This window comes from Thamnophis elegans, chromosome 7 (assembly GCF_009769535.1).
Source record: "Thamnophis elegans isolate rThaEle1 chromosome 7, rThaEle1.pri, whole genome shotgun sequence".
NCBI classification, from domain to species: domain Eukaryota; kingdom Metazoa; phylum Chordata; class Lepidosauria; order Squamata; family Colubridae; genus Thamnophis; species Thamnophis elegans.
Window position 1 is genome coordinate 80,343,802 of NC_045547.1, and position 118,186 is coordinate 80,461,987.

At 44.5% G+C, this 118,186-nt stretch overlaps 2 protein-coding genes across 5 annotated transcripts; both read left to right on the forward strand.

Moving 5' to 3' along the window:
* Positions 1–1,162: 1,162 nt before the first annotated feature.
* Positions 1,163–35,723, forward strand: ABCD2 (ATP binding cassette subfamily D member 2). The gene is made up of 10 exons (XM_032220697.1): positions 1,163–2,514; positions 8,436–8,616; positions 10,021–10,142; positions 12,932–13,100; positions 18,631–18,725; positions 22,191–22,336; positions 28,740–28,885; positions 30,583–30,667; positions 33,237–33,362; positions 35,209–35,723. Exons 1-10 carry the CDS (start codon positions 1,189–1,191, stop codon positions 35,417–35,419), a joined length of 2,607 nt encoding a protein of 868 aa, XP_032076588.1. The 5' UTR covers positions 1,163–1,188; the 3' UTR covers positions 35,420–35,723.
* Positions 35,724–56,535: 20,812 nt separating this feature from the next.
* Positions 56,536–117,121, forward strand: PTPN12 (protein tyrosine phosphatase non-receptor type 12). Of its 4 annotated transcripts, XM_032222124.1 has the most exons (18): positions 56,536–56,736; positions 84,438–84,546; positions 86,236–86,312; positions 88,344–88,439; positions 88,920–88,958; positions 89,681–89,752; positions 90,393–90,452; positions 91,948–92,090; positions 97,038–97,104; positions 97,771–97,848; positions 97,958–98,056; positions 101,333–101,418; positions 103,958–104,940; positions 106,570–106,608; positions 107,766–107,857; positions 109,955–109,985; positions 110,391–110,507; positions 113,099–117,121. In XM_032222124.1, the coding sequence occupies exons 1-18, from the start codon at positions 56,638–56,640 to the stop codon at positions 113,158–113,160; spliced, it is 2,349 nt and encodes a 782-aa protein (XP_032078015.1). In that variant the 5' UTR covers positions 56,536–56,637; the 3' UTR covers positions 113,161–117,121. The 4 variants fall into 4 exon arrangements, with proteins under 4 accessions (XP_032078015.1, XP_032078016.1, XP_032078018.1 ...); XM_032222125.1 differs by lacking the exon at positions 106,570–106,608; XM_032222128.1 differs by lacking the exon at positions 86,236–86,312 and having other exon boundaries at positions 56,656–56,736; positions 84,440–84,546.
* Positions 117,122–118,186: the final 1,065 nt, after the last annotated feature.

A 118,186-nucleotide genomic window follows, 5' to 3' on the forward strand; every position in this document is an offset into this window, starting at 1 on the left:
CACCTGAGCCACCTAGGTGCAGGCTATGACTCGGGAGCCACCTGCAGTGGAGCATAGAGGTATTCCCTTGAGGGATCCTTGGTGCTCTCTGAGCTTGGTTGTTGTTTTTCACACAGACGTTTCATTACCCAGCTAGGTAACGTCATCAGGGGTTCCTCTGCCAACGTTCCCTGCAGCTGCTGCTGTTGTCACAGAGTTACTGTGCAACCAGGATGGATAGAAAGATCAGCACCTGAGCCCAGCTACATGGAGCACAATTAACCGAGGCCATCATCCAGGCTTTCTCAACCTTGATGATGAGTGGACTTCAACTCCCAGAATTCTCATCAGTGACCGCGTTGGCTGTGGAATTCTGGGCTTGGAAGTCCACCCATCTGGGAAAGGCCAAGTTAGGAAACAGCTCTTTAAGCCAGCATTTCTCAACCTGGCAACTTGAAGATGGGTGGCCTTCAACTCCCAGAATTCCCCAACAAGCACGATTTCAGATGGTAGGATTTCGACTCCCAGAATTCCTCACAAAGTGTAATTTAAGTTGTCTGGACTTCAATCCCCAGAATTCCACAGCCAGCATGCTTCCAGATGGATGGACTTCAATTCCCAGAATTCCTCAGCCAGCATATTTCCAGATTGGTGGACTTCAATTCCCAGAATTCCCCAGCCAGCATGCTTCCAGATGGATAGACTTCAATTCCCAGAATTCCCCAACAAGCACGCTTTCAGATGGTGGGATTTCAACTCCCAGAATTCCCCAACAAGCACGCTTTCAGATGGTGGGATTTCAACTCCCAGAATCCCTCAGCCAGTGTAATTTAAGTTGTCTGGACTCAACTCCCAGAATTCCTCAGCCAGCACACTTTCAAATGGATGGACTTCAATTCCCAGAATTCCCCAGCCAGCATACTTCCAGATGGATGGACTTCAATTCCCAGAATTCCCCAGCCAGCACACTTCCAAATGGATGGACTTCAATCCCCAGAATTCCCCAACAAGCACGCTTTCAGATGGTAGGATTTGAACTCCCAGAATTCCTCACCCAGTGTAATTTAAGTTGTCTGGACTCAACTCCCAGAATTCCTCAGCCGGCACACTTTCAAATGGATGGACTTCAATTCCCAGAATTCCCCAGCCAGCATGATTCCAGATGGACTTCAATTCCCAGAATTCCCCAGCCAGCACACTTCCAAATGGATGGACTCCAACTCCCAGAATCCCCACGCCCTGATCCCCCCCTTCCCTCTACACTGGCCAATCCCCCGGAGCGGAGGGGGCTTCCCAGGCAGGACCCCCAGCCTGGAAAGGACCCGGGGTGGTGGTGGTGAAGAAGAGGCATCCCACCGCACCGCACCTGCGCCCGGCATCCCCGGCTGGGCTCTCTCAGCGGCCAGGCCTGGTGGGGACTTGGCGTCCTTGCAGGCGCGGCCAATGAACGGCGGAGGTGGAGCTTGGCGGCGATCGCCCCGGAGCGGGGTCTTCTTGCAGCCGGGCCGGACGGCGGCGGCGGAGGAGGAGGAGATCCCGTTGCATCCCTGCCTCTCTGCGGGGTCTCCGGACGGGACGATGAGCCCGGCGTTGCAAAGCCTCCTCCCCGGGCGAGCCGGGCGCTGGAGCCGGACCAGCGCCGCCAAGAGAGCGGCCGCTTTGCTGGCTGCGGCTTACGGGCTGAAGATCCTCTGGCCGCTGCTTTGCAAGCGGCTGCGGCGGCAGCAGCGGAGCGGCCAAGATGCTGCCAAGCGAGAGAAGGAGGAGGAGGAGGAAGCAGCGACGGGGTCGTTGCACCGGCCCGAGCCGGCTGCCAGCAGAGCCTCTCCGGCCGCCAATGCGGAATTCCTCCGGCAACTCCTGGCGCTGCGCAAGATCTTCTTCCCGCGGCTGGTCAGCCCCGAGAGCGGCTGGCTTTGCCTGCACTCGGTGGCGTTGGTGTCGCGGACCTTCCTCTCCATCTACGTGGCCGGGCTGGACGGGCAGATCGTGAAGAGCATCGTGGAGAAGCGTCCGCGGAGCTTCGCCTGCAAGTTGCTCAAGTGGCTGCTGGTGGCCATCCCGGCTACCTTCGTCAACAGCGCCATCCGTTACCTGGAGTGCAAGCTGGCCCTGGCTTGCCGCACCCGCCTGGTGGATCACGCCTACCTGACCTACTTCGACCACCAGACCTACTACAAGGTGACCAACATGGACGGCAGGCTGGCCAACCCCGACCAGTCGCTGACCGAGGACATCATGATGTTCTCCCAGTCGGTGGCTCACCTTTACTCCAACCTGACCAAGCCCATTTTGGATGTGGGGCTCACGTCCTACACGCTCATCCGGACGGCCCAAGCCAGGGGGGCCAGCCCCGTGGGACCCACGCTGCTGGCCGGCCTGGTGGTCTACACCACGGCCAAAGTGCTGAGAGCCTGCTCCCCCAAGTTTGGCAAGCTGGTGGCCGAGGAGGCCCACCGGAAGGGTTACCTGCGCTACCTCCACTCGCGGATCATTGCCAACGGGGAAGAGATCGCCTTCTATAGAGGCCACAAGGTAAGAGGACCAGAGACGGGATGGACGACGGAGGGAAAGAGAGGGGCCTAAGGCGGCTTTGTTGTTGCTGTTGCTGTAGTTCTTGGTAGGTTTTTCTCCAAGAACATCTGGAGCATCTTCTGGAGTGGTGGGCACAATGAGATATATATCTGCCAAGCAAAACTCTACACCGGAGACAGGAAGGGCATCCGTCCAGTAAACACTCTGCTAGCTCCAGTTGCCCAGACACCACCCTGCAAGGGATTATGGGTTGTTAAACGAGGACATGATGATCTGGAACATCTGCTCAGGGCAAAAAAATAAATAAACCCCACTGAATTAATGGGGTATCCAAGATCTAAAGCAATGCTATCAAACTTGGCAAACTTTCAAGAGGTATGGCTATGGAGATTATCAGTCATCCAGGTCATGGTTGTTTCAAAGGTGCTTTTTTCAAGAGGCAACTGGACTTTCTGGTGAATTTCCAAAGAAAATTCTGTTTTCTTTCTTTGAAAATTCATCAGAAAGTCCAGTTGCCTCTTGAAAAAAAGCACTTTTGGGACTTTCAAGATGTCCGGACTTCAACTCCTAGAATTCCGCAGCCGGAGTGTTGAAGGCCACACAACTTCAAAGTTGCCAAGTTTTGAGAAACGCTGATCTAGAGGTTGCCAAATTGGCTCCTTTCTCTCTGCTTGGTTAGCAATATTGTGGTTAGCAGAATGGAAGCGGGCAAGAGAAGACAACCGTAGGTTAGAATTTGTTAGGTAACCTCCCTCCCAAAAATGCATTGTAGTGGGTTTTTTTTCCTTTGCATAAATTAAATTTACTCAACAGGATGGAATTCTGTTCTGCCAGCAGTTGTGGCTATAAAGCAGCTGTGTAGACTTTTAATCTATTATCTTCCTGATTATTCTTCCTCCACCCATCTCTGTGACTTTGCACATTAATCTTCTAATGTAGACATTTAGTTGATTACAGAGGCTATTTAAATACTCTTCCAGCCTATCAAGTCTGTGGAAATCCTGTATCTTTTCATTTCAGCATAAACGCTTTGCTGAGTGGATTGCAGTGAGAATTTTTTTAAAATGCAATATTTATATCATGTCATTTTAAACAGGGAGATTCTACTTTTTACTATGTTTAAATTATGGAAAATAAGAGGAAATCAGTAAAAAAAAAATCACTAATGCAAGCATAATATTATTTAACCTTATCCAATGATAAGGCACTGCATAGCAGAGATGGTATTCTGCCAGTTCGCCCCGGTTCATGAAAACCGGTAGCGGCAGCTGCAGGCTCCGCCCACCCGCTTAGATGTCATCACGGACGCTCTGCGCATGCGCAGAAGATTCTATGCACTCGCAGAAGCTCCCAGTTCCAAACCAGATAAGAGGAAACCATTACTGCTGCATAGCATATCAAAATAGTAGCTATGTGACAATAATTTCAGTCTGGAACTAAATACTTACTATTAAGATCTCCATTGTATTGTTAATGTAGCATATATATTTGTGTGTGTGTGTGTGTTTATATAATACGTTGATGAAATAAAAGGTAGACAAAGCAAATTTAACGAAAGTAGAATGCCTTATCTTACCTTTGAAATTATTCCTTCCAACCCCTAAAAATAATGACCTTATTTGCTATTGCTCTTATAAAATGTTCATTAAGACTAATGGATTTCAAGTCCCGTAGGATTGTATAATATGTATTGATACTTAGAATATGTGAAATGTCTGGATCAGATATCAAGTTGTCCCAAATGTGCTCCCCCCCCCCCCCCCAAGAAGCAACTGGACTTTCTGGTTTTTCTTTGAAGACTTTTTGCTGAGTTGTGGAATTCAATTTTTTTTACTACGGGTTCTGTGGGTGTGGCTTGGTAGGTGTGCCAGGGGAGGGATATTGCAAAATTTCTGTTTACTCCCCACTCCAGGGGAAGGATACTGCAAAATGCCCATTCCCTCCCCACTCCAGGGGAAGGATATTGTAAAATCTCCTTTCCCAGCACACTCCAGGGGAAGGATACTGCAAAATCTCCATTCCCTCCCCACTCCAGGGGAAGGATACTGCAAAATCTCTATTCCCATCCTTCCAGGGGAAGGATACTGCAAAATCTCTATTCCCACCCCACTCCAGGGGAAGGATACTGCAAAATCTCCTTTCCCAGCACACTCCAGGGGAAGGATATTGCAAAATCTCCATTCCTATCCCACTCCAGGGGAAGGATACTGCAAAATCTCCATTCCCACCCCACTCCAGGGGAAGGATATTGCAAAATCTCCATTCCCTCCTCACTCCAGGGGAAGGATACTGCAAAATCTCTATTCCCACCCCACTCCAGGGGAAGGATACTGCAAAATCTCCTTTCCCTCCCCACTCCAGGGGAAGGATACTGCAAAATCTCCATTCCCTCCCCACTCCAGGGGAAGGATACTGCAAAATCTCCATTCCTATCCCACTCCAGGGGAAGGATACTGCAAAATCTCCATTCCTTCCCCACTCCAGGGGAAGGATACTGCAAAATCTCCATTCCTTCCCCACTCCAGGGGAAGGATACTGCAAAATCTCCATTCCTATCCCACTCCAGGGGAAGGATACTGCAAAATCTCCATTCCCTCCCCACTCCAGGGGAAGGATACTGCAAAATCTCCATTCCTTCCCCACTCCAGGGGAAGGATACTGCAAAATCTCCTTTCCCAGCACACTCCAGGGGAAGGATATTGCAAAATCTCCATTCCTATCCCACTCCAGGGGAAGGATACTGCAAAATCTCCATTCCCACCCCACTCCAGGGGAAGGATACTGCAAAATCTCCATTCCTTCCCCACTCCAGGGGAAGGATACTGCAAAATCTCTATTCCCACCCCACTCCAGGGGAAGGATACTGCAAAATCTCCTTTCCCTCCCCACTCCAGGGGAAGGATACTGCAAAATCTCCATTCCCTCCCCACTCCAGGGGAAGGATACTGCAAAATCTCCATTCCTTCCCCACTCCAGGGGAAGGATACTGCAAAATCTCTATTCCCACCCCACTCCAGGGGAAGGATACTGCAAAATCTCCTTTCCCTCCCCACTCCAGGGGAAGGATACTGCAAAATCTCCTTTCCCTCCCCACTCCAGGGGAAGGATACTGCAAAATCTCCTTTCCCTCCCCACTCCAGGGGAAGGATACTGCAAATCTCCATTCCCTCCCCACTCCAGGGGAAGGATACTGCAAAATCTCCATTCCTTCCCCACTCCAGGGGAAGGATACTGCAAAATCTCTATTCCCACCCCACTCCAGGGGAAGGATACTGCAAAATCTCCTTTCCCTCCCCACTCCAGGGGAAGGATACTGCAAAATCTCCATTCCCTCCTCACTCCAAGGGAAAGATGCTGCAAAATCTCCATTCCCTCCTCACTTTGGGGCCAGCCAGAGGTGGCATTTGCCGGTTCTCTGAACTATTCAAAATTTCCACTACCGGTTCTGCAGAACCTGTCAGAACCTGCTGAATTTCACCCCTGGTTTCACTTCTCATCCAAGAAGCTTCTTCATCTCATAGAGCTGAAGAAGCATCTTCGATGAGAAGCGAAATGCCTTCAGATAAAAACCAGAAAGTCCAGTTGCCCCTTGGAAAAAAAACAACGCATCTTTGGCACAACCATGACCTGGATGGGTAAGAATCTCCATAGACCTCAGATATCAAGGTGTCTTGGATACAAATGGGAAAAAAATGTATTTGTGCATACAAATCGCAGTGCTGGATTTTATAGCTGGCTTTGTGAGTGATGTGCTTCTTGTATGAAGCCCCTTGCAAGTCTTTTAAGTTAAGATCCACGCTTTTTAGTTGATTCAGCTCTTCGGAAATGTCCCTGCCTTGCATTCTGAAAAGGAATAGTCACCGTTCCACACCAAAGGATGAAACATCATCACACAAATATAAACACATAAAAAACACACGTGCATGTGATTCTTGACTCACAACCACATTTGAGCCCAAAATCTCTGCTCCTAAGTGAGACGCTTGTTAAGTGATTCCCCCCCCCTCGGTTTTACGGCCTTTCTTGCCACGGTTGCTAAGTGAATCACTGCCGCTGTTAAATTAGTCACATGGGTTGTTAAGTGAATCTGGCTTCCTCATTGAGTTTGCTTGGGAGAAGGCCGCCAAAGGGGGAATCACGTGACCCCTGCAGCCGTCATAAATATGAATCTGTTGCCAAGTGTCTGATCACGTGACCACGGAGATGCGCAATGGTCGTAACTGTGAAAAACGGTGCTAAATCCCTTTTTTTGGTGCCATTGTAACTTTGAGCAGTCCCTAAATTAACTGTTTTAAGTGGAGGACTACCGGTAGGGGCGTGTCTGATCAATTTTTACGGGATGTCCTTATAGATCACATTCTTTTTTTGTTTGTTTTGTATTTATATGTTTTTCTTTCATATATATGTGTGTGTTTGTGTGTGTGTGTGTGCTTAATAAGCATTGTATTGTCTGAGTCAATGTACAAATATATGTTGTGGCCCACCAGTGGCCAGCGGAGTTGGCAGCAGACTCGGACAGTGAGGAGGTTGGGGAGGAACCTGGGCCAGTCCCGGAGTCTGGGGAAGGCTCTGAGGAGGGCTCTGGGTCGGAGGCAGAGAGGGGGCCAGGACCCATTTGACAGTTCTCAGCTGCCTTCAGAGTTAGACATCAGTGGGGCAGAAGAACAGCTGGAGCCTGTTCCCAGTGTGCGCATGTGCAGAGTTGCCAGATGAAGGGAACAGCTAAAAGAACAGGGGTCGACTTGGGAGTAAGGCCACAGGGGGACGATGAATGGCCCCTCCCAGAGGAAATAAAAGAGGAGCGAAAGGGGAGTGGAGTTTGCAGGAGGCAATTAGTTCCCTTAATTGATTTGTGACTCTCCAAGACTCCTGGCCAAGTTCTGCAGAGATCGGCCTGGCAGCTCTCCAAGCCAGATAAGGTCTGTGACCGTAAATCCTCTCTTGAGAGACTTTGCTGGATGTGAATGAGCAGAATTCAGTCAATCAATAAAGGGTTTTTTTGTCGGGACCAGGAGTTTGCTTCAGGCTCTTGGGAAGCCTCGGTCAGAACAATATATAATACCGTATATACTCGAGTATAGGCCGACCCGAATATAAGCCGAGGCACCTAATTTTACCACAAAAAAACTGGAAAAGTTATTGACTCGAGTATAAGCCTAGGGTGGGAAATGCAGCAGCTACCGGTAAATTTCAAAAATAAAAATAGATACCAATAATGTTTTTGAATATTTATTTCAAAGAAAAACAGTAAACTAGCGGTGTATTCAATGAAATACTTCACTCACCTCATGATGCTGATGTCCCGCTGTGATGATGATGTCCCGTGCAGCCGCGGGAGCGATGTCCCGCCTCCTATGACACACGGCACAGTGATTCCTATCATTGGATCACTGTACCAGAGGAGGTGGGACATCACTATGTGGCTGCTTGCCATAACAAGGAGGAGGTGGGACATCGTTGCAGAGCGGCAGGAGGGGGAGGAAGGGGAATCGTAAGACAGCCCTGCATTACATTAGAACGTGAGGAGGGGGGATGGTGCGGTGCGTGCTGCGCGGCAAACTGACACAGAGGGAGGGGAAACTCACAGGGGCACTGGGCCATTCACGAGTGTCACCCAGCGGCATGGCCCCGCCCCTTTTTCTCCTCCATTTCGGGCAAATTTTTCACTGACTCGAGTATAAGCCGAGGCGGCTTTTTTCAGCCCAAAAAGTGGGCTGAAAAACTAGGCTTATACTCGAGTATATACAGTAATAGCAATAATAACATTCCTCACTTATATATATAATGATATTCTTCCAATTTCTGATTTCTTCCTTATTTATCTAACCATTGGTAAAACAAATCTCGTTAAAAAGTATTCTTTATCTTGTTACACTTAAATTCAAGCATTTTCGCTTTGTTTTTTTTGTTTAAATTTACAGGTGGAAATGAACCAACTTCAGAAAAGTTACAAAGCTCTGGAGGAGCAGATGAATATCATTTTGTCCAAGCGCTTATGGTACATCATGCTTGAGCAGTTCCTGATGAAATACGTCTGGAGTAGCAGCGGGTTGATTATGGTGGCGGTGCCCATCATTACGGCAACAGCATTCGCGGATGGCGGTAAAAGCGCTTGAATTTGAATTTGGGTGAAACAGAAGCCTGGGAAGAAAAGGCATAGAAGAGACATATCTCTTCTATGCGAGATAACAGGTAGTCCTCGACTTACAACCACAATTGAGCCCAAAATGTCTGCTGTTTGGCGAGACGCATGTTAAGCGAGCTTCGCCCCATTTTACAAACTTCCTGACCTTGTTCTTAAGTGAATCGCTGAAGCTGCTAAGTTAGTAACCTGGTTGTTAAATGAATCGGGCTCCCCCATTGACTTTGCTTGCCCGAAGGTCGCAAAAGGGGATCACGTGATCATTGGGCACAGCAACGGTCATAAGGATGAAGCAGCTGCCGAGGGTCTGAATTTGAATGTGATCATGGGGATGTTGCAGAGTTTTCATAACTGCGAAAAATGGTGATAAGTCACATTTTTCAGTGCCTTTATAACTTTGACTGGCCACTAATGACCTGTTGTAAGTCAAGGATTACCTGTAGTTACTATGCCCATAAATTTTATACTATTACTGTGTAAATGAGTTGAGTTTTAAAACCAGTGATTATTACCTGATACCTCGGTAAGAGTGAAGGGTTTTTATTGTTTATTGTAATTCGTCAAATTAATTCATATCCCTCGCCTAACTTCCCTGTTGTATGTGAAGAAGACCGGGAAATTCAAAAAAGAAATCACTGGAATAAAAATATGGCAAATCACGCTGACCTTACAAGTGCCGTGCCATTTTAAATCTAATATTTTATTTTAAAATAATAATCCCCAAATTTGTTATTTTTTAAAAAAAATTAGGATGTTACGTATTGTCTGTCCCGTTCAATTGCATCTGATTGTGCATAGCTGCTTCTCACTAAACTGGACAGGTGGGAACATCCATTGGGACAATAAGAGACAGGAAATTCATTCAATTCATAGATAATAACCATAGATAATAACTCTTCCCACAGCCTGACATGGGAAGTGCGCCTTTGGCGTTGAGTCATGTCGGCCACATGACCACGGAGATGTCTTCGGACGGCGCTGGCTCTTTGGCTTTGAAACGGAGATGAGCACTGCCCCCTAGAGTCGGGAATGACTAGCACATATGTGCGAGGGGAACCGTAATGTTAAACTGTAGGTGTAGATCTCCACGTAAAATATAAGCTTAATTTGAGCCTTAATGCTAGGCTCAACTTCTTATTGATATCTATATTTTCCCTCCTCAAAATACTAGAAGTGTCTTGTAATGATGACAGAAATTCTGAAGAGCCAGAGTCTATTCCCAGCCATTGCTTTTTCTTCTGGTGTATTAGAATATTTTCAAGAAAATATTAAAAATATTGCTTCTGAATGAAGGCAAAAATATGTGACCCAGTATAATGTTGCAGGATCCAATTGGTTCCATTGACTTTTTCTCTCTTCGATAGATTTGGACAATGGCCAAAAACAAGCCATGGTTAGCGAACGAACGGAAACCTTCACTACCTCACGGAATTTATTAGTTTCTGGAGCAGATGCCATTGAACGGATTATGTCTTCCTACAAAGAGGTACTCCATTAACTTAGTCTTGGTTCAAGGAAAGGGAAATATATTGTAAACCTCATAAGGCACTCCTAAATATAAAGTTTGTGTTCTGACTCCCCCCCTCGGCCCACACCAAAGCACTCCGAGCCAAAGAAACGTTACGGAATTTATTCACAGACAGACAGGTCCTTGGCAGCAAACCAGCACAGATAAGCCTTGGCAGCAATCCAGCCTGCCAAACTAACATCACAGTTCTCCAACATTAGCTAATGCGTTGACTTCTGCAAAAGGGGCGTGTGCACAAGCATTCCTTTTATAGTCTGGAGAGGAGCCTAAGTACCACCATCTGAGTGCAATTACCTCCTGTAACTGCGTAATTGTTCTTTACGCCTATTAGCTCTCCGGTGCCGGGCATCTAGGAACAACTCCCTTGACTCCTCCCCACTGCTGACGTCCGGATCACACTCCTTTGTCTCCTCCCCACTGGTCCAAGGCTCAGGCACCTCCTGGTGGCCAACCAGCCTCTCTGCGCCCTGCTTGAAGTCGGAACCCTGTCCAGGGTCCTCCACATCCTCCAAAGCCGACTCATAGGGCCCCTCGCTGTTGGAGTCTGGTGGCAGCTCCAATGGCTCCTGCTGGGCCACAACAAGTTTGTATCCTGGGAAAGTGTTAAAAGTTTATGTGAAAATGAAAACTGGACAAAATTTAAATTATGCTGTCAATCTTCTTCTTTTAACAACCCCATAATCTCTTGAGGGGTGGAGTCTGGGGAACTGAATGGATCTGAGTGTTGATTAGCCAGATGCCCTTCCTGTCACCAGTGTGGAGTTTTGTCCACCAGATATATATCTCATTGTGCCCAGAGAGAGAAATATCTGCTTTTATGTAGGATCAATGGTGGGTTCTTACCAGTTTGGCCGAACTGGTAATGGTATGGTGGCGTGGGTCGTTGGAACCGGCAGTGACCCAGGCCTGCCACGCCCCCGAACCGGTTCCCCGGTTGCTGCCGTTGCTGCTGCCATCTTGTTTTCTAGTTTTGTGCAGGACAATTGTAATTTAACTGCAAGCGAACCAGCAGTAAAGCCAGGCAGATCATTGAAGCTACTGGTTCGCTCTCAGATCGTCGAAGCTACCGGTTCGCTCTCAGCTGATTGTCGGAGCGAACTGCTGATCATAGGAGCTACCGGTTCACTCTCATCTGATAGTCGGAGCTACCGGTTCGCTCTCACATCATCGGAGCTACCGGTTTGCTCTCAGCTGATTGTCAGAGAGAACTGCTGATCATAGGAGCTATCGGTTCGCTCTCATCTGATAGTCGGAGCTACCGGTTCGTTCTCACATCATCGGAGCTACCGGTTCGCTCTCAGCTGTTTGTCGGAGAGAACCGCTGATCATACGAGCTACCAGTTCACTCTCATCTGATCATCGGAGCTACCAGTTCGCTCTCAGATGATCGGAGCTACCGATTCGCTCTCAGCTGATTGTCGGAGAGAACCGCTGATCATAGGAGCTACCGGTTTGTTCTCAGCTGATTGTCGGAGCTACCAGTTCACCAGAACTGGTCCAAACCGGCTGAATCTCATCATTGACTGCCTGGATTTCAAAGGATTTGAAAGTCTGCAGAAAAAAGTTGTACATTTTAAGAAGAATTGAAAAAGATTATTATTATTTTTTTTTAAAAAGGCTCCTTAAACATTTTTAGGCTGATCACCAGATACTGGCTGACCTCGCTTCCTCTTTCTAAGGTCGGTTTGCCAAAATGAGAACCCTTTTCTTCATTTGAAGTGATCTATGAGTGCCTGATCCCTTCCTCGGAAATTGTGCTGTTTTCTGCAGAAGCCCCAGCCTGCGGCACTTAAGCTAGATAACAAGGTTCACTAATCACTTATGGTGCTCTTAATTCAATTGAAGCGGGGTGCCACGGAATCGGGATTAAGTGGAGGCAAGCCAGTCCAATTGTTCACATGGCAAATCTCTGCTATTTTCTGGGTGCATTTTGTGCAGTATTTGCAAAATAATAACAGGCACGGCAAAACTTTTTCAAACTTTTTAGATATCCCTCCCTCCCCCCCACTCTCACACACGAACATACACACACAGACGGTTGTTCTGGTGAGAGATGCATGCCACCTTGAGCTTCTGAACAATAGGCAGGACGGTGAAAGGATAGAGTAGAATAGAATAGAATAGAATAGAATAGAATGCAGAAAATAGAATAGAATGCAGAAAATAAAATAGAATAGAATAGCGCAAGAGTAGAGTAGAATAGAATAGAATGCAGAATAGAAGAATAGAGTAGAGTAGAATAGAATGCAGAATAGAGTAGACTAGAGTAGAATAGATTAGAAGAGAAGAGAACAAACTAGAATAGAATAAAATAGAATAGAATGCAGAATAGAATAAAATAGAATAGAATGCAGAATAGAATAGAATGCAGAATAGAATAGAATAGAATAGAATGCAGAAAATAGAATAGAATGCAGAAAATAGAATAGAATGCAGAAAATAGAATAGAATGCAGAATAGAATAAAATAGAATAGAATGCAGAAAATAGAATAAGAATAGAATAGAATTCAGGGGTGGAATTTGCTTACCTTCCCTGCTAGTTCACAAATGTGAGAGCGTGCCTCTGCACCTGCGCTCAGTCGTCCGCGCATGTGCTTTTCATGGAAAAAGGGCCAAAATGGGATGCCGTAGAGCCGGGGCAGGTGGGCGGGGCCACCTGCGATCTCCGCCACCAGTTCAGGCGAAGCGGTCAGAATTGGTAGAATACCACCTCTGTTTGAATTGTGATCGGTTGTTTGTTTTGCAGGTGGCAGAATTAGCCGGCTACACGGCCCGTGTTTACAACATGTTTTCAGTCTTCGATGAAGTAAAGAGAGGCATTTACAAAATGTCAGATCTTACTCCGGAACGGGAAAGCAGCAACAAGAAAAGGAGTAAAGCCAAACAATGCATTAATGGCCCCTTAGAAATAAAAGGTAATCAATACATTTGTTTCTTGATTTCTTTTTAATAGTTGACATCTGGGTACAATTTAACCCTAAAATGATGGGACAGCTTTATATCATCTCATCTTAAATGTGTACAGTATGTTTTTTTACTAGATTTGTCCTGCTTTTATAATTTACTAGCTGATAACTCAGCGTTGCCCAGGTATTAGTTTATAGCGGGAAAATGTCTGAACCAAACGTAATTTCTAATGTTGGATTTTCCCCCTTACCAGAGAGATCCCCCCCCTTGTGGAGTACTGTGAAACTGTTACCATGGCAACTCCACTGCGCTGTACAGTAGACGCCAATAAGGCAGTACAGTAGAAGCCATTTTAAGGCACAACAGGCTGTATCTTAACAGAATACACACTCTGAGGAGTTTTAGGGGTGTTTTAACCCCACGGTATTTGTATTCAGAGAATAAATCTGTGTACCAAGTTTGGTTGAAATTGCTCGAGGCGTTCCAGAGTTATGCTGGAACACACACACTAACAGGCATGTATGTATGTATGTATGTATGTATGTATGTATGTATGTATGTATAGATAGATAGATAGATAGATAGATAGATAGATAGATAATAGATAGATAGATAGATAGATAGATAGATAGATAGATAGATAGATAGATAGATACATACATACATACATACATACATACATACATACATACATACATAAAGGAATAATCTATAACTTTTCTATAAACTGGCAGTGGATACAACGGGAAAGGATTACTTAATTCCACCATTTCTAGCCAGTCAAATTGGCAAACTTAACAAGCAAAGTTCTTTAACCCTGTGTGCCTTTGCCCACAATCGGATCTGACCCAGAAAAGTAGATTAGTATTTCTTTACTTATGCATTAACAAGGAGAGGCCCTCACAAATACAGGTGAGGAGCCCTTAAAAAGGGTAAAGAATATACAATGATATACAGTTCAAACATACTGCATGCGTTGGAATGTGTTCTTTCATTGGTTAGCATTGTTTGACTCATTGCTGGTGGGTATTACATGAATATTCATGAATATTACATGAGTGGTGCGATGGCCTAGAGGTGGAGCTCTCGCCTCGCAATCAGGAGGCTGTGAGTTCGCCCCTAGGTAGAGGCAGATATTTCTCTCTCTGGGCACAATGAGTATATATATCTGCTGAATAAAACTCCGCATTGGCGACAGGGAAGGGCATCTGGTCAGTAAATATTCAGCTCCATTCAGTTGCCCATACTCCACCCCGCAAGGGATTATGGGGTAATTTAAAGAAGACGATGATGATTCATGAATATTACATGAAAGGTAATATTCTTAGCATGGTCTTGTTAATGCCTAATTGTATATTCAGTGGGCGTGGTTTTCACATTGTAATGAAGCATAATGAATAAATAACAGTTGAATGAGCTTTAATGCATGATTGAACACAGGGCTAATTTAGTATGTGAGAGAAAGCAGCTGCCAACACCATTAGAATAAATGAATGAATAAATGGAAGGATACTAAGGTGGGCTAAAAGACCTAATTATGGCTAACAGTTCTATATTCCATGTTTAATATCAAATACTCTGATCAAAGATGAGGTTTTGCACCATTAAGCAGAAAACAATTGCTGACAGTTGCTGAAGTGGCAGTAAATATTTTTACACATCTGGGAACCAGCAGACCCAGACGGGGAGTTTCCTGTTATCTTGCAAGATGTGTCCTGTTTTGTCACACATGATCTATAAGGTGCTGACCATGTATATTTTAGGAATAGTAACGGTTGGCCATCTGGCATAGACAGTTTTGGTTCCTCTCATTACCTTATACGCTTAGATACTGCCTCTACAGATGATGACGTAATTTGCACTATAAATGTATGGCTTTAAGAACCCTTCGGGGTTCAAACTTTTGATGCTTGTTTGGCATGTTTGAACCTGCGCATTCAATAAACTTTTCCTATGTTGCATCGCTTGGCTTCGTTGTTCTCCTCATTCTACAACATTTTCTGGCACCCCAGATGGGACTGATAAAGTTATATCCACCAGGGAATGAGGGTTGCAGGCTATGCCATTGTCGAGAACAATTGCAGGAATTTTGGTACGTCTAGTTTAATGAAAAGAAGGACGAGGGGTGACGTGATCGTAGTCTCCCAATATTTGAGGGGTTACCACAAAGAAGTGGAGGTCAACCTATTCTCTAAAGCACCTGAAGGCAGGACAAGAAGCCATGGATGGAAACTAATCAAGGAGAGAAGCCACCTAGAACTAAAGACAAATTTCCTGGCGGTGAGGACAATTAACCAGTGGAATGGCTTCCCTCCAGATACTGTGGGTGGTCCAACTTTTTAAGAAGAGATTGGACAGCCATTTGTCTGAAATTGTATAGTGTCCTGCTTGTGCAAGGGGTTGGACTAGAAGACCTCCAAGGTCCCTTCCATAACTCTGTTATTCTGTTAGTACTTAACAAAGCATACTACTCAATTGGTATAACGTTCTATTTCAGCTAAGGCCCCAGGTTACATCTGTCAACATTTTAAAAATAGCCCCGCTGTGCTTGAGTGCTAGCTACCTGCCTCGAATATCATCCCTGGGCTTTGAGGTTGTGCAGATGAAGTCAAGAAACTCTTTTAAAATGAAGAGTGAAAAGGAAGAGACAGTTTGGATGATTCAAATGAAGATCCATGCAGATTTTCCCTTACCTAGTGGATACGTTGAGCTGCAGCTACTATTGAATGCACGATGACCGCTTAAAAGCATAACGATCGATGTCAAATAGCAATTTGCAGTATCATCCATATGCTTCGTGCTGAGGTATTTTCAGGGCAGGAGGAGAGAAGAGGAGGAAGAATGAAATGACAATAATAATAATAATAATAATAATAATAATAATAATAATAATAATAATAATAATAAAAACCACTGTGCTGTTGTGATGCAAATTTAGCCCCCTTTTGTACATGCATTGTTGCATCATACGAACAACTCAACATTTCTATTCTTAAGCCAGGCTGTTGTTCAGTGTGCTATTCCCCATGTGTAGGGGTTGTGAGTTATGCATAGCTGTCTGGGGAATTCTGGGAGTTGAAGTCCAGAGGTCTTAAATTTGCCAAGATTGGAAACCCTGCCCTAGGGTAATATCAAGGGTGGAGTAGTTGAGCTTTGGAAATCATGCTGAATATAGGTAGGTAGGTAGGTAGGTAGGTAGGTAGGTAGGTAGGTAGGTAGGTAGGTAGATAGATAGATAGATAGATAGATAGATAGATAGATAGATAGATAGATAGATAGATAGATCTATCATCTATCATCTAATCTGTCTAATCTAGATAGATAGATAGATAGATAGATAGATAGATAGATAGATAGATAGATAGATAGATAGATAGATAGATATAGATGATAGATAGATAGATAGATAGATAGATAGATAGATAGATAGATAGATAGATAGATAGATGATTGATGGATAGATAGATAGATAGATAGATGATTGATGGATAGATAGATTGATAGATGATTGATGGATAGGTTGATAGATGATTGATGGATGGATAGATACATGGTTGATAGACAGACAGTCAAATAGACAGACATGGAAAGATACAGATATAGATTAAGGGACTAGGTGGCTCAGTGACTAAGACGCTGAGCTTGTCGATCAAAAAGATTGGCAGTTCGAATCCCTAGCGCCGTGCAACGGAGTGAGCTCCCGTTACTTGTCCCAGCTTCTGCCAACCTAGCAGTTCGAAAGCATGTAAAAAATGCAAGTAGAAAGATAGGAACCACCTTTGGTGGGCAGGTAACAGCGTTCCGTAGGCCTTCGGCGTTTAGTCATGCCGACCACATGACCACGGAGACGTCTTTGGACAGCGCTGGCTCTTTGGCTTTGAAACAGAGATGAACACCACCCCCTAGAGTCATGGATGACTAGAACATCTGCGCAAGGGGAACCTTTATCTTTATAGATATAGATTAGTATGTGGGAGCATGAACACAGCCTAGTCTCTGATCTTTTCAGGAAGCCGTGTCTTTTCCCAGGTTTATACCACTGGCTTTTGAAGTCCTACATGATGCTAGGAAAAGATTTGGTTGCTTGAAGAAGTTCTAGAAGGTGCTATGTTGGACTGGCTATCTATTGCTTCGGAATAAATTTGCTTATATTCTGAAGTAAATGCTTCAAATCAAATCGGGAGTATCGTGCCTTATCAAGAATATATTAGATGGATGGATAGATAGATAGATAGATAGATAGATAGATAGATAGATAGATGATAGATAGATAGATAGATAGATAGATAGAAAGATAGATTAGATAGATAGATGTAGATGATAGATAGATAGAAAGATAGATAGATAGATAAATAGATAGATAGATGTAGATGATTGATAGATAGATAGATGATAGATAGATAGATAGATAGATAGATAGATAGAAAAAAAAGATAGATAGATAGATAGAGAGAGAGAGAGAGAGAGATGATAGATAGATAGATAGATAGATAGATAGATAGATAGATAGATGATAGATAGATAGATAGATGCTTGGTCTATGGTTGAGTGAGATGATGGCCTAGAAGTGGTGCTCTCACCTCACAATCCAGAGGCTGTGAGTTCTATCCTAGGTAGCAGCAGATATTTCTCTCTCTGGGCTCAATGAGTTACCATATTTTTTGGAGTATAAGAAGCCTTTTTCTTCCCCTCAAAAAAAGTGGGTGAAAATCTGGGTGTGTCTTATACACTGAACACAGCATTTTTGGCCTCCCCAAACCCTACCTCCTTCACCAAAATGGCTGTGCATAGCCTTTAGGAGGCTTCCAGAGTGCTGGGGAGGGCAGAAATGAGCAAAAAATGGGCCGTTTTTTGCTCAATTTTGCCCCCCCCCCAGCCCCCAAGAACACTCTATAAGCCTAATGGCTATGCCCCCCTTTTTTTGTTTACAAAAAACGGGCCCGTTTTCATGAAAAACGGGCCATTTTTTGCTCATTTTTGCCCACCCCACCCCCGAGAAGCACCCTACAAGCCTCCTAAAGGTTATTCATGTCCCTTTTTTTGACAAAAAAACAGGCCCATTTTCACGAAAACGGGCCATTTATGGGAGGTCTGCAGAGTGCAAAAGCTTTTTTAATTTGCCTCTTCAAAATCTTGGTGCGTCTTATACTCCGTAAAATACGCTATATTCTCTGCTGTGAACTCGGCATAGGAGTCAAGAAGGGCATCCGGCCAGCAAACGCTCGGCTCCATGCAGTCACCCCGACTCCACCCCGATGCAAGGGATTTACAAGATCCTTAAAAGAAAATGAAAATGCTCGGTCTGTGATTGGTGCTGGTTCTTAACGTAACGGAAGACTAAAAAAACGAAGTCCAGGCTCTTCCCTAATCCCATCTAGAATTCAGGAAAACATTTTCCTGTGAAACTCACCCGGGAACGAAAGGCCGAACAGCCGTTCACAAACCAACAACTTTCTGTCTGTGCTTGTGTTGTCTGCTTGCTCTACTAACATTTTTGTCTTTCTTTCTCTTCTTCTTCTTCTTTTTTTTCACTTATAGGAAAAGTAATAGATATTGATCATGGGATTATCTGTGAAAATGTCCCTATAATTACCCCCAACGGAGATGTGGTGGTTTCCAAGCTAAACTTCAAAGTAAGATGCTATGCAGGAATCTTCCGATTGTTCTCATCACAGTTAGCACAAAGCGAGCGCAGAGTTCATGTCCCATATGTTAAAATACTTGGACAAGCATATGGAAAATGGGGAGCTCGAGCAAGGTAGGCATAGCAGCTGGACGGCAGAGGCAGAGGTGTGTACAGGTAGTCCTTGAGTTACGACCCCCCACCTCCCCTCAAAATTTAGGGGGCTAAATGAAACGTGAGAAGTGAGTTTTGCCCCATTTTTACGGCTTTCCTTGCCACGGTTTGTTCAGCGAATCGCTGCCTTTGTTAAATCAGTAACATGGTTGTTAAGCGAATCCGAGTTCCCCCTTGACTTTGCTTCTCAGAACGGCACAATAGGGGAACACGTTCGTTTAAAAAGATTTTATATAATCTAATCCCAGTAAGGGTATGGCTAGCTGATGAGAGCTAAATAGCTTGAAATAGATCTATACTAGTCTCCCTTTATTTATTTATCAGCACAAATACAACACAAATGTAACAAAGGCAACAGTAAAAATATTGGGTTTCTGTCTGGATGGTCTCTTGTGACGAGCCGATGGACAGAAAATGGAAGCAGTGGACCTCCTCCCATATTTGGGCATACCGGGGGTTGTGACTCTAAATACATATATGTATATGTATATGTATATATAAAAATAAGGGATCATGTGACCCCAGGACACTGCAACCGTCATAAATACCAGTCAGTTGCCAAGCCTCTGAATTTTGATCACGTGACCACGGGAATGCCTCAGTGGTTGTAAGTATGGAAAATGGTCATAAGTCACCTTTTCCAGTGCCGTTGCAAGTCCGAACGATCCCTAAATGAACTGTTTGTTCCCATTAGGGGTCATCCTCGACTTACGACTTCATCCGAGGGCAATGTTCCTGTCGCTAAACAAGGCAGTTGTTAAGTGAGCTTCATCTCAATTTCCGATCTTTTTGGGGGGGGCAGGAATCACTTTGGTTGTTAAGTGAATCATGGGGTTGTTGAGTGAATCTGGATTTTCACTGCAGGCTAACAGGTCCGTCCGTCCAGGAGAGGTATAGTTGTCTGCTACATCTATTCATCTCCACCCCCTGCCTTTGATCCCCAGAGCTAGGGAGGGGCTTCGCTAGCAGTGATGGCTGTTCCTTTCCAAGGACCGGCCCATAGATTTCCACTGCTCTCCTCTCCTCTGCCTTCTGCACATACGCGTGACAGGTACTAGACCCAGCTGTTCCTCATCAGCCACCTCCAGACCTGGGGGGGGGGTTGACTCTCCGTCTGAGGGCTGACGGATGGTCCAGTGTCCACACACCCCCTCCTTTGACAGCTCCATTCCCTCTTCTCCCTCGGAGCTCTCAGGTTGCCTTGATTCTGACCCTGACTCCCACGCCTCTTCTTCCTCCTCCTCCTCCTCCTCCTCCTCCTCCTCCTCCTCCTCCTCCTCCTCCTCCTCCTCCTCTGATTCGGCTGCTGGAGGGGCTGGCGGCTGACAGGCCACAACAGGTGGCCTGGCGCACACGCGCACCCAGCTCCACCCACACAAGAGAAAAGAGACACCTATACCAATACATAGATTTGATTAACAATAACTACATTTGCTCAGTTGTAAAATCGGGTCCGGTCGCAGGGTTAAAACCAATTTCTTTGTCTTTAAGTACAATGACAATATACTTACTTTTTTCCCCTTACGATGAAAATTCCGTGCCCCATTTTACAGTCGCAAATCAAGGACTACCTTACCTTGTGGAACATAACAATTCTGAATTCCCTTTTTTATCTGTGCCATTTCAGCCGGGAAGTGTAGCTTCTTTTAAAAATATCCGGAATTGAGAATTGTCACCAATTATAGCAATGTAATATTTCGGGATGCATTTTTCTCTGCCTTTACAAAGAGACGTACGCTCCTATTTTTTAAATAAATAAATGGATTTATTTGCAAATAAAACAGGAAGCAATTACAAGATGCCAAGAGTGCTGCATCTTGTTTCAAATGCATCTTGTGCTGCATTTATGTTTCAACCGGCAAGAATAGCTTGGAAGTCGATATTTATGTATAAGTTGATGTCCATAACTGATGTCCAAGTAGAATTGGGTAACGCTAGGGATGCAGACGATTAACTATGGATGTGTTTTGTGAAAGCTATGTTTGGAAATAATTCGTTGCTTCAGTTGTGCACTCCAGTTGTTCTTGAATGTCTTACACAAGATCCAGACTGGGAACAGGGACACAAAAGCGAATCTTAGGGTGAATCTTAGTCACTGAATCAGCAGGTTTGGGGTGTGGGGGAAACGTATGGATGGCGTCAACAATTATCGTGATAGAAAGGAGCCCAGGTGGCACAGTGGTTAGAATGCAGTATTGCAGGCTACTTCACTGCCCACAGCCCGAAGTTCGATCCAAACGGGCTTGAGGTTGACTCAGCCTTCCATCCTTCCCAGGTGGGTAAAATGAGGATCCAGACTGTTGGGGGCAATATGCTGACTCTGTAAATTGCTTAGAGAGGGCTGTAAAGCAATATAAAGTGGTATATAAGTCTTAAGTGCTATTGCTATTCCTTCCTTTTTCCTCCCTCCCTCCCTCCCTTCCTCCCTTATTCCCTTTCTCATTCTCCTTTCTGCTGGCACAGTGGTTAGAGTTTCTTCCTTCCTTCCTTCTCTCCTTCCCTCCTTCCCTCCCACTCTTCTTCCTTTCTCATTCTCCTTCCTGGTGGCACAGTGGTGAGAATGCAGTATTGCAGACTAACTCTGCCGTAGTCTGGAGTTTAATCTTGACCAGGTCAAGGTGACTCAGCCTTCCTTCCTTCCTCACTCCTTTCCCCCTCCCTCCTTTCCTTCCTTCCTTGCTCTTATTCCCTTTCCCATTCTCCTTGATGGTGACACAGTGGTTAGAATGCACTATTGCAGTCTAACTCTGCCCACAGCCAGGAGTTCGATCCTGACCAGTTCAAGGTTGACTCAGCCTTCCATCCTTCCAAGGTTGGTATGAGGACCCAGATTGTTGGGGGCAATAAGCTGACTCTGTAAATTGTTTAGAGAGGGCTGTAAAGCATTGAGAAGTGGCATATAAGTCTAAGTGGTATTGCTATTCATCCCTCCTTCCTTCCTAACCTACCTACCTACCTAGCTATCTTCCTTCCTTCCTTCTTTCCTTCTTTCTTCTTATTCCCTTTCTCAATTTCCTTGCTGGTGGCACAGTGGTTAGAATGCTGTATTGCAGGCTGACTCTGCTCACAACCAGGAGTTCGATCTTGACCAGCTCAAGGTTGACTCACCCTTCCATCCTTCCGAGGTGGGTAAAACGAGGACCCAGATTGTTGGGGGCAAGAAGCTGACTCTGTAAACCCCTTAGAGAGGGCTGTAAAGCGCTAGGAAGAAGTATATAAATGTTAGTTCTATTGCTGTCAAAAGCCAGGTGAAAATGTCTGCTCTCTCAAAAGTGATTGTGTCTCTCCCTCCACTTTGCAGGTTGAGGAAGGCATGCATCTCCTAATTGCTGGCCCCAATGGTTGTGGGAAGAGCTCCCTGTTCAGGATTTTGAGTGGTTTGTGGCCCGTCTATGAAGGGGTTCTCTACAAACCACCTCCCCAGCATATGTTCTACATTCCGCAAAGGTTTGGAATTTTTTGTTTCTTAAAAAAACTGGTTCATTATGAGGTGTCTATGGACTAAATGGGGATCCAGATTGTTGGGGAAAATAATCTGACTCTGTAAATTGCTTAGAGAGGACTGTAAAGCACCGAGAAGCGGTATATAAGATTAAGTGCTATTGCTATTCCTGGATGGATGGGTGGGTGGGTGGATGGATGGATGAATATTGGTGATACGCTCCCTGTGCCTTCAAATAACCTAACTATGAAACCTCTCCCTTTTGAACATTTAAAAGGTTTCACAGGTGAGGTTATTTGAAGGCACAGGGGGCAGGATCACCAATATTCATCCATCCATCTACCACCACCCACCATCCATCCATCTTTCTATCTAACCAACTATCTTTCTAACCATCTATCTTTCTAGCCATCCATCCATCCATCCATCCATCACCCACTCACCCATCCACCATCCATCCATCCATCCATCTTTCTATCCACCCATCTATCCATGCATCCACTCTCCCATTCACCACCCACCAACCATTGATCCATTCATCTTTCTATCCACCCATCCATCTTTCTATCTATCCATTCATCCATCCATCCACCCATCCACCACCCACTCTCCCGTCCACCATCCATCCACCCACCCATTCACCATCCATCCATCCATCCATCCATCCCTTTCTATCCATCCATCCACCACCCACCATCCAGCCATCTATCAATCCATCCATCTTTCTATCCATCCACAATCCATCACCCACCACCCACCCACCATCCATCCATCCATCCATCTTTCTATCCACCCATCCATCTCTTTCTATCCATCCATCCATTTTTCTATCCATCCATCCATTCATCTTTCCATCCATCCTTCTATCCATCCATCCATCCACCATCCATCTCTTTCTATCCATCCATCTTTCTATCCCTCTATCCATCCATCTTTCTATCCATTCATCCATCTTTCTATCCATCCTTCTATCCATCCACCATCCACCCACCCACCCACCATCCATCTCTTTCTATCCAGCCAGCCAGCCATCTTTCTATCTATCTATCCATCCAGCCATCTTTCTATCCAGCCATCCACCACCCACCATCCAAAGAACAGCAGAATAAGACTTGGAAGAGAACTTGGAGAGACTCCGTGGCCAGTTCCAGGTGATATTGGTGGGGTGGTGGAGATACCCTACACCCCAAGGCCTAGGCTAGACCTCTCTACCACCCCACCACCCCTACCACCTGGAACTTTCCAGAATGAATATTTCTGCACTTTTCTGCAGCCGAACAATTGTTGGTCATTTTTTTTCCTTCCCGTGTTTTTAATTCCCGTGTTAATTATAACCTCCTGCTTATGCAAAACAACAACAACAACAATAACAACCCACTAAGCTCTGCACTGAGTAAGCTTTGCTAATGGATATAAGCTAATTAAACTTAGTTGTAGTAATGGAACTCTTTGAAATATTTAAGAGACCCTGCTGGGTGCTGGACGAAGAGGCTCGCTGACAGTTATCTGAAGCCCATTTCAATTATTTATACCTTAAAAGAATTGTGGAAAAAATATAGCTTGGCCTGGAATACTCTTGAGCTGATTTCAGCGGGGAAAATAGCATCTCGGTTAAAAATAAAGAACCATTAGTAGTGGTTTTGTGTGTGTGTAATGTGATTTATGGGTTTGAGAATTTAAAAATAAATACGGACTAAGTGAGGGTTTGAAGGGATTTATATAAATCTAAGAGCGACAGAAAGATGCTGTGGCTAAGATGCTGAGCTTGTCAATCAGAAAGGTCTGGAGTTTGGCGCTTTGAATCCCTAGCGCCGCGTAATGGAGTGAGCTCCCGTTCCTTGTCTCAGCTTCCGCCAACCTAGCAGTTTGAAAGCGTGTAAAAAATGCAAGTAGAAAAATAGGAGCCACCTTTGGTGGGAAGGGAACAGCGTTCCGTGCGCCTCCGGCATTGAGTCATGCCGGCCACATGACTATGGAGATGTTTTTGGACAGCGCTGGCTCTTCGGCTTTGAAACGGAGGTGAGCATCGCCCCCTAGAGTTGGGAACAACTAGCACATATGTGCGAGGGGGAACCTTTACCTTAAGAGAGACGGAGGATATTGCAGCTATTGTAGAGAAAACAGGAAGACATATTTCATAACTTTGTTCCTTGCTTATTTTTCTTCTTTATTTCTATATTTTTCTTCAGATTTGACTCTCATTGCGTGTAAAATTCTAAATAAAAATAAATAATAATTAAAAATAAGAAGGTGGGGACTTAAATGAAACTTGGAGAGTAGATTGTACCAAAGACATATTCCACCTCTATGGGACACAGGGAGTCCTCGACTTGTGACCACAATTGATCCCAAAATTTATGCTGCCAAGCGAGACAGTGGTTAAGTGAATTTTGTCCCATTTTTGTGCCCTTTCTTGCCTCCGTTGTTAAGCGACTCACTGCAGTTGTTGAATGAGTAACCCGGTTGCTAAGTGAATCTGGCTTCCCCCATGGATGGTCACAAAAGAGAATCACATGACCCCAGGACGCTCTGACCGTCATAAATATGAGTCACTTGCCAAGCACCTGAATTTTGATCACATGACCCAGGGGAGGTTGCAACGGTTATAAGTGTGAAAAACAGCCACGAGTAACTTTGGACCAGTGGTGGGTTCCGGATTCCATTCCAATCGGTATGGTTGGAACGGGCCCGGCGGCATCCATATGGACGCAAGCAGCGCGCGTATGCATCTTAGCGCCTCTGGGAGTCTCTGCGACGCTCCTGCTGCTCAGACGAGTGTTGTGAAGGCGCTGTACGCGCCGTGCGCAGAAGCGCTGAAAGACCTGTAAGGAACTCAGGCAGGAGGGGTTCCACCACAAATGCGCGAACGACAAAAGCGTGCCTGACTAAACCGTGGTGACAAAACCGCGCCGACAAAACTGCGCCAACGAATGAGCGCTGAAGCGCGCCGACAACAGCGCGCCGACAGAAGCGCGCTGTAACCCTAACCCTAAACCAAACCCTAAACCTAACCCTAAACCTAACCCTAAATCTTACCTTAACTTAAATCGCGCTTCTGTCGGCGCGCTGTTGTCGGCGCGCTTTTGACATCGCGGTTTTAGCGCCGCCGTTTTGTCGGCGTGCTTTTGACGTTCGCGCATTTGTCGGGTCACGGGCAGGAGGATGGGTCCTCCAGAGTACCGGAACGGTATCCGATGCTCCGGGCAGGCTCCGGTACGCCTCTACCAGGGCGTACCTCCTGCAACCCACCACTGCTTTGGACGGTCACTAAACCAACTGCTGCAAGTCAAGAACTAACCTGTAATTCTCATGAATCCCTTTGATGCATATAAATTAGCAATTCCCGTTTTTCCAGCTACTCGTATATTTTTTTTGAATCAGAATCTAGGTCACGATTGAGGTTTTAATCCTCCTTGGAATAACTGTGAATTCCACTAATTTTAGGGTAGCCGGATTTCGCTATATATGTGACATGATTAGATCGCTAAGGAGATTTGCTATTTAATAATTCCAATTTTTCTTTTGAAGTGTCCCAGAGAAGTGAAGAGTTAGGCCAGAAGCCCCTTCTTCAAATTCTTCATCAAATTTGTGAAACAGAAGACGTAGATGAGAGGGACGTGGTGGCCCAGTGGCTAAGACGCTGAGCTTATCGATCAGAAAGGCCAGCAGTTGGGCGGTTCGAACCCCTAGCGCCGCGTAACGGAGTGAGCTCCTGTTCCTTGTCCCAGCTTCTGCCAACCTAGCAGTTCGAAAGCATGTAAAGTAGAAAAATAGGAACCACCTTTGGTGGGAAAATAACAGCCTTCTATGCACCTTCGGCGTTAAGTCCTTCCCACCACATGACCACGGAGACGTCTTCGGACGGTGCTGGCTCTTTGGATTTGAAACGGAGATGAGCACTGCCCCCTAGAGTCGGGAATGACTAGCATATATGTGCCAGGGGAACATTTACCTTTACCTTAGTGTTCTTTGAGCTTGTTTCCTTGCAGACATTTCATGGCCTAACTAGGTAACATCATCAGTGCTAGTAGGGAGTGAGGTTTGCCCTTGTTTTATATACAAATGCCTTTTTTTGGTCAATGTTGGTGGGAGCATTGTGGATGGTTCCTTGACTAAGCTGTTGTTTATTGCTAGCTTGTTTTAATTGGTAGTTCCGTGATTGGAGTATTGTTTGCTGTTGGATTGTGGGTCTAGTGTTAATCTTGGTGTTCAATAGCAATAACAATAGCAATAACAGTAGACTTATATACCGCTTCATAGGGCTTGCAGCCCTCTCTAAGCGGTTTACAGAGTCAGCATATTGCCCCCAACAACAATCCGGGTCCTCATTTTACCCACCTCGGAAGGATGGAAGGCTGAGTCAACCCTGAGCCGGTGAGATTTGAACCGCTGAACTGCTGATCTAGCAGTCAGCCTGCAGTGCTGCATTTAACCACTGCGCCACCTTGGTTGCTCGCCAGCAATCAACCTTGTTGATTGCTGGCGAGGAGAGATGGCTAGTCCTCGTCATACGACAGTTCATTTAATGACCATTCAAAGTTAAAACAGCCCTGAAAAAAGTGACTTATGACCCTTTTTCACACTTACAACCGTTACACAGCATCCCCAGGGTCATGTGATCAAAATTCGGACGCTTGGCAACTGACTCATACTTACGACGGTTGCAGTGTCCCTTGGTCACGCGATCCTCTTTTGCGACCAAGTTGACGAGGAAGCAAGATTCACCTCGCAAACGTGTTCCCGACTTAAGAACTTCAGTGATTCACTTAACAGCTGCGGCAAGAAAAGTTGTAAAACGGGAGAAAGTTCGCTTAGGAACGGTCTAGCTTAGCAAACAAAAATTGTGGGCTCCCTTGTGGTCATAGGTCGAGGACTACCTGCGTTCTCTTCCATAGGGGATAGTTTTTCTACATTTTTTCACGGACACTGTTCTCAAAGATTTAACAAAGAGAGTTACTACAAGTGTGCAATGGAAGTCCCGTCTTTTTTTTCATGCACTCAATTTAAAAAATGAGTGAAATTTAAATTGCGGCCTGAACATTTTTATTCCACGCCCCCTTTCTCTCCCACTCATATCCCCCTGATTGTCAGAATGGAATCAGGAATGTAAAATGTGTCAGGATTACGATAGATAGATAGATAGATAGATAGATAGATAGATAGATGGATGGATGGATGGATGGATGGATGGATGGATGGATGGATGGATGATAGATAGATAGATGAAAGATGAAAGATAAATAGATAGATAGATGTAGATAAATGTAGATAGATGATAGATAGATAGATAGATAGATAGATAGATAGATAGATAGATAGATAGATAGATAGATAGATAGATAGATGATACAAGAGAGAGAGGATGGAAAGAGGATGGATAGATGATAGATAGATAGATAGATAGATAGATAGATAGATAGAGAGATAGAGAGATAGAGAGATAGAGAGATAGATAGATGATAGATAGATGATAGATAGATAGATAGATAGATAGATAGATAGATAGATAGATGATAGATAGAAGAGAGGGAGGATGGATAGAGGATAGATACATAATAGATAGATAGATAGATAGATAGATAGATAGATAGATTATAGATAGATAGATAGATGATAGATAGATAGATAGATAGATAGATAAATAGATAGATAGATAGATAGATAGATAGAAAAGAGGGAGGATGGAAAGAGGATGGATAGATAGATAGATAGATAGATAGATAGATAGATAGATAGATAGATGATAGATAGAAGAGGGAGGATGGATAGAGGATAGATACATAATAGATAGATAGATAGATAGATAGATAGAGAGAGAGAGAGAGAGAGAGAGAGATAGATAGATAGATAAGAGGGATGGATGGATGGATGGATGGATGGATGGATGGATGGATAGATAGATAGATAGATAGATAGATAGATAGATAGATAGATAGATAGATAAGAGGCAGTATGAATTTGAAAAAAAGAACCACTTTCAAATATTCCATGAAAATTCTCCCATTTGTATAACCTTGGAATGGCAGACAAAATATATATTTATTTTTTAGACTTGTTTGTTGCCCATCTTGCATAGATATAGTTCCAACTCGATACGAGTTTCTGTTTTGGGTGAACTTTCATTCAAAGGCATGAGAGAAATTCCTCTTTATGGATGCATTATTCTTCAGCCAGCATTACGCCCGCTAATAAACTCTAATTATTTCTTCTGTAAACAATGCATTGTTTTTTTCCCCAGCACGTTTAGGAAACAACAGACCTCAAATAATTACAGCATTTAGAAACGTGGCATTTAAAGCATTATGTTCTGTTCAGAGAACAGCTGCCTGAAATCAGCAGGGTTGAGATGGGGCTTCACACAACGCAAGAGGGCAGATCCAATTATCTTTTTTTAAAAATTCTTTTCAGGCCTTACATGTCCCTGGGAACGCTACGGGACCAAGTCATCTATCCCGATTCAGTGGATGACATGCATGAAAAAGGATACCAGGATCAAGATCTGGAATTTATACTGCAGATAGTTCATCTGAATCATATTATTCAGAGAGAGGGAGGTATGCATTTTTTTTTCCCTGGAAAAATACGGCATTGCGTTAGGAAGTTGGAATTGCAAATGGCAACCAAGCCAGGAATGTGAGCTTACCTACCTTGTTCTTCTGGCTGTCAGGGTTCCGACGGATGCCCTAATTAAACCATGAGTCTCGAGCCAAGCTTCAAAAGAAATCCAGTTATTTATTAGGAACAACATGTCGGCAGTACCCAAGTGAAGCCAAATCTGACCCCACGTAATTTACGGCCCAATTATGACCCTGTTTCCCCCTCTTCCCTCAGGGTGTGTCATAAATCACATTCTCCAATGGAGCACTTTTTTGGGCTGTAGAGATCACGCCCCTCCGGCTGCTGCAGGTAACCTGGGAGACAGCCTTGAGAAAGATATGCCTGGAATGTGCTTCTGTTTGCGGCTGCTTCATCAATTTACCATCCCCCTTGCCTATGGCAGTTCGAGAGCAGGTCAAGGATGGTTTGCAAGTTGACATTGGCATTAGAAGGTCTATCACAGGGGTGTCAAACTCAAGACCCCAGGGTCTCAGCTGGCCCGTGGAGTGCTTAGATCATCTGGCCCACTTGGCTGCTCTGGAAACAGCGAAGGAGCAGCCCGCGGTGCCTCTGGCAGTGGAAACGGAGCTCGGGGGGATTGCGTGTGTCCCTCCCAAGCTCCGTTTTCACTGCCAGAGGATTACAGGAGGCTGTCGCAACCAAAGACAGAACTCGGGAGCCCGTTTTCCCTGGCAGAGCACACAGGCCACCACAGGTGCCCCTGATGAGTGATGTTGAGCTGGCCACACATACCCTGGCCACACCCATTCTGCCCCCCCCCCCCCGAGGTTAAACACAACCCTGATACGGCCCTCACTGACATCAAGTTTGACAGCACTGGTCTATCGGGTCAACTTTCCTCCTGATGATACTGCTGGCAGAAGTACCATATTTTTCGGATTATAAGACACACCATTTTTCCTGAAAACCTGGGTGCGTCTTATACACTGAATACAGCATTTTCTGCCTCCCGAAACCTCACCCTCTTCACAAAAATGGCCATGCATAGCTTTTAGGAGGCTTTCAGTGAAAAATGGGCTCTTTTTTGCTCAATTCTCCCCCCCCCCCCCCCAGCCCCCAGGAGCACTCTGTAAACCTCCTACAGGCTATACATGCCCTTCTTTTGACAAAAATGGGCCCATTTTCACGAAAAATGGGCCGTTTTTTGCTCGTTTTTGCCCCCACCAACCCTCCAGGAGCATTCTACAAGCCTCCTAAAGGCTATTCATGCCCTTTTTTGATTCCCTGAAAATAAGACAGGGAGCTATTTTCTTTTGACCCTAAAATAAGCACTTGGCCTTATTTTCAAGGAGGTCTTATTATTTTTGAGGTGCAGGAAGCAGCGATCATGGGCACCTCACGGCTGCTGCTGTGTTGCAATATTTTCGGGGAGGGCTTATTTTAGCGCATGTGCTCAAAAGCCCCGATTGGGCTTATTATCCGGGGAGGTCTTATTTTCAGGGAAATAGGACAGACAGACAGACACAATAATTAATGGTAGTTTGTTGTTGTAAGTCAATAAAGATTTCTTCGTAGCCTGAGCCTCTTTTATGGTTTTCATGGAAATCTTCCTTTGAGTTAACAAACATTTTCTTTGAAAAGCAGTTTCAAAATAAACTCCAAGGCCTTGTATCTTTTATGTGACTCCCTGAAGGGTGGAACGCTGTAATCGATTGGAAAGATGTCCTGTCTGGAGGAGAGAAGCAGAGAATGGGAATGGCTCGGATGTTTTATCATCGGTAAGTCTAATCCTTTGATTTAAGTGCAGATAGAATAGCCACGAGTTAGTTTAAGGCCACTGATTAGATTTACATGCTGCTTTAAAATGCTTTACAGCCCTCTCTAAGCGGTTTACAGAGTCAGCCTCTTTCCCCCAACAATCTGGGTCCTCATTTTACCCACCTCGGAAGGACGGAAGGCTGAGTCCACCTTGAGCCAGTGAGAATCGAACTGCTGGCAGTTGGCAGAGTTAGCCTGAAATACTGCATTCTTGCCACTGTGCCACCACAGTGGAGATACCAATAGCACCTAGACTTATAAACCACTTCACAGTGCTTTCCAGGCCTCTCTAAGCGGTTTACAGAGTCAGCCTCTTGCCCCCAACAACCTGGGTCCTCATTTTACCCACCTCAGATGGATGGAAGGCTGAGTCAACCTTGAGCCAATCAGGATCAAACTCCTGGCAGTGGGCAGAGACAGCCTGCAATATTGCATTCTCACCACTGTGCCACCAGGAAGGAGAATGAGAAAGGGAATCAGGGGGAAGGGAAGCGGAGGGAGAGAGGGAGGAAGGAAGGAAGGATGGAAAGCATTTAGACTTATATACTGTTTCACAGTGCTCTACAGCCCTCTCTTAGTAATTTACAGTCTATTGCCCCCAACGGTCTGGGTCTTCATTTTACCGACCTCAGAAGGAGGGAAGGCTGAGTCAACCTTGATCTGGTCAAGATCGAACTCCTGGCAGTGGGCAGAGTCCGCCTGCAGTACCGCCTTTTCACCACTGCGCCACCACGGTGCTAAAGCAGCATTTCCCCACCTTGGCAAATGAAAGATGGGTGGACTTCAACTCCCAGAAACCCCCGGTCAGCCTTGTTGGCTGGGGGAATTCTGGGAGCTGAAGTCCACCCGTCTTCAAAGTGCCAAGGTTTAAAGCCGCTGATCTAAGGGACTTGTTTCTATAGACCCAAGGTAAGCAAAGCATTCACAACCACAGGATCCAATGAAGCAAAACCAATGAGATCTTTTGAATCGCCGGTGTGGAATTTCATTCAGAAAGAGTCCGAGAAAGAAAGAAACGCAGGGATAGCAACTCGGTGACCTTTGGAAAGTTACACAATTGCAAGCGACAACTTTCCAAGGTGGCTTCGTTTACACAAGTGTGGCTCTTAGGTTCAGTGTCTAGTCACTCACACACTCACAGGCCTGGAAGATTCCCACCCTCCACCCCAAATCACCTGAACACAGAGTCACAGGCGGTTCTTTCAAACGCACAGAGACCCAGTGAATTTAAAACAACAGCAATCCTTTACTGATATTGATATATATATATATATATATATATATATATATATATATATATATATATATATATATATATATATATATATATATATATATATATATGGAGGCAGAGGTGGGGCTGAGGCCATATATATGGAGGCAGAGGTGGGGCTGAGGCCATCTGGCAGTTCCCAGCTGCCTTCGGAGTGAGACAGCAGTGACGCAGAGGAACAATTGGAGCCTGTTCCCAGTGTATACCTGCACAGCGCTGCCAGAAGACAAGAAGGACTAAGAAATCAGGGTCGACGTGGGCATAAAGCCACAGGTGGATGGTGAACGGCCCCTCCCGTAGGAAATAATAGAGGTGCAAAAAGGGGAGTGGGCTTTTGCTGGAAACAATTTGTTTGTCCTTTCGTTAGATTCATTTCAGGAGTGTGTAGATCTGTCCATGAATCTCGGAGACTCTGTGCCAAGACTTTCCTTGCACAGCTCCTCATTGGGAAAAAATTTCATGGCAACTTTCCAAACTAGATAAGGTCTGTGGTCGTAAATATTCCTTTGAAAGACTGTTTGCCAGGTCTTTGCTGAATGGGAATGAGAGGAATTCACATTCGTTTAATACAAAGGAGTTTGTTGGGACCAGGAAGCCGATTCATGCTTTTTTGGGGAATCCTAAAAGAACACTCTTGTCCTCTGGAGACCTGCCAGAAGGAAAAAGTAGGAGTTTTTAATGAGAAAAATGTGGGTTGGAAATTAGTGGTGCTGATGAACAGCGTATTTATACATTTAATGGCATTTCTTTGAAAGGACGTGAAACAGGACACCCCCTAGACGCTTACCCTGGCAATCCAGTTGCTGCCATCCTGGCGGTCAGGAGAAATGTGAGAAAAACACAAGTAGTCCTCGACTTACGACCACAATTGAGCCCAGAGTTTCTATTGTTACGGGAGAAGTTCATTCATTGAGATTTGACCCATTTTATGACTTCTCTCGTTGTGAAGTGAATCCCTTAAGTTGATTGACACATGGTTGTTAAGTGGATACGGCTTCCCCATTTACTTCACGAAAGGGGATCCCGTCACCTTGGGACACAGCCGTGGTCATAAGTGTGAGTCAGACGCCGAGCGTCTGAATTCTGATGGGGGTGCTTGCAAGAGTCAGAAGCGGAAAAAACAACCACAGGTCACTTCTTCCGTGGCCGTGGTAACTGGCCACGAAACGAATGATTGTACGTCAAGGACTTACCTGTACAGTATTCAGGGGAACAGCAAAAAAAAAAAGTATAATTGTGTTTCTCATCTTTGCAAGGCCGAAATACGCACTGTTGGACGAATGTACAAGTGCCGTCAGCATTGATGTGGAAGGAAAAATATTCCAGGCTGCTAAAAGTGCCGGCATTTCCCTGCTTTCCATAACTCACAGGCTATCCCTCTGGTGAGTCTCCCTTTAAAGGTGAAATACACCCTTTCCTCTTCCTCGTATTGTAGTGGGGCATTGAATAATGGGGTTAATTTAGCCTCTAAATATATGTGTGTGTGTGTGTGTATGTGTGTGTGTATTGTGTCAATGCCCAAATATGGGAGGGAGCATACTGCTTCCCTTTTCTGTCTATCGGCTCACTCTGGGAGCCATCCAGGCAGAAAGCCATTTTTTTTATGTTGCCTTGTTACAAATGCAACACACACACACACACACACACACACCAAATACCACTCACTCATCACGAAATCTCCAGAACTGTAAAGCCTACAACTTGACATTTGGTGCATATCTTCGTCTTGGCTTCTAGGTGCTCGCTAAAAAAGGATTTTTCAAAATGACCGTCAGATCATTAGTATTTGTTATACAGTAATTAACATACTCTGATGCTATGGAGTTCTACTCCCCCTCCCCACCTGAAAAGAACTCTGTTCCAACTGCCAGTTGCCTTATATTAACACGCTCTGATGCTAAGGAGTTAGACATTCTACTCCCCCCCCCACCTGAAAAGAACTCTGTTCCAACTGCCAGCTGCCTCACATTCCGTTACCTCAGTTCAAACTGGCAGACGTTCCACTCCTTCACTCAGGAGCGGTCTGGGGCTCCTTACAGTATTAAACGTCGGTACCTCACCAAAATGTCTATGCCTTCCACCTATGGAACCACTTCCGGACTCATAGGCGGTGGGAGAGATATTCCCTTATCTGTTTCAATCACCGCCCACCACTGAGCCAACGGATTGTGAACCAAATTTCTCCTGGATAGCTTGATCACATAGATTCGTCACGAAGCACAGGTAGCCAGCTAGTAAATAATAAATACAGAGTTTTTCACAGCTTGTAATTTGCAAGGTTCTCAAGAGATCCAGCTTTAACCAATGGAAGGACTTGCCTCAAGAAGTTGAAGGTGCTCCATCATCGGAGGTTTCCATGAAGGGATTGGACAGCCATTTGTCCAGAATGGTATAGGATCTCCTGCTTGAGCTGGGGGTAGGGGAGGGACTAGAAGACCTCCAATAGCTCTGCTATTCTGTTATTCTTCTGCCAAACCACCTGAAAACGGAACAAGAAGCAATGGGTGGAAACTACTCAAGGAAGAACCAACCTAGAACAAAGGAGAAATTTCCTGACAGTGAGAACAATTAACCAGTGGAACAACTTGCTTCCAGAAGTTGTGGAAGTTTTTAAGAAGAGATTGGATAGCTGTTTGTCTGAAAGGGTATAGGATTTGACCAGCAGACCCCCCCAAGTTACCGTCCAAAATACTCTATTATTTTGTTATCTGGTTCTGCATGTAAACATGAAGATTTTTCAGAACCTTGTTATAGAAGGGTCTCCTGTTCAAGCAACAGGTTGGACTAGAAGACCTCTAAGGTCCCTTCCAACTTTGTTATTCTGTCTCTCCCCCCCCCCCTCCCTCAGGACACTTGGAGAGAGTAGAAAACTGATTTTAAAGAATTGTATTCATCCTCAACCCCATAATCCTTTGCAGGATGGAGTCTGGGCAACTGAATGGAACTAGCAAAGTATTTAATGGCCGGATGCCCTCCCCTTTTGCCAGGGTGGAGTTTTGTTCGGCAGATGTATTCTCAGTGTGCCCAGAGAGAGAAATATCTGCCTACCTAGGATTGAACACAAAGCCTCCAGATTGTGAGGCGAGAGCTCCACCTCTAGGCCACCTCGCCAATCTGCAACTGTACAATTGCTGGGAATAAGTTAATGCACCTATTCCAGATCCCATTGTAGCGATTTTATAGCGAGGATTTCTCTCTCCCTCCCTCCCTCCCTCCCCTCCCTTGCAGGAAGTACCACACGCACTTGCTCCAGTTTGACGGGGAAGGAGGTTGGCTCTTCGAAGAACTGGACACCGCTATTCGCTTAACTCTGAGTGAGGAAAAGCAGAGACTGGAATCGCAGCTTGCGGGGATGCCAAAAATGCAGCAAAGACTAAATGAACTTTGCAAAACCCTAGGGGAAGATTCGGTGTTCAAAACCGTGGATAAAGAAGAATAAAACCCTTTAGGTTCCTCTCCCCTGCCCCACAATTTTTTTAAAAAGGAAATTCGTAGATTTTCACAGGTACAGGTATGCAGGTTTTGGTGTATTCGGGTCTTTTCCCGTGTAAGATTGGGAGTATCTTGCCGACGTTTCTATGAGGTCCCCACTCGTCATCCTCAGGCTGGTGTCTTCTGCTTCGTGCTTGTGAGCAAAGCGTGTTCGGAACTGCCATCCTGTATAAATACTGGTGTGGGTATGTGGAGTACTGGCTTTGTTGCTGTAAGCGGATTGGTTGGCTGTGTTGTTATCTTGAAGAAGAAAAGAAAAGAAGATAAAACTTCCTCCCTCTTCCAGCACCTTAAAGTACAGGACATGAAATTAATTTTGAAGGAACCAGGTTAATCTCCAAAACCAAACACTTCAACAAGAGAATAATTATGGAAGCCATCAAAATAGAGAAACACCCCCACAACATGAATAAACGTGACGATACCTCCCGCCTACCAGACATCTGGAAACCAGCCCTAGTCAACAAACGAGTCCCAGCCACGAAAACCGACACCGGACCCAGAACAACACAGGACGCGATCACCAATCACCCTCACCAGTCTCAAACCCAAACCCATCCCATAGACCAAATGTAACCACCATCCAGAAGCCAAACCATGGCGGCATCACCAACTGCTGCACCCCCCTCCGACCCCTACACAAAGCAAACTGACACACGCCATGGCCACACCGCAAACTCGGAGCCAAAGCAAAGCCCGGGATGTTATACCTCAGCCATCTGCTCAGGACATTACATCACAGAACTCAGGATGTTACAACGCAGCCAACTCCCCAGGAGGTTGCAGCACAGGGCTCAGGATATCACTACAATGCAGCTCAGGAGGTCATCACACAGCCCATTACCCAGGTTGTTACAACACAAAAGAACAATAGGCACACAGCCAGTACCTCAGCCACACAGGATGTTCCGAAACAGCTGACTAATCTGCAAACATCAACTCCATTAACTAATCAAGATGTTACAACACAGACACCAATCCGCTTACAGCAACAAAGCCTGCACTCCACACACCTCCACCAGGGACGGCAGCTCTGATCATGCTTTGCTCGCACAAGCACGAAGCCGAAGACACCAGCCTGAGGATGAGGAGTGGGACCTCGTCGAAACATTGCCAAGATACTCTCAATCTTACACGGGAGAAGACCTGAATACACCAAAACCTGCATATATATATATATGGTTCCTCTCCCATGCCCCACAATTTTTTTTAAAAAGGAAATATACACATGCACTTTGAATTCTAAGATGCTACGGTTTAGCCCTCTGTGGACAAGCCAGCCGTCGCCCCAGCCCAACCACTGCGCATGTGCGTGCCTCTCCCGCCAGCCAGCTGGTGTTTGAGTCTCTGCCGTGCATGTGCACATGTGGCAGGTGTGCACATTCATGCGCGTGGGGCGCACACATTGCATTTTGGGGCGTCGTGCAGCGCCCTCGTGCCCCATTTTGGCTTCCAGGTTGGTGCAGGAGGCCTCCCAGGCCCAAAATGGGGCACATGGGGAGGGAGGAATTGTCCGCGCATTGCATTATGGGTACCGGTATGCACGCTTTCGGGATGCGGCAACATAGAGTGACATAGAGGATTCATTTAGATTTGCAAGGTTGATTGCCCCAGTTTGAAGGGCCTTTGGATGGGTTGGGCTTCACCCCTCACAATCCGGTGCTATCGGGGAGGATTGTGGGAGTTGAAGTCCAACAGAATTGGCCAGGAATTGTGTGCTTCAAAAAATGTGTTGGGAAAGAAAAGGACTGTCATAATTAATCTTAGTGAGGTTTGTTTGTTCGGTGTGAAAACGGGGGTCTTGAAGGAGTGTGAAACGCCTCGAAGGCATTTCCCCCCCCCCTTCTTTTTATCAAAGGATAACTGGACTTCTTTTGTGTTTCCTTGAAGATGTCCCTTTGAACCTTTGAGGCAAAACATAAAAAACTTCAGTTGGTTTTTTGGGGGGGAAAATGCGCCTTTGAGACAACGATGGAACTGGATGACTGAGAATCTCCGTAGAGGGAAAAAGCTCAATGAAAAATCTTATGCACTACAGGCAGTTCTCAACTTACAACTGTTCCTTTAGTGACCGAAGTTACGACATCCCTGAAATATAATTTTTTAAAAAAAAATACGTAGAACACACTCACACACAAACCCACCCGCAGATTTCAAGGGCAATCTTTTTAAAGACCTTTTTAAAAAATAGAACAAGGGTCGTCAGCCTGCGGCTCTGGAGCCGCACATGGCTCTTTAATCCCTCTGCTGCGGCTCCCTGTCGCCGGTGGGCTCCAAAATTGATAGGGTTTTCGGTTAGGGCAGGTGGAGGAAAAAGGACGCTGCACTAGGAGGAGACTCTATGGTGGGGGAACCGGATTTCCGGTTGACCCCAGAATCGAAAGGGGGGCTTCCGGTTTGGACATTTGTGGCTCTTTCAGTGTTTAAGGTTGCCGACCCCTGAAATAGAAATATCCCTCAGTTTAGGCATTGATGCTAACGGCGGCCTAGAGAGTTTCCCCACTAGCAATTTTAGTATTTACTAAACACTAAATTCATTGTTCTCTGGTTTATAGTTTTTTCCCCCAAATATCGCTCAAAATCTGTGACTGTATGACCCTCTACCCATTTTCTCAGTCTGTCTAATTTAGAAAGATGTGCTGTGCCATTCTTATGCTGTCATGGTGTATTCAGGTAGTCCTTGACTTACAACAGTTCGTTGAGTGACTGTTTGAAGTTACGACAGCGTTGTAAAAGTGACAGGATCGTTTTTCACACTTATGACTGTTGCAGGGCCCCCTCCGGTCACATGATCAAAACTCAGGTGCCTGGCAATTGACTCATATTATGACGGTCATAGTGTCCCGGGGTGATCACTCCTTTTGCAACCTTCCGACAAGGAAAAATCCATAGGAAAACCAGATTCACTTAACAACCGTGTGACTGAATGCACAACCGCAGCGGTTCGCTTAACAACTGTGGCAAGAAAGGCCGTAAAAGGGGACAAGACTCACTGAACAACTGTCTCGCTCCGTAGCAGAAATCTTGGGCTCAATTGGAGTCGTAAGTTGAGGACTAACTGTACAGCTCCTTCTACGCCTGTTCGTGTCCGTTTCCTCTTCCTTTCGCTGCTGCTTTGATGCGGCAATTGTTTCGATGCTTTTCGGGGTCACATCATAAGCCTTGCAAAGTCAGGACCGTGTTATTCAATCACAATGTCGTAATTTATCAAGACATTATACCGTTTCCCTGAAAATAGGACCTAACAGGAAAATAAGGCCTAGCATGATTTTTCAGGATGCTTGTAATATAAGCCCTACCCCCAAAATAAGCCCCAGTTAAGATTGTCAGCCGGATGGATGCATTTAGTACTGTATTTTCCCAAAAATAAGACCTACCGTATTTTGGGGGGTATAAGACGCACCAAGGTTTTAAAGAGGCAAATTTTAAAAAAAAAGTTTTTGCCCTCTGCAGATCTCCCCAAAACGGCCTGTTTTTTAATCGAAAAAAGGGCATGAATAGCCTTTAGGAGGCTTGTAGAGTGCTCCGGGGGGGGGGGGGGGAGGAGCAAAAAATAGCCTGTTTTTTTGCAAAAATGGGCCCTATTTTGTCAAAAAAAGAGGGCATGGATAGCCTTTAGGAGGCTTATAGAGTGCTCCTGGGGGCTGGCCCCCCAAAATTGAGCAAAACAATGGTCCGGGAGGCAAAAAATGCTGTGTTCAGTGTATAAGATGCACCCAGATTTTCAGCCTCTTTTCTGAGGGAAAAAGGTGCGTCTTATACTCCGAAAAATACAATAACCTGAATATAAGCCCTAATGCATCTTTTGGAGCAAAAATTAATATAAGACCCAGTCTTACTTTCGGGGAAACGCGGTAATATAAAGTCACTTGGAATAATGTAACAGAAGGCAAAAGTCTCCACCTCCCTTTATATTTTCTAGTTTAATTGAAAATTGTGCAGGTGGTTCTCGACTTACGACCAGCAACAGAGTCCAAAATTTCTGTCACTAAATCAAGACTTTTGTTAAGTGAATTCTGTCCTGTTTTACCACCTTCCGTACCAAGGTTGTTAGATGGATCCCTGCAGTTGTTAAGTTAGTAACACGGTTGTTAAGTGGAAGCTGGCTCCCCCGTTGTCAGAAGGTCACAAAAGGAGATCACATCACACACAAATAGCAGTAGACTTATAGCAGTAGACTTATATACCGCTTCATAGGCCTTTCAGGCCTCTCTAAGCGGTTTACAGAGAGTCAGCATATTGCCCCCAACAATCTGGGTCCTCATTTTACCCACCTCGGAAGGATGGAAGGCTGAGTCAACCCTGAGCCGGTGAGATTTGAACCGCTGACCTGCTGATCTAGCAGTAGCCTGCAGTGCTGCATTTAACCACTGAGCCACACACACACACGGGGACACTGCAACTGTCGTAAGTTCATGCCAGTTGCCAAACCTCCGAATTTTGATCAGGTGCCATGGTCATAAGTATGAAAACCGGTCATGCCACTTTTTTCGGTGCCGTCGTAATTTTGAACAGTCACTCAATGAACGGTCGTAAATCGAGGACCATCTGGATTCCACAGATTCCCAATCCAAGGCTAACTGAGCAATGTCCTTACAGACATTTATGGCAGACGTACAGTAGGTTACCGTATGCATCAGGTGCAAAATGAAATTTGGTACCGTTTTCAATCCAGCATGTTAGCATCGACGCTAATTTGCAAAAAATAAAGCGGAGGAATAAATTACAAGTGGTCCTTGATTTCCAACAGTTCGTTTAGTGACCGTTTGACGTTACAACAGCACCAAAAAGAGGGAGGTATGATGTTTTTCAAACACCTGTTACAACCTCTCTACGGTCACATGATCAAAATTCAGAGGCTTGGCAACTGGCATGTACGCATGCCTGTTGCCTGTCCCCAGAGTCATTGTGACCATTTGACACAGTGGCGGGTTGCTCTTACCATTGCTACTGGTACGCTGCTCGTGGCCTGTTTGTGCATGCGCCGGGCGTGCGCTGCACGCCCATGCGCACTCCACCGCCCCCTGCGTCACCCAGCTCTCATCGGAGGCACAATTTACCCAGTTGCTTGAAAAACAGGTATGGAAGGCGGGCGGGTGGGCGGGGGTCAACCAAGCTACTGTACCAACTACTACCAGTATGGGCCGGAACCCACCACTGGTTTGACATGCATGTCAATGGGTAATGTCAGATTCACTTAACAGCCATGTTACTAACTTAACATCTGCAGTGATTCACTTAACAACAACGACAAGAAAGAATGGGGCAAAACTCACTTTGAAGAACTGTCTTGCTTAGTGTCGGAGATTTAGGACTTTTGACACTTTAAATTTGGGTGCCTGCACTGTATGATGGCATCTTGTTTTGTTCCATGTCTGTTCCTTGCATTCAAGCTTTGTGGCATCCCAACCGTGGTTAATTCAAACAAAAATCACGCTTTCCCAATCAAGCCAGGATTTAGAGAAAAAAATTAAGCCAGCTTACAAATGTCATCTAAATAATCATAGATCATATTGATTAAGGAGAGCAGAGTTCTGCCAAGCTGAAAGACAGAACATTTATTACTTATAAACTTATTTATTTTTAATTAAACATATTTTCCTCCTGATCATCTGATCTTATTAGGGTTATTAAACGTACAAGTTCTGAGGCTTTTGAACATTGTTTTCAAGTATTATTCTATGTTCCTATTTCACGTCCCCATTAAAATTAGTAAGAAATTATATCTCGTCCTAATCAAAGGATCAAACTGATTCCACAGGTTATTTCATCTCATCCCTAATTTGAGGAAATGTGTGGAAGAATTGGAGTGCACGTGTCAGTTAGCTTTATAAAATTAAAATGAACCAAGGTGACTTCACAATTAATAATTATATTTGTCTACAAAGGTTTAATTGCATCAACAAACTTGATTGAATATGCTCTTGACAAAGTGGCATGTTTGGAAGCAATAAATTTTGCATGCTTTATTAAGGTTATAATTCTGCATTAAATAAACGAAATTATTTTACTTTGCCAAAGTTTCTTACTTATTTGAAAAACACAAGATTAAAACATTCTGACGATGCTTTTGCTGGCGTGACAATTGAAAACTGTTGGCATATAACCCTGAAGAATGCTGGATGCTTTCCATCTTTGTTCAAAAGGAAGGTAAGTGTAGCAGTGATATTAAATTATGGTTGAATAATATTTAGTCAAAGAAAAAAGAATAGATTTTTCTGAACAGATTTTTTTTCCCCCCGTGGAAAAATCAGCAAGAAGTCAAAGAAAAATCAACAGGATATCAGGGATGGGTGACTCTGCTGATTTTATTTTAGCCACTGTTTAATCCCATTATAAATTGTATTTTCAATGTACGCTTGTTATCATGCAACGCATCTTGACACAGTTCGTAATATAAGCATTTTCCCAAGCACTTTTCCCATTCAAAATTTTTGTCCTTTTTTTTCTCCCTGGAGGTAAACTTTCCCTTTAATGCACAGACTTTTAAAAAATTGAGATTTACGTAGAAAATTTTTAAAAAGTGCAGATACCCCTACTGTTCTAAGTATAGAAAACATGAATTATTTAGCTAATCTTCTGATTGCATTGTCTCCCAAAACTTTACACATTTAAGTCACTGTGTTAATCTTGTAATCTTAGTTTCTTTTGTCTTTCTCTCTGTGTCTCTTTCTCTTTCCCTTTCTCTCTGTCTGTCTTTGTCTTTCTGTCTTTTTTTCTTTCTGTCTTTCTATCTCTTTCACTTTGCCTCTCTCCCTTTCTCTCTCTCCATCTCTGTCTTTTTCTCTTTCTGTCTTTCTCTGTTTCACTTTGCCTTTCTTTCTCCCTTTCTCTCTCTCCGTCTCTGTCTTTCTCTCTTTCTCTCTTTCTCTGTTTCACTTTGCCTTTCTTTCTCCCTTTCTCTCTCTCCGTCTCTGTCTTTCTTTCTGTCTTTCTCTGTTTCACTTTGCCTTTCTCTCTCCCCCTCCCTTTCTCTCTCTCCCTTTCTCTCCATCTCTGTCTTTTTCTCTGTCTTTCTGTCTGTCTTTCTCTTTCTGTCTTTCTCTGTTTCACTTTGCCTTTCTCTCTCTCCCTCCCTTTCTCTCTCTCTCTCTCTCTTTGCCTTTCTCTCTTGCTTTCTCTCTCTCTTTGCCCGCCCTCTCTCTGTCTTTCTCTCTTTCTCTGTCTCTATCTTTCTCTTTGTCTTTCTTTCTCACTTTGCCTTTCTCTCTCCCCCCCTCTCCCTCTCTTGTTCTCTCTCTCTCTCTTCTCCAACAGACAAAGGGAGTTGAGTCTTCAGAAGGATTGGGACCATGGCAAACATCTCAGAAGGGACCTTCCTGGTGTCTTGGACTGTAAAGGTGAGTGAGTAGAGAGAGAGATGAACTTTCAGACTTGTGAGATTCTCTTACTGTAACCTTATAAGAAAGTTAGAGCCTTGTCCTTCTGGGCAAGCTCCTGTGAGCTACCTCCCAAAGGTGACCCTAGCATGAAGGGTGTGATGGGATCAGCAGATCTTCCCTGACAGATGCCTGTGATTCTATTCTCTCCTGTGAATCTGTCCTGAAGAGGAACCAGAGACCATCTTGACAGAGTTGTTAGATCTCTCCTTATTAATAATGATTACTTTGTTTGAATCGGGACATGGATATCAGCTTCCATGGGGCTCCTCAGTGCTCTCTGAGCTTGGCGGTTTTCTTGCAGATGTTTCATTACCCAACTAAGCAACCTCATCAGTGCTAGGACGGAGTGGGGTTGTGGAGAGGAGGATAAGGATAAGGGGAGGAGGATGAATTTGGCTCCTTGGTGCTCTCTGAGCTTGGTTGTTTTCTTGCAGGAATTTCATTACCCAACTAGGTAACATAATCAGTGCTAGAAAGTAGTGGGATTTGTGGAGAGGTGGAGGAGGAGGAAGACTGGGGTCCTTTGTGCTCTATGAGCTTGGTGGTTTTCTTGCAGGAATTTCATTACCCAACTAGGCAACGTCATCAGTGCTAGGAGGGAGTGGGGTTTGTGGAAAGGAGGAGAGGAGGAGGAGGATTATGGGATTCTTTGTGGTCTCTGAGCTTGGCTGTTTTCTTGCAAACATTTCATTACCCAACTAGATAACTTCATCAGTGCTAGAAGCGAGCAGGGTTTGCAGGAAGGAGCAGAGGGAGAGGAGGAGGATTTTTTTGGTCCTTGGTGCTCTCTGGGTTTAGTGGTTTTCCTGCAGACACTTCATTACCCAACTAGGTAACATCATCAGTGCTAGGAGGGAGTGTGGTTTGTGGAGAGGAGGAGGATTGTGGGGTTCTTCGTGCTCTCTGAGCTTGGCTGTTTTCTCGCAGGCATTTCATTACCCAACCAGGTAACCTCATAACAATGTTGACTCTTCTGATTTTGGTGGACATCCCTTTGAACATTCATTGTGTCCAGAAAATAAAGGGTCAGATCCCTCGGAAGGGGCCTTCTCCTGCACAGTCCTCAAGACTGTGGATCAGGACCCTGGAGAGCGGCTCTCCTCCCACCCAAGGATTTAGGAGTAGGATAAAACAGACGTCTCTTCATCAAACCACTTTGAAATTGATTTCCCGCTCCTTCATTTTAACCGACTTCAATTTCATAATCTTGCTTTGATTTTTTTTTTTTTTAACTTGCCATCATTTTTACCAGCCTAAGCACCGTGATGATTTAACAAACCAGAGCATTGGCCTCACAAGCTACTCTTCAAGGAGGTTTAGGGTGAAATTTAGGGCAACATCTACCATTTCAGTGATTTCCAAAGTTTAGGATACAGGTGTGTTTATTAGTCATCTCTAGTTTTTGGTACATCGCTCCCACCAATGCTGTAATCTTTAAAAGAGAGGAGGCCCACAACTCCGGTTCCACCACAAAACCGCGTTCGACTAAAGCGCGCTCGACGAAACCGCGTACCTGACATCATCACAGCGCGACGAAAAAAGCACGCTGTGAGTGCTAAAGCTAAAACTAACCCCTAAACCTAACCCCCTGAAACCTAACCCTAAACCTAACCCTAAACCTAACCCTAAACCTAACCCTAACCCTTAACCTAACCCTAAACCTAACCCTTAACCTAACCCTAAACCTAACCCTTAACCTAACGCTAAACCTAACCCAAACCCTTAACCTAACCCTTAACCTAACCCTAACCCTTAACCTAACCCTAACCCTTAACCTAACCCTAACTCTAACCCTAAACCTAAACCTAACCCTTACCTTAACTTGAATCGGCTTGCTTTCAAAGCGCTTTTTAAAGCGCCCTTTTTTCTCCGCGGTCGCTGTTGTCGCGCTGCTGCTGATGTCAGCGACGCGCTTTAATCGGGCGCGCTTTAGTGGACCGCGGTTTTGTCGTGCCACGCACAACTCCACCTACCCAAACTCTTTCCCGCGTACTGGCAGAGCGGCAATCTTCCATTGTATCCCTCCCTCCCCACCATCCAGTCAGAGCTGAAGAACCTCCTTGGATGAGAAGCAAAATGTCTTCGAAGGAAAAAAAAAACAAGGAAGTCCAGTTGCCTCTTGAAAAAGCACCTTTTTCATGACCTCGAAGATGGAAACTTTTAGCGATGTGATTTGAGACAAACCTCCTTCAAATGGTGTGGGAATATGAATTGATTTCCAGAAAAAAAATTGCAGACTACAGGAATTTTTTGCCCTACTCGGGTGATCCTTGAGGATATAGACAAGCCTCCAAGTGGCCTCAACGACTCTCCAAAAGGATGCAAATGACCAGCTGTCTGCAAGGAGTATAAATCCTTCCCTTCCCCACCATCCAGTTAGAACCGAAGAAACTTCTTGGATGAGAAGCAAAACATCTTCAAAAGAAAAAAACAAGAAAGTCCACTTGCCTCCTGAAAAAACACCTGTGGGACAACTCCCGACCTGGATGACAGAGAATCTCCACAGACTTTTAGCTATGCAATTTGGGATGAAGACCCTTGGAAGGATGTGGGAGAAGGAATGGATTTCCAGAGGGGAAAAATTGCAGACTACAGGAACCATTTGCACCAGTCAGGTGACCCTGAGGACAGAGATAAACCTCCAAGTGGCTTCAAAGACCCTCTAAAAGGATGCAAATGACCAGCTGTCTGCAAGGAGTATAAATCCTTCCATTTCCCCACCATCCAGTCAGAGCTGAAGAAGCTTCTGGGATGTCTTCAAGGAAACATAAACCACGTCCAGTTGCCTTTTGAGAAAAGTACCTTTGGGAAACCAGGACCTGGATGACTGAGAATCTCCATAGACATTGAACAACCTGTTAGTGTAATTGGTGGGGAAACAAAACAGCCACTTTATAAATGCATGGCACAACATAGGAGCACAAACCCATCACGACTAGATTCAACTGTCCATCTGCACTTAAAAGACAAAGTCCATGCTTTTGAAGACAGCAAAGTCCACATTTTGGACAGAGGGGGCCGCTGATTCGAAAGAGAAGGTCAAAGAGGCCATCGATGCCAAAATTGAACAGCCCTCCCTCAACAGAGGGGGAGGGATACGACATCGTCTATCTCCAGTCTACAACAGAGTCCTTTCAGCAGCTCCAAGAAGGCTCCACACCCACAAAATTGCAGATTGCAGGAATTATTTGCACCAACTCAGGTGACCCTGAGGACACAGATAAAACCTCCAAGTGGCCTCAACAACCCTCTCAAAGGATGCAAATGACCAGCTGTCTGCAAGGAATATAAATCCTTCTGTTCCCCACCCATCCAGTCAGAACTGAAGAAGCTTCTCGGATGAGAAGTGAAGCGTCTTCAAAAGAAAAACTAGAAAGTCCAGTTGTCTCCTGAAAAAAACCACCTTTGGGTCTCCCAAATATCTCTCCAATTCTGCAAAAATGCACTTAACCAATGTCCCACTTTGTAACATAAATGCAGGGTTCCATTATGGTCATAAGTCAAAGACTACTTGCATATCTCCTACAAACACGCATCCTGCTCTGATCCAGAATCGTAAGGTGGATCTACAAAGGCAGAGGACACATTGGACTCAATTCTGGTCGTAAGTCCAGGACTACTTTTTATTCTCTCACGGTTTCCCAATTGCAATGCCAAACCGAGCCGCCAGAGGGCTCTCCAGGACTCGTAACAAGAACAGAATGCAATAGGGAGCAGTAGAGATTGCAGAGTGGGGAAAAAGCAGGCGGCCGTGAATAGGGCCTGGGAACAAATGAGCGGCACTGGTGGGCGAGGGGGAAAGGTGGGAAAGCGGGAGCTGTTAGGAGAAGAAAAGGGATACTTAAAAGAAACGGACAGGATGCGAGGCGGGGGTCGGGGGTCGGCCGTGCTAGGAATCTGCCATAGAGATAGGCTAGGAAGACCCTGGTAGCCATGTTAGGGGCTCTTGAGTGGAAACGAGGAGGCTCTTTCCTCGATCTCGGTTCTGTTTTGATGAGCCTTCGCCCCCCGCATCACGAGGGTGCAGCCATGCCGGGAGAGTAGTAGCACCAAGCCGAAGAGGCCTGCCATAGAGACAGGACAAGAAGAAGCAGATAGTCGCATTGGGGGGGGGGGGGGAGCCGAATGGGAACCGGAAGAGTACTGTCAGCAACCGTCCCACCATTCCCATATTGGCTCGATTGACGCGTAACAGCGCAGAGAGCGGGTGGCTTTTGCATCCACCCCGCACTTCGGGGATTATTTCTGGAGACTCAATTCGCATAAACTCCCGTGTTTCTCCTTTGCACGCACCGGTTCGTGGTTGTGAGATTTGTCCTCCTTGCAAGATCTCCGGGAACATGTCCCAGGATTTGGCCTTGAAATTATTTTAACCTCCCCGGCCGGCCCTGCACTGATACACAATTTGCACAATGACCACAATTTCTTGACTTCAGCAGCTGCAACGGGCTGGAGGAAATCCGTATCGTGGTTTAATGGGATGCTCTTAGCCTTGCCCAGTTCTCAAGCCTTAACCAGGTTCCTTTAATCGCCCGAAATGCCGTTTTATTTTTATTTTATTTATTTTTATTATTTCACTCTGCAGTGTGTACTCTGCAGGGAAGAATAGGCAGTCTCAACAGACTTAACATAGTTGGACGGGGCCTTGGAGGCCATCTAGTCCAGCCCCCTGCCCAAGCGGGAGATCCTATGCCAGGGATCGGCAATCTTAAAACATTCAAAAGAGTCATTTTGACCCGTTTCCCACAGAAAAGAAAACACCGGGAGCCATAAAACCCTTTTGACATTTAAATGGAAGATAACGTTGCATATATTGGTTTTTTTAAAAACTCTTTATGCTATGTATATATAAAAAAATCTATAGTCATAGTGTGTGGCGTTTATGAAATCAATGAACTGCTACAGAGAACACAATTTTTTATTTTTGCATGCAGCAAAAATATTTTGAACTCCAATTAAAAAAAAAAAAAAGATGGTTCAGAAAGCTTAATAAAGCTTGCATGCTGGTGGGTGTTACACATTGGCGGTTGTGACGCATATTTTGAGCGACAGGGAGCCACAGTAGAGGGATGAAAGAGCCACATGCGGCTCCAGATCCCTGCCCTATCCCAGAGGAGACAATAGCAGTAGACTTATATACCGCTTCATAGGGCTTTCAGCCCTCTCTAAGCGGTTTACAGAGAGTCAGCATATTGCCCCCAACAATCCGGGTCCTCATTTTACCCACCTCGGAAGGATGGAAGGCTGAGTCAACCCTGAGCCGGTGAGATTTGAACCGCTGAACTGCTGATCTAGCAGTAGCCTGCAGTGCTGCATTTAACCACTGCGCCACCTCGGCTCTTAGTTGCCCAGTCTCTTCTTAAAAATCTCTAGTGAAATCAATCAATCAATCAATCTGAATAGAGCTGGAAGGGACCTTGGAGGTCATCTAGTCCAACCCCCTGCCCTACACTGTTTCTGACAGATGGCAGTCCAGAGTCTCTTCTTGAAGGCTTCCAGTGATGACCGCTTCTGAAGGCCTCGATTTGTGACCGCAGTTCAACCCGAAATTTCCTTTTTGGTAAGCGAGAACTGTTGTTAAGTGAGTTTTCTCCCACTCTATGATCGTTCTTGCCACTGTTGTTAAGTGAATCGCTGCTAGCTTTTAAATTAGGAGAACGCAGTGGTTGAGTGGATCTGGCTTCTCCGTGAGCTTTGCTTGGCAAAAAGCGATCATGTGAATCTTTGCAACCGTCGTAAGTATGAGTCAGTTGCCAAGCATCTGAATTTTGATCACATAACCCTGGGGAATGCTGCAAAAGTGTGAAACAATGGTCATTAGGTGAGTTTTTTTTAGCACCGCTTTAATGCTAAGCAAATGATTGTAAATGGAGAACGATTTGTATTTTTGTGCGTGTTGCCTAAAAACAATTAGGGGAAATTGTCCAAAACAATGTATTTATCATTCATTTATAACCTGTTTATTTGTGTGTAAGTGAAAACAGTCGTAACGTGCAATAAGTTATTTTAATTTGGTTCTGAACCTCATACCAGCAACTCAAGCAACAAAGACTTGGTCAGTTTAATGCTTGTTTTAGATGTTTTATTTTTAACCAAAAGGTAGATTTTTATGTAGTCCATCTCTTGTACATAAAAATACTTATTTGAGTTCAGCGCAAATGTAATCTGAATTAGTCCTGATTCTGTGGCTCAGGAATTAAAGATCTCTGTTGAGAAAAATAATAATATATCCTTTGTTGATTTAAAAAAAAAAAACCAGATGCTATTGAAAATAGAGACTGCTTGCTTTGGCATCCAAAGACATCATGTGGTTTCTTCTAACGTTTTCTTCCTCGGCAGATTTTTTTTTTCCCCTGTGGAAAGAAAAATGATGGAAGAAATGAGAAAAACGGAGTGATTTCCATTATGAAGGATGTGACATAAAGCAATGAACATAACAGAATAAATCTAGATAGAAATGGCTGTGTGTATATATGTTCCAGCATAACTCTGGAATGCCTCGAGCAATTTCAACCAAACTTGGTACACAGATGACTTACTTTCTGGAGAAAAATACTGGGTGGTGGGGGTGGTGGTGGAAGACACCACTAACATCCCTTGGAATGGGGTGTCTCTGTATGTGTGTTCCAGGATAACTCTGGAACGCCTGGGCCGCTGAAATGAAAAGGAATGAATTATAATCTATAGTGTCAAATCACAGTGCTTTTGACCGTGATAGTGTGGATTTTAGATTCAAGTTCTGTTAAGATACATCCTGTTGTGCCTTAAAATGGCTTCTACTGTACCAATGGTGGGATTCAAATTTTTTTTGCTACTGGTTCTGTGGGCATGGCTTGGTGGGTGTGGTGTGGCTTGGTGGGCGTTGCTTCGATGCGCGCACTCTCGCTACCGAACCGGTAGTGAAGCTAATAGGATACCATTACTGGCTACGATATATATGTGTGTTTGTGTATGTGTGTAAGTATATGGTGCAGAGAGCACCAAGCACCTGTGTGTGTGTGTGTGTGTGTGTTTGTGTGTGTGTGAATACCTCTCTGTGTGTATATACCTGTGTGTGTGTGTACACCTCTGTGTGTGTGTGTATAATAAGGGATCCTTGATGCTCTCTGCACCATTCACACACACACACACACACACACACACACACAAAATTACGATGCACAAGTCCCTAGATGTTACCGCATGATGATGGCTCCTCTTTCTACATTTGTCTTGCGTGCAGTGATAACACTACCACAAAGACAAGGCTGTTAGCAATCTTGTTCGTTGTTGTTGTTTTTTTTACAGCGTTTAGAATTGCAGCAGATGCTAAAAGATATATATTTAAAACCCTGCCCTGGCATTTAGAAGACATGGTCGGAGCTGCTGGGAGGGCAGATTCGCTGGGGCTCATTTTGAACACTGTAATCAGCCCTTAAAGATAGCTGAATGCCTTCCATGCCCACACAAGTCAACCACAGTGGAAATAAAAGTTAAGAAAAAGGACACCGGGTCTCCGTTAGCAAGTGGGGAAGGCCGCAAACAAAGGCTGTGAAAAAGGAGGTTTCGAGGGACTTGAGATTAGACACGATTTCTGCGAACAAGAGGTATATTTGTAGCATAAATAGACTATATAAATAATCTGTTTAACCTACATTAATACTTATATCTTCTTCTTCTATCTACCTATATAAAAATGGCTGTGTGTGTGGTCCAGCATAACTCCTCGAGCAATTTCAACCAAACTTGGTACACAGATGACTTACTCTCTGGAGAAAAATACTGGGGGTGCGGAAGACCCTCCTAACATACCTTGGGATGGGGTGTCTCTGTATGTGTGTTCCAGGATAACTCTGGAACGCCTGGGCCGCTGAAATGAAAAGGAATGAATTATATCCACAGTGTCAAATCACAGTGCTCTTTACGGTGATAGTGTACATTTTGGATTCAGGTTCTGTTCAGATACAGCCTTTTGTGCCTTAAAATGGCTTCTACTGTACAGCACAGCGCAGTTGTCATGGTAACGGCTTCCCAGTACTCCACAAGGGGGCTCTCTCTGGTAAGGGGGATTGGTTCTTACAAAAAACAAGGGGGCTTCCTCTGGTAAAGGGGATTTTTTCCTGGCAACGCCGGGTGATCAGCGGGTAAATTGATACATTGAAATAATAGTTCGAGGAAATTCTACATGAAGGGTGCTAGAAGCAAATATCACTAAAAAAATGTTATTATTTTTTGGAATGAATGACATCTTTCCAGGACTGTCATAGATGCGCTAGTGTGTTAAACACACCCGTGAATAACATCAGGCTGACCGCAATTTTAGATTAAGAATGTCGTACATCATTTTCAGATCAGTTAAGTTAAGAGTGAAAATTCACGCGAGTCCTAGTTTTAGACGATGTGTTTCTGTTGTGGCCTGTCGGCCGCGGGCTCCTCCAGGAGCCGAATCGGAGAAGGAGGAGGCGTGGGAGTCAGGGTCAGCATCAGGACAACCTGAGAGCTCCGAGGGGGAAGAGGGAATGGAACTGTCAGAGAGAAAGACAGAGAGAAAGAGGAGAGAGAGAGAGAGAGAGAGAGACAGACAGAGAGAGAGAGGGGGGGGGAGGCTCAGCTGTCAGCCCTCGGATGGAGAGTCAACAGCCTCCAGGTCTGGAGGTGTCTGATGAGGAAGAGGAGGAACAGCTGAGTCCAGTGCCTGACGCACGGATGCACAGAGAGCAGAGGAGAGGAGAGCTGTAGAAATCTATGGGCCGGTCCTTGGGACGGAAGAGCCATCTCTGCTAGCGAAGCCCCAATTTAGCTCTGGGGATGTGCAGAAGGTAGAGGAGAGGAGAGCAGTGGAAATCTATGGGCTGGTCCTTGGGACGGAAGAGCCATCGCTGCTAGCGAAGCCCCAATTTAGCTCTGGGGATGTGCAGAAGGTAGAGGAGAGGAGAGCAGTGGAAATCTATGGGCTGGTCCTTGGGACGGAAGAGCCACCGCTGCTAACAAAGCCCCACCCTAGCTCTGAGGTTAAAAGGCAGGGGGCGGAGATGAATAGATGTGACAGACAGCTATTCATCTCCCTGCCAGGCGGACTTCTTAGCCTGCGGTGAGAGAGAAACTTTTTGCCGGAGCTGCCGGCGCTCGTAATAAAGGAATCTTTTGAGTTCACCTCCGAGGGTTTGTTTGGGGAGCTGGGTCAGAACCGTTTTGTACAATTCAATGTTATGGCGTGCTTGTATGCACACAACTGTTAATAAATCACAATTATTAATTTCACAGGACAAGTCCTCGACTTACAACCTTTCGCTTTGTGACCACTGGAAGTCACAACAGCACTGAAATACGTGACGTACAACTGTCATTCACATTTAGGAGCATTTCGGCATCCTCATGGTCGTGTTATCAGAATTCAGACACTTGGCAACTGGCAGGTACAGAATGATAATCCTCAACTTACAAAAGTTTGTTTAGTGGCCATTGGAAGTTACAACGGCACTGAAAAAAGTGATTTACGACCATTTTTCACACTTACGACCGCCGCAGTATCCCCGAGGCTTGATCACAATTCGGATGCTTGACAACTGCTTCATAACACATGCAATGATTCACTTAACAACTGTGACAAGAAAGGGTTGTAAAATCAGGCAAAACCACTTAACCGATGTCTCACTTAACAACATAAATTGTGGGCTCCATTGTGGCCGGAACACGAGGACTACCGGTATTTATGCCGGTTGCAGGGTCATAACTCTGGGGAAGCCAGATTCACTGAACAACCGTGCTGCAAACTTAACACACTGCGAGGATTCACTTAACAACGGTGGCAACAAACGGGGTGGAATACGTCACTTAACAACCGTCTTTGCTTAGCAACGGGCTGAATTGTGGCCGTAAGCCGAGGACTACCTGTAGCACAAGCACTTTCACCTTATACATCCAACACCCGGTTGATAAAGATCTTAAATGCCATTTTTATTCTTATTTTCTTATTCTTATTTTCCGGTGGAGCTTGAGAAATTGGGAGTAGGATGATTTTGGAGACAACAAATGAAATATACTTCGAACGGTTCTTTACAGAAGGAGTTCCAAGGTTTGAATTCGATAAAGGATTCTTTGTTTTTTTCCACTCCAATCCAGAAATTAGTCGCCTTGGACTGAAATATACATGAGACTATTAGTAACTAAGGGCGGGCTACATAATTTGCCATGATTAATGGTTTACATATGCTCAGGAGATACACAGGAAGGGAAAAATTAACACCAGGCAAATGCATTACATCCCAGCCTTCCAAAGATTAATAATCTTTAAAAACATGAACGGAGGCCGCAAATACTTCAGCATGTAGGATGAGTGAATATCGAACAATCTTTTATCAAAATATATTCATTTAAAAAAAAAAATCGTAATTCCCACTTAATTGATTGGGAATTGTGGAAATGAAAGGCATTGGAGAGGCACCATTTTTGGAGCTGTTATAATACAGTAAGACATGGAACAAATATCAACAACCTCAGATATGCAGATAGTGGCAGGAAGTGAAGAGGAACTAAAGAGCCTCCTGATGTGGGTGAAGGAGGAGAGTGCAAAAGTTGGCTGGAAACTCAACATTAAGAAAACTTAAGATCATGCCATCCGGCCCCCTCAATTCCTGGCAAATCGATGGGGGAAGAAATGGAGGTAGTGACAGATTTTACTTTCCTGGACTCTAAGATCACCGCAGATGGGGACTGCAGCCAAGAAATCAAAAGAGGCTTGCTCCTGGGGAGGAAATCGATGGCAAATCTAGTCAGCCGACTAAAAAGCAGAGACATCACCCTGCCAACAAAAGTGTGTCTAGTCAAGGTTATGGTTTCCCCAGTTGCAATGGATGGCTGTGAAGGTTGGACCATAAGGAAAGCTGAGCACCATATTCCTCATTTGTTGTTGTTAGTTGTGACGTTGTGTCCGATCCATCGTGAGCACATGGACAACGTTCCTCCAGGCCTTCCTGTCCTCCACCATCCTCTGGAGTCCATTGAAGCTCACGCCGACTGCTTTGGTGACTCCATCCAGCCACCTCCTTCTCTGCCGTCCCCTTCTTCTTCTTTTGCCCTCCATCGTTCCCAGCATGAGGCTCTTCTCCAGGGAGTCCTTCTTCCTTCTCATTAGGTGGCCAAAGGATTTGAGTTTCCTCTTCAGGATCTGGCCTTCTAAAGAGCAGTCAGGGTTGACCCTCCTCTAGGACTGACCGGTTGGATGGCCTTGCAGTCCAAGGGACTCAATGCAGGAGTCTTCTTCTCCAGCACCAGAGTTCAAAGGCCTCCATTCTTTGGCGCTCAGCCTTCCTTATGGTCCATCCTTCACAGCCATCCATTGCAACTGGGAAAACCACAGCCTTGACTAGACACACTTTTGTTGGCAGGGTGATGTCTCTGCTTTTTAGGATGCTGTCTAGATTTGCCATCGATTTCCTCCCCAGTAGCAAGCGGCTTTTGATTTCTTGGCTGCCGTCCCCATCTGCGGTGATTTTGGAGCCCAGGAAAATAAAATCTGTCATTACTTTCATTTCTTCCCCATCTATTTGCCAGGAATTGAGAGGGCCGGATGCCATGATCTTAGTTTTCTTAGTGTTGAGTTTCAAGCCAACTTTTGCACTCTCCTCCTTCACCAGCATCAAGAGGCTCTTTCACTGCATACGGCTCTCAAAAGGCCTCCATCGTTCCCAGCATGAGGCTCTTCTCCAGGGAGTCCTTCTTCCTTCTCATTCAGGTGGCCGAAAGTCTTTGAGTTTCCTCTTCAGGATCTGGCCTTCTAAAGACCAGCCATGGTTGATCTCCTCTAGGACTGACCGGTTGGATGGCCTTGCAGTCCAAGGGACTCGCCTATTCCCAGTATAGAGTAGCAAATTAAGGCCACCCAGACTTATTTTTAATTGTAATTTCTGGACAGCAAAGCTGTCCACCTTACATCCTGAATCCATTTCCTGTTTACTTTAAATCATTTCGCATCTGCATCATGAAAAAAAAAACCACGTCACCCGGCTTCATGGGAAGTCCGCCTATACTTCCTTCCGCGTCTCCAGCAAAAATTGTTAGCTGTTGCACTTTCAGGGGGGGGGAAAACACATCTGGATAACTGTCAGCTGGATTCATATTTTGGCCCTAAATAACGCTGAATTTGAAAATGGTTTAGTATCTTTTTTTTTTTAAAATACAATCCATCTTTCATTAAAGAGAGTGTCATCTGGGTACAAATGCTTAGCATATTTTATTGCCGTTGGACATGGTATGATGAAATTAAATGCCGCCTTCAATGTACATTATTAAGTATAAAAATAAAAACCACAGACACACATCCAATTACTTTCTATAACTGAAATTGAAAACCCGATATTGCCCTGTAATATTAATACTAATTAGTATTATTAATACTAATAATATTGCACAGTGATGGCAAACCTTTTTCACAGCGAGAGCCCAGACCGGAATTCACATGCATGCATGTGCATGTAGGCGCCAGAGCATGAAAATCCGAAGACCAGCTGGCTGGTGCACATATGCCTGTTTTGGGGGCATTTGGGGGACATTTTCAGGTCTTTTTTCAGGCTGTTTTTCTGATCAATTTTGGCTGGAAAAAGCCTGAAAATGGCACCAAAAACAGCCTGATCGTGCGACCATGGGAAGGGAGGTAAGTGTAAAAAAACCCAAAAACAACGGTCATAAGTTTCCTCTTTTCTATGCCGCGGTTAAGTTTGAAGGTCACTAAACGAACAGTCGTAAGTCGAGGACTGCCTGTATATATATATATATATATATATATATATATATATATATATATATATATATATATATATATATATATATATCCCACCTTTAGATCTGTGCAAAAGGTGGGATATGAACCCAGTATGTGCCTAAGAAAGAAACCAAGATCTCCTGTGTACATTGCGTCAAAGCCTATCCCGTCGACCTGCAAGGTTTACAGAGAAATGCATCGTTGGGAGCATTCACACAATACCCTTGACCCAGGTTGGCAGAGTATCTTCAGGACTGGGCTGCACACAAGAGGGCAAAATAGACCCTTGCAGGTGAGTTCAGCCCCGGTCAGAAACAGTGTAGGGTCTCCTGCTTGAGTGGGGTGGGTGGGTGGGTTGGACTAGATGACCTCCGAGGTCCCTTCCCACTCTTGTTAATTTGTATTGTTCTGTTCTAAGCACGAATGACAGCCACGCTCATCTGAAGCCCACACCAGCTTCCATGTATTTCCAGGGTTCTCTTCCCCCATCTATCCCCCCCCCCAATCTCAATGGTACATCCCAAAGCCCTGCATCCGAAACCGTAGGATGAGCCCATTCCCAGGGAATAATTTAGGGGTGGCCGGGGGGGGGAGAGGAAAGGAAGCTCTCCCGCGGTACGGAGGGAAGGCGGGACTAAGCGGGCGAGCCAATCCCAAAGGGGCTCGCGGCCGCCGCTCAGCCAACGGCGGGGCAGCCTGAGCTGACCGGGCCCTGCCGAGGGGCGGGGCCCGGGCGGCCGTGGGGCGGACTGCGCCTGCGCGCGGGCAAGGCAGTCCAGTGGGGGGAAAGGGAGGGAGGGAGGGAAGGAAAGGAGGGTCGCGCCGTTTTCTTCTGTCGGCGTTGGCGGAGAACGAGCGAGAGGGCGGGAGGGAGGGGCGGGCGGGCGGCGGGGAGGAAGTCGGGGGGCCCTCTGAGGGAGAGGGGGGGGGGCTGGTTGGCTGAGGAGGGGCCGGAAGTCGGGGCGGCGGGAGCGTCAGAGAAGCCGGGGCGGCGGGGCGGCTCCTCAGGCTGGGTCGTCGCCGGGTCGTCGTCGTCGGCGGAGGATGGAGCAGGAGGAGATCCTGAGGCGCTTCATCCAGCGCGTGAGGGCCATGAAGGACGCCGAGCGACACGGCGAGGACAACTTCGCCGCCGACTTCATGGTACGCCGGGCGCTCTGGGAGGTTGCGGGGGGGGGAGGAGGAGGAGGAGGGCGGGGCTCCCTCTCGGAGGGGGGGGAGGGAGGGGGAGGGAGGGGGGGCTCCTGCGCAGGGATGCTCCCAGGGAGGGGGGGGGGAAGCAGGGGGGGGGATGATGGAGCGGCGTCTGGCAGGAGGTGGGAAGCCGCCTTTTGTGTGGCCCCGCCTGGAAGAAGCCTCGGAGCTCCCCTTTTCCTTCCTTTTCTCTCCCCCCCCCTTCTCTTTCTTTCTTCCTCCCTCCTTTTATCCCTCCTTCCCCTCCTCTCCCGCTCCCTTCCTCCTCTTGCCTTTCCTTCCTTCCTTTAGTTCCCCCCTCCCTCCTTTTTCTTTTTTTATTCTTTTCCTTCCTTTCTCCCCACCGCATTTATCTCTTCTTTCCTCCTCCCTCCCTTTCCTTTAGTTCCTTCCTTCCTTCCCTCCCTCCTTTTTCTTTTTTATTCTTTTCCTTCCTTTCTTCCCCCTCCTCCTCCCTCCCTTTCCTTCTTTCCTTTAGTTCCTTCCTTCCCTCCCTCCTTCTTCTTTTTATTCTTTTCCTTCCTTTCTCCCCCTCCTCCCCCCTCCCTTTCCTTTCCTTTAGTTCCTTCCTTCCCTCCCTCCTTTTTCTTTTTTATTCTTTTCTCCCCCTCCTCCTCCTCCCTCCCTTTCCTTCTTTCCTTTAGTTCCTTCCTTCCTTCCCTCCTTTTTCTTTTTTATTCTTTTCCTTCCTTTCTCCCCCCCCCATTTATCCCTTCTTTCCTCCTCCCTCCCTTTCCTTCTTTCCTTTAGTTCCTTCCTTCCTTCCCTCCTTTTTCTTTTTTATTCTTTTCCTTCCTTTCTCCCCCCCCATTTATCCCTTCTTTCCTCCTCCCTCCCTTTCCTTCTTTCCTTTAGTTCCTTCCTTCCTCCTTCTTCTTTTTTATTCTTTTCCTTCCTTTCTCCCCCCCATTTATCCCTTCTTTCCTCCTCCCTCCCTTTCCTTCTTTCCTTTAGTTCCTTCCTTCCCTCCCTCCTTCTTCTTTTTTATTCTTTTCCTTCCTTTCTCCCCCTCCTCCCCCCTCCCTTTCCTTTCCTTTAGTTCCTTCCTTCCCTCCCTCCTTTTTCTTTTTAATTCTTTTCTCCCCCTCCTCCTCCTCCCTCCCTTTCCTTCTTTCCTTTAGTTCCTTCCTTCCTTCCCTCCTTTTTCTTTTTTATTCTTTTCCTTCCTTTCTTCCCCCTCCTCCTCCCTCCCTTTCCTTCTTTCCTTTAGTTCCTTCCTTCCCTCCCTCCTTCTTCTTTTTTATTCTTTTCCTTCCTTTCTCCCCCTCCTCCCCCCTCCCTTTCCTTTCCTTTAGTTCCTTCCTTCCCTCCCTCCTTTTTCTTTTTTATTCTTTTCTCCCCCTCCTCCTCCTCCCTCCCTTTCCTTCTTTCCTTTAGTTCCTTCCTTCCTTCCCTCCTTTTTCTTTTTTATTCTTTTCCTTCCTTTCTCCCCCCCCATTTATCCCTTCTTTCCTCCTCCCTCCCTTTCCTTCTTTCCTTTAGTTCCTTCCTTCCTTCCCTCCTTTTTCTTTTTTATTCTTTTCCTTCCTTTCTCCCCCCCCATTTATCCCTTCTTTCCTCCTCCCTCCCTTTCCTTCTTTCCTTTAGTTCCTTCCTTCCTCCTTCTTCTTTTTTATTCTTTTCCTTCCTTTCTCCCCCCCATTTATCCCTTCTTTCCTCCTCCCTCCCTTTCCTTCTTTCCTTTAGTTCCTTCCTTCCCTCCCTCCTTCTTCTTTTTTATTCTTTTCCTTCCTTTCTCCCCCTCCTCCCCCCTCCCTTTCCTTTCCTTTAGTTCCTTCCTTCCCTCCCTCCTTTTTCTTTTTAATTCTTTTCTCCCCCTCCTCCTCCTCCCTCCCTTTCCTTCTTTCCTTTAGTTCCTTCCTTCCTTCCCTCCTTTTTCTTTTTTATTCTTTTCCTTCCTTTCTTCCCCCTCCTCCTCCCTCCCTTTCCTTCTTTCCTTTAGTTCCTTCCTTCCCTCCCTCCTTCTTCTTTTTTATTCTTTTCCTTCCTTTCTCCCCCTCCTCCCCCCTCCCTTTCCTTTCCTTTAGTTCCTTCCTTCCCTCCCTCCTTTTTCTTTTTTATTCTTTTCTCCCCCTCCTCCTCCTCCCTCCCTTTCCTTCTTTCCTTTAGTTCCTTCCTTCCTTCCCTCCTTTTTCTTTTTTATTCTTTTCCTTCCTTTCTCCCCCCCCATTTATCCCTTCTTTCCTCCTCCCTCCCTTTCCTTCTTTCCTTTAGTTCCTTCCTTCCTCCTTCTTCTTTTTATTCTTTTCCTTCCTTTCTCCCCCCCATTTATCCCTTCTTTCCTCCTCCCTCCCTTTCCTTCTTTCCTTTAGTTCCTTCCTTCCCTCCCTCCTTCTTCTTTTTTATTCTTTTCCTTCCTTTCTCCCCCTCCTCCCCCCTCCCTTTCCTTTCCTTTAGTTCCTTCCTTCCCTCCCTCCTTTTTCTTTTTAATTCTTTTCTCCCCCTCCTCCTCCTCCCTCCCTTTCCTTCTTTCCTTTAGTTCCTTCCTTCCTTCCCTCCTTTTTCTTTTTTATTCTTTTCCTTCCTTTCTTCCCCCTCCTCCTCCCTCCCTTTCCTTCTTTCCTTTAGTTCCTTCCTTCCCTCCCTCCCTTTTCTTTTTTATTCTTTTCCTTCCTTTCTTCCCCCTCCTCCTCCCTCCCTTTCCTTCTTTCCTTTAGTTCCTTCCTTCCCTCCCTCCTTTTTCATTTTTATTCTTTTCCTTCTTTTCTCCTTTTCTTTTCTTCCTCCCTTCCTTTACTTCCTTCCCTCATTTCTCCCTCCCTCCCTTTTCTCTTCCCTTTTCTTTTTATTCCTTCCTTTCCCCCCTCTCCCTCCCCCTTCCTTTCCTTGTCTCTCCTTCCTTCTTTCCTTTAGTTCCCTCTCGCCCCTTTTTCTTTTTTAATCCCTTCCTCCCTCCCTCCCCTTTTCCTCCCTCCCTCCTCTCCCCCCTCCTTTCCTTGTTTTTTCTTCCTTCCTTTATTTCCCTCCCTTTTTCCTCCCTCCCTCCCTTCTCCTTTTTCTTTTTATCTCCCTCCCCTTTTCCTCCCTCCCTTGTCTTTTCTTCCTGTCTTTTCTTCCCAATCCTTCCTTTACTTCCCTCCCTCCTCCTTTTTCTTTTCCTCCCTCCTTCCTTCCCTCTCCCCCCCCCCCCCGCTTTCTTTTTCCTGCCTGCCTCCCTCCCTCATCAGTATCTCCTTTCTTTTCCTTCCCCCCCCCCCCCCCCCAAATTCTCTCTTCCTGGGCATTGCAGTCTTCATCAAGGTGGGCAGAGCCTTTTTTGGTGGTGGGGGGGTGTTGAATCTTCCTTCTGGACCAGTGATGTAATTCTTCCCTTTTCCTCTTTCTCCACACCCGGTCTCTGTTAGTGTGTGCATGTGTGAGTGAGTGTGCCCACCTCCTTCTCTCCCCTTGGCTTTAATGGGCCTCCCGGCCTCCCCCTTCTCTCTCCTTGCCCTCCCCGCCCATATTTTTCCTCATTTGATCTTCTTAGGAGAGTTGGCAGCCCTTTTGAGCTGGTTAGCCTTAAAACGCCCCCCGTGCTTCCCCCGTATTTAGCCAAACAACTGCTTCCAGCTCCTTCTTCTTCTTCTTCTTCGGATGTATATTTTTACATCATCCCCCCTCCCTCTGGCTATATGGATGGGGGGGGGACACATCCGTTTGGATCGCGGTGCAGTTCCTTTGTAAGGATCAGTCTCAGGGCATCCTATGGAAGAAGTCTGAGCAGAAAAGGACATGTGCAGAGAGAGCCAACGCTCAGTTTCCTTCCTGGGCGTTTTTTTCGGTTTGGGAAGGCAGAAATTTTCGAAGCAAATGTCAAAACTGATGTGGAAGTGGCTGCGGGTTGTGAAAGACCCCCCCAGGCACTGTCGTAAAGCTGGGTCAGGTTTTGAGGCATGGGAAGAGGAAGCGGATTTAGGAATTCGTTTCCTCCTCCTCCTCCTCCTCTTCCTGATTTAGGAAAAAGAAGAACCAACCTTTTGGCTGAAAAGATCCCATTGTTCCTCAGGGCAAATGTAAAACAAAAAAAAAACAGAGAGAGATCTAGAAAACTGATGCAAATCTAGTTTTTTCACATACTTTGAGGTCAACTGGCGGCGCATCCTTCATGCGGATGTCAGACTGTTTCATAAATTTGGAATATACGTTGCACGGAGGTTTAAGAATGTGATCGTTGGGTGTTTCGTCAGAGCTCTTGCCGCTTTGCATGTGGTGGTGAAACGAAAGTGCAAATCCTCGTGTTCCAACAGGAGAGAATATTTATAGCGATGACAGAAAGAATGAGAGCTGGAAGGGACCTTGGAGGTCTTCTAGTCCAGCCCCCTGCTCAAGCAGGAGAACCTATACCCAGGATGGCAAACCTATGGCACACGTACCCAATGTGGCATGCGCATTATGGCTTGGAAGTTTGCCTTTTCCAGAGCATGGCCCCAATGAGAGTGACTGGTGCTCTCTGAGCTTGGCGCTTCGTTCGCGGACATTTTATCACCCAAGTAGGTAACGTCATCGCTGCTAGTGGAAGTGTGGGTTTTGCTTCCTGAATACACTTAACGGGTAGTCCTCAACCCCCGGCCATCATTGAACCCTGTTTTTTGTTGCTAAGCGAGGCGTTTGTTAAGTGAGTTTTGCCCCCCATTTCACCACCTGTCTTGCCATGGTTGTTAAGTGAATCTGACTTCCCCATTAACCAATAAGGGGTGACCACATGAACCTCGGACTTAGCAACAGTCATAAATACGAGTCAGTTGTTAAGCATCTCAAGTTTGATCACGTGACCATGGGGATGCTTCAAAGTGTGAAAAAATGGTTTGAAGTCTCACTTTTCGGCGCCTTGTAACTTTGAACCGTCACTAAATGAGCTGTTTTAAGTTGGGGGCTACTTGTATACTGCTTACTGTCGAAAGCTAAGTAAATGATCGTTGAAACTGCAGCTAGTTTATAGAAATCGTAGCAAAATTCAATCCTAATTGTCCTTGAAATGCAGAGTATTGAGAGCATCTTACCTTGCCTGTTGCTGGAAAATAATTTTGATAGGAAGTTTGTTTTTATATATACATGAATTTATATTCTGAGGAGTGAAAATGTATTTTAAAGGGAATTTTGTGTAGATTCAGCACCTCAAATTTGCTTTCTTTTGTGAGTTACTGCAGTCCGGATGTATGCTTTTGAAATATGCAGCGAATGTTACATATTTTACTGTAATGAAAATTTTCTTTTAAGAGCCGTGCTACAAATAAAATGCCTTTATAATGCATCTTTTAATAAGCTAAAATGTCCTTTCCGTTTATATGTGAAGCGGGGGAAATGTTTATCTGTATTGACTACATTTCAATCAGTTGGTTTCCAGCTTCTGTTAAGCTTATGCAGCAAAATCTCAATTTAATGGACCTTTTTGGAGGGCTTGTCCATTAAACCCAAATTTATTTCTCTTAACATCAGTTTGCATCAATTACACAATTATGCAATTGACATTAATGGCACATTTGCAATAAACCCTCTTTTTAATGGACAGGTCTTTGATTTAATGACTATTCATCCATGAAATGCAGATGAAGTTTTGAATGAAAGATTTATCTGTTGTATCCTTTGCTGCAAAATTGAGGTCTGCTCTGCCTTCCTCCCCACAATCTGTGCCCTCATTTTACCAACCTCGGAAGGACGGAAGGCTGAGTCAACCTTGAGCCTGGTGAGAATCGAACTGCTGGGATCCAGCAGAAGTAGCCCGCAATATCACATTCTAACTGTGCCAACATGGCTTTAGTCATCAGGATATTGATGATTAAGAGTTATTATAAATTTACAGATTTACAGGAAACACAACAGTTCCTTTAGTGACTATTCAAAACTACCATGGCAGTGAAAAAAAGCGACTCCAACCATTTTGCACACTTAATGACCGATGCAGCATTCCCCATGGTTACATGATCAAAACTTTAAAGCGCTTGGCAACTGACTCACATTTATGACGGGTTCAATGTGTCCCGGGGGTCCCAAGCAGAGACAATGGGGAAAGCAGATTCATTGAACCACTGTGTTACTAACTCTGCAATTGCAGTGATTCACTTAACAAGTGTGGCAAAAAAAAAGTCATAAAAGGGGGCAAAACTCACTTAACGAATGTCTCGCTTAGCAACATAAATTTTGAGGTCCATTGTGGTCGTGAGCTGAGAACTTTCTGTATAAGATTTGAGGCAATCAGACTATATCAATCTCTCTCTATCTATCTATCTATCTATCTATCTATCTATCTATCTATCTATCTATCTATCTATCTATCTATCTATCTATCTATCTATCTATCTATCATCTATCTATCAAAGAGCCAAGGGTGCGCAGTGGTTCGGGTGCAGTACTGCAGGCCACTTTAGCTGACTGCTAGCTGCAGTTCGGCAGTTCAAATCTCACTGGCTCAAGGTTGACTCAGCCTTCCATCCTTCCAAGGTGGGTAAAATGAGGACCCAGATTGTTGGGGGCAAGAGGCCGACTCTGTAAACCGTTTAGAGAGGAGTGTAAAAGCGCTATGAAGCGTATATAAGTGCAAGTGCTCTATCTATCATCTATCCATCCATGTGTGTCTGTGTGTCTCTCTCTTTCTCTATTTTTATCTATCATCCATCCATCTGTCTGTCTGTCTAATCTGTCTCTCTCTTTTTCTTTCTATCTATCATCCATCCATGTGTGTCTGTCCATCCGTCTCTCTCTCTCTCTCTCTCTATTTTTATCTATCAATCAATCTATCATCCATCCATGTCTCTCTCTCTCTTTATTTTTATCTATCATCCGTCTGTCTGTCTAATCTGTCTCTCTCTTTTTCTTTCTATCTATCATCCATCCATGTGTGTCTGTCCATCCGTCTCTCTCTCTCTCTCTCTATTTTTATCTATCAATCAATCTATCATCCATCCATGTCTCTCTCTCTCTCTCTCTCTTTATTTTTATCTATCATCCGTCTGTCTGTCTAATCTGTCTCTCTCTTTCTTTCTATCTATCATCCATCCATGTGTGTCCGTCCATCTCTCTATTTTATCTATCTATCTATCTATCTATCTATCTATCTATCTATCTATCTATCATCTATCTATCTGTTTATCTGTTTATCTATCTATTTATCTATCCATCCATCCATTAATCCATGTCTGTCTGTCTAATCTATGTCTGTCTGTCTCTACCACCTATCCTCTCCCCCTCCCTTCTCTTCCCCGCCTCCCTCCCTATCAATCCATCTATCTGGCTTCCTGTAGTAGCTGAGACCCTGTTAGTCCAGGCTCCTGGGCAGGCGGCCTTCCCATAACAGCCTTGATTGATTGTTAAGATCGTCAGAGAGCCGCCGCTGCTCCCGTGTGCTCAGGCTGACATCTTGGGCTGGTTTTTCCCCCCCCCCTTTTCCTTTCTCTAGTAGCGGGTCTCTACGGACCGCAAATGCTTTGTGAGGTGCCCGTTGTTACTTCAGAGGTGTTCTGAAGGGCTCTCTAGGCCCCTCCTGCACGGAGGGCACTTACTCTGGCCTTTATCCTCTCCCATTCTCGGAGCGCAAACACATCCGTATTATTTTTATTAGCAGAAACGGATTCTAGCCCGTGCAAGCAGTCCTTGATTTGCAACCTTTCATTAAGTTAATTACGTTCGAGGTTAAAACGGCACTGAAAAAAGTGGCTTGCGGCCGTTTTTCACACTTACGACCATTGCAGTGTCCCTTGTCATCCCCTTTTGCGACCTTCCGACAAGCCAAGTTAATGGGGAAGCCAGATTCACTTAACAACTATGCTCCTAACCTCTCAGTCAACCTAAGCGATTCACTTAACAACTGTGGCAAGAAAGGTCGTAAAGTGGGACAAAACTAGCCTCGCTTGGCAACATAAATGCTGGGCTCGATGGCGGTTGTAAGCCGAGGACTACCCACACTGCCTGGTCTTATCTTTTGCCATGGGGCGGGCGGGGGGTATATCTCAGATCTGTAATCCAGTTTCAGGGCCTTTATCACATTTACATGAATACCAGCCTGCAGTATCAAAAACTTCAGCATCAGTGCTGGTTTTTTTTCAGCCGCTCTGGGAACCTTCTTCTCGCGCGGAAATTGGTCTGCTCTGGTTTTGTTCTTGTGAGAAGACTTTGAGACGATCTCAAAGCACGCCTGGTTTTTTTTTTTTTTTTTTTGTAAGACGGTTGTGCAAAAAAGGATATCGGTCATCCTCCCATTGTTCTCTTCCATTCTGACTTGCTGGAGTCCGGCGGATATCTCGAGAGCCTCGTCCAGTGAGAACATAACAGCGTGTTTGTTTTCGTTGGCGTTCGACAATCCTGTGGCCATTCAGCTGCTCTGGTACTCCATAATGGCTCACTTTTTCTCCTGCCCGCATAAAACCTCCTTAACGGTGAACGTGGATCTTCAGCGCTTGATTATAGAACAGGAGCGTCAAACTCTATTTCCGCGATGGCGAGCCTATGGCACGCCTGCCACAGTTGGCACACAGAACGCTCTGCGGGAACGCAAGCCATCGCCTCAGCTCAGCTCCACAGTGCATGAGCGCACAGCTCCTGCCAGCCAGCTGGTTTTGGGGTCTCCAACACGCATGAGTAGGGGGCGGGGCACATGTGGAAGATGCACACACATGCGCTGGGGGAGCGGGGCACAAGGGGGTGTCGCGTGTGCATGCACAGGGATCATGCATGCATGCACAGGGCAGTGCACATGGGGGGTCGCCTGTGCATACGCAGGGGGTGGGGCGCATTGCATTATGGGTGTGTGTGTGCATGCGTGCTCTTGGCACTCTGTGTTGAAAAGGTTAGCCATCAGTGCTCTATTTCATTGAGGGTCACATCAGGGTTGTTTTTGATCTCGGGGTGCGGAGGGGCGCGGCCAGCTTGACATCACTCGTGTCGGGGGCATTTGTGGTGGCCCGAGCGCTCTCCCAGTAAAAACGGGCTCCCGAGCTCCATTTTCGCTGGCAGAGGCACCATAGGCCAGTCCTTTGCTGTTTCCAGGGTGGCCCCGTGGGCCAGATCTAAGCATCCCGCGGGCCGGATCCGACCCCCGGGCCCTGAGTTTGATACCCCTGTTATAGACAATCAAGGTAAGAAGAACATGGTTACTGAATCTTCACTGCCTGGTTTATTTGTTTCTCAATTTTAATCTCTGTGTATTTAAAAACAGCTTAAAATCCGGGGTCCCTTGACTCGACACAGACAGTCCTCCACAGTTCATTTAATGACCATTTGAAGTTACAATGGCCCTGAAGAAAAGTGACTTACGTCCGTTTTTCATGCCAACGGCTGTTGCAGCATCCCCAAAGTCACGTGATCAAAATCCAGGTGCTTGGCCGCTGACTCCTAGTTATGACTGTTTCAGTGTCCCGGAGTCACATGATCCCCTCTTGCGACCTTCTGACAAGCAAAGTCATTTGAGGAAGCCAGATTCATTAAACAACCCCGTTGCTAACCTGATAAGTGCAGAGAATCACTTAATGACGGTGGCAAGAAAAGAAGAGTCGTAAAATGGGGCAAAACTCAACAACTATCTCGCTTGGCAATACAAATTTTGGACTGAATTATGGTTCTGCCTTGAAGACTATGTTTTAATTTTTCGAAATCTTTCAAGTTCCATATCTTGCTTTCGTATAAAGGATAATGGACAGGACCTGTAGCCATATCCGAGCAAAAGCGTGGAGAGAATTCTCACTGTCTTTTTTGCTTACGAAGCCTTAGCTACACCACTCACAAATCTGCAGAGCTACCGCCTTTTCCTAGATCAGGGGTCGGCCACCTCAAACACTCAAAAGAGCCACAAAGGCCCTAATCGGAAGCCCGCGGTTCAATTCTGGAGCTAATCAGAAGTCCAGTTCCCCCACCATAGAGTCTCCTCCTAGCGCAGCGTCCTTTTTCCTCTTCCTGTCCTAACCAAAAGCCCTATCAATTGTGGAGTTGACTCGCGACAGGGAGCCGCAGCAGAGGGATGAAAGAGCCACATGCGGCTCCAGAGCTGCGCATTGCCCACTCCTATCCTAGACCAATAAATAAAGTTATTTATTTAGACCAGATTGCTAGACGATTGTGGATTAGCGATCAAGAAAAACTTCAGACCTTGGTGATTGGTAATTTCTATCCTGCCGCTGTCTCTGTGGAAGAACCTGTGGCTCATCATGATAGAAAACAGTTTGTTCCGGGAAGGACGTGTGTATATTTATATGGTTGCGCAAAGCATCGGAACATAACATCTGAGCGTGGGGCAAAGCCTGCTAAGGGATTAAATGAAGCCCTAGTTGGAGGGGAAATGGGACCTTTGGGAAACAACGGGGACAGTTGCTTGGAGACTGTAGATCACATCTGTGGATAGACAACTCTGTGACTGTTGGAGAGGTTACCAGGGAAGGCTTTGGGGCAGGGGTGAAATGCTACCAGTTCGGGCTGGTTCGTCCGAACCTGTAATAAAAAATGCTACCAGTTCATCCGAACCGGTACCATGTTTCCCTGAAAATAAAACAGGGTCTTATTTTCTTTTGCCCCCCAAAATAAGCACTTGGCCTTATTTTCAGGGAGGTCTTATTATTTTTGAGGTGCAGGGGGCGGTGAGCGTGGTCACCTCATGGCTGCTGCCGTGTTGCAATATTTTCAGGCAGGGCTTATTTTCACGCATGCGCTCAAAAGCCCAATTGGGCTTATTATCTGGGGAAGTCTTATTTTCAGGGAAACAAACAGGGTAGTAAAAAAAATGCTACCGGTTCGGGCAAACCTGTAGTCAAACCTGTGTGAAATCAGCTGTGTTGTGCAATTTATATTCGCTAGAAATCCTGCGCCGCAGCTGATTGTTGCGCAGCTGACCGACGGAACTTTTTTAAAACTTTTTTTTTTTTAAAGTTTAAAAGTTCAGGCAAACCTGTAGTAAAAAAAAATGCTTTAAAAAAGTTTTTAAAAGTTCTGAGAATCAGCTGTGACTCACAATTTATATCCGCTTGGTTTGTAGTAAATCTAAATCAGGTGGCACAGTTCAACCCCTCCCCCTCCATTGTTGTTCTACTTACCTTTGCAGACTCAGAAAAGGCTTCTTTGCGCCTGCGGTGCGCCTGCGGTGCGCGAAGCAAACCGGTAGCAGATTTCAGAGCATTTCACCTCTGCTTTGGGGGGGTAACAGATTTGGGGGTTTTTTTTGGAGAAAGGACCTCGCTGGTGTTCGTTTACAAAATACTCTTTTTGACCACTTTGTGTGGACCTGATCCAGGTAGTCCTCGGCTTAGGACCACAACGGAGCCCGAAGTATCTGTTGCTAAGCGAGACAGTAAAGTGAGTTTGGCCCCATTTCACGATCTTTCTTGGTGCTGTCGTTCAGTGCACCACTGCAATTGCAATATGGTAGTTAGCAATATGGTCGTTAGGTGAATCTGACTTTCACTTTTGCTTGTCAGAGGATCACAAAAAGGGGATCGCGTGATCTCCACCTCAGGGCACTGCAACCATCATAAATGTGAGTCAGGTTGCCGAGCATCCGAATTTTGATCACGCGACCATAGGGAATGCTGCCATAGCTGTAAGTGTGCACAGCAGTCACAAGTCACTTTTTTTCAGTGCCGTCGTAACTTCGAATTGCCCCCTAAGTGAACTGTTGTAAGCCGAGGGCTACTTGTACGGGCTTATGTTTTTATTCTGAATTTACATAATTTACAAAAGGCAGGAGGGTACTATTGTGGCTGAGTTTAAAATTTCTGCAATTTTTGTCAAGTGTCTCGCCGTATAAACGAGAGAAGAAAACAAATTTTTGTTTTGTGGCGCTATTTCAGAATATATTCTCGGGTGCAAATCAAGGCATTGTTTTAGTCGTTTTGCTGAAGGTAGTTCAGTCATACTTTCCTATTGGCCTAGTAAAAAATAGATCCTCTCCTCTTGGAAGATTCCTCATCCCATGGCAACCAGATAAATGTACTTTTAGAAAATTTGAGGGGGGGGGGGAGAACCTAAGGCGCAAAACTTAATGCGGGCGAAGCAAGGATTATGGTAAAATACCAGTCAAAAAGGCCAGCTGTGAATTATTACTTCTGTTTGGGAAGTGTTCATTTACTGTTTTGCACACAAAAGTGCAAAAAGTGTAGAAATATGCCGTCTGCGAGAGTCATCAGGGAAAAACGATGTTCATAGTTGTCAGCGGTAAAAAAAATGGAAGATAAATTCTATTTTTGGCATTTTGTGGTGGCACTGATTGTACAGCTTTGTGAGTTGGAGTGACAACCTGAACTCACTTAATATAGCTATCCTCCGGAACTTAAAATATATTACCTATTTAGCTTTCGTTAGCCCCTGCTAACATCGTCAAGAGTGTAAAAACTACCATTGATGAGATGTCTGCCTTTATACATCATTAATCAATTTGTTTCTTCTTTTATAACTTCACCTGCCAATTACCTCCAATAGACTGATTAGATCCCACAGATTAGGCCTCCTCCAGATTCCATCTACTGGCCAATGCTGACTGGCGACCACCCGGAGGAGGGCCTTCTCTGTGGCTGCTCCGGCCCTTTGGAACGAGCTCCCCGTGGAGATTCGGACCCTCACCACCTTCCAGGCCTTCCGCAAAGCCCTTAAAACCTGGCTGTTCTGACAGGCCTGGGGCTAATGAGTTTTTTGTCCCCCCTCGAATGGTATGGTTGTTGAGTGTTTTAAATTGTGGTATTGTTTTGTTCGTGTTCTTTTTTTTCTTATTTGTACACCACCACCACCACCACCCCCCGACTTGGTTGTGAGCCGCCCTGAGTCCCCGCCGGGGAATAGGGCGGCATAGAAATATAATGAACTCAACTCAACTCAACCTAGAATTCATATTTTTAGGAATATATTCAATCAATCAATCAAACAAACAAACAAGAGTAATGTATGTATGTATATGTATATATATGTGTGTGTGTTATATTTTTACATTAGTGAAAATGGGTTCCTGTGTGATAATATGGAACTCTACAATGTAGCACAACAAATTTATCTCTCATTTGTCATTTTTTTCATAAGCAGTACTGTCTCGTAAGCCGTCCATAATCCCCAAATCTAATAGATACGTAGATAAATAAATAGCAATAATAGAGCTCCTACTCATGGAGGAAAAAATTGATGTTTTGAATTAAAATGTTTCTCTTCCCCTAGAACTATAGTCCTGGATACAGGTAAATCCTCAATTTATGACCACGACTGAGCCCAACATTTCCGTTGATAAGTGAGGCATTTGTTAAGGGAAATTTGCCTGATTTTACGACCCTTTCTTGCCACACTTGTTAAGTGAATCACTGCAGTTGTTACGTTAGTAACATGGTCATTATGTGAGTCTCATCAGGACTACCTCTACTATATTTGCCCTTACAATCGATGCTGTGATGCACTCAGCAGCACCTAATTCTGATAAAGTTAGGATAGACTTAGTTGTTCTGACCGAGGCTTCCCAAGAGCATGAGGCAAACTCCTTATCCACACAAAACCCCCTTTTATTCATTGACACTGAATTCTGCTCATTCCCATCCAGCAAAGTCTTTCAAGGGAGGATTTACAGTCACAGACCTTATCTGGCTTGGAGAGCTGCCAGGCTGAGATCTGCAAAACTTGGCAAGGAGCCTCAGAGAGTCACCAACCAATTAAGCAAACTACTGTATATACTCGAGTATAAGCCTAGTTTTTCAGCCCACTTTTTGGGCTGAAAAAAGCCGCCTCGGCTTATACTCGAGTCAGTGAAAAATTTGCCCGAAATGGAGGAGAAAAAGGGGCGGGGCCATGCCGCTGGGTGACACTCGTGAATGGCCCAGTGCCCCTGTGAGTTTCCCCTCCCTCTGTGTCAGTTTGCCGCGCAGTGCGCACCGCACCATCCCCCCTCCTCACGTTCTAATGTAATGCAGGGCTGTCTTACGATTCCCCTTCCTCCCCCTCCTGCCGCTCTGCAACGATGTCCCACCTCCTCCTTGTTATGGCAAGCAGCCACATAGCGATGTCCCACCTCCTCTGGTACAGTGATCCAATGATAGGAATCACTGTGCCGTGTGTCATAGGAGGCGGGACATCGCTCCCGCGGCTGCACGGGACATCATCATCACAGCGGGACATCAGCATCATGAGGTGAGTGAAGTATTTCATTGAATACACCGCTAGTTTACTGTTTTCTTTGAAATAAATATTCAAAAACATTATTGGTATCTATTTTTATTTTTGAAATTTACCGGTAGCTGCTGCATTTCCCACCCTAGGCTTATACTCGAGTCAATAACTTTTCCAGTTTTTTGTGGTAAAATTAGGTGCCTCGGCTTATATTCGGGTCGGCCTATACTCGAGTATATACGGTAATTGTCTCCTGCAAACTCCACTCCCCTGTCGCTCCTCTTTTATTTCTTCTGGGAGGGGCCATTCCTCCTCCACCTGTGGCCTTCCTCCCAAGTCGACTCCTGTTCTTCAGCTGTTCCCTTTGTCTGGCAACTCTGCGCATGCGCACACTGGGAAGAGGCTCCAGCTGTTCTTCTGCCTCATTGATGTCCGACTCCGAAGGCAGCTGATAACTGTCAGACGGCTCTGGCCCCCTCTCTGCCTCCTATACAGAGCCCTCGTCCGAGCCTCCCCCAGACTCCAGGACTGGCCCATGTTCCTTCCCAACCCTCCTCACTGTCTGAATCTGCTGCCAGCTCTGCTGGCGGGCCACAACATTAGCTCCATCAAAGCCTAAGGAAACCTTACCCATAACCAAGTTTGGAGACCCCGGGGTGTAGCCTAATAAATCCTCCTTTTTAATCTGAATTAATTCTAGGTGAAAAGAGATTTAGAAGAGGGCATTGCAGATTCTTCCCTCGTCAAGTCTTCGGGGGAATTTACAAAGACTGATACTTCAGTGGTTATTTCTGCCTTTCCATGCCCATTAGCTTCAAAATGACTCTGTGGATGCTTTTATCATAAATATTGATGAATACTCTGCACAGTTTCCATCCTTGCTGATTATCTAGTCTAGGGGGACATGATCTATGAACATGTCCTGTTGGGGGCTGCTAGATGGATGTGTTTGCAAGACTTCTGCCAATATATTCTTTTGATCTCTCCTGAATAAAACATTTTTCCCCCTTGCCTTGAACCTTAATGAAAAATTATACTACTTTGCACCAGTACTGAAAGTTTTGTGAGCCAGTGAGAAAACTTTTTATCATTTTATGCAGATTTAAAATAAGACAGACATTTTTTCTCCCCGAAGTGGTTTTAAACACAATCAGGGTGTTGAATTTTCAGTGAATTCACACCTGCAGCTTTACGATGGGTTGCAATTCTTACTAGCAATTCTATCCATTCTAGGATCCAATAACATTTCAAACAACAATTTATAGATAATACAACAGTAAGATGGCTTGCCCATAACGACAGCTCTATTATTAGTAATTTTGGTTGGCGATTTAATTGCTGATTTTTAAAATTGTTTGGGTTTTTTTTTTATGACTGTATGCCGTCCAGAGTCAAGATTTAACAGAATTAGAAGGGACCTTGGAGGTCTTCTAGTCTGACCCCCTGCTCAAGCAGGAAACGCCGTACCATTCCAGACAAATGGCTGTCCAATCTTTTCTTTAAAACCTCCAGTGTTGGAGCATCCCACAACTTCTGGAAGCAAGCCATTCCAGCCGATTAATTATTGTTAATTGTCAGGAAATTTCTCCTTATTCCACATTGCCTCTCTGTCTTTTTATGGTTGTCCTATCTCTTCTTAAAAAGCTCTGGTGAATGGCGCACCCACAACTTCTGGAGGCAAGTCGCCCCACAGTTTATTTGTTCTCACTGTTAGGAAACCTATATTTGTGACACAGGTCGCTGTATAAATATGATAAATTTAAAAACTGCCATTAACAGTCAGGAAATAAATAAATAAATAAATAAATAAATAAATAAATAAATAAATAAATAAATAAATAAATAATTTCAGTAAGTCAGCATTTTAGTTTTAAATATCTGATAGGGGAAGGTCGGAAGAACATTAGAAGAGAGAATACTGTTGGCCAGGGTATCCATCCATCCTTCCTTCCTTCCTTCCTTCCATCCATGCATCCATCCATCCATCCTTCCTTCCTTCCATCCATGCATCCATCCTTCCTTCCATCCATCCATCCTTTCATCCATGCATACATCCATCAATCCATTCATCCTTCCTTCCTTCCTTCCTTCCTTCCTTCCTTCCTTCCTTCCTTCCTTCCATGCATCCTTCCTTTCATCCATGCATAAAATCCTTTCATCCATGCATACATCCATCAGTCCTTCCTTCCATCCATCCATCCATCCATCCATCCATCCATCCATCCATCCATCCATTTGTGATGTTATCTGGCAGGTTTTGCAATATTCCTGTAACTCAGTGTGTGCAGCCCTTGTGGCTGTGGGAGAAATTGAGAGAATTCACCCTGTCCTTTATTTTTGTGGGTTTTTTTTTAAACTGTAATTTGTGGAAGGCTCTTGAAAGGACATCATTCCCCCCCCTTTTTTTTTGTAAACTAAGTGCACCCGGTAGCATGGACGATTTTTATGCCCACTTTATTCTCTGAGATGCAAACCGCATAACCGCCTACACAATAGCCAAGCTTCTTATCGCAGCAGTTAAAACAAGGCAGCAACGAACATCAAATACGCACAGTCCTCCTTTCGCTTTCCTTGTCTTTAAACTCTCTTTTGTTTTATCGCTTGCCGATGTCGGGCTGCAAATAGATAATTTGAATCTGAGTACCTTAGTCGGTGCCTGCTGCGAGTGTGTGAAGAGATGTCACCTGTAATTTATAGCTGTCTGCGGGGGATTCCAGAATTAAAATCTTTTAGGAATAAAGAGCAAAACAGATTCTTAAAATGTGAAGCCGCCGTATTCCCCCCCCCCCCCGTAATTATTATTTTGTCTAACGAGGCAAACCAAAGTTTCTAGAACCAAATAAGGGAGGATGAAAAGGACATTCTTAATGGCTCTGTGATAATGTCTTGATGGAGATATAGAGGTCGTCCTCTTCTTACAACCACAATTGAGCCCAAAATTTCTGTTGCTAACTGAGTCATTTGTTAAGTGAATTTTGTGCCTGTATTGAGGACTAACTAGTTTCGCGACGAAATGATGTGATCGGGCAGTGCAGGAGAAATCCGGTTCAATCCGTTGGCTCAGTGGTGGTGATTGAAACACATAAGGGAATATCGCTCCTGCTGCCTTGACTCCGGAAGCAGTTCCAAAGGTGGATGGCGTAGACATTTTGGTGGTGTATCAACATTTAATACTGTAAGGAGCCCCGACCGCTCCTGAGTGAAGGAGTGGAACATCTACCAGTTTGAACTGAGGTAATGGAATGTGAGGAAACTGGCAGTTGGAACAGAGTTCTTCTCAGGTGGGGAGAGGGAGAAGAATGTCTAACTCCTTAGCATCAAAGCATGTTAATATAAGGCAACTGGCAGTTGGAACAGAGTTCTTTTCAGGTGGGGAGGGGGAGTAGAACTCCTTAGCATCAGGGCGTGTTAATTACTGTATAAGAAATACAAATGATCTGATGGTCATGTCGAAAAATCCTTTCTTAGCAAACACTTAGAAGGCAAGAGGACCATAGCTGCCGAATGTCACATTTGTAGGCTTTTTTGTTCTGGAGGTTTTGTGATGATGTGCGAGTGGTATTTCGCATTATATCTATCTATCTATCTATCTATCTATCTATCTATCTATCTATCTATCTATCTATCTATCATCTATCTTATCAATAGATAGATATAGATATAGATTAAGGATCCTTTTCTGGTTGTCTTGTCAAAAAATATAATTCTGTATATTAAAGAATCATAAATGTTCTCCTGCTTGAACAGAAGAGCAACTTGGAAAATATTACGTTTATTTTTGGAGTAGCCTGTTTGCAACCTTGTAGTGCAATCTTAACAGAAGCTAGTCTTAACCCATCAACATTGCAAATGCAGAGCAAATTAAAAAAAAATTTCTTTAGAGATAATAAATCCCTCGCTTTCTATCCTGTCCTCCCAAACGCTTCCTCTACAAGTGCACTTAATTGGTTTAGGCAAAGAAATTCTTTCACTTGGAGGAGGAGAAGAAAGGTACCAGGAAAAAAAGAAAAAGGAAATAAAATGACGAATAACCAAAGCTCCTTAAAGAACGGCTTAGCCATGGTTTGATGAGCAGGAAGTTCCATTTTTAAAAATCTGCTTTGGTGGCATAATCCCACCGAGTCCCGATGGGGATTGGAAATCTAGGTTAGGTTCAAACATGCCTACTGCAGATTGTCCCTTCAAATTGCTCAGCTTCCTTTTTTAATAAGGTAAAATTAAAGATTCCTCTCGCACATATGTGCTAGTCGTTCCCGATTCTAGGGGGCGGTGCTCATCTCCGTTTCAAAGCCGAAGACCCAGCGTTGTCCGAAGACGTCTCCATGGTCATGTGGCCGGCAGGACTCAACGCCGAAGGCGCACGGAACGCTGTTCCCTTCCCACCAAAGATGGTCCCTGTTTTTCTACTTGCATTTTTTACCTGCTTCCGAACTTCTAGGTTGGCAGAAGCTGGGACAAGGAACGGGAGCTCACCCCCTTACGCGCTGCTAGGGATTCGAACAGCCCAACCGCTGATCTTTCTGATCGACAAGCTCAGTGTCTTAGCCACTGAGCCGTTGTGCCCCTAGTATTATTATACCAACCAGGAATTACACTTTTGCATGAATAACTGTCTTAAGTTGTAAAACAAATTAAACTTTAACCACGTCCCCCTTTTTAAAAAAAATTAGGAATGATCAAAAGGAATGTTCCCCAATTAATCTGGGAGGAAGTTTCTTCCCAAAATTTGACTTTTTAATTCTGTCCCCAGCAGTAGTTGTGACAAGGGCCCATTTTTCAGAAGCCGTTCTGTTTAACTGCTGATTACTAAGCGGGCCTGTGTTGTTTTGAACACGTAATTGAGCTCCGGTCCTAAATATGAGCCATTGCAACATTACATTCCTTTTTTTAAGAAAAAAAGAAAAAGAAATCAACTCACAGTATTCAACCAGTGGTGGGGTTATTGAAGTTGAAGGCCCAAGTACAAGGGGTTTTCTAGGCTGTTTCTTTAATCTCTGCTGAGCTCGGTCACAAAAGGGGCTTTTGTAGAAAAAGTGTGTGTGCCTCGGTGCTTAGCGGTAGGCAAATTGGAAGGGGGCACATTTGACATGTTTTGCCCGTTAAGGGAGCTGAGTTTTTAAAAGGGTTTTTATTTTTATTCTTCATGAGTTGAGATTGTGACTTTTAATAGTCTCGTGCATTAAGCTTGTATTTCACCTTCAGTTTTTCCTTTCCCTTCCTTTCTCCTTCCTCTCCTCTCCATCAATTTCCTTTCTTTTCCTCCTTTCCTTTTCCTTCCTCTCCTTTCTTCCCCATCAATTTCCTCTTTTCCTCCTTTCCCCATCGCTTTCCTTTCCTTTCCTTTCCCATCCTCTCCTTCCTTCCCCCCCATCAATTTCCTTTCCTTTCTCTCCCTTTCTTTCCTTTCCCCCTCTTCCCTCTTTTCCTTTCCTCCCTTCCCCATAAATTTCTTCTTTACCTCCTTTCCTTTTCCTTCCTTCCTTCCCCATCGCTTTCCTTTCCTTTTCCATCCTCTCCTTCCTTCCCCATTCCTTTCCCTTCCTCTCCTCCCTTCCCCATCAATTTCCTCTTTTCCTCCTTTCCTTTCCCTTCCTTCCTTCCCCATTCCTTTCCTTTCCCATCCTCTCCTTCCTTCCCCATTCCTTTCCTTTCCCTTCCTCTCCTTCCTTTCCCATCAATTTCCTTTCTCTCCCTTTCTTTCCTTTCCCCCTTCCCTCTTTTTCTTTCCTTTCCTCCCTTCCCCATCAATTTCCTCTTTTCCTCCTCTCCTTTCCCTTCCTTCCTTCCCCATCGCTTTCCTTTCCTTTCCCATCCTCTCCTTCCCCATTCCTTTCCTTTCCCTTCCTCTCCTTCCTTCCCCATCAATTTCCTTTCCTTTCTCTCCCTTTCTTTCCTTTCCCCCTTCCCTCTTTTTCTTTCCTTTCCTCCCTTCCCCATCAATTTCCTCTTTTCCTCCTTTCCTTTCCCTTCCTTCCTTCCCCATCGCTTTCCTTTCCTTTCTCTCCCTTTCTTTCCTTTCCCTCTTCCCTCTTTTTTTCCCTTTCCTCCCTTCCCTCGCTCCCCCCCCCCTCTTCTGTAGGGATTCTCAGTCATCCAGGTCGTGGTTATCCCAAAGGTGCTTTTATAAGAGGCAACTGGACTTTTTCGCTTTTTTGTTGTCTTTGGAAACTTTTCACTTCTCATTCCAGAACCTTCTTCAGCTCTGATAGGATAGTAGGAACCCCTCCCCTCCCTACTTCTTTCCTCTCCTCCATCCATACCATATTCTATCTTTACATGGAGATGCCAGGGTCATACAACTACTCTACTCAGCTGAACCTTTAGATAAGGGGTGTCTAACGGCATCACATGACATATCGTGACTCCCCCCCTTTTGCTAAACTGGGCGTGGCCAGCGAGTGATGCATCTGGTTCGCGGGCTGCGAGACACCCCTGCTTTAGATCAAGGCCCTAGCCTTCATCATAATGGGAGCCTCCGGGACCTACTCTCATCTGGGAAAGACTTTTTCTTAAAAGCATGAAATAAAAGGCAAACTTAAGAAAGATCAGGCTTTAAATGCTGAGCTGGCTGGACTTTTGCCAGTTCTGTTTGTAAACTCCCCCACTACTACTGCTTAACTCACACCTCGCTCTGCGGTGAGTCAGGAGTAAAACCAACCGACAACAGCTTAAGTATTTTATTGGTCTCCAGGAATTGCTAACAAAGATTTTTTTTGTTGACGAAAAGCAAGTATAATAAAAGTTCTACTGACACAGTCGTGGCGAATTACTTTCATAATTTAAGAAATTCCTTTTCTGGCACCCTTCCAGATATCTATTGTAGAATACAATACAATAGCAGAGTTGGAAGGGGCCTTGGAGGTCTTCTAGTCCAACCCCCTGCCTAGGCAGGAAACCTTATACTGTTTCAGACAAATGGCTATCCAACATATTGCTAATGGGCTGTCCATATTTATGACCGTCGGTAGTTCTTGGCAAGTATAAAAGGTATCGCCTGATGCGGGTTACAAATTATTATTGTAACACTAGGTTGTTAACGTTTCATTTGTTTTACAACTTAAGACAGTTCATGCAAAAGTGTAATTCCTGGTTGGTATAATAATACTAGGGACGCGGTGGCTCAGTGGCTAAGTCACTGAGCTTGTCGATCAGAAAGGTTGCAGTTCGGCTGTTCAAATCCCTAGCGCCGGGTAACGGAGTGAGCTCCCGCTACTTTTCCCAGCTTCCGCCAACCTAGCAGTTCGAAAGCACGTTAAAAAATGCAAGTAGAAAAATAGGAACCACCTTTGGTGGGAAGGTAACAGCGTTCCATGCGCCTTCGGCCACATGACCATGGAGACGTCTTCGGACAGCGCTGGCTCTCCGGCTTTGAAACGGAGATGAGCACCGCCCCCTAGAGTCAGGAACAACTAGCAAATATGTGCAAGGGGAACTTTTACCTTCATCTTCTAATAATACTATTTCTACTACAGGTAGTCCACGACTTACAAACATCCATTTAATGACCATTCAAAGTTACAAACTGTAAGAAGAGTTGTAAGAAGTACTTATGACCGTTGCAGCTTCCCCATGGTCACATGATCAAAATTGGGACGCTTGGCAACTGTCTCGTATTTATGACGGTTGCAGTATTCCGGGGGGGGGGGTGTCATGAGATCCTCTTTTGCACCCTTCTGATAAGCAAAGTTAAAATTGGGAGGGGGGGAGGAAACCAGAACTGCACGATTCACTTAAGAGCTTCTGTGAAATGGTCGTAAAAAGGGACACAGCTCACTTCACAACTGTCCGGCTTAGCAATGGAACTTTAGGGGGTCAATTGCGGTCGTAACTTGAGGTCAGCCTGTAACAATAAATTATAAATAAGAAAAGTCTGGTTTATCCTTTTTAGTCATATTGAATCAGGGAGAATATGTGATGATGATGATGATGATGATGATGATGTCTGATCCTTTGCCAGGGGTTATTTGTGCTGCTTTGCTTAAGATCTGATGCAGCAAAAGGTGGGAGATTTTACTTGAAATCATCTTGAAAATGATAAGACCCTCTAGGATAGTGGTGGCAAAACTTTTTGGTACCAAATGTACCTGTGCGCCGGAGCCAGGGGTGGGCTTCAAAATTTTTAGCAAGGGGGGTTCTTTGCCCAGTTGCTGGGTGGGCGTGGCCATGGTGGGTGTGGCCTAGTCGGCCGCCTGCACCATGACAGGGGGGGGTGTTTTTGCCCTCCCCGGGCTCCAAAGGCTTTCTTTGAGCCTCCGGGAGAGTGAAAACGGCCTCCCCAGACTCTGGACGCTGGAAACCTTTTTCCCCGAACTTCCTTCCGGTAGGCCCATTTTTTGCCCTCCCGGAGCCTCCGTGCGCGCCCTGCACTTACCTGCATCCAAAACGGGTCGTGTGGGGACTCCTGAGAGGAGTGGGGCGGGGTGACGCTTGAAGACTGGCTGGCTCGCACGAACGCGTGCGCTGGGAACCAGAAGAGCAGCTGGCGACGACGGTGCATGTGCCCACAGGGAGGGCTCTGCGTGCCACCTCTGGCAGGTGTGCCACAGGTTGGCCGTCATGACTCTAGGAGAAGGTTAAGAATTGTGGCTCCGCTGTCCGAGTTTCCCACATCGTCTTGTCCAAGAAATGAGCGTTTAAAAGAAAAGAAGAAGCCACCACAGCAAGGAGGCTTCCTGTACATTTCGGTAGTGTGGATTTTGCTCTTCAAGTGCATGTCTGTTTTGTGGGGGGGGGGTTGTTTTGTTTCTGTTTTCACCGAGGGAGAGTCAGGAAGAAGACTAAACAATGGCAAACGGGGAAAAAAAGGCTTATTCTGAAGAGAAACTCCTGGATTTCAATGTACAAGGATATTTTTAAAGCTAGAAATTGATAACATCAGTAGAGTCTGACTAGAAAAAAGTAGACGTGCCATTCAAGTTGATTGAAGACAGAATACAGAGTAAGAGAGTTGGAAGGGACCTTGGAGGTCTTCTAGTCCAGCCCCCTCAAGCAAGAGACCCTTTATCATTCTGGTCTCCTCCTCCTCCTCCTCCTCTTCTTCTTCTTCTCCACTTTCTTCTTTTCTTCCTCCTCCCTCCTCACCTCCTTCTCTTTCTCCTCCTCTTTCTCCTCCTCTTCATCTTTCTTCTCTTCCTCCTCCTCCCTCCCTCCTTCTCTTTCTTCTTCACTTTCTTCTCCTCTTTCTCCTCCTCTTCATCTTTCTTCTCCTCCTCCTCTACCACCTCTTTCTCCTCCTCCTCCTCCCTCTTCTCCTTCTCTTTCTTCTTCTCCACTTTCTCCTCCTCCTCCTCCTCCTTCTCCTCCTCCTCATCTTTCTTCTCTTCCTCCTCCTCCTCCCCCCTCCTCCTTCTCTTTCTTCTTCACTTTCTTCTCCTCTTTCTCCTCCTCTTCATCTTTCTTCTCCTCCTCCTCTACCACCTCTTTCTCCTCCTCCTCCCTCTTCTCCTTCTCTTTCTTCTTCTCCACTTTCTCCTCTTCCTCCTCCTCCTTCTCCTCCTCCTCATCTTTCTTCTCTTCCTCCTCCTCCTCCCCCCTCCTCCTTCTCTTCTTCTCTTTCTCCTCTTCTTTCTCTTCCTCTTCATCTTTCTTCTCCTCCTCCTCTACCACCTCTTTCTCCTCCTCCCTCTTCTCCTTCTCTTTCTTCTCCACTTTCTCCTCCTCCCTCTTCTTCTTCTCTTTCTTCTTCTCCACTTTCTCCTCCTCCTCTTCCTCCTCCTCCTCCTTATCTTTCTTCTCTTCCTCCTCCTCCCCCCTCCTCCTTCTCTTTCTTCTTCTCTTTCTCCTCCTCTTTCTCCTCCTCTACCACCTCCTCCTCCCTCCCTCCTTCTCTTTCTTCTTCACTTTCTTCTCCTCTTTCTCCTCCTCTTCATCTTTCTTCTCCTCCTCCTCTACCACCTCTTTCTCCTCCTCCTCCCTCTTCTCCTTCTCTTTCTTCTTCTCCACTTTCTCCTCCTCTTCCTCCTCCTTCTCCTCCTCATCTTTCTTCTCTTCCTCCTCCTCCTCCCTCGCCTCCTTCTCTTTCTTCTTCTCTTTCTCCTCCTCCTCCTCCTCCTCCTCCTCCCCTAATATCAGTCAATCTATTCTACACATTATTTTTTCAACCATATTTCCTATTTCCATTGAAAAATTAAGCCGAAGAACAAGATGTAATAACAGCTGAAAATCAATGACATTTGACAGGTTAAAACAACGGCAAAAACGAATAATCCCGCTTCCTTCCAGTAACGAATTATTTTTCAAAAAGAAAAATAATAAAAGGCAGGATGAAAATAAACAAGCTCGGGAACAATAAGATTATCCATTGCTGAAATGATTGAATTCATATTATGTTTCCAAAGGTTCCGGCTTCCATTGAGTATAAACTTTCTAGGGAAAAGAAAAACCCCAGTGGTGCTTTTTAGATTAATATTGTTTTATTCCCAGTGTACCAGGAAAGAGCCTGTCAGTACATAAATAAAATCTCTTTAATACATGTAGGTACAGATGGGAACGATGTTATGTGGGAAGGAGATTTCTGCATAGAAATAATAATGCCTGTTGGAGCATTTTTCAGTAGGAATTGTATCATGTGCTGATTTGGCCGTTGATTCAGTGGAAAAATAAAATATACACACATGGAAAAACTGTGCATTTGTGGACAAATATTAACCTAACGCACAATGTATTTTTGTTCCTCATTATTCCCAAACATAAGACCTCTCTAGATAATAAGCCAAATCGGGCTTTTGAGCACACGCGCTAAAATAAGCCCTCCCCGAAAATATTTAAACCCATGTGCAGCCGGTCCCCGCTGTTTCCTCCCGTTGATTGCTACGCAAACAACATGAGGTGAGGAGGCAAGGCCAGAGGGAAGTGGGGGAAAGGAAGTGGCAACATGCCCCATGCACCCCACATACCCTTACCTAACGGCCTCTCCTGCAACCCTAGCCACCATGCCCCTTCTCTCACGCTAATGTCCCCCACAAAAAGAGTGGCAGGCCCAGCGACGCACCTGCTGCCCCACCCCTTCTCTACCGCCGTTTATTCCTGCAGCTCAGCGGTGCTTTGAAAAACATCCAGCTGATGAGTGGCTGTATTGCGCTGCCAAATTGAGCTACTTTTGATCGCATCTACCCTGTTTCCCCAAAAATAAGACCTCCCCGGATAATAAGCCCAATCGGACTTTTGAGCGCTTGCACTAAAATAAACCCTCCCCGAAAATATTGCAACACAGCAGCAGCCATGAGGTGACTATGCTCTCCACCTCCTGCACCACAAAAATAATAAGGCCAAGGGGAGGGGGGGGGGCAAAAGAAAATAATAAGGGGGGGGGCAAAAGAAAATAATGGGGGGGGGGGGGCAAAAGAAAATAAGACCCTGTCTTTATTTTCAGGAAACACGGTATGGTGCTAAAAAGAGGATTTATTTTCACTATTGGAACGACTGGTCCCATTTAAAAGTATTCTAATACAGTTGCAATTAACTGATAACATAGGCTAATTAATCTGAATTTTGTAAAGACAGTTCTTTGTGGGTCATGAGTACAATGGGGGTATGTGACACATTTTATGAAGCCGGTCGTTGGAGCATTTCCTGTTGTGGCACTCAGAACCACTTTGAAAAACTGGCTATAGGAGTCATTCTAAAAGTGCCTAAAAGCCACTTGTGGTGTGGATTTTGATCAGCACTACCCAAAATTACACAAACTGGATTAAGATTTCTCTTGACGTGCTTTAATAATTTGCCTCAGGAAGCCGCTAGAAATGTTTGATATATGTGTGTGTGTGTGTGTGTGTGTGTTTATATATATATATATTTACTATATCTTTATCAGTTATATATATATAACTGATAAAGATATAGTAAATAAATTCCACGGTGCGGTGCTGAACTTAATCTCAAAGAACACAAAGAGATAACGTTGCTCTCGTGCTAGTTTTGAATGGGGAATTGTATTCTTGCGGTTAAAAATAATCCTGCCTCTGTTCATGTGTGTGTCATTTCCCCACGCCCCTCACGTATCATGTGCTTCACAAGTAGAACTCGGTGGGTTTTTAAATGAATTTAACATGGGAGAAAGTTATGCTAGAGCAAGGGCAGATGTCCAGGAAATCTGTAATCCATGTGACGGGATGTTGTCTCGATTCCCAGGAGGGAAGGAAGAAGAACATTCTAGAGCGGGAAGAGACAATGCAGTTTAGATCATTTGTGTGAGTGAAAGAGGGCGAAGACAACTCCTCCCCAATAGTTCCCAGACTACAGGTAGTTCTTGACTTACAACCAGGGGTGGTTTTCACTTACCTTCCCCTTCCAGTCTGCAAATTTGTGGCCCTCTGCGCATGCGCCCAGCCACAAAAATGCCCCTAAATAGGACGGCATAGAGCCGGGACGTGTGGGCAGGCCCACCCGCTATTTCCACTACCAGTTCGTGTGAACTGGTCCGAACCGGCTTAATACCACCTCTGCTTACGACCCCATTTGAACCCCAACATTTCTGTTGTTAAGTGAGACATTTGTTAAGGTGAGTTTTGCCTCATTTTATGTCCTTGCTACAGTTGTTAAGTGAATCGCTGCAGTTGATCAGCCAGCAACCTAGTTGTTAAGGGGATCACATGACCTGCGGAAACCGCAACGGTCATAAATATGGACCAGTTGCCAAGCGTCTGAATTTTGATCACGTGATGATGAAGATGCTGCAAAGGTTGTAACTCTGAAGAAATGGTCATAAGTCACTTTTCTCAGTGCTGTTGTAACTTTGAACAGTCACAGATTTCCTGTATGGGCTTATGGAGCTGATAACCTGCTTTAGGTTGGCAAGATTCTGTCTACAAGTGAGGAACAATAAAAGAGCTTTGTCTTTCTTGGTTTTTGAAGCTTGGCCTACATGATAATGTATAAAACTCTTTAGGGTCCTGGCAGAAGTTATTTTTGAAGGAGATTTAAATTAAGTTTCTCCGTGCTTAACCTGAAAATGAAATTATCACTTTGACCAAAATGCATGTTGCCTGTTCACCAGCAATTTACTAGTCTCGTTCTTGGAGTGCTTGGTTGAACTTCTGTTGCACAAAATACGTTATTGTTTTCTTTTCTTTATATGGTTCCCCTTAGCAAACGATGTTGCGCGTGTTTTTGTGGCTTAGAATCCACGCAAACAGTTAAAGCTGATAAAAGGAGAGCTAACAAGCCCATAAAAATTCTTCTCTATTATTAGTCTTTACTGTATTACAGGACTGCATTCCTCTTTGAAGCTCAGCAGACGGGGGGAAAAAAACAAAACAAATGTCAGAAAATTGTGTACGTTCCTGTATCTTAAATCTTACTCTTATTTGGCTCATTTACACGGTCAATTTTTAATCACCAGTAGCTCCAGTATTTTTTTTCTGAACAGTTGGGTAGCTAATTCTAGAGTCCTTTTTTTTTCTCTCTCCCCTCTATTAGCTTGTCCCTAATTTTGGAAATAAGTGGTTCGCGGTGTAAATGTGAGGAAGCCTTTATAGTTTATGTAAATATAGAAGTTCATGGGGAAAAAAGTTGTAGAAGAAAATAGAGGAAAATATTCCTTTGAAGTAGAGGCAACGTGGAAAAAAAGGATTTGGAGCCGTTAAATAAGTAACAATTTAGAACATTTTTAATTATAGAGACTGAGGAGGTTGTCAACAAAATATAGAACAGAAAAGATCTACCCGACCATCACTGGGGAAAAAGAAGAAAATGTGAAAAAGAACAGATATAAGGATATACTGCCATGTAAGTCTGAATCTCTTCTCTTTAATAACGTTGCAATCTTTCTGTTAACATTAACAGCGTTGTATGTGGGTGAATTAGAGGGTAATTATTTATAGAAAGGAATATTTTTTTTCCAAAGATGTTTCATCTGGCTAAATTAATCCTCCTTTTTATGTTTGCCACCCTTGCGTCTTCTATTTAGAAATTCTCTCCAATTTTTGTGGCCAAACTAATGTAGCAAAAGTGTTTTTTTTTTAATCATCAAATATGCTATATATTAATAAATATGCCCATCTACTTTAAAAAAAAGTCCTATTACAACTTGAGGGGAAAAGAGAGAAAAGCTGGAATGAATATTCACTGTGCACAGCATGTAGTTTCTGATCGTTTATTTGAACGTACATGATATTTAAGTGACAGCTTTAAATAAAACAAAAACCACTTTTGTGAATGTTTAACTAGACTTGAAGTGAAAGTTTAAATATGTAAACATTTCTCTTCTGTAGTGTTGGCGTTTTAAATAATGACAATTGCTTTGATTTGTTTTCTTTGGCTGCTTTTTAACTTATTATCAGTAATTAAATTATCTCTTTTCACTTCCTGTTGTGTGATTAGATTAGTGGGATGCTAAGACCACATATAGTCCTCCACTTACAACCAGCCTTTTAATGACTGTCCTTGAAAAGATGGCTTTACAGCTTATAAAGCGCTTATAGCCATCATAAAATGGCACATCTTTACAATATTATGATTTGCATCTTGGTTGCCAAGAAGGTTTGCAATCTTCTTTAGTGGTTTCCTTGGAAGTCAGCTGGGATGCCAGCACAGGGGAGGGAGGGAGGGGAGCTGAAATTTCCCACAGGCTGCAGGAATGGAGCTGAAATTTTCAGCTGCTGTCCCATAAAGGATTTCCCCTCATGCACAAAGAAGAGGAGGGACACTCATGGTGGGGCTGCAGGAACAGAGCTGAATTCCTAAAGATTTTAGCTCTGTTCCTGCGGTCCTCCCCTCCCACCCACCCCACCCCCCAAAAAAATCCCCTCTGTGCATGGAAGATATGAAATGAGGCTGCAGCAACATTTGAGATCAAAAGGGCTGCCTACTGGAAGGATTTCAGCTCCACGTAGAGTTGGGATCCTTTGGAAGCATCTCTTTTACTCTTATCTGATTGGCGACCTAGGAGACAGCTTAACGACTGCAACTAGAAAGGCCCTGGGGTTGTGGTTGTTGAGCGAAGGAGTCACATAAGCCATTTCCGAGAGCCAAGGTGGCGCAGTGGTTAGACTGCAGTACTGCAGGCCACTTCAGCTGACTGTTAGCTGCAGTTCGGCGGTTCAAATCTCACCGGCTCAGGGTTGACTCAGCCTTCCATCATTCCGAGGTGAGTAAAATGAGGACCCGGATTGTTCTTGGGGGCAATATGCTGACTCTGTAAACCGCTTAGAGAGGGCTGAAAGCCCTATGAAGCGGTGTATAAGTCTAACTGCTATTGCTATTGCTATTTCGCCTAACAGTTTCTTTGCTCAACGACCCAAGATTCTGGCCTCAATTATATTCATTTTTACGGACTATTTGCTCATACACCTAGGGTTAGCTAAAGGAATTGAGTTTTTATTTAAGAGGACTTCCTACAATTGGTATTTTTGTGCTAGGCAGCACCCCTCCTTAACTCGCGAAGTAATTTTTTCCCCAAAACCATCTGTATTTCAGTTGATCACAGTAGAGTTAAACTGACGTTAAAAACTCCCACCCAAGATTCTGACTACATCAATGCAAATTTCATTAAGGTACGTATTATTAACATATACGTGTGAATACCTCAAAAGACTTGACTTAAATTTCTCCCTGGAGATCCACTTCGGTATGGAAATATTGTGTGTGGTTGAGCTTGAATGCAAAGAATTTTTTTTTAAAAAAAATAACCAAAACAAGCAAAGAAAAGATGTAAACCCATTGGTGAAGGAAACAATAATTGCCAAACTAAGACAGCAAAATTAGTCACAAAACCAAAGGAAATAAAATCTCTAATTTTAGCAATAGGCAAATAACCTGTTTGACTGACCGTGGTAATTTGGACGGGGAGTAAGACGCCTTAATTAAAAGATTTGAATAAAATATATTAGTAAATGAATTACTTTTAATTCATCGGCTGTTAGCATGTGATACATATATTGCAAAGTACAAGCAAATGTTGAAACCTTTTTTTTTATTTCTGCCTTTGGAAATATAAACACGTTAATCATGAATTAGCATGTAATCCTTCCAGAAGGCAGAAGTAACTTACCATCATTTGTTCTGTTTATTTATATCACAGAAGCGATTCCTGCAATGGAATGGGATTCCCAAAGCAATTTATTATTATTATTATTCTCTAACAATTTTCTTAAGAATTATGAATGAAAAGAATCAAAGCAAATACTAATTACTACAAAAATGCAAAGAGTAAAATACTAAAAAAAAAAGGGAGGGAAGGAAAAAAGGAAGTGTAATTTTCCCCTTTACCCCAGTAAGTAAAAACCGTTTTAATAGCACATCACCATCTCTAAATACAGTACAAGCTCAATAAATACATAAATAAATGCATGAATAAATACATAAATAAATACAATACAATCTCTCTTTTAAGACACCTTTTAAGTTAAAAAGAAAATCTAAACATTTTGTCAATTGTTCATTGTCAGTAAAAGTTCACTAAGGGCAACCATACATAATTTTTCTTTCCTTTTAGCCCCTTTAAGCCAGAAATATTTCAGAATGTTAACATTCCGTGTATCCAGTATGTAAAATTTTGTCATTTTGTTTGTTATTTCTCATAAAATCCTTCAAGATCTTAACGGAACTCTCTTTGTGTATCCGGTAAAGAAAACTTTATCCAAGTCAGTTTCCTGGTTCGCTAGCAATACAGCCCCTTTAGGGAATACTCTACGTCATCCATCAGCTCCCTTTGTGTATCCATGAGCAGCTTACATAATGGAAAAGAATTATTATGGGTTAGATTTTAGGGCTCTGGATCCTCGCATCTGCAGTGCCTTCTCCTCAAAACCAGATCAGGCAATTCTTAATAGCGTCCTGAGTCCTTTAAATGAAAACTTCAAAATTGGGTGTTGGGTTTTGTTGACTTTTTTAAAAAAATAAACAAACTGTTTCAACTTTGGGAAAACGAGGCCAATAGGAAGAGCGATCAGTTAAAGAAAACAATTCCTACATTTTGCAATCTGTAGCTGGGGAGGGCGGGGGGGGAGCCCCCCATAACAACGCTCCCTGAACTTTTGGGCTGTTAAAATGCTGAATTTTTAGGTGAGGGTTTGTTGTGAACTTGTATTTCATTCATAAAAAATGGCACTTGTCTAGGATCTCTTTAAATGTGCCTTTCGGTTTGAAAGGAGGAGGAGAGCTTGTTGACATTCAGCATCCGTTTTTAAAATAGAGCTACTTTCGAATCGCATCTACCCTGTTTTCCCAAAAAGAAGACCTCCCAATAAGCCCAATCGGGCTTTTGAGCGCATGCGCTAAAATAAACCCCTGAAAATAAGCCCTCCCTGAAAATATTGCAATACAGCAGCAGCCATGAGGTGACCACGCTCGCCGCCTCCTGCAGCTCAAAAATAATAGGACCTCCCCGAAAATAAGGCCAAGCGCTTATTTCGGGGAGCGGGAGGGGTCAAAAGAAAATAAGACCCTGTCTTATTTTCAGGGAAACACGGTAACTTTGGAACAATCTTGGTTGGATTTTTTTTTAATGCATGAGAGCAGTTCTTAAAATGCATCTGGTTCTGTAAATAATATTCATCGTATTCATTTGCATGTTGCAATTTCAGGGAGTATATGGACCAAAAGCGTATGTGGCTACCCAGGGACCCCTTGCAAATACAGTAATTGATTTCTGGAGGATGATATGGGAGTACAATGTGGCGGTAAGTGTCTTAAATACGGGTAGCTCTTAACTCACAACAGCTCCTGTAAGAGGTCAAAGTTTACAGCGGCGTTGAAAGAAGTGACTCACGGCCGTTTTTCGCTGTTACGACCGTTGCAGCTTGTGTCCCTTTTTTCCAACCTTCCGGCAAGCAAAGTCAGCGGGGGAAGCCAGATTTCAATTGTGCAGCCGTGTCCCTAGCTTAACTGCAGCGATTCGCTTAACAACGGCGGCAAGAAAGGTCGTAAAACGAGACAAAACATTCACCGAATTGCCTTACAAAAATTTAATTGCTTAGCACAGGAAGTTTGGGGCTTCATCGTGGTCAGAAGTCGAGGACTTCTTGTGCCTTTTGAGTCCGTAGGGCTGACGAGGATATGGAAGCTTCGGTTGATAACAAAATGCAAACTCGCCCCTCGGCAGACAATTTTGGCAATGTTTTGTAGAAACATTTGGTTGTATTTTCTTCTTCCCTCCCCAGATTATCGTAATGGCCTGTCGGGAATTTGAAATGGGAAGGGTATGTATGAATCACACATTCATTTCCTTGCCAAATTTGCTATGGATGAGAATGGAATTAAAACTTGATTAAACGGTTTTAGATTTACTTAGCGTCAAAAAAAAATTCTCTAGAGAAGACCACAACTAGTTTATTCATTTCATTTTACTGACGTCTCAAGAGTCAGTTTTCAATCAAAACAGCATCATTTTATTGCGCCATGTAAATCAACCAGTTTATAATAATTCGCACACTGCTGAATTTTCAGACACCAAAGCAGATCCTAACATTGCTAGGAAAGTTCAAGTTCCAAAAACATTTAAATATGAAAAACCAGCCAAGTAAAAGGAGGCTTTGGGGCTAAGATCCTGAGCTTGTCAATCAGAAAGGGCGGCAGTTCAGCAGTTCGAATCCCTAGGGAGGGAGTGAGCTCCTGTTACTTGTCCCAGCTTCTGCCAACCTAGCAGTTTGAAAGCATCTAAAAATGCAGGTAGAAAAATAGGAACCACTTTTGGTGGGAAGGTAACAACGTTCCGTGCGCCTTCAGCGTTTAGTCATGCCGGCCACATGACCACGGAGACGTCTTCGGACAGCGCTGGCTCTTGGGCTTTAAAACGGAGATGAGCACCGCCCCCTAGAAACAACTGGCACATATGTGCGAGGGGAACCTTTACCTTTATCCAGGTAAAGTCTAAAATGTATGCTTTTCAAAGTGTTTTTAAAACTTTCATTCTGCTTCACAGAAAAAATGCGAACGCTACTGGCCACTGTACGGAGAAGAAAGCATCTCATTTGGACCATTCCACATTTCTTGCGTAAGTGTCTTTATTTCTTTATTTATCGGTAGCCTTTTAACGAAGTTGTAATTTGTGCCTAGTTGGGCGAATATGGAACACATAAATTTGCTTTGCGTTCTTCTGCAGTTACCCAAATTAGTCACTCGTGGCTCTGAAGTGCTTTTACTTTGAATAGATTAATAATTGTATGAGAAGCAAAAGCAGATATTTAAAGTCTTGGCGATGCTACAACTTGTTCAGACAATAGATTAAAATAAAAAAAAAGTGTGCATTAATAATGGAGGATTTCCCCTCGAAATAATACTTCATAAATGAGGAATTGGACGTTAGCCTTATTAAGATGATAAGTTTAACAAGAAACCATGCTATGGGTATGCCCTCGACATTTCCCCTCTTATCAATTCTGATGCAATTAAAAGATTGGCAGATTTTATTTCCACTCTTAAACTGCCACAGTTTGATGTTTTGCACAAACCTGGATAGATTGGTCAATTGGAGCAAAATTTACCGTTGCTTCCATCAAGCTTTATAAATCATGGTTTGAAGTTGGCTTGGTTTGGTGAGCGTATGTAAGGCTAAGTTAAATTGGGCGAAATTTTAATCTCTCCCTCTCTCTCTCTGTCTCTCTCTGTCTCTCTCTGTCTCTCTGTCTGTCTAGGAAGCTGAACAGGTCAGGACTGATTACTACATTAGAACCCTGCTGATCGAATATCAGAATGTAAGTAGATAAAATATCTCTTTGCCCCCATCAAGCTAAATGTGATAGGATGCTTATTTTGGCTGCCCCAAAAAGTGTGAAATTGTTTTGTTTGTGACAACGTGTTAATAGAATAAAGGAATGGCTCTCAGTTTGTGAGAGTCAGCAGGTAAATTCTGTTTAGCTTAGATCAGTGTCGGCGAACCTTTTTGGCACTGAGCCGAAACAGGAGCGTTCATGTGCCGGAAACCGGATGAGCGCCGGAAAGCCCACCAGCCCTCTGAAAACACCTTGGAACCTGGACTGAGCTGACTGTAGGTTTGCAAATAGGATTTAGATCGGGAGTGTCCAAACTTGGGTCACTTTTAAGACCTGTGGTACTTCAACTCCCAGAATTCCTCAGCCAGCATGAATTCTGGGAATTGAAGTCCCCACAGGTCTTAAAGTGGCCCCTAATTTTAGATGCTTGGATCTTGCAATTTTTACAGGCAGGTTTCCAATGCACTAAAAGTATACAGAAGTTGAATATTACATCTTGTTCTTTTACCAAACCCAAGACACCACCCTGCCCCAAGTGCAGTTCTTTGATTTATTTTGATAAGACTATTGCATAGTACCCCAAATAAATAAAGATACATAAGTTGGAAATTTGGATTGCTTTAGGTTCTGTCTTTCTCCCATTATTGTGAAACTCAAGAGAAACGCCAGCTGGTTGTTCTGAACCTAGGCTTCCTGATAAAGCATAAATCACACGCTTAGTCCCAAAACCCCTCTTTTATTTAAACGGCTGTGAATGATGGTCATTCACAGCCTGCAATGATTCACAAACAGTCTGCGAAGAGTCCGGCAGAAGTCTGCCACAGTCTTTCAGGGTAAGACTGATAAGTACCCACCTTTATCTCCCTTGAAAGCCTGCCAGAGACCTAATTGCCAATTAGTTTTGCAAGGCCAAATGGAGCACAGAGTCAAATGGAGCTTCAGAGTTTGAACCGAACAAATTGCTTCCTGCAAAGGCTGACTTCCGTTTGCTCCTCTTTTATGTCTTATGGGAGGGGCCAATCATCTCCAAGCCTTACTCTCGAGTCACCCTTTTTCCTTTAACTGTTCTTGTCTTCTGGCAACTCTGTGCATGCACGCACTGGGAACAGGCTCCCCCTGTTCCTCTGCCTCGTTGATGTCAGACCCCGGAGGCTCCAGAGGCAGCACATCACTACCAGATGGCCCTGGCCCCCTCTCTGCCTCCGACGCAGAGCCCTTGTCCGAGTCTTCCCCAGACTGGCCCATGTTCCTCCCCAACCTCCTCACTGTCCGAATCAGCTGCCAGCTCCACAGGCCGCCGGCAGACCCCAACACTGGTGTTCCAAATAGATCAGTCTTAGCAATTCGTGCAAAGCTATTGATGCGAGTTCCTTTAGTGCGGTACAATTACCCGTCCCTAATGAGAAATTTAAGAAAAAGCACCCCGCTCAAAAGGGACGGTTTTATAAATAATGCAGCATCTTTTTTATCCTCCTAGGAATCGCGTAGAATCTATCAGTTTCATTATGTAAATTGGCCTGACCACGATGTCCCTTCATCCTTCGATTCTATTCTGGACATGATCAGTTTAATGAGAGAATATCAGGAGCACGAAGACGTTCCTATTTGCATACACTGCAGGTATGTTTGTTCGTTTTTTGATCGGGATTATTTCAGGAATTCAGTGAGTCACGATAGGAAAAAAAAATTGAGTCGTTTTTCTTTTTCTGAACAATGTGGGAAGAGCATTTTCTGCCCCTTTTAATATTTTTAAAGTGTGTATAATATCAGAAAAAAATGAGTATAATCAGAAAAAAAAATGATAAGAAAAGTATGTACTTAATGTTACATACCTTAACAGCAGCGAAGATTATATTCACACAATACTGGAAAAATGAAGATGTACCGCAAGATGAAGAAATAATCAGGAAGATACTAAATTGTGCGGAAATTTTTAAATTGACATTGCAAATTAAACACAAGATGTAGAATATTAAAAGGTGTGGAGACTCTAGAAAGAATCCAGAAGTTGTGAATGCTCCAATACTGGAGGTTTTTAAGAAGAGATTGGACAACCAGTTGTCTAAAGTGGTGTAGGGTTTCCTGCCTAGGCAGTGGGTTGGACTAGAAGACCTCCAAGGTTCCTTCCAACTTTGTTATTCTATATTTTATATTATCAAACACGGAATATATTTTACCAAGGGTTGGGAAAAAGGGGTGGAGATTAGGAATGCAAATTTGTATTGTTAAGCAAAATTAAAAACCCGGAAAACACAATGTTTATTAAGCACTAAGAAATGTATTTAATAGAATATTAATAAAAATGAATACCGTATTTTTTGGAGTATAAGACGCACCTTTTTGTCTCCAAAAAGAGGCTGAGAATCTGGGTGCGTCTTATACTCTGAATGTGGCAAGAGCCATACCTGATGGGAGGGGGCAGTGAGAGGTATGGTGGCGGCAATCAATGGCAAAAGTAGGTAAGATGACCTACCACCCGAGCTCCCCCCCCCCCCCCCCGCTCCTGGGCAAAATTAAAGCCACCATTGCCGCCGACACTGCCTCGCTACTGCCCGAGGAGCCTGACCTGCTCCTGGGCAAAATTTAAAGTTACAGCCGCCGCCGTCGCCTCGCTACTGCCTGAGGAGCCTGACCTGCTCCCGGGCAAAATGAAAGCGCCTGCCTGGATAAGCCACCTGCCTCACCTGCTTCCCACCCCAGACAACGCTGCCTGGAGAAACCTGCCACCTGCTCCTGAGACACCACACAGGTAAGCCCTGGTTAGGGGTGGCGAGGGTCTTCAAACGTGGTGGACTTTACGTTACAGCAATCCGGAGGTAACATGACTGGAGGAGGAATTCTGGGAGTTGAAGTCCACAGGTCTTAAAGCTGTCAGCACTTTTTGCAATGGGTTTGGCTTATGGTTTTAAGGTTTAAAGCTTATTGCCTGTTTGCAGGTTGGGGTTAGGGTTAAGGATAATTGTATTTAGGGGGAGGGTTTAATGATCTAATGTTTGTGTTTATGAATGTGGTTTTAGCTACAGTGCACTGTATCGTTATAAATGACACGTTATTGTTCTTTCTTGCAGAAAAATGTCAAAGCCAAAAAGGCAGGCATCTACAATCTCTTTCAAGCTGGAAGTCTTGAAACATGCCGAGGAGCATGGAAACAGAGCGGCAGAGAAACATTTTGGACCACCTCCAACTGAAAAGACGATAAGAGAGTGGAAGGAACAGGTGGATAAGCTGCAAAAGGTAAAAGATAAAAAGCGAGCACAACTTTCGTGGGCTTTCCTGCAAAGTGGCCACAGTTAGAGGAGGAAATGAGAAAACTGGATCCCAGGTCACCGGATCAGTGGCTTCGCAGTCGCCGCAAAAATGGTGATGTGTGAAGCCCAAATGCATTGCTACACGGAAAGGCATTTCAGGATTTTAGCAGAACAACCATCGTGGTGCTTCAGATTTATGAGGCGACGTGGCCTTGCTATGCGCACCAAAACTAGGATTGCGCAAAGAACGCCAAAAAGAGGATGAGGCTTAAGATTCTGTCTTTTCATGCTCTTGTGATGGATTCCAGGAGGAGAAACGATTTTGACATTGGCCGGATTGGGAATACGGATGAAACCCCGCTAACTTTTGATGTGCCCTCAAACAGGAGTGTTGATGTCAAAGGTGCCCAAAGCATAACTGTAGAAACCACAGGACACAAGAAGGCACATTACACAGTTGTGTTGCCCTGCTGTGCAGATGGCACCAATGTTAATATTTAAAAGGAAAACCTTCCCAAAAGAAGTGGTTGTTGTGCATGTCCATGAAAAAAGGATGGATGGCATGAAAGTATGGATTGAAACGTCCTGAAGGGCTTCTGAAAAATAACAGCTTTATTAGTGCTTGACCAGTTTAGAGCACATATTACTGACAACACTAAGAAAAGATTCAAAGAAGTGAAGGCCCCCATCTAGCTGTAATTCCTGGGGGTCTTCCCAATTGCAACCTCTTGATGTTTCCATCAACAAGCCATTCGAAGTTTACATGCAAGAAGAGTGGAACAACTGAATGGCTGCTGGAAAATCATGCTCTGAATTGATGAGGCCCACTATCACTCAAGTTTGTGAATGGGTGAAAAACCTCATGGAACTCAGTAAAGGATGAAACTGTTACACAATCCTTCAAAAAATGTGGCATTAGCAATGCCTTTGATGGGACTGAAGATGACATCGTTTATGAAGGTAGCGAAGAAGAAAGTGATTGTGAGCAACTGAGATTCCTAAATTCTGACCCCAGCGAGGATGAAGAGTTCTCCGGGTTTCCAGAAAATTAAAAGGAGTGCTTGAACCTTCAAGTCTCTCTTCTTTTGTTAATGACAGTGATGATGGTTCTTAATACTGCTGTTGACTTTACAGAATTGTAAAAAGTATACCTTGTTGTAAAAAGTATACATGGTTGTAAAAATTCTGCTATACTGGCATTTTAATAAATAATATATTACTACACTATTTGGTTCAGAATACTTTTTTCCTTGTTTTCCTCCTCTAAAATCTAGGTGTGTCTTATACTCTGGTGCGTCTTATACTCCGAAAAATATGGTATTTAAAAAATATTAAATATTTTAAAAATGTGATATACTGAAAGATTTAAGTGCTACATATAAATGACAGGAATAGAAATAAAGGTTTATTAGTTTGTGGAATGCCACAAGATTAGAAATATTTTCGGTAATAGATTTGTTGAACATTTAGGATGTGTTTCCTCCCCCTATTTCCTCTTGTATCCTTTGATAGTAATTACTTTACAAGAGTCTCTTGATTGCTTAAATAAGGCGAGACGGGTGGCTAGAGGAGAAAGGGTGCCTTTATATAATTTTTTTTTTTAGTGCCCGATGAATAGTTCTTTTATACATTTCCAGTTACTTTAAAAGCCATTTTTTATGCGTGTTTGTTTATTCGTCTGGCTTGCAGCCTATTTCGATTGTGAATGGCTTAAGTGGCCACCTTCCCAACTGTATTAAAAAAAAATTTGAGCTAAAAACAATACAGTATACATTAAGACGGGACTTGGTGGCTCAGTGGCTAAGACGCTGAGCTTGTCGATCAGAAAGGTCGTCAGCTTGGCGGTTCGAATCCCTAGCGCCGTGTAACGGAGTGAGTTCCCGTTACTTGTCCCAGCTTCTGCCAACCTAGCAGTTCGAAAGCACATTAAAAAATGCCAGTAGAAAAATAGGGACAAATTTGTTGGGAAGGTAACAGCGTTCCATGCGCCTTCGGCATTTAGTCATGCCGGTCACATGACTACAGAGACGTCTTCGGACAGCGCTGGCTCTTCAGCTTTGAAACGGAGATGAGCACCACCCCCTAGAGTCAGGAACGACTAGCACATATGTGCAAGGGGAACATTTACCTTTATACATTAAGAAATAGTAACATAATGCAGGGTACATATAGACTTAGAATAATCATCAAACCTCAGTGCAAGGCAGTTTGGTCTGGTTTTTAAGACACCAGGCTAGAAACCAAGGAACTGTGAGTTCTAATCCTGCCTTAGGCATGACAATGGCTGGGTGACTGACATACAAATAAATAAAATAAATAAAATGTTTTAAAAAACCCAGAGGTTACAAGTTCATAGCATTTCAACCCCTGAAGACTTGGTTGATTTAGTGATTGTTCCAAGTTAAAACAGCATTAAAAAGTGACACATGATTGTTTTTTTTAACTCTCAAGACAGTTAACGATGATTTACATTCGGGTGCTTGACAACTGTCTCACTTTTATGACGGTTGCAGTGTCCTGTCAAAGTTAGCGAGGGAGCCAGTTTCCCCTAACAACCATGTTACTAACTTAACAAGTGCAGCGATGCACTTAACAACCGTGGCAAGAAAAGTCGTAAAATGGGGGCAAGATTCACCGAACAGATTTCTCACTTAGCGACAGAAATTTGGGGCTCAACTGCAGCCATAAGTTGAGGACTACTCTTCTGTGGGTGGGAAAAATATATTTATACAAATAACTCTCAACTTTTGCAGTTTGTTTAATGACCATTCAAAGTTGCAACAGCACTGAAAAAAGTGACGCGTGTCACACTTAACCGTTGCAGCATCCCCATGGTCATGCGATCAACATTCAGATGCTTGGCAACTGACTCGTAGTTATGACGTCCGCATGCCCCAAAGTCCTGTGATCCCCTTTTGCGACCTTCTGACAAGCAAAGTCAATGGGGAAGCCAGATTCACTTAACAACCGGGTGGCTGACTTAACCCCCGCCACGATTCACTTACCGAAAGTGGCAGGGAAGGTCGTAACGTGTGGGGCAAAACTCATTTCACAAACGTCTCGCTTAGCAACACAAATTTGGAGCTCCGATGTGGCTCGTAAGTCGAGGACCACCTGTATATACACACTCACGTTTGAATGCACACCAATGTTTGTATGTCTTACGGTTTATTTTAATGTGTTGGATGCCACCCATAAAACAGGAATTCTTGGAGAGAGAGAAAAAATATGCTTGCAAAATGAACATGCAGAGTTTTATTCAAATCTCCTTTCAACAAACTGTCTCCTTTTTGTTTATTTGTTTGTTTGTTTGTTACAGTGCAGGGTGCGGGAGGACCGGGGCCATCTGTGCGATAGATTACACATGGAATTTGTTGAAAGCCGAGGTAAGGAGGATTTAGAGCAGTCAGCATGCTGGGAAAACTAGGCCATCTTATGCAAGTGATTAGAGCTTTATGGAAGAATAATCAAGTTTTGTACGGCAAAACTTCGGAAATGATTTGCAGAAAAAGGCAGAACGGCTTAACTGCTGTCAGGGAAAAAGGAAAGGCCATTTAAATTGTTCGAAGCATGCATCGTTGCAGCCGAGAGAGAAAAAAATAAACTAAGCCATTTGTAAACGATAGGGGATGTGGTGGCTCAATGACTAAGACACTGAGCTTGTCGATCAGAAAGGTTGGCAGTTCGGCTGTTTGAATCCCTAGCGCCGGGTAACGGAGTGAGCTCCCGTGACTTGTCCCAGCTTCTGCCAACGTAGCATTTCGAAAGCACGTAAAAAAATGCAAGTAGCAAAATAGGAACCATCTTTGGTGGGAAGGGAACAGCGTTCCGTGCGCCTTCGGCGTTGAGTCATGCCGACCACATGAGAACAACTTCGGACAGCATTGGCTCTTCGGCTTTGAAACGGAGATGAGCACCGCCCCCTAGATTCAGGAACGAATAGCACAAATGTGCGAGGGGAACCTTTACCTTAAATGCCCAATAGAACATTTGACATGTGAGTTTCTTCCGTGCGAAAACAAACAAACGTCATTGCTCGTGTTCTGTTGCAGAAAATTCCAGAGGAATTCAACGTGTTTAATTTAATACAAGAAATGAGGACCCAGAGGCATTCTGCAGTACAGACTAAGGTAATCTTGTCTTCGGGAACCTAAATGTGACATGATGGTTCTTGGGGGAACAGCCTCTTTTTCGAACGATCTAAGCTCACCCTTGTCTTTTTATCACTCGCGCGCACAGGAGCAGTACGAGCTTGTTCACCGGGCCATCGCGCAGTTATTCGAGAAACAGTTGCAAAAATACGAGAGCTCTGCAGCGTGGAAAATTGCAGATGGATTGGTAACGTGGCTTGACTCACAGTTTTTTTATTTTATTTTAAATGCTTTGAAACCCGTGACCCGTCAAAACCGCGGTCCACTAAAGCGCGCCCGATTAAAGCGCGTACCTGACGTCATCAGCAGCGCGACGAAAAAAATTAAAAATAAATTAAAATTAAAATAAAATTAAAGCAAGCCGATTCACATAAAGGTAAGGGTTAGGATTAGGGTTAGGGTTAGGTTAAGGGTTAGGGTTAGGTTTAGGGTTACGTTAAGCGTTAGGGTTAGGTTAAGGGTTAGCGTTAGGTTTAGCGTTAGGTTAAGGGTTAGGTTTAGGGTTAGGTTTAGGGTTAGGTTTAGGGTTAGGTTTGGGAGGGTTAGGGTAAGGTTTTCGCTTTAATTTTAAATTTACCGCTCACAGCGCGATGTTTTTGTCGCGCTGTGATGACGTCACGTATGCGCTTTCGTCGAGCGCGCTTTAGTCTACCGCGGTTTTGTGGTGGAACCTTTGAAACCGTGTCATTTCCATGAGTTGAGTTACCTTTGCTTTATTTAGCCTTGTTTGCCTTTCCTGGTGAGTGCTTCAATAAACTCCCAACTGCATTGGACCTAGTTAAACCACAATTTTGAGTCCTGCATAACGTTCCATTCATTTCTCTTTTATTTTTATTTTTTTGACATTTCTTATTAAAATTCTCCGCGTGGCTCTTTTGAAGTCAGCCGTCACTTCTGAGGCACCAAAGTTTTGTTACTGACAAAGCCAAACAGAGGTGGTATTCAGCCGGTTCAGGCAAACTGGTAGTGGCCGATTTAATCATGTTTTTTAAGACGCGCACCTGTGTGCAAGGAGAGTGCGTGCGTGGAAGGCCACGCACACGTGCGGAAGGTGCGCTCACTCGCGAAGCAAGCGTGCGCGCGTGGGGCGAACCGGTGGTAAACTTATGTGAAACCCACCTTTGGAGCCCATGCTAAATTATACCCAGTCATTTAGATCAGGGGAAACTTTTAAGACTTGTGGACTTCAACTCCCAGAATTCCCCAGCCTGGAATTCTGGGAGTTGAAGTCCACAAGTCTTAAAGTGACCATGTTTGGAGAGGTTTGATTTAGATCACCCAACAACCTACTTAATTTACCATATTTTTCGGAGTATAAGACGCACCTTTTTCCCTCAAAAAAGAGGCTGAAAATCTGGGTGCGTCTTATACACTGAATACAGCATTTTTTTGCCTCCTGAAACCCCGCCCCCTTCACCAAAATGGCCGTGCAGAGCCTCTAGGAAGCTTATAGAGTGCTCATGGGGGCTGGGGAGGGCAGAAATTAGCAAAAAACAGCTTGTGTTTTGCTCAATTTTAGCCCCCCCCCCCGAGCCCCCAGGAGCACTCTAAGCTTTCTAAAGGCTATCCATGCCCTTTTTAAAACAAAAAACGGGCCAGTTTTCACAAAAAATGGGCCATTTTTTGCTCTCCCCCCCCTGACCCCCAGGAGCACTCTGCAAGCCCCCTAAAGGCTATTCATGGCTTTTTTTTTGAAAAACAACAACAACACAGGGCCGTTTTTGTGAAAAACGGGCCGTTTTTGGGAGGTTTGCAGAGTGCAAAAACTTTTTTTTTTTAAAAAAAATTGTCTCTTCAAAACCTTGGTGCGTCTTGAAAAATACGGTACTTATTTTTTCCCCGAAGGGGTGTTTACGTGATGTACTCATAGAAATTGGCCTGGATACTAAACACAGTCTTTTAATTTGTACTTTGTGTTGATTAGGTCAAAATGAAACCGGGTATAATTCTGCCATTGTTGCCTGGGTGCCAGTTTTCAATTTTTTTTTTTTTTTGACAAATTGCAAATCTTTTCCCATCCAGAGCAAAGTTCAAAACACACATATCGGGTATGCTGTAATTGTAGGGTATGTTCCTGTCTGTCTCGTTTTACCTGTCTTTGCTCAAATTTCTTGAAACGCATTTTATTTCCAGACGTCAAAGGACATTTTCAAAGGCAGTTGTGCCATATCCAGTTTCAGTGAGTAATTCGAGCAAGGCAACCACAGGCAGACAAAGCGTTCGTCTCTGCATTGACACAGTTTGACTCAGAGCGACCACATAAATGAGTTTTTGAAAAGCTCCTGAATTTCTCTAGTCTGAGACATCGACAGTGGAATTCCGAGGAAGGGCTCTTAGTCACAAGAGAAATATGTGGATGCCATGCTGAGCCTTTGCACGGCGTTCTTTAATCTTAGGAAGTGTTTCCCCACCAAGTTCTTTTTAATATATATTATTTATGCATAGCAGTGTGTGAATAATGTGATACCTGGGTATCCTACATTTGAATGCAAATAGACATGGTATTATTACTCATAGTTACAGTGGGGCAAAGAAGTATTTAGTCAGCCACCAATTGTGCAAGTTCTCCCACTTAAAAAGATGAGAGAGGCCTGTAATTGACATCATAGGTAAACCTCCAGCTATGAGAGACAAAATGAGAAAACAAATCCAGACAATCCCATTGTCTGGATTTGGAAAGAGTTTTTTTTGCAAATATATTCTTTCAATCTTAGGAGTTTTAAAAACCCGGAGCAATTTTCACATGGCTGATATTTTTTCCCCGTAAAAATTTCTCTGTCTCGTCACGCTGCTCCTGCATCGTTAACTCATTTCTCTTCTGGGCAGCAAAATAACATATAACGTACATACAGGTGGTCCTTGGGTTACGACCTCGATGGAGCCCAACAAACAAGATGGTTGTTAAGTGAATCCTGCCCCCTATTTTACGACTTTTCCTGCCACGGCCGTTAAGCAAATCGCTGCAGTTATTAACTTAGCAAGATGGTTGTTAAGCAAATTTGACTTCACCGCAGACTTTTGATGATCGGCAGTTCGCCAAAGGGGGGGGGATCACGTTACACCCCCCCAAATGCTACAAACCATCATAAATATGAAGCACTTGCTAAGGGTCTGACTTTTGATCACACGACCACGGGGATAATGCAGTGGTCATAAGTGTGAAAAACACTGCTGTTGTAACTTGAAACGGTCACTAAACAAACAGTTGTAAGTCAAGGAGTAATTATACTCAGATTTTATTTTTAAGCAGCACAGTTGAGATGGGCAGCATAAAAAAATGAATGAATGAATGAGAGAAAGAATGAAGGAAGGAAAGGAAGGAAGGAAGGAAGAAAGATTAAATTTCCATAACATTTTGCATTCTCATTTTGCTTCTAGAACGTTAATTTAATTTCTGTTTGTGAGGGAGGCAGTTTAAAAGTTTGAATAAATAAATCCTTCCGGCTCTTTATTCCTTCGACAGAACGAAGTGAACACCGAGAACGCTGTCAGTTCTGGAGAGCTGGAGAAACAAGATTCCCCTCCCCCGAAGCCACCGCGGACTCGCAGGTACCCTTTTCAATCAACTCTTGGTAGATCGCTAGGGATCCGTTTGTGACGTGGCTACATTTCCGTTTGGGTCGCTGCATAAACGGAATTCAGCCGTCTTTCGCGCGATGAAAAGGAAGGAATTCTCCAGCAATTGTGTTGGGAAACTCCCAGGCACTTGGAGGACTCCAACAGAGGATTAAACTACCGTATTTTTTTGAGTATAAGATGCTTTGAAGTATAAGATGCTTTTGGAGAGGAAAACAAGGGGAGAAAATATGATTCTGCCTCCCAGCAATTTGCCTCCTTGCACCAAACAGCAAACAGTACACATGATATACACTGTTTGTGGTGTTAGATTTCAGACTATGCTTATAAAGATGCTGTTAAAATTGATGTGGCTTTTTGGAAGTTACATTATTCTCTGCTATTTGAAAAAAAAATACAATAGCACTGGGCCTCTTCAGATTAAGCAATTATTTTCAAAAGCTTCTTCATTTTGCTAAGCTGTTTGGAACAATAATAAAGCAGTCTAAAAATAAGACTATTAATCTGAACATTCTACAGCCATTTATAGTTATTGACTTAACATACTTGCAGCAAACAGCCTGATTAGCACAAGGAAAAAAAGTCTGCCTCTGCCTCCCAGCAACCTACCTCTGTGCAGCAAACAGCAAGTTTCACTTTCAATTTCAGCATGATCATCAGCTGTTTCAGGCTGCAGGGATTGCTGTAGCCCAGTGATGGCGAACCTATGGCACACTTGCCACAGGTGGCACGCGGAGCCATTTGTCAGGGCACAAGAGACGCTGCCCTGTTAGCTGGCTTTATAGGAGCCTGGGGAGCCTGGGGAGGGCAAAAAGAGTCCCCCCTTCCCCCCCACCCCCGGAGGCCCTCCGGAGGCTTCATGAGCTTCCCTGAAGCCTCTGGAGTGCAGAAAACCGGCCCTATGGGCAAACCGGAAGTTCGGGAACGGACTTCCGGTTTGCTCAGAGTGTCATTTTGACTGTTCCGAAGGCTTCAGGGAAGCCTCCTGGAGGTCCCTGAAGCCTTCAGTGAGCTCAAAACAACCCTCCAAGCAAACCGGAAGTCACTTCTGGTTTGCTCGGAGGGTCATTTTAACTGTTCTGGAAGCTTCACAGAAGCCTCCTGAAGGTCCCTGAAGCCCATTTTCCCTGTTTACTGCAAGGAGGTAAATTGCTGGGAGGCAGAGGCCAAAGAGTGGGGGGCGGTGAGTGGGTGGGGCTACATTTAATGTATAAGACGCACCCAAATTTTCACCCTCTTTTAGTCGGGGGGAAGGTATGTCTTATACTCCAAAAAATACGGCAGATTCCTCGTGCAGCCACAAATGATTTCGGATTGATCCATTCCTCCCCACCCATCCACCCAAGCTCCATAGCGCCTTACCGATCTGTTCCCAAGAGATGCCAAACAGTGCGAGGAGATTCCTGTACAGGTAAATCCTCGTCTTACGACCACAACGGAGCCCCACATTTCCTTGGCTAAATGAAGCGGTCGTTTAGTGAATGTTTTGCTCCATTCTACGACCTCTTTATAGCAGAGGCCATCCAGACTGGAAATGTGGCCTGGGAGGGCCGCACCCAGCTCTTCCAAGCTCCATTTTCGCTAGCAGAGGCACGGCGGGCTGGTCCTTCGCGGTTTCCACAGCTGCCCCGTGAGCCAGAATTAAGCATCCGCCCCCTCGGGCCTTGGGTTTGACACCCCTGTTCTAACTTAACCACTGCGGCGACTCGCTTTACAACTGTGGCAAGCAGAGTCGTAGAATTGGGCAACATTCCACTTTAACCAATGTTTCACGGTGCAACAGAAATGTTGGGCTTGGTTTTGGCCGTAAGGCAAGGACGACCTGCCTTAAATGATGACGATGACAATTTGCCTTGGGGTTGCTTCCAGTGCAGTCACCACAGTGTTCGGGGACGGCCCCTGCTGAGTACAGGGATGGCATGCTATTGCCACCACCTGGCACGGTATTTTCAACTTCTTAAGATGGCCACAAGACAGTGTTGCTTTCCTGCTGATCGTAAAACTAAAACTATCCGGAGGAAGTAAACGGATCGGTAATTCCCAGAGATAACATGATCCATCCTCCCCCCCCCCCCCACAGCATATTAAATATTGTCTTGGTCTTAATTCGGATTGAGCTTTGATTCAAATATTGAACATATGGATTCAGAATGGTGGACCAAATTCTCACCACTGCGCTGCCAGGAAGAAGGAGGAGAAAGGGAAGAAGAGGGAGGGGGGAAGAGCAATAGCACTTATATACCACTTTACAGTGCTTTCCAGCCCTCTCTAAGTTGTTTATAGAGCCATCCTCTTGCCCCCAACAATCTAGGTCCTCATTTTACCCACCTCGGAAGGACGAGTCAACCTTAAACCGTTCAGAATCAAACTGATGGCAGTCGGCAGAGTCAGCCTGCTATGCTTCGATCTAACCGCTGAGCCACCAAGGCTCTAATCTCTTATATCTCGTGTGTGTGTGTGCGTGTGTGTGTATCACAAATACTCACAACAGTCTTCTCACAATTGTCCCTAGCTGCCTTGTGGAGGGAGATGTGAAAGAGGAAATTTTGCAGGCCCCAGAGCCCCATCCGGTGCCCCCCATTCTAACCCCATCGCCTCCTTCGGCCTACCCGACCGTGACGACGGTGTGGCAAGACAGCGACCGATACCACCCCAAGCCTGTTTTGCACATGGTGTCTTCAGAGCACCCCACAGACCTCAACGAAAACTACGGTAAATCCAGGGAATATTCAGGGAAGCACGAATCCTCGGACCCCGCCGATAAAAAGCTGGAGCACAACTTGAGCTTCGAAATTAAGAAAGTGCCCCTGCAGGAAGGACCGCGCAGCTTCGACGGGAACCCTCTCCTGAGTCGGGGAAACGCACTTAAAATTAAAACGGGCCCGCCGGGTGCAGCGGAGATGGCCTCAAAACCGCAGGAGCGCGGCTCCGGAGATGCGCCGATGGAGACCGCCCAGAACTCTTGCAGCGAATGCAATCTGCAGCCGGTCACTCCAGTGGCAATATCCTCTCGGGAAGGACATCGGGGTCTTACTACAGATGCCCGGGAAAGGCCAGACTGCTTGCCCCTTAATAAAGAGAAGGGACACGCCATGTGGTCCTTAGAAGAGACTAAAAACGAGCATCCCTTCTCCGAGGAGGAGGAAGCGCCTTTACCCATTTTATGTCACGAAGTTAAAAATCTGTCCGTGGACTCGGATGCGCCAGGTCAAATGGACACCCCTCCCAGGGAGCTGGCAGGCCACTGCCACAGTGACACGCTGCCGGTTAGAGCGCCTCTGTGTTTCACCAACCCCCTGCACTCGGACGACTCTGACACGGAGGAAAGAAACTCTGAGGGGGACGTGGCACGTAGCACGTTGAATAGCGTCTCCGTGGCAAGCGCCACGGTTTCCGCAGCGACTAACACAGAAAACATTTCCACTAGAAAAGTGTTGCCGATGTCCATCGCGAGGCAGGATAATCCAGCCCTAATGCATTCCGAATCTGATAAAGGTAAGTTGTGCTAAATTGTATTCAAGTGAATTAAGAGGGGTGGGGGTCCTTGATGGTCTCTGATCTTGGGTGTTTTCCTGCAGATGTTTCATTACCCAACTAGGTAACATCCTCAGTGGTAGAAGAGAGGGAGATTTGCAGAGAGGAGGAGAAGAGGAGGAGGATTGTGGGGTCCTTGGTGCTCTCTGAGCTTGGTGGTTTTCTTGCAGACGTTTCATTACCCAACTAGGTAGCAATATCAGTGCTAGAAGGGAGTGGAGTTTTCTTTCTTTTTATACTACTGGCTTGCTCTTTCTGTGTCGCTGGAAGTATTCTTGGTGGTTCCTTGATTAGGCTGTTTACTCTTCGTTTGAATTGGTAGTTCCTTGATTGGGCTATTGTTTACTTCTTGATTATTGCCGTAGTGTTAATTTTGGTGTTAATCTCTGCTCATCTGGGTGCTGATTGCTGGCGAGGAGGTGTTTTGCTCTGTTTTATTTCCTTTTTGGCTTTTTGAGACAAATCAGCCATCAAAGCAAAACAACAAAATTAAATGCCATCTTCAGTGTACGTTATAACTATAAAAATAACACAACAAACACACATCCTTCACATTCTATACAATTGAATTGAAAACCCCTGATACTGCTGCACCATAGAGAGTATTTTAACTTACTGCATCTGTGTCTGGTTTGCCAACTGCACAGTGGTGGTTAGGACAGCGCTCCAGAGGGTTAACGTCATTGCCCGGAGGGTCATGGGTTGCCCTCTCCCCTCTTTGGAAGATCTTTAGAGCTCCCACTGTCTTAAGAAAGTTCAAAACATCCTTAAAGATCCATCTCATCCTGGGCACCTCTTTATTTTTTTGAACTATTACCATCTGGCAGACGGTACAGGACAATGAAAACAAGACTAATCCAGGTATCAACAATTTTAAACACTCAAAGAGCCACAAAGGTCCTAACTGGAAGCCCCGCATTCAATTCTGGAGCCAACCGGAAGTCTGGTTTCCCCCCCTAGAGTCTCCTCCTAGCGTGGCGTCCTTTTTCCTCTACCAGTCCTAACCAAAAGCCCTATCAATTGTGGGGTCAACCGGCCACCGGGAGCTGCAGCAGAGGGATGAAAGAGCCACACTCCAGAGCCGCAGGTTGCCGACCCCCAGTATAACCTCTGCTGGGCCCTTTTGACCAGTGCTGCAATGTGAGCGCCCCAGGTCAGCTCCTCTTTTAGGATAACACCCAGAAACATAATTTTTTTTAAAAAAAGCAGCTATTATAGGAGGCATCACACTAAAGTAAGAGCCGAGGTGGCGCAGTGGTTAAATGCAGCACTGCAGGCTACTTCAGCTGACTGCAGTTCTGCAGTTCGGCTGTTCAAATCTCACCGGCTCAGGGTTGACTCAGCCTTCCATCCTTCCGAGGTGGGTAAAATGAGGACCCGGATTGTTGTTGGGGGCAATATGCTGACTCTGTAAACCGCTTAGAGAGGGCTGAAAGCCCTATGAAGCGGTATATAAGTCTTAACTGCTATAAAGCATGGGTCCCCGCTACTGAGCTGTGGCCCCTTTGAAACCCAGAGCTTCCTGACGTTTTTTACTCAACTCAAAACTCCAGGTACAAATGATGATTTTTCTCTCCTCTTTCTTGCCAGAAAGAATGATGGAATTGCTTGTGCTTGCAAGTCCACAGGGTAAGCCCCCATCCCCTGCACTGGGAGCACCTGATTGGGGGGGTCAAATAGCAACCTGTTGTTGGGGAGGGGGAGACAACCAGGGATGGGCTTTAAAAATTTCAGCAATGGGTTCTCTGCCCAGTTGCTGGGTGGGCGTGGCCTAGTCAACCTCCTGCACCATGAAGGGGGGGGGGCATTTTTACCTTCCCCAGGCTCTGGAGGCTTTCATCGAACCTCTGAGAGGGCGAAAAGCTGCCTCTCCCATACTCGGGAAGCCTGTTTCTCTGCCCCCCCTCCTCGAGCCTCCGCACGGGCCCTACACTGACCTCACATCCAAAACGGGCTGCGTGGAGACTCCTGGGATGGAAGGGGTGGTGTGGGCAGGGCCAGCCAGGGGTTGGAGTTGGAGGTTCTCGGAACCGGCCATAACATTAGCTATGGATTCTTCCAAACCCAGGTGAACCTGTAGCAGCCCCCCCCCCTTCCCGGAACAACCCTTGTATATTCATTTGCAGGCAGTCCTCAACTTGTGGCCACAGTTGAGGCCCACATTGATGTTGTCAAGTGAGTTGGCTTTACATGAGTTTTCTCACCACATTCTGTTAAGGGGAATCCCCGCAGTTCTTCAATTAGTAACCCATTGCTTAAGCGAATCTGGTTTCCCTGTTGATTTTTCCTCATCAGAAGGTCGCAAAAGGGGATCGCCTGACATCCCCCCCCTCCCCGGGACACTGCTACCGTCATAAATGTGAGTCAGTGGTTCAAGCATCCGAACGTAAATCGGGTGACGCTGGGGATGCTGCTATTGTCGTAAAAGTGTTGAGAAAATGGTCATGAGTCTCTTTTTCCCCCCAGTAACCTTGTGACTTTGAACGGTCACTAAATGAACTGTCGTAAGTCGAGGACTGCCTGTGTTTAGGTTGCTGGACGGTTGCTTCTGTTCCGCAGATTCCCTGTGGAATCTCTGGAGGCTCCCTCCTGATCACCTGATGGAGCCTTTCCTTCCGCTACCGAGCTGGGAAAGTCGAATTAGAAATCGGAGCTCCGTGTCTGGTCTCCGCGGCTTCGTTCTGTTCTAAAATGCAAATTGTCGATATCTTATTGAGGTTCTTTTTTTAAATCAAGGTGTACTTTTGTTTTTACAAATAGATTTTTTTTTTTGAATTGTGTTTTAGTCACAGCTTTGCCAAAAAGCCCTGCTCTTCAACAGTCGGCCGAATGGAATTTGTTACAAGAACAGAATACTTCCGAACAACCAAAATGTACAGTAAGTACGGTAACACAGAGAAAGAATATGAATGAGATGCTTATAACGACCACTGGGAATATGCTGGTCTGTGTTTGTGTGTGTGTGTGTATAAATCATTGTTATTTGGCAGCTTCCTAAGGAGTCCCTTGATTTATGAATTCAGATCCAAGCTGTAGAACCGTAAGCGATGGAGTATTTTTTGTGGGTAATTACAGACAGCGGAGACCGTGCTTGGAGATGTCTTCTGTGGAATAATAAATAATTCCCCACTTGGTTCTTGCTTTGGAATCTCATGAATGGAATGGGGAGAATAGTCTGTCCTTCCTTGGTTGTGGAAACCTGTTGAAGAAGCCCCCTTAACTCTTTGAAGCACCCTTTAAAGCAGCGGTCACCAGCTGGTGGTCCGCGAGAAAGTTTTGGCGGTCCGCAGAAAAAATACTGGCATTTTTAAATATTGCACCAAATCAGGAGTCCTCAAACTATGCTCCATTGGGCTGGATACATACAATGAACATTTGTGTTGCTGCAGAGAGTCTCCCCCTTCGGGGTCTTTTTGTGTGGGTCGAGGTGGGCAGAAAGTCTGACTTGGGGTCTGCTTCAGCCTCCTGGTGAGGGTCTTTGGGCGAAGGCTGGAGGGAAGTGCCGCTGGTGGCGAAGAGCCGTAGGGCCTCGTTCCAGTGGGACTGGAACTGGCTGACCATCTCAGCCTGCTGAGCCTCCAGGGGCTGGTCCTTGGCCTTGCACTCCCGCAGGCCTTCCCTCTGCTTGGAAATCCTATGCTCGTAGTCCTCAGTGAGGTGCTTCTGCCGAGCCTCCTTCTCGGTCAGATCCAATTTGAACTGAGCTGTTTTGCCAACTCTTTCTCATGGTGGCTGCTTAGCTCCAACAACTGCTTCCTCTTGGGGCCCTAAGGAGCCCGGGCGGGCAGGCGAGGAGTGGCTGGGAGGGGAGGGGCAAGTAGAGGCCGGCCAGGCGCCTCTTGACGTGAGTGACATAAAGTTGGCCATGCCCACCCAGTCACATGACCACCTAGCCACACCCACCCAGCCAGTCATTAAGCAGATCATATTAGTGGTCTGCAGGATTTAAAATTCTGAATTTATTGGTCCCTGAGGCCCGAAAAGTTGGTGTCCCCTGCTTTAAAGTGTTTAAGGGTGAAAGGACAGGAGGACAGAGTTGAGTTAGCATCTTTAATTTAATTAATACTCTGGTTTCTCTTCAGATCGTATAAATCTTTTGCCTTTAAGCACCTTTAATTGAGTGATGACAGGATCAAATGTAGCTTTCATGTGGAGTTGTGTTGGGCTTCAATGTTGAATTAAGGTTGAGGAAGCAGCTTTCCAGATTTTTTGCCAATAACTGTGTCTGCACATCTCGGAGGAAACTGAGCAGGGATTGATGAGGTTACTGTCTTTAGAGCTGGTTCTCTTGAAATCTCTCTTCCAAATCAGAGTCATTAAGCCCAGCACATTCTGGCCATTAAAGCCCTTTGTTGCAGCCCTTTAATCTTAGACATTCGCCCTTCAGTTAACTCAACAAGGAGGGCAAGAATTTGTAATGGGTGCTTTATTTTATTCTAGCTTGTTTGCAGGTACTCTTTTAACTTGGGTTTGGTTCTTTTTGCAGATGTTTCATTATCCAACTAGGTAATATCAGCATGAGTGTGGGGTTTGCTCCCTGTTTAATGAATAGTAGGCAGGAGAAGCTAGAGAAACAGAGAGCAAATCCCACACTTATTTGCACAATAAGACTTATATAGTGCTTCACAGGCCTCTCTAAGCAGTTTACAGAGTCAGCCCATTGCCCCCAACAACCTGGGTCCTCATTTTACCCACCTCGGAAGGATGGAAGGCTGAGTCAACCTTGAGCCAGCCAGAAACAAGCTGCTGGCAGTTGGCAGAATTGCAACACTGCACCCTCAGGACTCTGTTACCTAGTTAGATAAGCAAACATCTGCAGATAACCCAGGTCAGAGAGCACTAGGAACTCTGTAGTTCAATGCCGAGGTGCAGAGATTCCGTTATTTTGGACCATATAATGCTTGTCATTCCGATTTGTGCCTTTAGCTCTCCCTTACGAAACCACAATTCTTATATGATTTTTTTATGTTAACAGGGAATGAAAATCACGGAGTCTTCACAGCCTGGTAAGCAACCTAAGAACTTACAGAACACTGTCGCTAATCAAGTTCAATTCAGACTGTTGTGGGTTGAGAATTGTGTAATTACCGAACTATATGAAGTCTCCCAGGCTCGGATTAACGGCTTTCACTCAGATTCCTTACTTCAGTGTTTCTCGACCTTGGCAACTTGAAGATGTCTGGACTTCAATTCCCAGAATTCCCCAGCCAGCGAATGCTGGCTGGGGAATTCTGGGAGTTGAAGTCCAGACATCTTCAAGTGACCAAGGTTGAGAAACACTGCTCTAGATACCTAGATATTAAATTCTAGAACATTCCAGCTATATCTGGAATGTTAGAGATCTACGAATCTAGATATTAAAATTCAGCTTTGAAAACTGCCCTTTCTTAATGCTTTTTCTTTTCTTGCAGATAACTCAGAGCTGGGAGACAAATCTCCAACGGATACAATACCTCAACCATCTCCCACCAGTCTAACTCCTAAAGGACAGCCCTTACCAGAGATTGCAATTGAGACTACAGATATTGGTAAAGTGCCGATTACTTATCTTACCTCAGTTTTAACCCCTGGCGAATGTAATGAAAAATAGCGTTAACCGTGTTTGTCTCTGTTACACAGTTTAAATTGTGCTTGTTTTCCCATTGGCCTCAAAAGTGGGAGATGTCTGATATCTAAGCCCTGTTTGCAGCACGACAGCTACATCGTGTTGGCCCCTCGGATTGTATCTTCTTGGGGGGATGGGGTCCAAATAAGCATAGCTACTAAATTTACAGATTTTTAGAAAAATATTTTTAGGCAGCATTTAAAGCAGGAATATTGTTGAGAAATCAGTTACTCCAAGGGGCAATACTTTTACGTTTTAGGTTTCCTAAAACGTAATAAAGTGAAATTAACCTGGATGTGATTTAGCAAGAAACAGAGTATTTGCTTAATTTTACACATCATTTTACCTTTTAGAAAGTCCTTCGTATTTTCCAAATAATAGTAAATGTACTTTTTTCTTAAGATTACCCTATTATATCATTTTTTAAGCTCCTCTTCCCTATAGACAGTGTGACAAAAATACTGATGTTCATATTTTTGTTGGATTTACTTAACTTTCCCATAGAGAAGCCACCCACGTAAGTTTCTAAGTGAACAGATGTGTTAGGTTATGTCGCTTCCGTTCCTTTTGGTCTTTTGGCAGTTAGGTAAGGTCTCCTACACCTCATATCATAGCTCTTTGAAAATTATACCCTGTCAGTTAGTAGCATGTGATAATTTGGCTACAATAGTGTGAAAATTTGTGAACGTTTAGTTCTCCTGTGCACTGCTTGGGGAATCCAAGCATGGGTTAACTTTGTCCATTAGCCTAGAGACTGAGTTACGTAATTGTTGACCACGCCTCCCCTGACTGGATAGTTCAGTTTTGTAACTCAGTCCAGCCTAAAGAGACGTAAAACAATTTGCTCTAGGACTATTAGACAAATTATCTCATTCTTCTGGATTCTTCACGACTTAATTGATTACTGGTTAAAAGCAACGAAGTGCGATTCTGTGCCTGTCTCTGGAGGGCAGCAGTTCGCTGTCAGCCTCACATTCTTTCGGCACGTCTGGCAGTTTCCCTAAGGCTCTAGTGGCCGGGGGAAATTCTCGCCATGGAAAGCTCGATAAACGCCTGACTTACCTTCGCGTGCGCTTGAGAGTAGGTTCGCCACTCTCCGTTCACTGTTGCCCACGGTTGGGAGTTGGTTTGCCGCTCTCGCGTCGATCAGGGAGGGCGTGACCCACTAACGCCAGCGTGGTCTGTCTCTCTGAGGTTTTTGCCGCCTTGCGCTGCCGCGCCACCTTTATTGCTGCCTTTACTGCCGCTGGGTAGGCGCCGCGAGTCTGGATTGCGGGAGGAACTGTGACCATTGGGACTGATTTAAATTTTGCGCTGGTCTTGATGGCGGTCGCCATTTTGAGAGCCGTTTAGCTTCTCACTGACGAGCGGCTGGAAGGGGCGTGTCTTGCGTTTTGCACCTGATTGCAACGGGTTTTTTCGCTATTTTTTCTGTCGGCATACGCAGTACCTCGCTTCAGCAGCCAGAGACAGCCTCGCTATTCTTAGCAGCACATTCTCTATATTTGACCGTGAGGTTGAGCCTTTCAATCCATCCTGTGGTTCAAATGGCAGATCATTCTATCTCCGGGGACAGTGCTGGGGCTTCTAATTCTCCCCCGCTCCCCTCCAACGCTACAGAGGCCAGCGCTAGGGCAGGCAGGGCCACCACCACCGCCTCTAGCCAGTGAGTTCACGCCTCCTGCGGCGCCAAATAGGGCCGCTAAGCACAAGGACAGAGCCAAGCCTTCAGCCAAAACCACTATGGTTGCAAGTAGGTCGCCTCCCACACTAGTCGCCCAAGGCCCTTCCCCCGTTTCTTCCTTAGGTCTGACTGGGGCCCACGGTTGGTCTACTGATCTCCCTTTAACTCAAGGGATGGCATCCGAGGAGGGGGAATTGGAGGCCCAATCTCCCCTCGGCCTTTCTGAAGCCAGTCCAGCCTCGGCCCAAGCGCGCTCGCACGCTAGGCCCACAGCTACCTTTACACCTATGGCTGCAGGACTCAGAACTATGGAAGGACCATTAGGCCTTCCCCCTGAGCTGCATAAAATAATCTCAGCTGCCATATCACAGGGTGTTGATGCAGTCCCCTTCTCGGATTCCCCAACCAGCACACAGGAGAACGACCATTGACTTACCTGAACGGTCCTTCTATGTGCGCTGCAAGGGGAATCCAAACCCGCCCTCGGCTTCGGCTGGTCCGGGCATTGACGTCAGACTTCGTTTCACTACTATGGCTATCTGCCTCTTGACTATTGACATTGGATCGATTACTTACCTCATTGGCCACCGCCTTCCATGACAATTGTTTCACCTCTTGGTTCGGCTGAGCCTTCGTACAAAACTGAACTATCCAGTCAGAGGAGGCGTGGTCAACAATTACATAACTCAGTCTCTAGGCTAATGGACAAAGTTAACCCATGCTTGGATTCCCCTCGCAGCGCACATGGAAGGACCATTCAGGTAAGTCAACGGTCGTTAAGCGTATATTGTTAGTGAGGTACATTCTTTAATGGATTTGTTCTCCTTTAGGGTTTGGTAGCCGCTGTGGAAAACCAAAAGGACCAAGAGACCCTCCTTCAGAATGGACATGATGCAAGAACCAATGGACACATATTAAATTATACTGGAAAATTCAAGTGCCACTGAACAAGATCCGTAGTATTCCAATGCTTTTATTTTTTTGGAACAATCGGTGTACATATAGCTACACAATGGTACACTTTTGTATACATCTACACAAATATTAAAGATTCAAAATGGTGGATTCTATACTTCAAACTTAACTTTTTGCTGGGGCCATCAATCTGCCTTATTACATTTAAAAAAAAGTATTACTTATGGTTTGTTACTTCAAGTATTATTGCCTTAATGTCTTTTAAACCTGTTAAAACACTTGTTTATAGACATGTTAATATGGTGAAACTTTTGACAAATTGAGTTTATGAAGAACTTTTTTTGCAAATGTTTGATTACCATGTACATTTTATTTTGTGTATGTGTATAGGGCAAGCCAGGTATATAATTTGATAAAGCTGCAATCGTAAAGTATTAACAGAAGGTGTAAGAAATCTCTGCATGAACTAAAGTTGTGTACCTTGTAAATTATTTGCCCTAATGTTTTAGAAAATAGTTTTTTTTAAAGAAAATGTTGGTGCACATTCAGAATTACAGAATAGCAGAGATGAAGATTGTAATACATTTTGTAAATTGTAAGCAAAAAGTTATTTTTATATTATATACTGTTTCAACTGTCAGTCCTAATTTGTCCTGGTTTTCATCTAGTCACTGATATTCCATAAGTGCCTTGAAAGACCAGATTTTTAGCATGAACAAGTTACCTATAGAGACTAGTGTTATCAACATATTTGAACTGTCAGTAAAAGAGAATATTTTAAAACCCTTTAAGTTTTCCTTTATATTGTATTTCAGTTTAAATTCTTAGAATTTTCAAAAGGAAAACCTTGGTAAGTACCATCAGGATTATTATGACTAATAATGCTAGTAAAATATTTTCCCTAAGACAGTTTTATGTAAACATTTAAAAGTACCAAAATTCTTACTGCATCATTCTTCCTCGACAAACTTCATTGGCAAATTCCCAAACTCCTATCAATTTGTTTCAGTTTATATTAGGGATTCTTCAAGAAATGAATTAATGCTCATTCATATATATTCTAGAAGAGGTAGCATTACTTTCTTGGGCTTAAATGTCCTTCCAGTTATAAAATATTTTTGTACCAAGTCCCTTCCCTGCCCCTCTTCGATTTGCATGCTAGTGATCGCACTCTAACAATAGCAATTCAAATGAAAGTACCTAGAGTTCTTACCCTTTTTCATTATAAGCCCAGGGCAATTTCTGAAGGCTGTTAATTCTCAGAAAATATAATAGTCAAGATTTCTAAAATTGTTACTTGGGTTAGCAAGCCATCCTTTCCCTTCACAAACATACGTTGAACTACCAAGTTCAAATTCTTTGGGAATATGTATAGTTCCTATATGATGACATTTTCATTTGACTTTTGGTCTGCTATAGTGTAACACATGCAGTTACTAACCTGATGATTCAAAACCAATTATTTTATTGAAATATCAGTAATGTGTATGCATATCTCTCTCTCAGCCTTGACAGAAAAGGCTATGTTGTGTAAGGAGAAAATGAGCAGAATTTATGCTTTTTATTAAGAGTGAAAGACTCCTGTAGAAATCAATAATGTGTTTTGGGCTTAGTCTTTTGCTGGTAGTGGAAGATTGGGTTCTATCAACTATAATTTCTAGAGCAGACTTTCTGCAAAGCTCAGTAAGCAGAATGGTTTTGCCACTGGAAGGACTGGCTTAAGCTGTTCTACATAAAGAAAGTTACCTGAATTTAAGTGTCCTAATACAGGGTGTGCAATTTTATGTGGCTGAAAGCCTGTATTTCAGAAAATCAAGGGGGTCCTTAAAATCAGCCTGGGAGGAAGATATATGCTATGACCAAACAATTAATTGAGGCTAATGTGCTTATTTTTTTTCTCCAGCAAAACCTGGTGGGAGATCATGGTTCCCTTTATGGCAATTTGCTGCTAAATTAGTGCAGTTGTTGCTTCCAGGGGGAAAAAAGGTATGGTGTAGGATCTTGATGTTTCTGTCCACCTATGGATGCAACTGAGGTTTCAGAAGATTGTTATGAGTTCTTAAAAACAAAGTCATTTCTTACTTGCCTCAGAAATATATTCTGGAAAAGCACAATACTATCACAAGAGTATAGTGCATCTGTCAGAGTAACATGCTAATTTTATTACCACTGCCCAAAGTCCTAGGAAAGGTAATTTAGTTTATCTTCTTCCTGAATTTTCCAAGTTGAATAAAAAAAAATATTGGGAATATATTTACAGTAGTGCTTAAAGGTTTGCAAACCCTTTTGAATTTCCATTATTTCTGTCTAAATATGACTTTAAATGTCATCTCTTTTCCTCATTATGTCCTAAAATTGGATAAAGAAAACCTAATTAAACAATGAAAACTCTTTTCCCCATTTGCCTTGAATGCCAAGATAATAATCTGAAAAACTATACAGTTGGTTTGCTAACTTTTTATATTGGCACTACAGCTCAGTTTGAAAATATGCACTAAGGTATCACGGACATTGTGTGTTTAGAACAATGTGCTTTTTCAAAAGCGCTGATAATAAAAATCTCTAGTTTTAATATTAAAATAACTTCCATATCTATGCCTTCTCATGAATTACAATGCTTATTCTAAAATGCTTCTATGTAATTCTTATTCTAAAATTATTCTAACACTTGAGTTTCAAAGATTACCTCAAAACCTTTTTAAACAAAACTTTTAAAGCATTCTGAGTTCAAATAGTTTCTGCAAGCGTAACAGAAATGTAAATTTAGCTAATACTCTTCTTACACTATTAAGATAACTAAAGAATGTCAAATTTAATCTTGCAACCAGGGCAAATTAAAAAACCGGAATAAGAGGAAATGAACAATCTAGATTGTGAAGATTGATTAAAATATTGAGCAGCTGCAGTACTTGCACTATTATATAAACACGACATCAGAAAGCTAATTATAGTTCTTTGGACGAATTTGTTACTGGACCATAAAGTTTATACATAGGATTTCCAGTCTTTAAATAAATAAATTGGGTACTTTCAAATTATGCCTTTGGAAATGTGTTGTTTTTGCAATCTGAAGGAAAGTGGTGGTTCAGTATTCATTGCTTGATGCTGTTGAAATTGTTAATATGATACAAATCCTAACATATTTCACCTCTAAGTGAAAATTTCATAATTCTATAAAGTTTTACAAAGTAATGCATTAACAAAAACTTGTATTATAGAATGCCAGATTCAGCCGACACATTTCCAAGAAATAGAGGAAATGTTCATGTAATATAGTCTTAATTCCCCAGGTAGGTCTCACTTTTCAGTTAATATATTTGTTCTGATAGTATTTTTTTCAAACCCTGTTAAGCTAGCTCTTCTGTTTACATAATACATTTCTATCAAGGTACAACGTCAACTTTATAGGGGGTTTTTGGTCCTTCAAAAATTTCAGCATATTTTCCACTTCAAACATTTAAAGAAGTCTTCTAAACCTCAACATTAGGGCTGCTACAATGACTTCAGCAGGTAAGATCCTATCTGAAAAACTCAGATACCATTAATTATCTACAGATCTCAAGGGACCCCTAGTTGGGTCATGATCTTATAAAGTAGTTAACATCTATGACTTAACTGTGGGAAGAAAAGCAAGAAGAGGAAGTAATAGAACAGGGTTGGAAGGGACGTAAGAGGTCTTCTAGTTCAACCCCCTGCTCGAGCAAGAGAGCCTATACCATTGTAGACACATGGTTCTCCAGTCTTTTTCTGAAAGCCTTTAGTGATGGCGCACCCACAACTTCTGAAGGCAAGCTATTCCATTGGTTGATTGTTCTCACCATTAGGAAATTTCTCCTTCGTTCTAGGTTGCTTCTCTTATTGGTTAATCCTTAACTTGGGCCTTCTACTGGGGTGATCAAGGAGAGATAAAGGTTAGGTCATGGTGTTGATATTCACAAACTTACTGTCACAGACAGAAGATATAAGGCCATGGGATCAGTGCTGGGATTCCAAATCTTTTCCTACCGGTTTTATGAGAGTCCGTGCACTTGCACTTCACATGCCTAATGCGTGCTTTGCGCGCACGCGCAGCGCATTCAAAGACCACCCTTGGTGTCAGCGCTGGTGAGCTGAGCTATTTTTTAGCCCAGCTGAGGTGTGGCAATTTGCTCTGCCGCGCGAATCAGCTGAGCTAAAAAAAGGGAATATAGGACAGGAAGGATGGGGGCCAACCAGAGTTGGTATTTGCCAGTTCTCTGAATTACTCAAAATTTCCGCTACCAATTCATCCAAACCAGCTGAATACCTCTGCATGGGTTCTGCCTGCCTGCCTCTCTCCCTCCCTCTCCAAGAGGGCAGTTCAGAACATAGCTTAAGCAAGGTATGAAGCTGACCAGGGTTATTGGAAAACCATCCGTTTGAAATGGTATACCCACCTGCCTGAGCAGTGGATTGAATTAGAAGACCTTCCAACTCTAGTTATTCTACAATTGTTAGTCTGGGGCGAGGCCAATTTTCAAAGGCCAGATACCCTCTATGGTTCCTATGTCCAAAGAAACATGGGACGCAGAGCAAGTCAGACTTACTTTCAGGCCTGCTCAAAAGTTGCAGGCTATTTGGAGAAATTCTGGATGACCAAGCTCAGAAAAATATCTGGAGGGCAATCGAGCAACAGGTGCATTTCCTTTCCTATTGCCCCTGCTTGCCCCCAAGACGAGCCCTTGATGGAAATGGGCAGACAGTTCAGGAAAGCAGACCAGATCACAAATCTTAATTTAGGGAGGGCTTCCCCATCCCCAAAAATATATTTCAATCCCCACAGCTTACTCAGGGTGTTTTGAAAGGGGAAGGCATCAGAAACTGATCCACAAGATTGCTATAGCATGCAAGTTAAAGGGGTCTTATACATACATACTAAGCCTCAAACATCCACACCACCAGACTGACCCAACTACATAGTAACTTGCAAACAACAAGTACCCTGCCAAGATTTCAATGCAATTCTCAACTTCTATAAAAGGATC

Coding starts and splice junctions, on each gene's coding strand:
- ABCD2 (XM_032220697.1), top strand. CDS start 1,189: ATGGACTCCAACTCCCAGAATCCCCACGCCCTGATCCCCCCCTTCCCT. Junction 18,726..22,190: donor TTTCCAAGCTAAACTTCAAA/GTAAGATGCTAT, acceptor TCCACTTTGCAG/GTTGAGGAAGGCATGCATCT. Junction 28,886..30,582: donor TATTATTCAGAGAGAGGGAG/GTATGCATTTTT, acceptor GACTCCCTGAAG/GGTGGAACGCTGTAATCGAT.
- PTPN12 (XM_032222124.1), top strand. CDS start 56,638: ATGGAGCAGGAGGAGATCCTGAGGCGCTTCATCCAGCGCGTGAGGGCC. Junction 86,313..88,343: donor TCAATGCAAATTTCATTAAG/GTACGTATTATT, acceptor TTGCAATTTCAG/GGAGTATATGGACCAAAAGC. Junction 101,419..103,957: donor AAGCCACCGCGGACTCGCAG/GTACCCTTTTCA, acceptor AATTGTCCCTAG/CTGCCTTGTGGAGGGAGATG.